Genomic DNA, 144,179 nt, shown 5'->3' with positions numbered 1-144,179 from the left:
CAAAGGTACGGCCATGGGCTCTAACCTGGCCCCTGTATACGCCAACATTTTTATGGCGGAGTATAAAGAGAAGAACATTCTGATTCCATACAGAGCATGTATTATGCATTATTATCGTTTCATTGACGACATCTTTTTGGTGTGGCAGGGAGGCATGGTAACTTTTGAAAGAATGGTCCATGAATTGAATGAATTACGGTCCCCAATTCGCTTCACACACACAGCGAGTCTCACATCGATAGACTTCCTCGATGTGACAGTCTATAAGGATGGTAATAAGATTGGTACAAAATTATATAAGAAACCATCAGACCGTAACTCATTATTGCACTACACGAGTTACCATCCAACAAATTTGAAAAATGGACTGCCTATATCCCAGTTCTTAAGGGTCCTTCGCACCAATACTGATGCAGAAAATACGAGATGTCAGATTGATGAAATGCGAGAGAAATTTCTTGATAGGGGCTACTCACCGCAGATTATAAAAAGCAGCTTAAAACGGGCCAAGGCAATACACTCAAGTGACAATAAAGACAAGCGACTGAAGCCAAATGATCGCTTGATAGTCACAACGACCCATGACACAAGGGCATCATCTTTCAGAAAAAGCATCAAGCAGCATTGGGGGATAGTAGCATCTGACCCCAAGCTGAAGATGAAAAAACAACCGATGATAGCCTATCGCCGAGGTCAAAATTTACGTGACATGCTGATGAGACCTACACTAAATTTTGACGGTTCCTCTGGCACTGAGTGGCTGAGACCCACACGATTGGGTTGCTACAGATGCACAGGGTGCACTACGTGTCAGTCTATGAACACTGGTCAATTCTTCAACCACCCGCATAATGGGCAGAAAATCAGGATTCGGCACAGATTGAGTTGCACATCTGACCACGTTATCTACTTGTTAAAATGCCCATGTGGCCTGACGTATGTCGGGAAGACCGTCTGCGCCTTTAAAGAACGGATGGCTAATCACCGATCCAGCATCAGGGCAGCACTGACGTCAAAAACAAGTGATAAACCAGTGGCGCGCCATTTTCTAGAGAAAAAACATGCTCTCTCCTCATTGAGAAGTATCATAATCGACCAGATACCGACATTGAGTCGTGGAGGGGATCGAGCAAAACTACTCCTGCAAAGGGAGACAAGATGGATATACTCCCTGGACACCATCAGCCCTAGGGGCTTAAATGAATATAATTCATTTAAATGTTTTCTATGAGATTAACACTTTTTTCCAAATTCTCTCAAAAGAATTTTTTCATATTTTTTCAAATATCTGCTATATATTTTTTATGTAAATGATGTTCTTTGATGGAATTCTCTGTGTTGGCTATTTGACACTAAATTCATTATAGTGACATAATAAGCTTGGGTAACCATGGTCGCATACCACATCAAAAACTGGGTCTTTATAAAAGATAGGGACTAGCTTTGAGACTATTGGTTGTTGTACCTAGGTTACCATTAGGCTTTTTAAAAAAAATATATTATGTGCTTTATTGTTGTTTGTCAGGTGACTGAGATCCTGCTATATGCTGCTAACTAATCGTATCCATCCAAAATAACACCTCTTAACTCTCTTTATATATAGATCTATGGTATGTGCTCTCCTATAATGATAGACTCAGCATTTGTAGGTTAGATCGATGTATCAACATAGTGCAATAAGATAACTAGACTAGCGCTATTAGTGTATACAGATGACGCGCTTAGTTACAGATACGCGTCCCCTAGCAACGGGCAGGGATTGGCCACCACTTAGAACACTGACGCTGTTATTGTATACAGATGACGCGCTTAGTTACAGATACGCGTCCCCTAGCAACAGGCAGGGATTGGCCACCATTTAGAACACTGACGCTGAACACGTAGCGACGTCCTATAGAGAAGAGGACGTGCGCTACAATGAAAAGAAGGTGACTTGATACGCACGTTGGACCGCCTATAATGGCGGCGTGCGTTCCATTAGTCTATAAACGGAAGTAGCGCGCTGTGTATAATGCCCTACCCGGAGGCGATACACGTGGTTGGAGAATATGTTAGTGATTGGCTGGGGAGATGACACGCACGAAGGGACCGCCTACAATGGCGGCGTGCGTTCCAAATGTGTTTTAACAGCTTACATCAGACATGGGTGAGTTTGTGACTTATATATTACTTTGTTGAGTTTATAATAAGGTGTTTTGACAGCCCTAGATAGTGAAAGCTATAGGGATGATTTGCTGTAATGTAAGCAGCACTGAGCGGTACACATTTGCTATGATTGACCTCTGATCCCCACATGTGGGGCTGATTGTTGTAATTAACACTAGATAAAAGGGAGCAGCATGTAGCATGAGATCAGTTGCCTTTTCTGTGAGATCCAGGACGCCATGATTAAGGGCCCAGTTGGGTCCGAAACGTCGGCTTATTTGTCATATCTGATGGATTAATAATAAAAAGAAGCATTGCCTTATAGCTGCTTGGTGAGTGCCCTGATTCTAAGTGACTTTACATTTGGACCATAAGCTGTGCTTGTGTGACTGGCGGGAGCACCTCCGGATAAGAACAAACTGAACCGTGAGTGCATTGGAAATTACAGATTTATTGTTGTATATCAACCCATGGATGGACATATACAAGATTTTGCACCTGGACTTATGAAGTCTTTTTTGGTATGAGATACCTTTGAAAAAAAAATTTTTGGAGTCTATTATCTCACTTGGATTTAACAACATTTTTTCCTATACATAGAGTGTCATATGTTTTCTGCTAAAGTTACTATGGTACCTATTAAGTATATGGTTTGTTTTTAGAGATTATGGTTCATTATTTGTGATTTAATGTTTGCCAACACAGTCTAGCCACTAAGAAAGAATCATTTGATATAAGATGTCACAGAGATCAATAGTGGATGAAGTGTTATTGCATGAAGCAGAAACAGGTGTAATTTCCTTATCTGAGGATGATGCAGCTAAGGTGCTTTTTCAGCAGGATGATTTTAACAGCCTTCCGGCTGAGACACCTGTTGATCAGTACCATAAACTGCTAAGACTCACTAAAAAAGAAACGGATTTAGTCTTACATGGTCAATTCCTGTCTGACTACTACCGCAATAAGAGAATCCCAAGGGGATTCAGGATTGCCAATACCCCCACCATAGGACGTACAAACCCCACTTTTTGTTCTAAATGGTGTGGGGTATTGAATAAATGTTCCCTTGACTTAGTTTTATTAGTGGTGGAGGAGGTGGGACAGGAATTGACCAAAGTGAGAATTGAACTTAATGAGACTAAGAAAGTGGCCAACTCAATCCTTATTGAGGACAAATCAGAAAAATGGTTAGATAAACTCAATAGTGCCATAGAAAAGTATAAAAATGAGTTGATAAGCTTCAAGAGAAGAAAATTGGAATCGGTAAATTTGGATTATAAACAGCATACTGTCTACCGTTGGTTGATGGGCGACACGCATAATAAACCACGCAGGAATTATAGACGGAGGCCGATATACACTGTTGATACCTGTTCTTCACAGTCATCAACAGATAACGAGACCTCTGAAAGACTTCCCCCTAGCGGCAGTAGACAGCCACATTTTTTAGGCGAAGGGAGTGGTCCTCCCAGAGACCGACAAACCAGAAACGCCCCAGGACGCCAACGCGGCGGGGCGGATACAAGAAGAAAGGGAAGAGGTCAACAGAGGTGAACCCGGTCATAAATATATCTGGGTATACTCTAACTCCGGGTGAGGAAGAGTTGCTCAGTATGGGATTGGGATTTGTACCGATTTTTTCAAGGCCTAAATTCGATACAGTAGTAGATCAATACAAATTGGGGCGTAAACTGCGATTGAAGGACCACTTCTGTGATACGGAAGAAGTGTCTAGTGAGGTACTTAATCAAGTCCTAAAAAAAACCAGCACTTATGACCCACCCACAACCAACCCTAACATTAAAGTATTTCTCAGAATGATTGATGTAGATTTGAAGGATGATAAAGACAAAAATGTACACGACAACCTCACCCCTGCTCAGCGGGAGGCGGTAAAAACTCTGAAAAACAACAAACAGATAGTGGTACGCCCCGCTGATAAGGGGGGAGCAGTTGTCGTGATGAATTATTCTGATTACCATCAGGACATCTGCGAGCAATTGAAAGACACCTCTGTTTATGAATGTGTTCCTAAAAATCCGATGCATTTAATCAAAAGCAAAGTAGATATCCTCATCAGCCAGGCAACAACATCAGGCTGGATTGATACGGGGATAGCAAACTTCCTGACAGTAGATTGCCCAATTTGTCCTATCATGTATACCTTGCCTAAGGTCCACAAAAGGCTGGACAGGCCTCCTGGCAGACCCATCATCTCTGCCAGGGGGTCTGTAATGCAGCCTATGGCGCAATTTGTGGACCAGATATTGCAACCTGTGGTGATGGCAACTTCAAGTTTTATACGTGATACCCCTGATTTTCTTATGAAGATCAGTGATATCAGGTTCACGGGGGATGATGTGGTATTAGCGACCATGGACGTCTCATCCCTCTACACGGTGATCCCGCATGTAGAAGGGATAGACGCAGTGAGAAATAGATTGTTGAAGTCTAACCATACCATTCCTCCGATTGAATTTATCTGTAATCTTATTGAACAGGTCCTAATCAATAATCATTTTTTGTATGGTACTAAGTACTATGTCCAACGCAAAGGTACGGCCATGGGCTCTAACCTGGCCCCTGTATACGCCAACATTTTTATGGCGGAGTATGAAGAGAAGAACATTCTGATTCCATACAGAGCATGTATTATGCATTATTATCGTTTCATTGACGACATCTTTTTGGTGTGGCAGGGAGGCATGGTAACTTTTGAAAGAATGGTCCATGAATTGAATGAATTACGGTCCCCAATTCGCTTCACACACACAGCGAGTCTCACATCGATAGACTTCCTCGATGTGACAGTCTATAAGGATGGTAATAAGATTGGTACAAAATTATATAAGAAACCATCAGACCGTAACTCATTATTGCACTACACGAGTTACCATCCAACAAATTTGAAAAATGGACTGCCTATATCCCAGTTCTTAAGGGATCTTCGCACCAATACTGATGCAGAAAATACGAGATGTCAGATTGATGAAATGCGAGAGAAATTTCTTGATAGGGGCTACTCACCGCAGATTATAAAAAGCAGCTTAAAACGGGCCAAGGCAATACACTCAAGTGACAATAAAGACAAGCGACTGAAGCCAAATGATCGCTTGATAGTCACAACGACCCATGACACAAGGGCATCATCTTTCAGAAAAAGCATCAAGCAGCATTGGGGGATAGTAGCATCTGACCCCAAGCTGAAGATGAAAAAACAACCGATGATAGCCTATCGCCGAGGTCAAAATTTACATGACATGCTGATGAGACCTACACTAAATTTTGACGGTTCCTCTGGCACTGAGTGGCTGAGACCCACACGATTGGGTTGCTACAGATGCACAGGGTGCACCACGTGTCAGTCTATGAACACTGGTCAATTCTTCAACCACCCACATAATGGGCAGAAAATCAGGATTCGGCACAGATTGAGTTGCACATCTGACCACGTTATCTACTTGTTAAAATGCCCATGTGGCCTGACGTATGTCGGGAAGACCGTCTGCGCCTTTAAAGAACGGATGGCTAATCACCGATCCAGCATCAGGGCAGCACTGACGTCAAAAACAAGTGATAAACCAGTGGCGCGCCATTTTCTAGAGAAAAAACATGCTCTCTCCTCATTGAGAAGTATCATAATCGACCAGATACCGACATTGAGTCGTGGAGGGGATCGAGCAAAACTACTCCTGCAAAGGGAGACAAGATGGATATACTCCCTGGACACCATCAGCCCTAGGGGCTTAAATGAATATAATTCATTTAAATGTTTTCTATGAGATTAACACTTTTTTCCAAATTCTCTCAAAAGAATTTTTTCATATTTTTTCAAATATCTGCTATATATTTTTTATGTAAATGATGTTCTTTGATGGAATTCTCTGTGTTGGCTATTTGACACTAAATTCATTATAGTGACATAATAAGCTTGGGTAACCATGGTCGCATACCACATCAAAAACTGGGTCTTTATAAAAGATAGGGACTAGCTTTGAGACTATTGGTTGTTGTACCTAGGTTACCATTAGGCTTTTTAAAAAAAATATATTATGTGCTTTATTGTTGTTTGTCAGGTGACTGAGATCCTGCTATATGCTGCTAACTAATCGTATCCATCCAAAATAACACCTCTTAACTCTCTTTATATATAGATCTATGGTATGTGCTCTCCTATAATGATAGACTCAGCATTTGTAGGTTAGATCGATGTATCAACATAGTGCAATAAGATAACTAGACTAGCGCTATTAGTGTATACAGATGACGCGCTTAGTTACAGATACGCGTCCCCTAGCAACGGGCAGGGATTGGCCACCACTTAGAACACTGACGCTGTTATTGTATACAGATGATGCGCTTAGTTACAGATACGCGTCCCCTAGCAACAGGCAGGGATTGGCCACCATTTAGAACACTGACGCTGAACACGTAGCGACGTCCTATAGAGAAGAGGACGTGCGCTACAATGAAAAGAAGGTGACTTGATACGCACGTTGGACCGCCTATAATGGCGGCGTGCGTTCCATTAGTCTATAAACGGAAGTAGCGCGCTGTGTATAATGCGCTACCCGGAGGCGATACACGTGGTTGGAGAATATGTTAGTGATTGGCTGGGGAGATGACACGCACGAAGGGACCGCCTACAATGGCGGCGTGCGTTCCAAATGTGTTTTAACAGCTTACATCAGACATGGGTGAGTTTGTGACTTATATATTACTTTGTTGAGTTTATAATAAGGTGTTTTGACAGCCCTAGATATTGAAAGCTATAGGGATGATTTGCTGTAATGTAAGCAGCACTGAGCGGTACACATTTGCTATGATTGACCTCTGATCCCCACATGTGGGGCTGATTGTTGTAATTAACACTAGATAAAAGGGAGCAGCATGTAGCATGAGATCAGTTGCCTTTTCTGTGAGATCCAGGACGCCATGATTAAGGGCCCAGTTGGGTCCGAAACGTCGGCTTATTTGTCATATCTGATGGATTAATAATAAAAAGAAGCATTGCCTTATAGCTGCTTGGTGAGTGCCCTGATTCTAAGTGACTTTACATTTGGACCATAAGCTGTGCTTGTGTGACTGGCGGGAGCACCTCCGGATAAGAACAAACTGAACCGTGAGTGCATTGGAAATTACAGACATATATATATATATATATATATATATATATATATATATATACATACACTATATATACACTTTCACCTTACTGTCTGGAAAGGGGATAACTAGTTGAAGGGGGCAATAGGCTGACATTTTGCCTAGGGTGCCACTAATCCTTGCACCGGCCCTTCTTATGACCGTTCTACTTCATCAGGTCTAGCTGTACTGAATGGAATAGTTATCAAACCACTTTTACACATTTCAAGTCTGAGGAGCGATTGTCAAAGACAAGGCGAGGCAAGAAGGTCAGAAGTAAACCTACGAGTATGACTGTTTTAGAATTTAAAGATTTTACATAATTCTTTACATGTAACAACTTGACCTTTCTTTATCTCACTGTAATTTCTAAACAGAGTTAACTGGGAATTTCCCATAGTTATCATTGTACTATAACAGAGTAATCACTACAAAATCTTAACTATACCGCACATGTTCTAAACAAGTACAAGTACATTTCCTAAACTAAAAGTTTTTGTGCACTTACCATTTAAACCTGTACAACTTTAATAAAAGTGTATCTTGAGTGAGTCAGAGTCTGGCATATATTATCAGCTACTTGCTTATCGAATAAATAATTGCTGACAAAACATACCATGATGTGAAAGGACACTTAACCCATGGTCATGACTGGCAAATCCTTTGTATCGGCCTGCTTGCACACGTTCTTTAACCCATTGCTAAATGATCGAATCCTGACATCCTCCGACTTCTGATCAAGCAAAACATCTGGAGGAGAATACAGAGGATCTTACCTGACCAAATGTCTTTCCTAGCAGACGAAAGAGTTTGCACTGTTCCATAATGGATATACAGATAGAGTCAGGCTTATTCACCCCGACAAAGCGCCACTGTTGGAGCACGCTCAGTCGCATTGAGGCAAGGCAAACAGAGCATGCAATACACATCTCCACCGCTGGCTGAATAATGCTACATCATTAGTAACATGTACATACAGTGTCGGACTGGGGCATGAAGGGCCCACCAGGGAAATGCACTCACAGGGGCCCGCCAAGGGGTGTGGTCTTTTCAAGGAGTGTGGCCACCTGACCAGAGAGGAGTGGCTATACACTATGCGATTTTGGGCCAATTTCATCCGATTTCGGCACTTTGGGACAATTATTGGGCGAAATCAGCCCAAAATCGCAGGTGTGTGACATCTGATCCATAAATCCCTCACCATGATAATAATGCACACAGGCCCCACAGATAATAATACAGCACATAGCCGCCCCCCCCCCCCCCCAGATATTACAGCAAATAGGTCCTCCACACACAGATAATAGTACAGCACATAGGCCCACCCATATAATACATTACATAGGTCCCCCCACTCAAATAGTACAGCACATAGGCACCCCCATATAATACATTACATAGGTCCCCTCACTCAGATAATAGTACAGCACATACGCCGCCCCCCCCCCCCATATAATACATTGCATAGGTCCCCCCACTCAAATAGTACAGCACATAGCCCCCCATATAATACATTACATAGGTCCACCCACTCAGATAGTACAGCACATAGGCCCCCCTATATAGTACATTACATAGGTCCCACCACTCAGATACTAGTACAGCACATAGGTCCCCCCACTCATAATACCGCACATATGTACCCCCACATAGAATACATCACATAGGTCCTCCCTACACAGATAACATGGCACATCCCCACTCAATACAGCACATACCCCTCAAAAAAAAAAAGAATATAAAAAAGTTAATGCAGCACATGGTTAGTTACCTACCAGTTTGCAGAGGGGGTCCAAAAGCACCTCACTCTCCACCAGCCAGGAGGAGACCTCCCGGGACTTCTAGTTCCTCCGCAGCCCCAGTGGCATCCTGCAGCCGGGGGAAGCGGTGACTGTGCGGGCAGGGATATGTGGTTGGGGCCCCAGCAGTGACTGCTCCCGTTGTCTGCAGACTCACTCCCATGTGCTGTGCCGGCGGGCCCACTGCGCAACGTCATTATGCGCCTGATGTCATGATGCAGCGTGACAGCATCCATTGCTTGTAGGGCTCCTCTGCCCTGCTTGCAGCCGCCGGGTCAGCCAATAGCTATTGCTATTGTGGCGGCAGCGACGGCGGGGATAATGAGCGATGGCCTGTAAAGTCCCCGCCCCCCTAAAGAAGTGGGCGGGGTCAGAAATCACCGGAGCCCACCGAGGGATTCCCCGGCTCCCCGCCAGGCCAGTCCGAGCCTGTGTACATAACCATCTATTACACCTTTGTGATTCCTTAATTCTGCAGTCCTACCATGCATCACCTTAAAAAAGCTGATTTCTCAGCGAAATGCGTCGGTGGGGCACTGCACCCCCCTCTGGCATTCACCTAAGGAAAATAGGACTCTGCAACCAATTCTGGCAATTCACAAAGAAAATCTTTTTGGCACCTAATAAATTGAAGTTCCATCTGAGAGAAAAATAACTAAAGGACACCACCAGGGAAGCTCCACAAGGCCCTTGATATTCCTCCAGCGGCTGTGCAAATTGGAAATAAGATCATCACCGCAGAAATAGTGAGGACCATGGACCCAAGCCCGGATAAAATCCCTAACATCAAGTGGTGAGACCCATTGCTCTCAAATTGACTATACATCCCATTGCCAATTTTTGTTCAATCTGCCAAGCTGTTGCCAGAACTGTCCTATCCCTAAAGAGGACTGGTCAGGGGAGGGGTACTAGTGTATTTTACATTCTTTTACTGTTTCATGCAATGTGTTTAAATTTGTATTAATAAATAATTAACCTACAGGCAATCCCATATGTGTTAACTTTTCTATAGCACTGCCATTATTTTGTTTCATGCAGAGAAGAAGCTTTTGAAAGGAACCTACCCTGTTTCCATCTTAGCCAACCTCCAGATTATTATCTCATATGAAATCTTCTCCAACACATGCACCTATTTCACTCAATGGGCTCTTCTTTGGAGAACACACTACTTACATTCTCATTAAATTCCTGGTGCCTCCTCTACTTATGCTCAGTGAGAACAGGTCAAGCATTATATAAAAAACAATAGCTGGAATATTTGCTTATATAGGTTTATAATGCACATTCCCAAGATAATATACAGTATCAAAACCTGGGATATACAATGACTTCTTATTCAATCTAGTAATACTTTGCAGGTACATGAAGGGGGATGGGGGTTATTCTCAACAAGAAAGAGTAAAGTTTTCCGCCAGCACACTAAAAGGCATCCGCAATAAGCCTTGAAATCTGGATAATAGAATATTTAAAGATCATAGTTCTATAGATTTTGGGGAAGCCACCAGACATCTCTGATACTAGCGGTCCCTAAAGCTTCATGATAAAAGCACCTAAGTGAGGACACCTCCATTATAATATAACCAAGTGATAATAGAAGTTGCTTGGTGTTTTTAAATACAGAATATTATAAGAAGGCAGTACTGTATATTTCGAAATAAATAAGGAGATCAACAATGAAGATTAAAGATAATTTCACCAAATAGCTCAATAACTACATGGAAAAGGGAGTAACAGCAAAAAATACATTTTTGCTAAACTTACAATGCAGATGATGATGATACAGGTTACGAAAAATTCCCAAAAATCTGTCAAAATTGCCTTGAACCAATATTAAGTGATAAAAAGGGATAATATCAGCCACGACTGATATTGCATCATTATTCTCCATACCATAAAGGAATAAAAGGTTCAATGGTTTTTTAAAGCAGACAGATAATAATGAAGAAAATAACTATTTTATCATTGAAAGTATATTTTATTCTTGGAAATCAATTATTTTGATAACAATTTTTGGACACTGTCAAACAAACGTACCTCCAATCTCTTATCTCTTTTCACGCCTCCAACCCCAAGCAACTTTTTAATACAAATGGGGCTAAAAGGGGGGGGGGGGGGGGGATAGCAGCGCTCTAGGGATATTACCCAAGATTTTGCTCAATGAATGAAATTGGATGATCTTTACAAATATTTAATAATAATAACGCACAATGTTAATACATATCTTAAAACCTAATAAATAAAATCAATAGTGAAAAACAATGCCTATACCCACAATTATGTCGACAAGGTGGGGGGAGAGTCCGTTCCTATTAGGCCCAAACTTTATAGATAGGATGTTTATAGTTACCACTCCTGGTTAAGCTTGGTTGCTTCTATAGACACCGTCCATAAGTCCAAGTGACCGGTACAAGGTTGGCACAAATAACCGGTTTCACTGGCAAATTTTTGAGGAATGGTGGGTCTTTTTGTAGCAGGAGAAGGTTTATCTGGTGCACCATTCATTGATCAAAATCTTGGGTAACATCCCTAGAGCGCTGCTATTCCCCCCCCCCTTTTTTTCAATTTCTATTGTACAGGTCTCACTAACCTGATCCTTTAGCAGCTGCTGAGCTAGCCACTCTACCAAGCGCTCCTCCTAGTTTACTCCCCTGTATAGGGCTGGTACTAGATTACCTTAAACTTTTTAATACATTTAAATTGCTTCTATAACCTCCCTCACCCCCTCCACCAGCTACCATCAGTTCACAAGAACTTGCCTCCTACTTTATGGACAAGATTGTAAAAATCCGGTATGAGATGATTTGCTCTTCTGCAACCAGTGACATACTCCATTCCAGAGGCGTCTCTGCGCATGTGCGAGCGGAACGCACGGCCACATTCCGCATGAAATGTGTACACTACGAACAGGGGGTGGAGAGGTGTGTGAAGGGCTGTTTGGGCTCATTACCATATGTTTACACCCCGCATTTCATGGGCGTTCCCATGCAAACGCTGGGCGTACGTATGGTAATGCGGCCGTGACGCACGTGTGGGGGGCGGACATATGACATTGCCGGATGTCAGCTGCCCGCCCAGATCCCTGCTTTTGCACGGAGAAATGCCCGTGTGGTCTGAGGTTGCGGGAGCTGCCTGGCCACTCGGTCCTGCATTCGATGGTCTGCGACCATCGAATGATGGGGGAGGTTCCCTGAGATGGAGGAGGTGTATTCATGAGAAATACACGTGCGGTCCGTTCGGACAGCTTCTTACCGCGTACGGACGGAGTTGGCGATCCGTATGGAAGGCGGGGTTTAGGACGCCCGGTGCTGGCCGCATATTCGGATCTGGCCGCACCGATCAGAATAAGGGCCAATGTGTCTTACAATGAATGTTATCTATGTGATTGAGTGTAGCTGGAACCTGTTACATATTGGCAGAACAAACAATGCGTTAAAAACACACTTCAGCAAACACACACACAAGACTTTGAACTCCTTCACTTTCAAATACCTTCAAAGAAAAACATTATTGCTGTACAAACGAAATACAAATTCATGACAATAGAAGAAATAAAAAAGCAATTGTCGAGACAGAAACTACGAGTCAAATCCAAATCAAGCTGAAATGTGAAAGATCCACAAGCTGGAGTCTTTACACCATGGAGGAGAAATATAATCTTCAATGAAAATGCCTATTATAATTATACTATTTTAATATGAATAGGCTCCAGGATATCTAATTTGGGTGCCGGATGACTGCTCGACAATCAGGATCCCGACAGTCAGTATACAGATATCGGAATCCCGACTGCTGGTGCTCCGATAGGGGGATCCCGACTGACAGGGGCTAGTCTACTTTGTGGGGGTCCACAACCCCCATAGAGGAAGAATAAAACCTGTGGCGAGCAAAGCGAGCCACCGAGTCCACAATGCTTTATTTGCGCTCGCCCCGTGTCAGAGCACCGGCAGTCGGGATTTCGATGTTGGGATCAAAATTGCCGGCCAGCCATATCACACCCATCTAATTTGACATTAGCACTTCATAAAGCACCGCAGTAACTATTAATTATTAAGCACAGTTTAATTGCTCGAGCACCTCTCCTAGTGAATCAATGCCTATTTCGCCATAGATTGTAAGCTTGCGAGCAGGGCCTTCCTACCTTTGTCTATTACCGAGTTTTATCACTGTTTCCAACTGTAAAGCACAATATAATTTGCTGCACTATATAGGAAACTGTTAAGAAACCGTTAATAATAAAGTATAAATTCACTGTTACACATTGTTGCCTTTGAAAGTGTGTGGATGAATGTGGGGCTGCTTGAAAACGACAGGTAGCAGCAGAAGAGTCACCGTTTAAATTGGAGCACAGATAGTGCTGTAATATAGCCATAAAGGGCGCTGATTTATTGGTAAAACACCTTAGACAGTCATTTACATTAAATCTCCGCATAAATTCACTGGAGAGATCAATTGAGCATAAAATTGCAACACTACAGGCTTCATAACGGGATGCAGTTTAAATCCCGGCGGTCGGGATCCTGACGCCGGAATCCCGAACGCCGAAATCCCGACACTTTCTCCCCCCATGCGTGTCCACGACACCCTCGGAGGGAGAATAAATTAGTGTGCCGAGCGTAGCGAGGCTCCGGGGCCGCTGCGTGGCGAGCGCAGCGAGCCCGCAAGGGGGGGCCATCCACGCCCCCCCCCCCCCTTGTCGGGATTTCGGCATTCGGGATTTTGAACGCCGGGATCCCGACCGCAGGCTTTTCATGCTGAATCCTTCATAACATATAGCGTTGAATCAACAACAAATAAAAAGAAATACACCATAAGAGAAAGGATAACTTGCCAAACCGCAGGGGTCATCTACATGCTGGAATGCCCCTGCGGCCTACAGTACATTGGGAAAACAAAGAGGAAATTACACACCAGAATCCAAGAACACATTTGCAATATACAGAATAACAAGGACAACCACAGTATACCCATCCATTACAAAGAAAAACACAACAGCGACCCAAGTTCACTCAAATTCACCGGAATGAAAAAGATAAAAGTACCATGGAGAGGAGGAGATAGAGATGATCTTCTGACCAAAGAAGAAAGTAGATTGATCTACAATATGGGGACCTTGAGCCCTAAGGGCCTGAATATTGACATGGAAATCACTCCATTCCTAAAATAGAACCGAATAAAACTAAAGACCACCTCATACAGAAAAGGGAACCAAAACAACAGTATCGACGATTCCCAGCATAACTCGCCCTCCCCTTTCTCCCCCCCCCCCCTTTTTTTTTCCTCAAAACACCCCCCTCCCCTTCTGGTTTCCCCATCATCCCACTCCACTCTTCCCATATCACCCACCCCATACAGGCATGGACCTACCCACATGATCTACAATGTGTAGATACTCTGGAACACTCAAACGTTATTTTATTATTTTTCTATGCATGTTTACACCACAAATTTAATATTTAATATATTTATTATGAATTTTCTATACTCCGAATTAGCCCAATCTCGTTCTATTTTCACGATAAACAGTTAAGTGTCAGGGTATTGACACCCAAATATACCCCAAGAAGAAACAAGAATTCCCCCCTTTTTTACCAGCCTGTAACAAGTCAGATTGGATGCCGACACTCAAATTATAGTACTTACTACTAGTACATAATTTTTCTTTTATTATATATATATATTATTATATATTTTACACCAGATTATATTTGCATTTGCCCTGCTATACAAGTGTAAAATAGTCAATATTTTATTAATATTTGTATCTATATATATATATATATATATATATATATATATATATATATAATTTTTAATAATTAATAGTTTTAGAACTTGGTTAAACCCTATTGTATCCCTAAATGTGGTCTGTGTATAAATAAAGCAAGAAACAGAGAAAAAATCCCCATAGAGGAAAGAAGCCCAGCACACACTGGCAAAATTTACTACATGCCAGATTTCAAGATTGCGGAATTTGCTTAAAAAAAACCCGAATACAAAGAACAAGAGAAACAGAGCCTATGAGACACTTTTTACAGATCTGAAACAAAGGGCAAAGAACCATTATATGTGAAATAAGTTATCATACTAAAGGAACAGCTAATCGCATTGTATATAACAGCCCCACCATACAGCGGAACCGGAAGTGACGTATCGCAGTCACCATGTCAGAGACTGGCAGCCCACAGAGAAACGAAAAGGAAAAGGGCGGAAGTGACGCATACCACACACCCCGCACTAACAGACAGCGGGAGAGCCATATGAATGAAAGGAAAAAACGGAAGTGACGCAACGGCCGCGTCACCAACTAAGGGCGGAAGTGACGTTCCGACCGTAGGGCGGAAGCCAGCGCGCGCCAAGCCCCAGTATTCCAGCATATAAGGAGAAGTGGCAGAGGCACCAAACGTATTCAGCATCCTGACGAAGCCCTTTGTAGGTGAAACTAGTTGATGTATCTGGAACAGTTTGGATCCCATTGGACCTGTGCAGGTTACCACGCAGTCCATCTGGGAAGTCTGCTGGCAGACCCTCAGCCATCCTGGTAAGCAATCATCTTTATGGATACAAGTTGAACTTTGTACACAAAAGGACTTAAGGTAAAGATTTACCCTAAAAAGGGAAATTACCCCTAAAAGGACATTTGCATATATCACTTTAAAAAGGAAATATTGGACCCCAGTGTTTGGAAATTAATGTTTTGTGTATGTCTGTCTTGTATTGTCAAACCATCCCCCAGTGTGTATACCGGTACTAGTTAAATGTCACAATGAATTTTTTATATTGAATTTGAATTGCTATATTGATTTTTGAACTGCCATTTTTTCAAAATAAAACTGATACTATTTAAAATACTAGAAGTAGTATAGAGTGGTTTTTTTCGACATATGTATAGTCTTGCGCAGAGTATAACACATCGCTCCATCCCCTGACCCCATACAAGGTATTGGTAGTATACCCCTACTCAGCAGCAACTACACATATCGGCTGTAGCGCAGAACCCTACCCCCCATTCCACTTCATAACATATGTTGCAAAAATCCAGAGACACAGTCACTGCATTGACACAATCTTGCTCAGAGACACATTGGGGGAAATTTACTAAAGGAAATTTGTAAAAAATAGGTGTATTTGTATCCATAAATACACTTATTTTTGACGTTTACTATCCTGAAAATACGGCAATTTGTATTCGTATTGATAGCACATCCATACGACTACAAATTGCCGTATTTTCGGGATAGTAAATTTCAAAAATAAGTGTATTTATGGATACAAATACACCTATTTTTTACAAATTTCCTTTAGTAAATTTACCCCATTGTTGCTAGACTGCCAACAGCACTAAAAACTTTAAAGCCACTGGAGAACTAAACAATCCTAAGGAGAGTATAGAATATTTGTATATATGTAAATAATATATGTTGCATATACTTTGTTTGCTTTTTCTGAATCTTTACTTTTGCTGACCTATGATTATAATCCTTATCTCAACCCAATTGAGAAAATACCCATAATGCCAATGGGACAGGGGCATTAAGGATATATGACGGTCAGTTTTAAACAGAATTAAGCACACATATATTGCTGATAACAGTCTCTTGACAACTGTCAAAAAATAAATTTATAGGGAAAGAGGCAATCATTTTTCTTTAAAACACTGGACTTTAAAGCCACATAACTTATAAATTTTTACACTTAGCATCAAAAAATTAAAATAAAAATATAAAAAAAAAAGTAAAAAAGCATCTTAATTGAGCAACTTCAAATTTGGGGATTAAGAGTGCACCCCACCCGAGTTTCTTTTTTTTTTTTCCTTGTTAAACGTGCCATATCTCGGGGGTGCACCCCTGACCATCACACACATTAAGCGATAGCCAATGGCGGAGGCCGAATATGTGATGTTAATTCTGGATTAACCCTCCATTTTTTGTCAGTTTATCCCCTTCCTACTTATCTCAAACACAATTATTTTCCAAAAAATTTTTTCCCAACACCTAGTGCAGGTTCCCCCCACCTATTTCTTTCTTAGCCCTTACCTTTATATGCCCATTATATTAGGCGGGGACTTGAATTTGATGTCTTCACCTATACTCCATAGACATGCCTAATAATAAGTCGTAAATGACCTAAATTTGGTGTCCCAGCCCTTTCATCACAACTCCAGTTACTTGATGTCTGGAGAGTCCTACATCCAATAGAAAGACTTTACGTGCCTTTCGGCCTCCACTGGCAAACTATCTAGAATAGACTACATTCTCGCATCCTCATTTCTCCTCCCCAGGATCGAGGTATCACATATCAAACCTATCACACTTTCAGACCATGCTGTCTCATGGCTAAAATTAAAACTAAACAAAGAAAAATCATCCTTTATATCCTGGAGATGTCCGTCTTCCCTTTCCACGTCCCCAAAACTCAAAGCACTGATACACAAAGCTTGGGACTTATCAACTACACAATAAAATCACCCTAGACTCCAACCCCATCCTCTACTGGCAGGCCTCTAAGGCCACTATTCGTGGAGAGATCATCTCCTTCTCAACGTTTCAAAAATGTGAAACTACTAGGGAATACTTAAAGGCCCAACAACACCTCACAGATTCTTTTCAGTCATTCAAGATCAACCCCACTCCCCTTTCTAAGTCCCAGTACCATACGGCCAGGGCAGATTACGAGAAAATAGTTTCACAAATGGAGGCTTGGTACTCTTTTATTAAAGATTTCAGATTCCACAAATTTGGAAATAAATCTGGAAAACTTTTATTAAATCTTCTACAAGGCCAATGCCAACTACTATACACCCCTTAAGAGAATGATACTCTCACAAAGACAGATAAAGACATTGCCAAAGTGTTACATACTTTTTATAGTAAACTATATTCCCAACCTTCCTCAGACCTGGGTCAGGCGAAGACATTTTGGTATAATCTTCCCTTACCACAACTCCCCTAAGATCTCAGTGCATCCCTAATCTGGGATATTACATTACAGGAAGTGACTGATGTCACCTCTTCCCTTAAGCCTAACAAAGCCCCAGGCCCGGACGGCCTAATGTCGGAATATTATCGTCTGCTTTCTTCCAAAATAGCACCCTGTCTGGTATCGGTTTTTAATTCTATAATAAAATCGTCTTCTGTCCCAGATACCTTTAATATGGCAAACATACGCATATTACCCAAGCCAGGCATTTGTCAGACCCAGCCTCTTATAGACCAATTTCATTGATGAACCTAGATTATAAATTATTGAATAAAATCCTGGCTGGGAGATTTAAGGGCCTAGTGCCAATGTTGGTACATAAAGACCAGACAGGGTTTGTGGCGGGCAGACACCCAGTAACGAATATAAGACGAGTGCTAGCGGTGGTGTGTGACTCCCAGTGAGCTATGTCGAGCATCCCCATATTGTCTCTAGATGCTGAGAAAGCCTTCGACATGTTGCACTGGGACCACTTATTCCATGTTCTTCAATGCTTTGGCTTTCCCCCTATGTTTGTTGCCTGGCTCAGAACTATTTACACTGGCTCCTCATCGAGGATTCTATGCAACGGCATTATATCAGATCCCTTCCCTATCCTACGTGGCATGAAACAGGGGTGCCCCATGTCACCACTCCTTTTTGCCTTAGCATTAGAGCCTTTGGCGGTAGCCCTGCGAGCTTCGCCACGTATTATATATATCCAGGTATCTTGGTGAGGGGAGTGGACATGAGGGTATCCCTGTTCGCTGATGACATGTTACTATTACTATCACATCCCGAACACTCTACCCGTGGCCCTGGATATAATTCATAGATTCGGGAGTTTCTCTGGCTACAAAATTAATGTCAGTAAATCCGAACTTATGTTATGTGGCACCACGCCAACCTTCTCATCCTCCCCAGATTTAGGATCCATCAAAATTAACATTCCCACATTAAGTACTTGGGGATCCAGATCCCCAACAGACTCAACGCTCTCTATATGCTTAACTTTACCCCAGCCATTTCCAAAGTTAAATATTCTACGGATTCCTGGCTTGATCTATCTTTGTCTCTTTTAGGCAGGGTGGAAGTTATTAAAACCATAATCCTCCCAAAGCTCACATACCTTTTGCAATTACTCGCTAATGCAACTATGCACAAAATGTATTTGGAAATTAGGCAAACCTTGCATTTCCCTTCCTAAGTTACAGCTCCCGAGGCCCGAGTGAGGCCTAGGATTCCCGAATTTGGCACTATGGGCCTTATTCTGGTTGATGCGGTCCATTCCGAATTCTTTCGGATGGCGACTTTTAGCTAGCTGCGCATGCGTAAGCAATGCAATGCGCATGTGCAACGCTGTGTCTCCGCACTTGTTCTCAACAATACAGTCTACAAATGTCCACCGAACACTCTCAGGAAAGATGGGCGTAATATGGGCGTCATGTGGGCGTGTATAAGGGCGCGGTTTCAAAGTGGGCGAAACTGGGCGTTAATGTGGGAGTGCACAAACCGTGGTAGGCGTGCATTCGGACCAGACACCGAGCGCAAGCGAACCAACATGGCAGAAATCTTCGGTGAAAACAAGCAGCATTCACTTCTCGGAAGGCAATGGTTCATGGGCTTGGCATTCGGATTGCCCAATTAGTATGCCCGAACCTTAAATACTCGCAGCTGAGCACAATACAATCCAGTCCTCTGAACATGACTGATTAAACACTTTCCACAGGTTCAATTGGAACCACTAAGACAGGTAAAGGTGCAACAATGAACTAATAAAACTTAACATGATGTAAGGATTAATCTCAATAGGAAGTAATGTGTTTAAGTGTCATTTAGAAAGTAATTGATTACAAATATAAATAATATATATCTTAGGAGGTACCATAATTGGATAAGTGTGTAATATGGGTGAAGCATGATTTCCGAATAGATTTGTGAGGTGGGCGCAAAAAAATGCCAACTCGGTGCATACGGTCAACTTCCCGTCCGTTCGGACGCAGTAGGACCGTGCTGAATCTTTGAGTTCCGACCGCACACGGACGTGTGGATGCAGTCCGAAGACACTCCCTTTTCTTTGCCAGTCCGTTCGAACGGATGCGGACGACATGTAGACATGTTCTTTGAAGGGCCGACGTGCGTTGCGTTCGGTCATTTCCGAACGAACGCACATCCGAAAGAGTGAACTAGAATAAGGGCCTATATTCTAAGGCCATGGATTGGCTTTTGGAATCGGATAACTATACCACGTTCGAACTATATTGTGCTCTATTACACCCTTATTCCTTATGCAAAAGTCACAAATCCCTAAACATATCTTATCCCATATTATTTTCAAAGATACTTATGAAGCATGGTGGACTACATGTAAGGCACTAGGTCGTTCTCCTCTACGTACTGAATGGTTACCAATCTGAGGTAACCCAGCGTTCACCCCAAGCATCGAGAACCCTTCCTCTGGGAGCTTGTATGCCAAGGGTCTAAAACTTCTCACAGGTCTTTGACCCTGGGGGCCGTTTACTGACCTTACGCCAATTGGACAGTGCATTTGGTCTCTCTACCCATGCCACCTTTTACATACAGCAACTTCTCCACTATGCGGCTTCCCTCCTAGTGTCCCTAGTGCATCTACAGTATGCAGGATACATTGACATCAATAATCCATAAATTCAAGAGACGCAAATTCAAAACTAAATTAATATATATTAATTCTATTAATTCATCCCACCACTCAAAAACAATGGGACCAGGCCCATGCCCAGTGGAAGAGGGACATCCCCTTGATAGATGCTCCTATCACACTATTTAAATACTACCACACCACACTGCGCATTTCGAGATCCTCCCTGCTATAGGAAACCCATATCAAAATTTTACATAAAGCCTATACGTTCCAGGCTCAGAGACAGCATTTTATTCTGGAAGAAACGGGTCGTTATCTGAAATGTGTCCATAGCCCGGCTACCCTGTTTCATAACATGGGCCTGCGGACATATAAAAAAGTACTGGCGTAAGATTGTCAACGATATTAACTCCACTTTTAACACTCACTCCCATTGTTGTTTGCCAACTTTGACGAGTGCCAATTAGAGAGCAAGTACACGTATGCTATCCCTTTTCTGACTCTGTTGGTGACGGCAGCAAAGAAACTGATTATGAAATGCTGGATAGTCCATAAAACACCATCGCTGACGGAACTACTCCAGTTCTTGATACGAACCATGTCATATGATAAATAGGACACATCGATACACTTCACAGATTCTTCTGGCATTAGACGAAGATGGGGCCCATTCGAAGATACCATCTTGCTATAACTCTGTCCCTTGATGGTAATGGAGATTATATATATAGTTATATATTTATATAGTTATATATTCAGTTAAATGGTGCAAAGATCCAATACGGAACTTGGGACCCTTCCTCTTGGTTTCTTATTATTCATGTTCATGATACCTTAACAGTCTTTGTTAGTATGGAAGACAGCCCCCCCCCCCATCTCCCTACGCCTCCCCCCCCCCAAAAAAAATATAGTTAAGTTACAAGTGTTTTCTTTTTTATTGTGTTTAATGAGAACTTGATCATTACTCGTTAAGTTTCTAGGGCACACTGTGTAACCTTGTTTGAATATTATGGAGACATCCAGGCCTTTCTCTGCAAGATGTGAAAAACCACGGGGCATTGGCGCTGCCTTGGCATACCTTTGCCGGTTCTTTGTCCTCCTATATAAGTGTTTCTCTCCCTTCTATGTGTATGTATTTTGATCAAATTGTCAATGTTATATTTTCATTTTACATTTGTGACGTTGGCAAAAAAAAAATTTTATTTTGAAACAAAAAACAGCTTGCAGAGAGGTGGTGAATGATTGTACATGTAAAACAGTAGCAACTTCCAGATCTACTTTCGCTTGATTTTAGGGTGTCTATATCATTTCATATATATATATATATATATATATATATATATATATATATATATATATATATATATATATATATATATATATATATATATATATAGACAACGTAAAGATAGCGGCACTCTCGGGAAATAAACGACACGTACTCAGCAATTGCTTAACGTTTCAAATCTTGTTAGGATTTTTCATCAGAAGCTTCTGATGAAAAATCCTAACAAGATTTGAAACGTTAAGCAATTGCTGAGTACGTGTCGTTTATTTCCCGAGAGTGCCGCTATCTTTACGTTGTCTACATCATTGGTCTACCCAAGAGGGCACCCGGGGCCAGTTATCAAGCTTTGTGCTGGGTGAGTGCCGATTCATCGGATTTTATATATATATATATATATATATATATATATATATATATATATATATATATATATATATATATATATATATATTTAAGACTTAAGTGAGGGATCATTAAAATAGTCTTTTATATACACAAGGAAATATTGAGGGCACTCACCATTTTTATGAAAAAAAAATTGTCAAAGGTTTTCTTCATTAATTTTTATTAATTATCTTAAAAGATAATTAATAAAAATTATAACATTCTAAAATCAGATTACCTACAGTATTAAAAGACACTATTCCGCCAAAACTGCTCTTCATATTCAAGAAAAATAGAACACTAAAAAGTCAGTTAGCCCCAAGCATGGTCCGAGAATTGGAAAAGATAAAAGAACCACAAACCCCAACATGGTTGGGACCAAAACCCAAAGGTCTCTTCCGATGTGGGGTAAATAAATGCATGACATGTGGACATATTAGGACACGACCAGAAAACAACCTTACAGACATTGAGGGTAAAAATATACTCCCTAACGCATTTATGAACTGCAACACAGAATACATGATCTACCTGCTAATTTGTTCATGTTGGTCGGACATCTAGACAAATTAAAACTCGTTTCCTGCAGCATCGAAGGAACATTACAAAAAAAATTATTAATCATAGAGTTTCACAACACTTTCTTGAGGTTCATGCCGGTAAACCAGAAGGCCTGGTCCTAATGGGACTAGAGAATATCAGAATCAGAATCATCTTTATTGGCCAGGTATACTTGCGTATGCTTGGAATTTTTTGAACACTCAGAGGAGGGGACCGGTTTGGCAGGTTATGCAAACAGGAGGTGTACTGGATGTACAGATTGGGAACCATTTACCCTGAGGGGCTAAATGAAGCAATAGAATTAAATGCCATCATAATCTAAGATCTGTACATCCAGTGCATCAGGTTTAGAAACAGAACCCCCCCCCCCCTCCCCTCCCCTCCTTTGGAATGCCTTTCTCCTTGGAAATAACTTTTTATTTATTTTTTATTATTTATAATTTACTATTTATCCATTATTATATATGGTAACATCTAAATGGCAATATGGTTACATTCAAATTGTATCCAACCATATCTTTCTATGTTAGAAATGATCTGTCTATTAATATGTATATGTATCTATAGATACACATCTGAGCCTTGCAAAAGTTCTCTCATGTTGGATCAAATGAGGGCTAAAAATAATGTGTTTCCAGCAAACAAAATGGCCGCTTATGACTCCCGGTGCTGAAAGGGTTAAAAAACTGAGTAAACGATTAAAATATGTTGCAAAAATCCGCATTTGTCGGTAATATTATGAATCAGTGCAGTACGGATTTTTAATGGAACGCAGACCGGAAGTCATATGCATGCCTCACAATGGGCCTTATTCGAGTTCACTCTTTCTGACAAAATCCTTCTTAGATGGACAAAACCATGTGCACTGCAGGGGGGCAGATGTAACATGTGCAGATAGAAATAGATTTGGTGATTTTTTTGGTGATTCTTTGCAGGGTAAATACTGGCTGCTTTTTTTTAACACTGCAATATAGATCTCACTTTGAAGTTAAACCCCACCCAAATCTAATTAGATCTGCACAAGTTACATCTGCCCCCCTGCAGTGCACATGGTTTTGTCCATCTAAGAAGGATTTTGTCAGAAAGAGTGAACTCGAATAAGGCCCAATAAGTTGACAACCCAGCCAGGTCGGATGCGTCACTAATGCATATGCGCGCCGCGACTGGGAAATTATATGCGGCTCATTGAGACGCAAGTATGTCCCAAACAGGAAATAGAGTGCATTCCACAGCTCCGGAACATCACTTCCGGTCTTGATTAAAGAAAGAAAGTGCTCTTTAGTGTGTTCTAATGCTCATTTTAGGAATTAATAAATATTTATGATCTTTTCCTGCTCATGTTATCCTACTACATTTTAAATGTTTTTATGTTTGTTTCTTAATTATGTGCAACGGATCCGATATGATATCCCGGCGGTCGGGATCCCGGCGGTCGGAATCCCGACACTGGAATCCCGACCACCGAAATCCCGACAAGGGGGGGACATGGATCGCCCCCCCTTGCGGGCTCGCTGCGCTCGCCACGCAGCGGGCCCGGTGCCTCGCTACGCTCGGCACGCTATTATATTCTCCCTCTATGGGTGTCGTGGACACCCACGGAGGGAGAAAGTTTCGGGATTTCGGCGGTCGGGATTCCAGTGTCGGGATTCCGACCGCCGGGATCCCGACCGCCGGGAAATTAACCGCATCCCATGTGCAACATAGTGCCAATTGAGCTGCTCAAAATCTCCATATCAAAGACTGATACGGTACCATACAAGTTGATATATTACCTCTCAAACTAAAAAACTTTTTTTAGCCGCATTTTTGTTATTTTTTTATATATTTTTAAATATGGTCTTGATTGATTCCAAATACTGTTTTGAATGTATTTTACTGTAGAGGTCATTAAATGTTTTTTTTTTTTTTTAAATCATAATACCAGTGGCACCATAGTTTAATAGTCTACTAGATTATAGTGCAGTGTACGCCCTTCTTCCTTGTTAGATTGTTTACCTGACGGGTGGGACAAACCCTATACCAGTACACCACAGCTTGGCAAAGCAACTCATATTCTTGCGCCCTTACCTGATAACTCGTTATCACCACCTTTTCCACCCGCTCATTAATATTTACTGCACTTGGTCCCGCTCATTACATATGCATGGAGCAGGACCAGCGCAGTGCTCCCCGCACCTCCCTGTCTCCTCTCTGCTGCAGAAGACTCCCTGCCATCCTCCCCGCTGCTGTGTGCGGCACTGGCAGGGAGGCTGCCAGCCCCCTGCCTTCCGCCATCCTCCATTCGCCCCTGACCAGTCAAATAGTGAGGGGCTGGCTGCGAAACGGGGACCACAGCAAATCCAAAATGCCTTGCGCTCGCCGTAGCATTGAATACTTACCAAAATATCAGCAATGCCATATATACTGTACATGAGTGTCTTTATAATGAATGTTTAGGATAGGAATATTTTGCACATTGATCAATGGGTTAAATATTGGGTGATGAGTTTTAACACACACTATAATTGTTTTAAGGTATTTGTTTAAGCGGATCATGGATATGGGGTTGATATTTTCATTTTTTTTTCGAGATGTGAATTGATGTGATGTATGATACTGAACAAGTTTGTTTACAACATTGCCTAGGAGCTGCAGCTGACGGGATGATGGCATTTCCGGGTGACCGGAAGTCAGGGGAAGTCCATGGATGGCCGTACTACTCACATGCTGCACACCAGGGTATAGTAAAAGGGGAGGGGGTAAGTTATACACTTATCGTATGGTATATATTGTGCACATTGTGTGATATTATTTACTAGTCCTGAGGAAGTGGATGCTGTCCACAAAACGTTGACTTACAAAGAAAAGGTTTTTTCACCATATTGAAAAAGTGCCTTCCTGCTGTTGGATATTGAATGTGAGGGGCTTCAACCTCTGAGATAGGCACCAAGAGCAAGGTCACTCCCTGCTTCAGGGTACAGAGTACCGGGGAAGACATGGATATAGATCCCACATGAACGTGCATCAACCTGGGATTTTGGTATGTCTGAAAGGGTCTACTCGGGTATTAAAATTAATAGGTAGAATTGCTTCACCCGGTAATTTGCTGCTGTAAGTGTGAAAGTGTGCAGGCTGCACCTGGTCAAAATGCCAGGTAATTCCCGGGTAGTATGTCGAATGCTGTGTTCACTGCGAGTGTGATCAACACGGCTTTTATCCGCCATTTTAATTCGGGGAGCTGCGGCGCCAGACCCCGTTCTCACTGCTAAGGCCATTCCCAGGTGAAGCAGTTCTACCCAGTAATTTGCCTTTTAAACACAGGTTTTTTTGCAGTGTGAACGGGTCAACCCGTGTCTGCATACCCGGATCTCAAACACGGGTAAAAAGAAGGGCTTAAAACCCGGGAATTTCGACACAGGTTGACCCGTTCTCACTGAAAAAAACCTGCGTTAAAAGGCAAATTACCGAGTCGACATGCTAGATCTGGGAATTTGCCTAGCAGTGAGAATGGGGTATAAAAGGGGTATATGAGATGCCAGGTCTGGGGTGTTCCATAGCCTCCGGCTGCTTTAGATCTACATGCATCTTGTATGAGGAAATAGGTGTTTTAGCATATATTTTGAAAACATTGCTTAATTGTGGGGCTATGCTCTCCTTTATATGTCTTATATATATACTGAAATACATTTTGTCCTGTGGCCGTTTTAAGTAGAAGTCAAGCACCGGACAGGGAAGGAAAGTGTTATTTTGAATCGTATTTTCTATCTTTCTCACGTTTTAATTAAGGTGCATGATTGTCGATTGATCACTTTAGTGCACGCGCCAATGTCCTATTGATGTTATCTTATATAATAACAGCGGGAGACACCTTAGCAATATTGCAATTTACACATATAATCTAACGCATTAGGTAAATGCATAATAAATACAAATAAAATACATAAAACGTGTATATAGAACCGAGACCTTCTATATGGGCTTTGATCCTTAAATCTGTAGATCACAACCCTAAACGCAGTCACATGAATGTGTGGTCAGAGAAAAAGCTCGTAATCTGAAGATATAAACAAACATGTTTGATTTTATTTCAAGTTTATTATGTAACCAAAGTGGAATAATCGCAAAATAGGATGACCTTCATTGAGACATGCAATGCAAAGAAAAGCACTTTTGTTCATATTAAGTCTACTACAAATTAAAGAGTGTAAGCGTCCCAGTTCATAGACATTATTGCTATTGTACTGAAGAGCAACATTCTCTTCCAAGACCGCATAACCATTAGCCTATTTAATAAATAAAGCACTGTACCAAAAGAAAATAGTCTTCATGCCTTGATATTACAAAATGTCACACAGTTCACAATATCCCATACAGTATGTCAATGTTTCAACACTAGCCAATGTATTTTATAAACAAGGCACAGTAAACATGGACTATATCATAGTTTTTCTCTGGGAGAAGAATGCACTTCATGTTAAATTAGTAGTGTAGTGTCTTGAGGACTAAGTGTAGCAGTGTTTTACAATGTGCAGGAAAAAGTCTGCAGTAATGAGAGTTAAAGCGCTCAAGTCATCAACAGTGGAGGCATCCATTTTGTGGCTCATCGCTTCACTAGTAAATCAGTGCAACACATAAAAGGTCATAAAACTATGAATTGGTTGAGCACATAAAATGGCCACTTCCACATCACTGAGTGACAAGGGCTCATTGATATTTTGTCACACACATACGCACAAGTAAAAGTTTATGAAAGTTAGTCTAATTTTAGTTTTTCTACTTTTCTCGATGAATCATTAAAAATGCATATTATTTGATAATCTTACACAATTAAATGTGTTTATATAACTAGCAGGCAACAATTGAAATAATCCTAGTATACCTAAAAACTGTAGTCCATTTTAGTAAATATGGACTTCAAAAAGGTACAGTGCTTGAACTTAACAGAAAAAATTGTGATACGCCCCCCTCCCTCCCAAAAAAAAGTTATCTTTGTGTATTTCAGTGAAAATGGCACATTATCTCTCTACACCATGGGTCCTTCAAACTGCGGCCCTCCAGATGTTGTGAAACTATAAATCCCAGCATGCCTTGCCACAGTTTTGCTATAAGGGAGTGTTAAAACTGTGGCAAGGCATGCTGGGATTTGTAGTTTCACAACATCTGGAGGGCCGCAGTTTGAAGACCCATGCTGTACACAGAGTCCTCTTCTCAAGTGATTCAAAATGGCAGCCTCCTTTGAAGTAAATTAATCTAAGTAAATATATAAAGGGCTTCTGACAATTAAGTGAACCACACCACCAAGTGTTTTGATGAAGATATCATGGCGTTTAGCACAAAATAATTCCTACTACAAGATGCTAAGATGGCCCTTTACAGAGCTACAAATTTCAACTTATCAGTGACTTGAGATGTATTTTCCAATTGCCATCACTCATCGTATGTAACCATGCTAATTAAGTGCTTTACTAATATACTGTAAACAATGTCAAGTAGGTTTAAAGACCTCACACATACAGGATTTTTGAAAAAAATTTAAACATGAGATCTCTGTACAAGGCACATTAGGCCATTACTTGAACAAAGTAGCATCTTGTGGAAGGAGTTACCTTGGTCAAAAGGACAGTATGACCAGTTTTCACCATACTGAATACAGATGAGCACCATGAAAGTTCTTAACTGCTTTGGGTCACTTTTGTTTTTCCTTTTTCCTGTTCTTTTGTTTGTACTATCAGACCAATGACAGAAAGGATCTACTTTGTGTCAGCCATAGATATGCATTCAGAAAGTAGAATCTATACACAGGTAGTGCTGTGGTTCACAGTAGTGCTGCACTGTTAGGCTTGCAGAATTTGGCATATGCAATAATCGTGGAACTTACCCTACATTTAATAATAACTGTTAAGATCAATATTTTTTAAAAAAAATCTAAATTCTCAAGGTACAGTACAGTGGGATGGAAAATGTACAATTAAAAAAGTCAGCTTTTCTGAATTGCTAGAATGAAGTATTGCATCCAATGTGTATCATCCTGTATGTAAACTAAACGGAGTAACCTAACATTTCCTATTGCATGGGCACATATATGAAAACTGGTTGCTAAGACAAATGCTACAGTATATAGGTAGAGAGCCATTTGTTTTTGCAAACTATTCTCATCTAGAACAGTATTGTACTGTGTTAAGTGCTGGTGGTATAATAAGGATGAGCTGCATTCAGTCACTTATTCTCTATGAGAATGTCCAATTAAATGGGGGGGTGAACGTTAACTGAAACAATTTGATTAATCCTATGTTCATTGCGCTGTTCCTTAGAGATGAGCTACTGCGGGGGGAACCCCTAGTTGCTGCTTAATACTTATTGCGATTGATGAGGCAAGCCTTTAAGAGCAGGGTGTTTCTGGCTGAAGAGGGTGCCATGAGAACAATGGTTGACCTACCCTGGATGCCCTCTTAAGGGTCGATCCTATTAGCAGTGGATTATTTGCTAGTGCAAATCATCACGGCACCAGAAGCACTTAACATCTGACTGAATTTGCCAAACAGCGCTCGCTGCTCATAGGGTAGCGAACAATTTTGAGCAAATTCTGACCGAAATCAGCAAAAGATGCGAAACTGCGTAAACATTCCAGACTTTTTCAGCATTTAAAACGCCATTGGAACGGCACCTCGCACCCTTCAAATTAATAGGATCAACGCCTTATCCCTAGGTAACTGCCCCGGGTGCCAAGTTCCCCTCGCTATAAATACATTTTCAGTTTACATCTATTTAACTTTAACATTATATAAGTGGAATGCAGCTAAAACTTCCTGTACCACAAACACTCAGAGAACAACTTGTCTACATTTCCCTGACCTAGTTGCTATGGGTTACAGCACTTTTTGTGTGCATCAGTATTCATAATGTTCAAGGAAGTGTGATGAAGTGCTCCTCAACTCCAAAGGAATATCTTTTGCATTCTTCAGCACAAAGTATCAAATGTTGAACACAGATTTTCATTTTATACCTTTAACATAAAAAGACATAGCAAATACACCAAATTATTTACCTCCGAAAATGGAGAATAAAGTACTTAATATATTCTCTGAAGCAATGTGAATTATATTGTACTCTTATACGGCCTACACACATGCCGATATTAAGGCATTTTCTAAGCGATTTTGCTTAGTTTTGCAAAGTCGCTTAGCAAATGCCCTCACATCGGTGTATGTGTGGGGGCTGTATCTGCATCGGCGCGCGTCCCCGCGCGTCTTTATCGGTGGCCGAAATTGACGGACAGTGTCCATCAATCTCGGCATCGGCAGTGTTCTCCCACCGGAGAACACTGGTGCTGTCCGCTCGCTTAGCACACAGAGCTGACAGCTCGCTCTGTGTGTGGGCTGTCAGCTCTGTGTGCTAGGCGATAGCGGCGCAGCACAGCCCGACATAGCGCAGCTAGGTAGCCCTGCACACATCGGCATGTGTGTAGGGCCCATTAGAAAAACATCACCAATATAATATGTAATACAAGAACATATTTTTTGGCTCATTTTGAATTTCACAAAGTAGTAATGTGCTGCAAATAAAAATATACAGTATATAAAAAACCTTAAAAATAAATTAGCAACGTAAAAACAAAAAAAAAAACACAAAAAACAAAAATGTATTCTTGGCATCAGCTCCCTGACATTTAACAAAGTTGGCACAAATAATTTTTTTGACAACCTGTATGTATATAATGATATGTACCTTTTTTTTTTTTTTTTTTAGATACAATTAAAGATGCCATAGAATAAATCAATCATACCATTACAAATGATATGGGGACTAGCTGTACATTCTGTAGCTTTGACTGCATTTGATCAATTTATTACAGGACCCTTTTCTTGCAGCTAAAGAGATGACAATTAAGAAATTAACCCCTAACAGACTTTTCAATAAGGCCTTAAGCTCACAAACCTTGATAACAGTTTACAGTCATAGCTGGCCATTAATAACAATAAACATTTCCTTCATTTTACATAAAGCGTAAACATTTTTAAAATTCTAATATGTACATGTTCCTTTTTTTCATGCAAATGAAGACAATGCTGTATTAAAAAAAATACAGTTCTAGAATAATGACATGCAAAGGTGTAAAACAGGGGTCATTAAAAATCGCTGGGAGGAACTTTACATCAATCCATGTGTGTATACATGAATGCAAGTACACATATATACACACAAATATAACCAATGTATTTACAAAAATCAAACTAATATATACATAAACATGTACACCTGCTGAATACAAAAATAACAATAAAAAGGCCTAACTTTTCTTTCTTCTTTTTTAACCAGGGTCAAAAAGCACATTTAACTTAAGAAGCTGCAGATTGGTGCAAAAAAAAAAAAAAAAAAAAAAGAAGATGATAAATTCTGTTCTTGGAAAAAAAAAAAGTCACTGCAGAGCGGAGTGAAAGGTGAAACTCTATAGCATTTGGTGAGACAAGGCTTGCATTATGAGCAGTTATCTGCTGTAAACACTGATATATATAGCAGCTGCTGGCTTCAGACGTAATGCATGGTCACACATTCAGATAATTGGAATTTGATATCAGTCACTAGTATCCCATTGGAGGTGGTCCATTACTTCCGTTCCTGCTCCAGTAGGCATCACATTGGTTTTTTGTCAGCGAGACTCCCATTAATAGTCCTTTACTGGAGCCAGCTCTGGCACTAGGTTTACAGTGATGTTTTTATACAACTTGTCTATGATGATATTTGGAGCGTATATCAAATTATTTAATCCATCTAGATATTGACGTTCTTTGGAGTATCGTAACAATTTGTACCTGCCAAAACAAATGACAATAAGATTATTATCTAGGATCTGTAATTGATGCAGATTCAAGGTTAGTGGGAAATGGTGTTTAAGTTTTGCCCAGGTTTTGTACTCTTGGCCAGAAATCGCATCATGAATGGCTCAAAGATTACCTCGATGCCCAATAATTAATTTTCAACCAATCATCAGATCAATATACATATATCAATATACATATATATATATATATATATCAGTCGAAGAATGGTGGCTACAGTATAGGCATGATTGTTTTACCATTCACTGACCTAGTCAGTATACCAATCAAAGGAAAAAAAGCCCAAAGGGCTAGAAAAGAGCGCTGGTTTAATGTATTTGAAGGGTCGGACTGCTGTGCACCGTTGCTGCCCCCTGAGGAAGCCACTGATAAGGCGGAGAAACACGTTTTGCTGCTGACCACTGGAGATCCTGATCCAGATACCGCAATTCACCGCTGCTGATACATGCCAGAGCAGCCGCTACACTGATTGGTGTTGCAGAGCCCCCATCACTTCTCCATACTCAGCAGGAGAGCACCTTTAATTATGCAGAGGAAACATTGTATCCAAGGATATGGACACTAATTGAGCCGGACACACCATCTCTGAGATTCACCTCTCACAATTGTGCGGGACTGGTAAATATAAAGCCTTGCTAAAACAAGTGATCAATTGATGCCTCTAATAACTTTCAATTTATCCAGCCTCATACCAGCTATTATGCTTGTAAAAGCCTCTGTGTGTTAATTGTTGTATGTCTTGTACGTCTTGTTATGCAATTGCTATGAAAAACCTATAAAGTGCACATATATGTGAACATTATTATATTGGCTTTTTTTTATATATTGTTTTAATAAATTTTTATACTGGGTAAAATCTATTGCTCATTATTGTGCTATACACCACTGCGCCCCCTGAAAGTACATGGCAGTGCAAACTGCATGTTCTTTTCCTTCCCCAGTATACCAATCAGGTAGCTCATAAAGTATCTCTCAATCAACTGTACTCAAATGCAATCCAGCATCATTTTTATTTGGAGGGAAAACAAATGCAAATGGTGGCCCCCCCTTACATGATTTTATTGAAACAATGAAATCATTGCCAAAGGAAGGCTATTTATGATATATTGCTAGATATACACATACATATCCATTGGGGTTTTTGGATGAAACAAAAATAGACAGCACTCCACGGTTTTTAAATTATATGGTGAAGAGACGCCAGTGATCAACGTTTCATGCCCCATCTCTATAATTATAATTCATAAATTGCCAATGGGGGAGGTCCAGCACAGCCACTTAACTTACGTGCAGCTCGGGGTGCCCTCACAGAGACATAGACCACAAGTTAGAAGGTGCGGCACTGCACGGAAAAAAAACCTCTGTATGCAGTAGTGTGAAAGCAATGTTTCAATGCCTATTTATTGCAGCATTTTTATCAGCAAATGCCACAATAAATAGGGATTGAAATGTTGCTGTTCACACTACTGCCTACTGAATGTTTTATCAGTGGAGTGCACCTATACATACACCAATATCTTTCACATATGGTAGAAGAAGCGGAGAGAGGGGAAGTAGAATGTCTGGCTTACCAGGTTAACAAAAGAATAAAACTAGAGCATATAGGGCAGTAGAGAGGATATATTTCTCCCTATTAGGTTAATAAGGATATAACTAAATATGGACTCTGCATAAGCCAGATAGGTCATCATACTGAGACTGTAGGGCCCCGAAATCCAGCACCCTCAGGATCCAGTGCTGATACCCCTCTACCTGACTGGAGACCATTTACCAGTTACTCTGACTATTGCTCAAGAGCCTTACTGATCCAAGCCAAAGCCCATGTGGGTACCAAGGATGCCCTTGTAGCAATGGAAATGGGCTAAAGTCTCAGTCCTGCTGCCTTATAGATATACAGCATTCACAATCAGAATTCCCCTTATAATGTATCAGCAGTGGTGAGATAAGGGTCTAAAAACCGACACCTGAGACCTCAGCTTAGGTCTGGTACATGGATTACTGGCGAAAGTTTGTCCCAGTTGCTCAGAGGCAAGATAAATATTTTCTACAATTAATTCGGTACTTGTTTCCTAGCACGGTGCCTATCGTATGCCATCGCATACCACTAATTAAGGTATGCGATGGGACCCGATTTTCCGGTCCTAAGACCCGCACTGTACAATTTTAATATTGCGTTGCATCGCATGCCATTACAATGGTATGCGATGGGAATTTTAATTGTACAGGCACCCTGATGGGTCATTACTATGTTAAATGCACCTCCATTGTTAACGCCACCCCCACTATCAACGCCAACCCGAAGCGTGGCGAGCGCAGCGAGCCCGCGAGGGGCGGCGGTACGCGTCCTCCGACCTTTTCATACCCCCACTATCCACGTCGAGTTGATTTTATATAGTGTGGCGAGCCACCGAGCCCGAAGCGTGGCAAGCGCAGCGATCCCCGCGAGGGGACGCGGAATACATGTGAAGTAATCAGCGTGCGCTCGCCACGCTTCAGGCTCGCCACATTATATAGAATCAATTCCACGCCGACGTGGATTGTGGGGGTATGAAAGGTCGGAGTACGCGTACCGCCACCCCTCGCAGGCTCGCTGCGTTCGCCACACTTCGGGTTGGCGTTCATAGTGGGGGTGGCGTTAACAATGGAGGTGCATTTAACATAGTAATCACCCATCAGGGTGCCAAAAAATCGGGTCTGATCGCATCGCATGCGATCGGGTCACATGCGATGCGATCGAAACGATGGCATAAGATGGAAATCGTGGGCGCCGTGCTAGTTTTCAATGTACTGTTGGCAAATTAGTGTCAACCATAGGAAATAATGACACTTACCGGCCTAAGAACTGGACCTCTCCCCTGTGATGGTGAGGAATTGACTTATACTTTCCAAGATCTCCTTCTGGTCTAGACACATTAAAGCCAGCATAATGCACTCTGAAATGATCAAGGAAAATAATAAATGTTACCAGATTTATATAATCTACCACAACAAATCTTGGAGGGCAATGCAACGGCTCAACTTATTGTAAATTGCACACTAAGACGGTTTCTGCAGTAAGTCTGCAGTTTAGAACTAGTGTAAGTTTATCATTGTCCAGACAACAGTCTACTTACATACGTGCATAGAGTATCATAAGGATGGAGGGAACAGTTGTGTTTTCTTTTTGTATTCGCAATTTTATTTACGGTATCTTCATATAACAGAAGTTAACTGCAATAAGCAGTGTTCCGTGATTTGTGATACCACCCAGTGTACATTAATATGTTTATCATACTAAATAAAGCACTGATCTATTACACTACGCTGTACATTGAAGGACCCATCATACAAAAAATAGCACACAATAATTTGAAATAAAAAATTTGAGAAGCACAGCAAGGCTATATGATTGGTATACAGATGGCAGCTAGAGGTGGCGGTGGCACTGCAAATAAGCTCAATGCTCTACCTCCGGCATAATAAATATATATATATATATATTCTGAGACAAGAACTTTAGGGTGATGGGCATCATGCAAGATGTGAACAAATGTAATACCCGAAAGACCAGATTTGGTATCTAAATATACAACTGATTAGTATGAATTGTACAGATAGGATTTGGTGGGCTGCTCCTCCAAGGTGAGCATACCGTGCTGTGGGAGAATGCAATCATAAATTTACCCCAATAGGTCTTTCAGCCATTCTAAGGTGCAATACAGTAAACAGGTTACAGGGCTTAGGTCAAGTGAAATATGGGAAATCAAACTATGTAATGGTTGTGACAAAGTATTACACATCCTTCCATGGAAATGTTATCTTGTCTATATTTCTCATTACAGGACCTAAAATGATTTTAAAATTGACCATTTTGAATATGTCTGGAAACTTACCTGTTCCACAAGTCATCATCCTCCCCGCCCCATCCCCAGAATGCGTTAGGAAATCCATTGATCTTTCTAAACTGTTCCACAGTCAAACCGCTCACGCCTCCGAAGAACTCATTGTATGGTAGACTACAAAACATAAAACAAACAGTACAAGACTAATTATTATGCAGTTTCACCAAATTTTTATGACAATTCTAAGAATTAAGTATCTAAGTTTTCCCAACTATCCCAACTAATATACTTTTAGCAAATAATGGAGTCTTACCATACACTTGAAATTGAAGGCTCATAAAGAAACAGAAGACAAACTTGGATCAATATGTAACTGTAAGGCAAGTTATCTTCAGCACTCAGAGATTTTGGCTTTCCTTTTTTCCCCTCCCCTTCCTATATTTATATATAAGTCCCAACACAATTTATCAATGCCAAATAATATAACCAAAATATAAAAGATGTGCAGGGTACATGTGGAGTAATCCAGTTGGAAGAGATTTGGGGAAATGAGGATGCTCCTTGCACAAGCTTGCAGTCTACTGAGGACGACTGAGACAATGGACCTTTGTCATGCAGAGGACGCTCACAACACCAGCTGTAAAGCATCAGCCACACGTTCCAGAGTACTTGTTGATTCCCTGTCTTTTTAGTCACACATTTTTTTTGTATTTGAAAGGACTGTATCCTTTTATATTGAACCAAGGTAGCCCTATATCTAATTAAAGGAACAGTGACAGAAATGAGGTATTGCTAGATTTCTGGTCCTTGACTGGATTCTGTTGCAGCTTTATTCCTTTCTGGTTTCCCGCTCTGTTCAGCAGCTTATATTTATTAATTATCCGTTTCTTATATAGCGCATACATATTCCGCAGCGCTTTACAGAGAATATTTGAACATTCACATCAGTCCCTGCCCCAGTGGAGCTTACAGTCTATATTCCCTACCACATGTACACACACACACACACACACACACACAGACATTCTAGGGTTAATTTTTGTTGGAAGCCAATTGACATACCAGTATATTTTTGGATTGTGGCAGGAAACCGGAGTACCCGGAGTAAACCCACGCAAACACGGGGAGAATATACAAACTCCGCACAGTTAGGGCCATGGTGGGAATTGAACCCATGACCTCAGCGCTGTGAGGCAGTAATGCTAACCATTACACCATCCGTGCTGCCCCCCTCTGTATGCAGCTGTATGTAGGACACCAGCTGAGAAATTCCTCATCACATCGTCATCGTGAGATGGTGGCATTTCCTAAGCCCTTCAGCCAACAATGCAGTTTTTAGAAGCTAACACACTGCTGCAATAGTCCATACTATTTGTGTGGAAACGACATAGCTGTACTTGTGTTTCTACAGATGTGGCAATCTTCACCTAATGCCGCGGCTACTCAAAGCAGTGCGACAAGAGTGCCCGCAAATGGGTGCGTGTGCTGGGGCTACATGTCCCATGGGAAATGTATTATGCAATTGCGGGAAGATGCAAATTGTCGCTACCACGATGTGTTTCAATTACAGCAAAGATAACCAAGGACCCAAGTGTATGTCATCTCATTATAAAGTTACTTAATATTGAGCTAATTATATCAGTTTGACCACCCTAATATTGTACATTTCACCGTGAACCTATAGGTTAATTCCATCAAACTTCTGCCACTTGTGTCACAAACCATGATCAGAATTGAGGTAGCAAGGCTGCATAAAACTAGAGGTAGCTAGGTTGTAATGAGGTACGCAGATAACATTGACCATTGCACAATGTGAAATGACTGAACAGTACATGGCAAAAGGTTGGGAAGGCAAAGGAGCAGCTATCCATTACTACAGAACTATTTTATAAAGGAAAAATAAATAAATAATTGCAGTTTTATGCTGTGTACACACGGTCCGATTTCCTTACGATGTTGACGATATAGTCAACATCGGATCGGCATCGGATCAACATCGGATGCAGATCGCAAGGGTTTTAACCCTTGCGATCCCGATTCGATCCCGATGCGCGTTCACGTATCGGAAGCCAGAAAGTCTTGGCTGCCTTGTCTATATAGTGCAGATCTGCACTATATAGTCAAGATAGGATGCAAATCGGATGTGCCTTAAGATCCTATCCACGATCCTATCTGGTCAGATCGTGGATAGGATCTTAAGGCACATCTAACGTGTGTACACACCATTAGACTGGACTATTGATTAAACAGGAAATCAAAACAATAGATTGAATTTCGGGTTTGAAAAAAAACAGAAACATTAACTTACATGTACATGTATTTGTCAAGTTTTGCAGCAAAATGGCGTGGCATCTCCCCACATCCATAATAATTCCTATCATTTTCAGGAATGTGATCCACATCGTGGAAAAGGACACAATCCCATTTCCGGTCCTTCATGGCTTCCTTAAAACCAACATTAAACAACATTGCTCGATTGAACGTCTGAGTGCCAGCCTGGAAAACAAGAAAAATGTTGATTGAATAGCGGTATTGGTTTTCTATGTATGTAACACGTACAAGTCACCCATATACAGGGAGGGCTGTTACTGTGTGAAGAGCACAGTTTTACGGCTCCTATAAACAGGTACAATGTAGAGACTGGATATAATTTTCTTTAGAACGCATAGGATACTCACGCTGAATATGCTGCAATGTAAATCTAAAGCACGGTACACAGTTGCGCATTGGGGATTTGTTCCGATATTGGAAAAAAATCGCTGTCAGCAGGGATTGTCACTACACACTGATGTTGTGCCCTGCTTTAGAATGCATAATGACTTCAGTGATATTGCCAGGTTTGATGTGAAGAACTGATCCACCAAACTGGATGGCAAATCACTTATGTGTACTCTGCTTTTGTATTAAGATAACTCATTATAAAGCCAATACATTTGAAGTGTTAACCCTAGTGTTCACTCTAGCACCCGCTATCTTTGAAAACCCATGCAGTTCCTCTTCCCTGCCTGGGGTGTCGCTGTCTGCTGTAGTGCTTCTAGCAGTGTGGTCTGTATATCAGCACTAATATGCAAACCAGGCCTGTGCTAGAAACATCACATCAGACAGTGACACCCCAGGCAGGGAACAGGAACTGCATGGGTTTTCAAAGATATGAATACTATAACCCTTTTTGACCCCTTTTCCTTTTAAATGGACATTATTAAAAAATGTATTGCATAAACTGTATTGTGATGACAGTTGCCGCTCAAATCCCAATGTCCATTTAAATGTACAAGAATACTAAACATTTTCTGGAAGATGCTAGAGCAGGGGTGGCCAAACCGGTCCTCGAGATCTACCAATGGTCCACGTTTTCCAGGTTACCTAGCTGGTGCACAGCTGTAGTCATTACCAACTGTAACATTTTAAAACCTGCTGCATTTATTCCTATTATAGAGCCACAGGTTGCCTGGAAAATATGCACCGTTGGTAGATCTTGAGGACAGGTTTGGCCACCCCTGTGCTAGAGTATTAAAAGGAAAACACATGTAATAAAAACAAAAAAACGGACCAAAACAACCAAACCATATATTTGGTGTTACTTAGGGCCTGATTCGTCTACTTTACCAGTGGACTCACTATGATACATCGAAGACATGCAATGGGGCATAGAGTTATAAGTAAATGGCCTGAATACTTTCCGAGGGAGCCAAAACATGTGGATTAAAATAATATTATAAGAAATAGATAAAAAAAAAAAAAAACGCTCAATGCCTATTTATATATTGCATATGCCTTGGTGCCATACCTACATGATAAACATTACATATGTAGCATCAGCATATTACATTGCACTTTACAATATTTTATACAAAGATTACAAAATTAGAACATGACACTTCAAATTGCCTCATAGGAGGTCCCTTGTTCTTAGTGATGTGACTGAAACATATACAGATGTAGCCCCGGTTATCCTTGCCCGGGGCTCGCCAGACAGGGGCTACACTGAACTGGGGCGCACGCGTGTCACAATCCTCCGTCGGCGGGCCAGTGGCATCCTGAGCATCTCCACTTCAGGGAGACTGGCAGGGTTAAGGAGGGGAGGGGGGGGGGGGGCGAGGGGGACCGGCGGTGGTGAGGACCTGGGGGAAGCTCCGTTGTCACAGGGCGCAAGAGCCCCCATCTGTACAACCTCCAATGTACGTACAGGTGTACTCTTCTAAAGGTGCCCACAGACGCATCTGTACAACCTCCAATGTACGTACAGGTGTACTCTTCTAAAGGTGCCCACAGACGCATCAATTTTACTGTGCTATGCGTTTTGACTGTACAATGGTTCTATACAATTTTTCTTCCAGCTTGCTATGCAATGTGCACTTGGATGCATGCGGTGCGATGAGATGCGATGAACCCATGTTTGTACTGTTAATTTTCAGATGTAGTCTAAAAAGTACGTGCAGCACGTACTTTTTTGGACATACAATATCGGGCTCCCAGGAACGCGCATTGCGTCGCACAAGCCCATAAACACCACCCGATAATTGTACATAAGATGCGTTTTGTACTTAAAAAGTACAAAACGTATTCGATAATTGATGCGTCTGTGGGCACCAAGTTAACACTATACATGTGCAATATTTAGAAATCACTTTTAGACTTCTGCCACTAGAGGCCACTACAAACACAGTAATAAAGATATCAGTGCACAGCTGTAGCAAGTGTTACACTATCATTTACTATCATTACCATTCAGGGTGAATGCACTGACATTCTGTAAGGAAAAAAACATTGCACCGTGTGTTTATTCAAATAAAAAAACGGACGTTTTCCCCCCAAATTTTTTTACAAATAAACTGCCAGCGTTTAGGTAACTACTTGTACAACATAGGCTAGGCATTCTAGTGTCAAAGGGAAGCGTAGATACTGACAGGACAGCACAACTCGTGGCTCCTTACAGCTTATATAGAAGATATTATTATATACATACATACGCACACACTTGCACATATTGGCTGAGTGACAGTGCAGTTGCAGCATTCTAAATGAACACAATTGAAAAAAGCGTCTCCTGAGATATAGCTGACCCTGCTCCCACTTCCGTCTCCACCAATCCCTTGCTCGTGCGACGGACAGCCATGAATCAGTTCAGCGAGTTGCCTTCAAGACCTGTCTGACCTACTGTAGCCTCTCTCCTCCAGGGAAATTCTGTTGCTGCACACGTCACACTGCACGTAACAACTTGTCTGCACTCAGCACTCCCCCTGTCCAGACTCCGCATTGTAAGATTAGATAATAAAAAAGGTGCAAGTTAAGGGCCCTACATACGCAGAGATGTGTGCCAGAGATACATAACGGGAGATTCAGCACAAGAGATTTCACTCTTGTGGCTCATTTCAGACAATGAGCCACATACAGAGAGATTTGTGTCAGAGATTCAACTTGGGAGATTCAGCACGGGAGATTTCAAATCTGTCACGACTGTCACACACCCGCACATGCCATCAAACTGCCAGCCGCACATGCCATCAAACTGCACTGTGTGTGTGTGTGTATATATATATATATATATATATATATATATATATATATATATATATATATATATATATATATATATATATACATACACACACAATCAGGATTATATGTGTGAAGTAACTGCTGAATGTTCCATCATGGACAAGGTAAATAAATTATATAATTATTATAATAACATGAGCCCTATAGATATTAAATGCAGCATTTAATGATTTATTACATACAGTGGACATGCAGCATTTAATGATTTATTACATACAGTGGATTGCAAGCTCTTTGGTACATTGAGATTAGGAGGTAGAGATCGAAAGTACAGAGAGAATAGGGGTCCCCCACCCCATTCCCAAACATATTACGTTGGTGGTATAGTGATGTTTGCTCCCCAAACATTGGTGGCACAGTGGGAAGAAAAAAAAATACTTACCAACGCCGGAGTCCAGCATCGCGGCCTCTCTGTCCCGCGGCGTCATCAGGAGTGGCGGTGGTCTCCGGCGGTGTGACGTCATCAGCTCGGCGGTGGTCTCCGGCGGTGCCTGATGTCCTCGGCGGCGGCGGCGGTGCGTCCTCTCAGGTGCAGCGGCGGTGTCATGCGGGCGGCGTTCAGCGGAGCTTCAGTCGCTCAGAACAGCCCTGCTCATCTGCCCGCAGCCACACATGCGGGAGATGAGCAGGAGCTTTCTGAGCGACTGCTCTGAATTGTACAACCCGTCCGTTCTGAATATTTACCAGATTCAGAACGGCGGGTGCGCGCATGTAAATCGCTGTGTGGGCAATATACACAGCGATTTACATGCATTTTCAGGCATTTTCTGAGCAATTTAGTAAAATCGCTCAGAAAATGCCTGAAAATTGTGCTGTGTGTGGGGGCCATTACACCCGAATATCACAGCTATTAGCACGTAAAATGTTCACTGGAATACTGGTACAAAAAAGAAATGTGTTTATTAGCTTGTGTTAGCATAGGACACCCATTACTACTGGGCGTAAAGGCATAGGGTGACATTCTATGCTCTGCGATTAGCGCGATTTTGCGGTAATTAGACCACAAAATGGCGCTATCGCATTTTCCATTACATCGCCGATTTAATGGGATGCGCACAGGGGCTGAAATTGCATATTTTGTGCGTAAAGGTCTGGTGAATAAAAATGCGAGATTAATTCGCATTTTTATCGCATCCAGATGTTTGCGCACAGAAAAGTATACAAGTCGCTTATTTAATGCTATGCGCATTTGCACATCGCATTATTTAAGTGACTAATTATCGCACTTATTTCAGACCTGGGTCTGTTAGGCGAATTAGGCAGAACCCTGCACAGATCGCAATGTTCTGTGCAGGGTTCTGCTTTAAAAAGTAAAATAAATGGTTAAATAAAAAAAAAAAAACCGAGCGCGGGGTCCCCCGCCCGAGTGTAACCAGCCCCGGGCTCACTGAGCCGGTGCTGGTGACATAAAATCAGGGTCCCCGACAAATAGGGGTCCCCTTGATTTTATGAAACCAGCACCAGACTCAAGGTCCGGCGCTGGTTCCCAAAATACGGGGGACAAAGTGACTAGGGGTCCCCCGTATTTTAAGAACCAGCACCGGACACAACCAGCCAGCAGGGTAATGCCACAGCCGGGGGGAGACTTTTTATACAAGTCCCCCCGGCCAAAGCATTAACCCCCTGGCTGGTCAGCATGGGCAGGGGTCCTGGGGAAGTGGGGACCCCCCCAATGAAGGGGTCCCCCCCCTCCAGGACTTACCAGCCCATGCTGATAGTCCGGGGCTGTCCTCCATGCCCCTGGGATGTGGGCATGGAGCTGATGCTTTGTGTAAAAAAAAGAATGTAAACTATTGTTTTACACTGGCGAACTATCAGTCCCAGCAAGCCTACCCCGCATGCTGGGACTTGTGGTTCCCCAAGTCCCAGCATGCGGGGTAGGCTTGCTGGGACTGATAGTTCGCCAGTGTAAAACAATAGTTTACATTCTTTTTTTTACACAAAGCATCAGCTCCATGCCCACAGCCCAGGGGCATGGAGGACAGCCCCGGACTATCAGCATGGGCTGGTAAGTCCTGGAGGGGGGGGACCCCTTCATTGGGGGGGTCCCCACTTCCCCAGGACCCCTGCCCATGCTGACCAGCCAGGGGGTTAATGCTTTGGCCGGGGGGACTTGTATAAAAAGTCTCCCCCCGGCTGTGGCATTACCCTGCTGGCTGGTTGTGTCCGGTGCTGGTTCTTAAAATACGGGGGACCCCTAGTCACTTTGTCCCCCGTATTTTGGGAACCAGCGCCGGACCTTGAGTCTGGTGCTGGTTTCATAAAATCAAGGGGACCCCTATTTGTCGGGGACCCTGATTTTATGTCACCAGCACCGGCTCAGTGAGCCCGGGGCTGGTTACACTCGGGCGGGGGACCCCGCGCTCGGTTCTTTTTTTTACACCTTGCGCTGTCCTGCAAATGTGCGATTTTCACACATGAAAATCGCACATTTTCAGGACTAAAAACAGCGCACCACATCGCCGCAAATCGCCCCTATTCGCACTTTTCAGCCTCCAATGCGCATCACATTAAATATGCGCATTTAGGCTGAAAAATGCGATTTGAAAATAGGCGATTTGCGGCGATATGGTGTGCGAATTAAACATGCGCATTTAGCGCATAGCATAGAATGTCACCCATAGTATTAAACTAAAATAAATGTCCATTATCAGGTTACGTTTTTATTGGTCTAATAAGTTGCAATTGCAAAGTAAACTTAATGTTAACATTTTGGGTGGAGAAAAACAAACGCAACTTGTCAGAACAGGCGGGCCAAAGAAATAAGGAGACAAATATCCTGGTGCCCTGGTGAAACAGATGTGCTCCGAGAAGAGGGAACAATCACTTGCAGCAAAATAACAAGCAACAGAATCAGTCATTCAAAGCAAACTTCGTTCTCCCACCACGCCCTAGTGGAGGGTAGGGCATGAAATACCGCCTGTCGGCACATGTCGGCTAAAAATAAAAAAGTGAAAAAAAAAACCATGTCGACATAAACATCTGTCGACCTTCCAGTATGTCAACCCAATGGTGTCGACTTAATGAATGTGGACCATCTTTAGGTCGATCCATCAACTGTATCCCAGAGAATTATACTACATGAGCTACACTACTGCAGCGTAACTGCCCAATACTAATAGGGAGTTGACCGCTTGCTCTGTCTGTACATATTTCCAGAACTGCTGACATACCAAAAGAAAGTTGGCAAAAATTAAAATATGACGATTGTGATAAAAATCAAATATGCAAAAGTTGCATCATTTCAGGCCCATAAACACTGGGTGACTTTCAGCTGGAAGCCGCTCAGTTTACTTGTTTGAGCAGTTTTCAGCTTGAAAGCCGCCCAGTGTGTATGGGGCAGCGATGAGCAGTGAGCTCTGATGTGCGCTCCCGCATCATCGCTGGCCCGGATGCTCATCTGCTGGTATTACCAGCAGATGAGCGAGGGAGTGGAAGGCTTTCCATAGCGTCCCACTACGGAAAGCCGTCCACCCAGGGGAAAATCTATAAAACGGGAGGAAAGGGCTCACCGATTTTCCCCGTAATCGTTATCCATACACGCTGGGCAAAAACACCAGTGTGTATAGTCCTTAATGAATACATCAGATATTTAAATAAATACATTTGTAAACATCACACCTATCCATCCCATAATTCTTAGGTACGGTGTACCTATAGCTGTTCTCTACTGAACTGCTCATACAGTATGTTTGATGGGACAGCCAATCCTCTAGTCTAAGCTAGGACACGCCTCAAATGCAGTATACAGCTTGAACTTTAAATCAAGCTATGGGAGTTTTTTTGGCTTAGCATTTTTAATACCTGAAGTTGTCAAAATGACATGGCAGTTTGGGCAGGCTATACCTTGAAGGCATGGCATAGTTGTCCCCTAAACACAAGACGTTGTGGCTAGGTACTCTCTGCTAAAAATATGACTAAGAAGACATTTAAGAGTCACATTTGCATACTATTCTATTGTTCACATGTAAATAAAAAAAAAAAATAAACCAGTAGGGGTACATATTTAGGTAAAATTATAAACAGCATTCCTAAACGGAAATTACAGGTAAAGCACTGTGAAGTACAAATATTATTATTAGAGCTTGGTTAGTTACGCTTTATAGAAAAATAAAATGTGGCTCGTGAAACCAACTATTTACTATTACAAATAGGTTTCCCATTAAAGAGTTGGAAAGATATGCAAACTTCACAATCACGATGTAAAAAATGTGGAGGACTGAAATTACAGGCAGAAACCTAGATACAAAGAAACCTGTTTTACAGCATAAACCAGTCTGTATTAAGGTGACACCTGGAACATTTCTACACCCTACGCAGCATCTGACAATGAGCACTTACTTCTTGGAGATCGTGTGCAAGGATCACCAGCTTATCAGTATATGGTGATGCAGGAATCTCTGAAATGTGATGCCGTAATCAAATGTGTTCATACAAGCCGGACTGCTCTTTTGAATATGAATGTCAGCCCTTTGGCACCTTAAGCTGCCCATGTATTTACAAGTTGTGCCTAGCCCAGAGTTTCTCAAACTCTGCTACTACAATCCAGGTTTTAGTAAGATCCATGCTTGAGTACAGATGGGTAAATCACATTTGACTGAGGTACTAATTAAGTCACCTATGTGTAAGCATAAATAGCCTTAAAACCTTGTTTGAAATAGGTGGTGTTTGGGAAACTATGGGACACAAGCCAGTTGGTTTTTACTTGTATGTGTAACCAAGTCCCAAATTGGATTAATCAGGTGGACACCTAAGGACTCAGGTAAAAGTCGGCAAGATGCAGGCTGTGACGGTTTCCTGGAAAGTATGCCTGTATTTGTAATGCAGCAATCACTTCCATGGCAAAACCAACCAGTCTCTCTGCAACATAATACATTCACCTTATTTTGTCTCTTGAAAATAGAGTAGGGAACAGCAAGCAGTCTGCCATTACCAGCATCAAACATGTATATAATGTATGATTGAACATCTCACACTACAATGGGCATTTAAAAGGGAATTTGGTCGGAAATGCTGTATAACGGTTCTACAGGGGGGGTTATTACACACCAAAATACAGTGCCTTAAAATGACCGTTTCAGACTGTAATAACATTTATTGATGTCTTTGGTGTGAGGAGAACTTAAAAATCTCAAGCTGGGTACACATTAAACAATGTGTACCCAAGCGAGAGCGGCAGCGATGGGGACCTGGCATCGGCAAGTGGAATACAATACCAGCTACGACGAGTGACGTCTGGTGTCGAGGGGGGGCGGGGGCTATGGCTCTCGTTAACAATGTCCAACATCATCCTGCATGAACAGGCGGTGGGGATTAGGTCTGCTACAAGAGGTGTCCATTTGGACTGTGTAGTAAAATAATGAAAATGGGAACAATCTAGGCCTGTTGATTACTTTCAATGTATCCTCTTAAACAATCCATTTGATGTATACTATGTACCATGGCATAGTATTTTAATACTAAAATATTTTAAACTTTTGTTGACAATTGTGTGTTTTTCACATATTTTATGACCACATACTACAGTCATTACCTTATTAAATGGGTTTAAACAATGCAAGTTACGGTAACTATCAAATTTCCTTTTCTTATTCTTTAATTCTCTAAACCTGGGGTAGCCAACTCCAGTCCTCGAGAGATACCAACAGTTAATGTTTTCCAGATCTCTTCATAGAATCACAAGTGAAGTAATTAGCTCCACCTGTGGATCATTTATAATGTGTCAGTCAGTAATGAGTGCACCTGTGCAGCAGCTAGGTTGTCTGGAAAATGTGAACTGTTGGTAGCTCTCGAGGACTGGAGTTGGCTACCTGTGCTCTAAACCAATGTAAACACCAAACACTGCAAAAAGACTGAACCAAGTTCAGCAGTGGGGAATTTTGGGCATGAAGCAACATGTTTCTACCAGCACGGGCACATGTTGAAACCTGTAAGCCTCACAATGTGTAATGATTAGCAACCCCGAACAATGAGACTATACACCAGCACTTGCTCCCACTTCAGCACAGGAATGAGAACTTAAGTAGAAAGATACTCAATGGTCACATTCCATGCTATAAAATCATCTTTAAGGGTACCATCAATGGTTTCACCCACCAATGGTCATCCCTACTTTTCCATTAACTTGCTGCAGGTCAATCAGAGACTGGTTGTGAGGCTTTGCGTGTGGCGGGTATGGAGCTATGGTCCTTTTCCCATACCTTATAGGAAAAAAAAGAAGCCAGCGAGTTGTTTTGTACGACGGATGGAGAAATACCATCTTGTTCTCACCTATCAATAATAAAAGTATTCACCATCAGGTAGAAACCATTGACAATTTTGATCGATGGTCATTGACTATACACTTCGCTTTTTTAAATGTGACACAAATGGTCCAGGGACAGTTTAGGTTTGGGTATGCCTAAATTAATGACCAAATGTTTCACTAATTTAAGACCCACCCAAACCTAACCTGTTCCTGGACCACTTGTAGTGGCCGAGGGAACTATAAATGGCCGGCCTATACAACATAAATGATATGTGTGGCTACGTGGAGTATCTTTCCACTTATGTTTGCATGCCTAAGCAGAAGTCGGATCAGGCACTATATGTAGAGCATCCTCCCCAAACAGACCTGTTCTGGAGTGACGGAACTTTTGCGATTGCCACTTTAAAAAAAAAAAAAAAAAAATCACACACAACTGAGACAGATTCACACAGAAGTTCGGCACCTGCGGATCTCGGACTCTATTACATTTAGCCCTTGAAGAGGAACATGCACCCATCAAGTTACGTGAACTGGACAGATATTGCTTCGTTGAATTGCTCTGACACTGTAGTACCTCAATAACTACTTATTGACGACTCAATTCACTACTTCAATATATAACTTTGGGGATTTAACGTCCGTGAAATTTTTTGTCCAAAATTAAAAACTTTGAGAAAATCAATTTGAATTGAAAGTTTCATTTTTATTGAAACATTCTGTTGTGTTATAGATCATATGAAAGGCCATAAAACATAGGTTTACAATAACCTTTTGAATGCAATTGGGTGAGCTGCAAATGCAATATTAAATACACAGCTTTAAAGCCATTAACCTGTAAAACAGTGCGCTTATCAGCTTAAGATTTGTGGTTACACCCATGGCAACATTTATTACGCCAAATTGAATTGAATTAAGAGATTGCTTAAGTAGAATTTTATCAAAAATTGTGTTGATTGGATGTGGAATGACTGGGGTGTTGCACAAAACATTTTCGTTGAAGAGGATATGGAACATACATTCAATGTACTTTATGTAATACATTTTATATTCAAATAACCAAATTTTGCTTTGCAATACTATACCTGGGATTCATTTAGCATTTGAAAAAAAATAATCTTTAGCTGGCGTAGCAATAGGCATGACTTTTACAATACCATTTTAAAGGAAGGGACAATCCTTTGTATCAGTGGTTCCCAACCTGGTGTACTAGTGCACCCTGAGAGTACTCTTCAGACCAGTTGGGGGTACTTGAAAATAATATTGGTAATGGCAGAAGAAAAAGTCTCCCAATGGTGGAAGAAGTCTCCCATTGCATCACTGCCGTTCCGTTCTGCATAAGGACATGCATACCACTCCACTCTTAAATAGTGTATATTTCAATTTAGAAGAGGGGATACTAACCTGTTTAATATAAACTATGGAAAACTATAGTATTCCATAAGGAAATATTAATTTATAAAACTACTTCATGGCAAACCTTTAAAAAAAATAAATAAATAAATAAATAAATAATCAAGCATTCCCTGCACACCTTTCACATTATACTGTAATAAAGCCATATAAATAAGCACACGAAGCGGACACAAGATCAGGTGAAAAACCACTGAGGACAGAGTGATGTCTGCTTGTTCCTACCCTGCCATGCATGTGTCTAGTAAGATATATCAGAAATGGGAATTTTAGTACTTGTGTATTAGCACGGCGCCCATTACGCAGTTAGCATAGCGGCGCTGTCAGAATCAGCATAGTGTTCACGCGGCCAGCATAGATAGCGTAGTCAGTCAGAAGTAGCGTAGTGTTCCCGCGGCCAGAGAGTCAGCGTCCCTGTCAGTGACTGGGTAACGGCTGCAGAACCTGTCACAATGTTCAACTTGCCGCAGACAGAGGAGTCAGTCGTTTTTTTCCAGCAGCACCATTTGGTGCCAGTGACACAAATTTGTATTAATGGACACCCAATGCGCTTAAATATGAAGAAGTGCATGTGGTGCTGCCATATTAAAACGTGTCGTAAGAAGGTGAGCCTCCGTGCGGCACATTTGTTCCCGGGTTGCCTTTTCATATGCTTATACGGTTTATTTATTCATGGGTGGAGGAGCTCACAAGTATATCTTTCTGTGAGCGGCAACTTAAGTTGTCAAATAAAACAACGGTGCTATATAATAACTTGATGTCACAGCCCCAACGCCGTATTGGCGGTCCAGGGAAAATCGTTGAAGTCGACAAGAGACTCTTTGTACAGAGGAAAAGTCACGTGGGACGGATGCTGCCTCAACAGTGGCTATTCGGAGGCATTTCAAGAGACACCGGTGAGTGCTTTGTGCTGTACAAAGACATGACGCCAGTACCCTGATGGCCGCCATCAACCAATACATTGAACCGGTGACGACTATCTACTCCGATTGCTGGCGTGCCTATAACACTGAGCAGCTGGAGCAGGCAGGGTACCACCATGCTCGGGTGAACCACCGGTTTAATTTCTCAGATCCGGAGACTGGGGTTCACACACAAAACATTGAGCACCTTTGGGGATCCTGTAAATGGCGCAACAAGCGTCAAAGAGGCACCGCGCGCCAGAATCTCCACTCCTACAGGAATTTATCTGGTGAAAGACTGTCAGCGCAGAAAATGCTTTTGAGCGTATTCTTTATGCACTTTCTCTTCTTCCAAAGGCGGATGCAGAATCAGAAGAATGACTCTTTTATTATTCTCTTTGTTCTTGATTAATTGTTATTATTGTAATTTGTTAATTTGATATTTTCTTCTATATTATTAAGTAACATCCAGTTAACATATGTCGTCATTACTGTCTCCGATGTATGATATGAGCGGTGTGAATGTGTTCCTAAAATACCCCCACTATCCATGCCAGCCAGAAGTGCGGCCATGCTTTGGACTGGTGTGGATAGTGGGGGTTTGAAAAGGAGGCATTTGTCAGTATATAACATGGAGGAGTGGCAAATGCCTCCTTTATTGTGCATAAGACGCACTTGCGGACACGGGCAGGGTTGCCGTACCCTGCTGCAATAATTACTAAGACGCAAGAGAGTCTGAGATGCAGGAGTGCCTGAGGCGCACCTGCGTCTCAGACAGCTGGAGCGCCTCTCCGCCGGCGTCCGCCAGTGCAGGGGATCTGGCTGTTACCGGCGCTGTGTGAGAGGCGCTCACTAGGCTTGCCATGGACGACGGGGACAGAGCTATGGACGCCGAGGACAGAGCCGGGCTGCCGCGGAGTCCCTACGCTAGGCAGCCATTGGGCTGCCACGGAGTCACTAAACTAGGCAGCCGTTGGCCTATGCTGACAGCTGGGCGCCGTGCTAATACCGGACTTTTTTGAGAATGCTGTAAATGTGCACTATCTATTGGATTACTGAAAGTGATGAGATTTCAGCATTTGTACATCATTTTTGTATAGTAAGACTAGCACGCCTGCATTATAGAGCCAGAACAATATTGTCAGCAGCAGGAAATTGCTGTGGATTTATAAAATGTCCACTAAAGAAGGTCATTATGTAGAATTGCAGTAAGAGGTAGTAACAGGATTATATAACTTACCTGTTCAATTACATAGAAGGAAAACTCTAAACGTTGTCTCTGAAGCATAGGTATAAGATGCCTGAAGAAGATCGGTAAATGTTCATGGCGGTTACGGAATGGAATAAGGATTGCTACCTGCAAACATGAGAAAAAAGCAGAACCATTAACTTATGTCAGAGGTGAAACAAATGTAGTACAGGTTGAGTATCCCTTATCCAAAATGCTCGGGACCAAGAGAATTTTGGATAACGGATTATTCCGTATTTTGGAATATTTTAATATTTCAATGATGTATTTTGAAGTATCTTGCATGTATGCTGTATAAACACATAATATACACACAAATATATTTTATTACCACATAAAATACACACAACTATATTTTAATTGTTCAAAAAACAAGGTTTCAAAACGTGAAACAAAATGTGTGTACTATCTCAGCAGTGAATTTGAATGCCAAGCAATCATTGTCTTGCACATATATAGTGCCAGTTACATATCATGTCCCCAGTGATGCTGTTACAAATGTCCCCAGTGAGTTTTTAGCAAAAAAAAATAAAAAATTTTCACTTTCTGGAATGTCCGTATTTCGGAATAATTCGGATAACGGATATTCGGATACGGGATACTCGACCTGTATTAGTAAAATAGGTTCTTGTAGACAGTAATGCCCATCAGGTGTGGTATAGGGTTCTGACAGTTGGGATCCCGACATCGGATCCTGACTGGCCGGACTCAGACAGCATGGCGAGCACAAAAAAGCCCCTTAGGGGATCGCTACGCTCGCCACCTATTCTATTCTCCCTCTATGGGGGTCATGGACCCCCACAAGGAAGAATAGCCGGTGGCCATCGGGAAACTGTCTGTCTGTGTTTTAAATGTCGGGATTCCGACTGTTGGACCCCTTCCGGCACCCATGCCCATCACAACCGAGATGAGCAGTGAAAATTCATCTTTGTTTGGTTTCCATAAATTTATGTAGATTACAACCTGGAGTCCTCCGATACTGGCAAAAGCCATGTGATATTTCCCGTGGGGCAATGGCGTTCGCTACACTCTGAATAAAAAGTAATTAACGTACAGACAGATGTGAGGAGTGACCTGTTAGGTCTGCCAACTTTCAGGTAACTTTCCTAGATGCTGCCAAGGTAGGCCAGCATCAGACATTGGCATATATTCAATGCCGTGGGCGAGCGGTGACTGCGAGCAGGACTTTTTGCTCGCAGTCACCGCTCACCCTGTCAGTATTCAACTGACCCCCCCTCATTCGCAAATTCCCCCTCGCTCCGTTTTTTGAGCGAGGGGGAATTTGCGAATGTGCCTCCAAAAGCTGCGAGAGCCGAGGCTAATTACAGCGAGTTTGCTGCACTAGCCGCGGCTCTCGCAGTTTAGGGGAATCCTCGCCGTTCTGTGACTGTGAGGATTCCCCCGGAACGTTGCATAGTGCGAGCGGCCGGCGCGGGGGTTAAACTGCGAGGATCACTGGTTTTCTGTGATCCTCGCAGTTTAACCCCCTCGCCGGCCGCTCGCACCGGCATTGAATACTGGCCAGTAAGGGCTTCCATCCAAAACTACATTTTATTTTTCTACGCAGTTTCCCCGTCGCTACAAAAACCTAACAAGGGGGAAACGGCTTGTGCAGGGGGTCAGTTGAATACTGACTCTGCGAGCTTTGTCAGCAAGCAAAAATCATTGAATACACCCCTATTTTTCAGGATGGTTCTTCTCACCAAACAAAACTTCTGCTTTCTAGTGAGAATTGTAGCGCCGTGGCAACTAAGTAGAACCGATTACTTACCAGCTGTATGACAGGATTATCTTTGCATTTCAAACAGAACATGAAATAGGTTCCTCTTATATGAGGGCACATTAATGAATATCTCTTCAAAGGAAAAGGTGTTGCAACCAGTTTAATTCTCTAACAGAGTTCGAAAAATGCTTCAAATATGATCGATAGCGAACACTTTTTTCCCTGTCACTAGTCTTCAGAAACGGCCAATGGATCAACCTAAAGATTTTAAACATGTGCAGCAGTACACAACATCAATCATGCATTTGTAGAACTATTCAGTAAGTCATAGCTATATAGAGATTAAGGGTGACATTTATTAGAGGTCGATGTTGGGTTTTTGCCGATTTTTATCGCAAAAACGTCCGTTTTCGCACTTTTTCTTCCCGAATTCGCATAATTAATGAGATGTGAAAATCGGCAAAAAATGCGGGATTTGCCGCGAAATCGCACTTTCTGAAAGTGCGATTTTTTTTTTAACTCCGGAATTCGCATCCAGATGTTTTCCCCATTGAAAAACATACAATTCTCATTTTTAATGAGATGCGAATTTGGAAAATCGCCAAAAAAAATGGTCTAAACAGCAAAAAAAAAATATAGACCTGATCCTGACTGGCTATTTTGTCAGAAACATGGCGATTTTGTCAGAACCATGCACAGATCATTGTGATCTGTGTATGGTTCTTTGGTAAAATATGTGGACGGGTGAAGCCTGGGGGGGGGACCCCTTTATTGGGGGGGTCCCCACTCCTCCAGGTACCCTGTCCAAGGCTGACCAGCCACAGTGCTCATGGTAAGGCCCGGGGGACCTTGTGTAAAAAGTGTCCCCCGGCTGTGGCATGACACTGCGGGCTGTTGGAGCCCGGTGCTGGTTTCAAAATACGGGGGACCTCCAGATTTTTTGTCCCCCGTATTTTTGGAACCAGGACCGGTCCAAGAGTCCGGGGCTGGTTTCAGAAATACAGGGGACCCCTACGCTTTTGGTCCCCTGTATTTTTGTAACCAGGTCCGGCTCAATGAGCCCGGGGCTGGTTATGTACAGGAGGGGGGACCTCACGTCAATTTTTTTTTTTTTCATGACTAAAAAAAAAAAAAAAAAAAAATCGCACTTTTCATCCCGAAAATCGCCCTATATTGCACTCTCGCACTTTTCATGCCGGAATACACACAAATTTGCGGCAGAAATGCGATTTTAAAAAACGGCGATATAGGGCGATTTGACCCACTAAATCTCGCCCTAAGTGTCTGATTCAGAGATGGATGCAGCTGCTGCACAAAAAGATGCAAAAAGCAGTGGGATGGTCGTGTTGTTCCCACTGCAGACGCCAGGAAATCTGTGTCTGAAGATGGAGGACCTGACCGCACCACCACTCCCAGAAATCTAGGGTAATACATACTGGTTTTTCTGAATGCTGGCAAGTGCCACCCTCCCCAGCCCCAAACGCTAGCAGCGTCTTAGGGGCACTTGGTGTGAGCATGCAGGAAAAATTTAGCACTTGCGTACAATGTGTCACGCACATGCATAACCACCCGACCATCGGAAATGCAGGTTAACTATCGGGTTTATCACAGCATTGCGTAAATGGATTTCAAACACCAACAGAAAATTAAAGTGATAGTATTTCTACCAGCTTTGTTTAGAGCAGTGGCGTCAAACTCATGGCCCTCCAGCTGTTGTGGAACTACACATCCCAGCATGCCCGTCCACAGATTTTATATAGTGGATTGCTAAAACAGTGGCAGGGCATGTTGGGACGTGTAGTTCCACAACAGCTGGAGGGCCATGAGTCTGACGCCACTGGTTTAGAGTAAAGCTGGGTACACACCTAAAGATTTCGGTCCAATCTGTCTGGTGGAAAAAGCTGGTAATCCTTTCATATGAGATTCGAACATTTGCTCCCAAACACTGGAAAGCAGACAATGGTTGATCAGAAGAACTGTTTAAATCAGGGCTGGGCAATTGCGGCCCTCCAGATGTTGATGAACTACACATCCCAGGATGCTTTGCATTAGTTTTGCTATTTGGCCATGCTGAAACTGATGCAAGGCATGCTGGGATGTGTAGTTCATCAACATCTGGAGGGCCGCAATTGCCCAGCCCTGGTTTAAATAAATAAATGCGATTTAACCAACGTATCTGAACAAAAATATAGCAGCATGCCAGTGTTCAAGTAACTGGCTACAATGAAAATTCTGCTGGTCTGTCTATGGCCAAGCAGAATTTCTGCACACAACAGTCAAAGACTTCAGAATGTAAAAGACACTTTGTAAAGTGAATTAGCCATCTGCTTATTTAAAACGAAATAGCCGAAGTCTAGATAATTCCAGGATCGCTGCAGATTATTATTATTCAAAAAATTCCCAGACTAAACACAGCACAGAACCAAGCCTCGCTCACGTGCGGAGGATGAGACAGTAAAAGTCATCACACAAGTAATGTCTCGGAGCAGTAAAATAATCACACTACAAACTACATACACATCCATTTGATGTAATCCAGTTTACAACAATGACTGTGCCATCAAACCAGATGAAAGCAAAGGGGATCAAATAATTATACAAATAGCTTTTTAAGTAATCTTCCCTGGATTATTATAATTGAGTTTGTCAAATAAATGGTAAACTGTGCAAAGGCAATTTTCTCCAATAAAAATAACTCCTAGGGCCAGATGTCATCGCCTCCGGGTTCGGCAGCGGTGCAGGATGCCGGCCGAAGAACTAGCAACTTTTTTTTTGAAAGAGCAATCATTAACCAGGTAAAACCGGTATCTGGCTTTCAGGTACACAGTCAAAAGGTTGACCACTATTGGTTGACAGGCAGAAGGTCGACACATGAAAAAGGTAAACATGAATTAGGTCCACATGGTCAAAAGGTCAACACAATCAAAACATTTCGACATGGTAAACGTTCAACATGACTCTCTCAGGGAGTTTTTTCAACCGACTTTTCCATCCCAGTGAGCATTGAGGGAGAATAGAATGCCGAGAGCAGAAAGGCACCGAGCCCAAAGCATGGTGAGCACAGGGGTACACGAATACAGTGTGAATGTCCACATACATAAAAACGTGAAAAGCTCACGTCAACCCTTTTCTCTGTATCGACATTTTTCAGGCACCGATCTTCTGCCTGTTGACCAATAGAGGTTTACCTTTTGACTGTTGACCTAGACCAGTGATAGCCAACCCTAGCCCTCGAGAGCTACCAACAGTGCACATTTTACAGACAACCTAGCTGCTGCACAGCTGCACTCATTAATCACTGACACATTTTAAAAGATACACAGATGGAGCTAATTAGCTCACTTGTGATTCTGTGAGGAGACCTGCAAAACATGCACTGTTGGTAGCTCTCGAGGACTAGGGTTGGCTACCCCAGACCTAGACACTACCATTTATACCATAACCGTCAAAACCATGCTTTGTAAAGGATTGCCCCTTTAAAAAATGTCTGATTTCCGCCGGCATCCTGCACAGCCGCCAAACTCGGAGGCTACCAACATCTGGCCCCTATTCCCAATTATTGCAGCAAGACAGTTTAGTAGTATGTAGTACAAAACCACGACTACAGCCTCAAATGCACAATATCAGAGCACCTGTGGTTGCAATTTCACTATATATATATATATATATATATATATATATATATATATATATATATATATATATATATATATATATATATATATATATATATATATATATATATATATATATATATATATATATGGCGTGGAGAAAAACGCGGCACTCAGAGGTCTTTTTTCAAAGGTGTATTTGGCAAAAGAAGATGACTGACGTTTCGGAGCTCGCGCTCCTTTTTCAAAGTGTACGTCTCACCTGTACACTTTGAAAAAGGAGCGCGAGCTCCGAAACGTCAGTCATCTTCTTTTGCCAAATACACCTTTGAAAAAAGACCTCTGAGTGCCGCGTTTTTCTCCACGCCATACTGAATCTGTACTGAGGGCACCGGGGCAGCTGCAAAATTGAAGGAGAGTGCCAGGCCGCAACCAAACCTCTATATTATATATATATATATATACACACACACACACACACACACACACACACACCTTATTGAGCTGTCAGTGGGGAGATGTACAAAGCCCTAGAAAGAGAGAGAGAGAGAAAGTACCAGCCAACCAGCTCCTAACTGTCATGCCACAGGTGGTGATTGGAAAAAAATGGCAATTAGAAGCATATCGGATGGTGCTATGGGGCCGTTGTACTAAGCTTTGGAGAGACAATGTTTCAGAGTATTCACATTAAGCTGCTCGATTTTTAAAGGGCAAAATGAGCCCTGCTAAAACAGCACAGCATCTGTTCACAAGATCGTGCTTGGGGGAAGCTCTGCACCTCCATAGTTGTTAGGCACACCCCCATAATGCACGCCACCCCCGGGAGCATGCACCCATCAGTGACATAGAGGGACTAAACCTCCCCCAATAGTAGTACCAGTCGGGTGTCACCCCCTCCATGTCAGGTTGCACCCCCTTTTCGTGTGCCCCACAAACCTGGTGCCCTGCCTATCGGATACTAGCAGGGGCACTCTTCTGACATATATTTGATGGGAACACCAACCAAGCTCATCCCAGAGTCCACAGAAAGTCAAAGTTGCTATTAATGTACAGGCAGGATGGCAGCAATAATGTAGGGTACAATAACTACACACTTCTTTTTAACAGTTCTTTATAGAACTTTTTAAAAGTCACATGATAATCTACTGCGTGATTTAACACCATCTTTTCCATTATGACAGCTAAAAAAATAAAAGAACATTTGTTGCATTAAATTCCATTATACAATCATGCATTATCTTAACCACAGCCATGCTTATTTTGGTGCCCTTATCAGTAAAAGCATTGGTGCCCCCACCTTTCATTTTAATATGCAGATACAGAGGATGCTTAACACATGCCGGCCCAATAACGGAGAGTTCTGGCTGGAAAGGGCCTGAAACACAATAGTACCCTAAATTCTAATTACATTACACAGTAGTGCAATAGTGTCCCTTATTCCAAATACATCACACAGTGTAAATTATTCACAACGCTCTACACTGTATTGCTCCCTATTCACATTACACATCTTATCGCTTGTTAATTACATATAAAAACATAGTGCACCTTATACACAGTGCCACACAGCAATATCTCCCTTTATATAAAAAATGCCATACAGCAACGCACACCCCCTTACCCTTTATCCATTGTGAAAGCAATAAAAAAAAAACCACTGCAGTTAAATTAGAAACTGCAAAGATATTCCATAAATAGTTAAGTCTGAGATAGGTTATCATATAAGGCGAGTCTCCAGATAACCTCTTCATAAGGAAGTAACCTTACACCAGTTAAAGGCAGTCTGAGAAATGCACACAGGCATCACACACATTACAAAATATGCAAAGCAAAATCTGGCACTATGCAAGGAAAGGTTTTCTAAAAAATTGTTAAATTAACAGCATTGTTTGCTTTCCAAGTAGACAAATTAAACAATGTGTATTTCTCTCATACAAGGGGTAAGTAGGAACTTTGGTAAAACAACCCCATGTACATTGTGCTGCCGGCAATATTGTAAGAAATATTATAGTGATAGATAGATAGATAGATAGATAGATAGATAGATAGATAGATAGATAGAGGGCCATACATACTGTATGCTCATTAAGTAATAACTTGTCGTCGTCCCCCCCAGCCCTGGATGCCCCACAAATTGCCGCTGCCTGCTGTCAACCCGAGCCAGCCCCAGGCTTAGAATGCATGTCCCTAGGCATTTGCAAAGTAATAATCATTTGCTCAAAGTCATTACACTACATTATTACTGCAAATATGGAAACTACATATATTCACTTCCCTTTCCATAGAGATCTGCAAACATTTAACTCCATTGGACACAGACATTTTTTGCATAGATATCTTCAAAGTTAACCCCTTCCTGACAGAGCTAGTTTTTGCGTTCCTGACAGAGCCATTTTTTTCAAATCTGACATGTCTCACTTAAGTGGGGATAACTTTTTTTTGCTTTTACTTATCCCAGTGATTTTGAGATTGTTTTTTCGTGACACATTGTACTTCAAATTAGTGGTAAATTTGGGTCGATACAGTCTGTGTTTTTTTGTGAAAAATACCAAAATGTCGTGAAAAAATGGAAAATTTAGCGATTTGCAAAATGTTAAATTTTCTGCTTGTGAGACAAATAATCATACCACTCAAAATAGTTAATAACTAACATAGACCATATGTCTACTTTATGTTGCCATCATTATTTCAACTTCCTTTTAATTTTTTTGGACACTAGGAGGCGTAAAATATGAATAGCAAATTCTCAAATTTTCAAGAAAATTTCAAACACTGATTTTTTTAGGGACCAGTTCAGTTCTGATGTGACTTTGAGGGACTTGTATGTGAGACACCCCCATAAATGATGCCATTTCAAAAACTGCACCCCTCACAGTATTCAAAACAGCATTTTGGAAGTTTGTTAACCCTTTAGGTGTTTCACAGGAATTAAAACAAAGTGTAGGTGAAATTTCAAAATTTCATTTTTTTTGCAGAGTTTCAATTTTAATACATTTTTCTAACGAATACAGTAGATTTTACTAGAGAAATGTGACTAAAAATTGATTCCCCCAATTCTTTTGTTTTCATAAATATCCTATATGTGGCCCTAGTGTGCACGGTGACCAAACCACAGGCTTCATAATAGAAGGAGCACCTACTTGATTTTGGAGCCTCCTTTTTATGAGATTATTTTTTAGGCACCATGTAGGTTTCTAGGCACCATAAGATGCTAAAAGTTAGGAACCCCCCCACAAGTGACCCCATTTTGCAAACTACACCCTTCAGGGAATTCATCTAGGGGTATAGTGTACATTTCAAACCCCCAGGGGTTTCACCAATTGTGGTACAACTGGGCAGTGAAAATAAAAAAAAAATTTTTTTCATTTTCACAGCTCAGTTGTATCAAAATTGGTGAAACCCCTGGGGGTTTGAAATGTACACTATACCCCTTGATGAATTCCCTGAAGGGTGTAGTTTGCAAAATGGGGTGACTTGTGGGGGGGGTTCCACTGTATTGGTGCAACATAGCACCCACCATTCATTCCACCAAAATCTGTGCTGCAAAATCCAAAAATCACTCCTTCCCTTCTGAGTCCTGCCATGCACCCAACTGGTATTTTTTGGTCACATGTGAGGCATTGCCGTACTCGGGAGAAATTGGGGCACAGATTTTGGGGTGCTTTGTATCCTTCATTCCTTGTGAAAATGAAAAATTTTGAGCCAGAACTGCATTTTTCTGTAAAAAATTACATTTTTTTACACAAAAATGCAGATCTGGCTCAAAATTTTTCATTTTCACAAGGAATGAAGGATACAAAGCACCCCAAAATCTGTGCCCCAATTTCTCCCGAGTACGGCAATGCCTCACATGTGACCAAAAAATACCAGTTGGGTGCATGGCAGGACTCAGAAGGGAAGGAGTGATTTTTGGTGGTGGAATGAATGGTGGGTGCTATGTCGCATTAGCAAGACCCCCGAAGCACCAATACAGTGGAACCCCCCCACAAGTGACCCCATTTTGGTCACCAGCTTTGGGAGGGGGGCTGGCGCTGCGGCTGGCGGGGGGGTGGGAGGGGTGCTGGTGCTGCGGCAGCCGGGTGGGTGGGAGTGAGGGGGGCTGCCGGGTGGGAGGGGGGGGGGGCTGGCGATCGGTGGTGATCGGTGCTGTTCTTAACAGCACCGATCACCACCGATCACTGTGTTACCGAGCGGCTTAGCCGCCGGTAACACAGAAAACGCTGCAATTGGCTGTTCACATTTGAACAGCCAATCGCAGCGATCGCCGACCGGGGCTCAGGGACAGCAGACATCTCCAAACTGTCACCGCGTCTATGGACGCGGTGACAGTTTAAAACCATGACGTATATATACGTCTTCGGTCGGGAAGTACCTCCCGACCATGACGTATATATACGTCTTCGGTCGGGAATATCTATCTGTATATATATATATATATATATATATATATATATATATATATATATATATATATATATATGTATATACACACACATATATATATATATATATATATATATATATATATATATATATATATATATATATATATATATATGTGTGTGTGTGTGTGTATATACACACATACACACACATTATATATATATATATATATATATATATATATATATATATATAATCATTTCATTTTATTTTTTTTCATTTCTACTATGTCCCTAGTGCTGCTGCTGCTGGCGGGGGGAGGGAGGGAGGGAGGGAGGGGGGAGGCAGCGCTGCGGCGCATAACAGCACCGATCACCACACGGCTGCCGGGTGCCGGGTAAGATATAGTGCTGCCGGGTGGGAGGGAGGGGGTGTCCGCGGATCGGTGGTGATCGGTGCTGTACTTAACAGCACCGATCACCACCGTTTTCTGTGTTACCGAGCGGCATAGCCGCCGGTAACACAGAAATAGCTGTGATTGGCTGTTCACATTTGAACAGCCAATCACAGCGATCGCCGACCGGGGGGGGCATTCCTGCCCCCCCCGGGCGGCGAGGGGGGATGTCTGCTGTCAGGGACAGCAGACATCTCCAAACTGTCACCGCGTCTATAGACGCGGTGACAGTTTAAATCCATGACGTACATTTATGCCATGTGTCGGGAAGTACTTCCCGACCATGACGTAAATGTACGTCCAATGTCGGGAAGGGGTTAAAGCAAGGATGAAATGCAAGTATAAAACAATCACAAATTCTGGCACAGCGTTGCTTAGAAAATGTGTGTCAAAACATTGCATATCTCCAATATTAGTAAGAGGATGTAAAAGTGCACCTGTCGTCTACACAGCCAAGTCCTTCTCTAAAACCAGTTAAAAAAAGGAAACTTACCGAGACCCTGAAATTTTGAATTGCAAAGACAATCTGCACAAGTCCCAACCATTTCCAAAATTCTCCACATACCACAAACAGATTGAGCAGTTCTGCATGAGGGGCCAGTAGTTTAATACACTTAGGAATCCCATAGAAGGGTCTGGGGCATTCCCTTTACTAAAAGTGCCCACACATGGTAAGATTTTTAAAATGACATGGCAGTTTCCAACCGATCGGAAAAATTACAAAAATTAAAAATGTAAAAAATGACTGAGTGGGCTCGATGACTATCCGATGTGGGTGCCCCCGGGTCATTTGAGCCCACTGATAACGATCAGTACTGTAGGATCATGGACACATTGCTCCATGTGAATTGGATCTATTTCATGTGCGAATAGCAGCAGGAGCCCAACGCTGGAACACACACTTGAGCACCACCTGTCTAAAGTGATGGGTGATTGGGTGCATTCAAATAATTGAATCTCCCCTAGTGTTATTTAGGTAACCTTTTAAGATGTATAACGGACAGACAGAAATTGGTCATTAAATTAACATAATTTATTGTTTGATTACAATGAAATAGTTAAAGTAGATGTGTGTTGTATCAGGTGTAAATTGTTTATTCTACTTGTTACAGTTATGATAGACACAAATGTGCAGTTTATCCAAACAACATTCCTTTAGTAGAACATGGGTTTACTCCCCACTTTACCAAGTGTATTCAAATATATTACTTCTATTACATGGCGCCTACTTTATTATTTTTAAGTCATGTTCTGTTTTAAAGTGCTGTCCCTTTTTCCCCTTTTACATAAGACATTGCAAAAAAAAAAGTAAAACTCAGTTGTTTAGTTAAATGTAATTTTTTTTTGTTTGTTTTTCTTTTTTTTTTAAACAGCATTTCTTTAAGTGTCAAGTACTACGTAAATAAAATACAGTGACCCCGTGTTACTACATTCCTTTTTAAATCTACTTTTCCGGAAACATTGGGCAGAGCCTATTACTGGAAACGACAAGTGTTTTTATACTGCAGGAAGTAACCCAGGGAAATTCCCTCTTACCTATAGTAACATAACACTATGCACCTTGGGTCTCCTAGATACAGCTTCCTAGCCACTCTTGTGTTGCTTAGGGACCAGTACTGATTCAAAACTGAGGTACAAGCCTGACCATCTTTTTCTCTGAAGATCCCCATACAATAACTGCAACTGTATACCTGGTCTCTCACAAATGTGTCAAGGCAAATGTTCCATACAGTGATATTTCCAACACTATCTATCTATCTATCTATCTATCTATCTATCTATCTATCTATATCCCACATGGACAGGGTCAGGTACCATCCTGTTTGAAGGTTGCTTGCTATCTCCTGCGTACAAAAAACCTGTCTGGAGTGTTTCGTAGTTTTTTCACTTATTTTTTGGGATTACAACATCTCGGAAATACCATCCATTTTAAGGACATATGTTTCTGCACATTTGTTGATTTCCAACTTCTGTGCAAAAAAAAACCCTGATGAAGTATTTTTTAAGACGAAACGCGTTGGGTTATTGAAGCTACATCCTAAAGATGAAATCCTGATGTGAATTATTGAATTTTAATAAAAGATTTTTAACTGTATTTGGTTATTCCATTTGCACCATAAATCATAGTGGTGACTACTTTTCTAGGTGGTTTAGAACCTCTAGCGCTCTCTACTCTCATATATATATATATATATATATATTTTTTGGCTTTTTGGAGTCATAAAAAAAAAGAACATGTACAGTCTCCCCTCCACACCCTTCAGTAGGCAGAACTTTTCGGAGCATACAGTTCTCCGCTCAATATTTACAGAAATACAAATAAATGTCCATTATAAGGGCACTCCCAAGAATGTTTGTCTCATGACTGCGAGTGTTATGAAGACAGCCAGGCAGTGACTCATTTCACTCTCACACAGTTACTGCATACACTTCTGTCTCACCTTCCAGCGAGGAGTGCAGTCTGTAGGTTTCCAATGACCTCCCGGCCCAATATTCATATTAGCATATCGCTGGTGGATTTCCTCTAGGGTGATCTCGCTCATGTTAATGTCTGTAGGCCCGCCTGCATTGAAACAACAGTCTCAGTTCAGTTAAATCATTTTTTTTTTTTAAAAGGAGGAAGAAAGTGAAAAAAAAAAAAAAGGGAAAAAACTATTTCTAACCTCATGTAACCACAATAAATGACTTCCTGAAAGGCTCAGTAAATCTAAATCATTATACCATTTTGAAACAGATAACCTAGTAATGACAAATAAAATAATAATAATGAGATAATTCAGGACAGGATATGGAGAGAGAGAGGAAAAAAAATAACAGACAAGTCTAGCTCTCTCATAGGCCGAGATGCCAGCCATAGAACATGTGTAATGTATTAATGTCCCAGTTTGTACAGTATATTTTAAATTCTAGAGCATTACATTCATAGATAACATGGCACACATCACAAGGCATTCCGCACAGATGTCCCATAAAGGTAATATTTTGGGCCAGATGCACTAAGCTTCAAAAGTGATAAAATGGAGAGTGATAAACAGCAAGCCAATCAGTTCCTACCTGCCATGTCACAGGCTGTGTTTGAAAAATGTCAGACAGTAGCTGATTGGTTGGTTATCACTCTTCATGTTACAGATGTAGCGGGATTCATCTTAGCAGGGGATGGCGATGGCATCGCCATCGCCATCCCCTGCCCCGCCGCCATCTGTATGCCGGAAGGGGACGCGCGCGCACGAGGTGCGCGCGTCCCCTTCCGACGGTGCTGCCCTCGGTCGCCCGGTGCCCACACCGGGCGACCGCACCCCCCCACAGTGGCCAGAGGTCCCCCCCAGCCCTGTCGAGCGGGAGGCGGACAGTATTGCGTCCGCCCCGCCGCCCGGATACTGAGACGCGCGTGCGTGGGGGACGCACGCACGTCTCAGTCAGATAGAGGCGCCGTGTTGCTGGCGGATCGTCAGCAAGGATAAGCCCCGATACATCTGTAGCACTGGCTCCCCATCCTCCCTCCCGCAGGCCCCTTTAAGAAATTCTAATTATATATCACCCTAATGACATTCAATAAAATGCCATTACTATACAGGGTTTACCTTTTTTGCCTAATGTAATTGAAGGTAACAGTTATCAAATGTTTTTTTCATAGAATGATTGAACTTGACGGCAGAGAATAAACACTTGGTCCAACTAGCGTGCCCCTGTTACTTCACAGAAAGATTAGTAGATAAGTGTTTCTTATCCCCCAATGTGAGTAAAAGTAGCCAAAGACCCCAGTTTCTAAATTGAAGGGACTCGCTTTAAAAAACTTGGGTACTACTCACAATTTTTTTTTCTCAGTGCAATCACTGAATATTGTTAATCTACCTAAATCAGGGCTGGTCAAATCGGTCCTCGAGATCTACCAACGGTCCATGTTTTCCAGATCACCTAGCTGGTGCACAGCTGTAGTCAATACTAACGGTCACATTTTCAAACATGCTGCATTCATTCCTACTATAGATCCACAGGTTGCCTGGAAAACATGCACCGTTGGTAGATCTTGAGGACAGGTTTGGCCACCCCTGACTAGATCATCAATCATTTGTTTTACCCCTCCTGGTGTGTCTACCCTGTTGCATACCTTTGTGTCATCTACAAAAAGGCACATTTTATCCTCAATTCCATTTGCAATATCACCAATAAAGATATTAGAAAGCACTGGTCCAAGTGCAGATCCCTGGGGTATCCCACTTGTAACCTTTTCCTCCTTTGACTGTACTCAGTTTACGACAACTCTGTTTTCTGTCCTGCAACCACGCTCTTATCCATTCAACCATCTTAAAATCCAATCCCAAGCATTCAAGTTTATTTAACAGTCTGCAATGTGGGACAGTGTCAAAAGCCTTACTAAAGTCTAGATAAGCTACATCTACAGCCCCACCTTGATCTATTACTTTAGTCACCCAGTCAAAAAAGTCAATAAGATTTGTTTGACATGACCTTCCCCAAGTAAACCCATGCTGTTTCGGATCCTTTAAATTGCTGGTTTTGAGATATTCTACAACTCTTTGTTTTAAGAATGTTTCCATCAATTTCCTCTTCCTTTCTTCCACTTTTGTGCAGTGGGACTACATTCACTGTTTTCCAGTCCTCTGGGATTACTCCAGTAGCTAGTGACTGGTTGAAAAATTCTGTTGTTGGTTTTAACAGCTCCCCTTTAAGCTCTTTTAGTATCCTTTGATGTATCCCATCTGGCCACATTGATTTATCCACTTTCAGTTTTCAGAGTTCTGTGAGGACTTTCTCCTCTGTAAATGTACTTGTTTATCCCTCAGTTTTCTGACTATACTTGCAACTTAATTGTGGCCCCTTCCCCTCTTTCAGCAGTGAATACTGAGAAGAAATAGTTATTAATATGATCTGCTATTACATTGTCCCCCTCAAGAAGACTTCCGCTCTCTGACTTTAATCTTATTATTCCACTTTTTTAATTTCTCCTTTCACCTATATACCTAAGGGCAGTTATAAGGGTAGGCAGCAGTTGAGACAGGGCTGTGGTCAGGTGGCAGCTTGGGGAGAGCTGGGCAGGGTTAAGGGTAAGCAGCAGTTAGAGTAAAGCTGTGGGAAGAGGCATGGAGAAGTGTGCACCAGCGACTTCTAGTCAAAACAAGGTCATCGGTGCATCCCTCGGACTAGAATAGAGGACTTAAATTTGTATTTTTTTAAATCGATAGTCGCTGATGACATGAGTACACTGCGATATTGTGGCGTAGTGATATATCGCCGAGATGCATTAATTCAAAATCGCTCAGCGACCAAATTGCACCGTGTGTACACACCTTAAATATTGATTTGAATTGTCTTCTCATTTTTTGATAATAAATGTAATGCAAATAAAAAAAATCAATACAGCTTAGGTCAAAAAATAGGGATACCCTCTAAATGACAAAAAAAAAAAAAAGTTTCAGAACACATTGTCTACCATATTATTGCTACACATAGTAATCAGAACATGAGCAATGGGAAGGGCTAGATTAATCTGTGCAGGAAGTGCCATCGGGCATGTTGCCCAGCTGTGTACATATTAGGCACATATGGTAGTTTCATCATCTCATGTTTTCCCATGGACTCTATGGAGATTCAAGGGAAAAACACATGCCAGGGGAGAGCTATATATTGTTTCTGAATTGTAAATGGCAGCAATACTAGGAATTAAATTCCCCCAATCGATTCTTAAAAAAGGGTGGAAAATATTTATACAATATAAATGGGTCTACCAACAAAGATTTGGCAAAACTTATTTTTTTAAAGATAAAATACGAATCACTGAATAGAATAAGATAACACTATTGTTATGTGCTACTTGATTATAGACAATGGCAACTGGCCATCCTTCGTGACCATAGTCCACGGTGTGATTAGCAAGCCATGTATGTTTGTAGTCAAAAACAATAAGCTGCATAGAAAAAAGCATACCCCATTGACGGTCTATTATTACGTTAGAAAGTATAGGATTTAACTTTGGAATATTCCTGAAAAATCCTTCTAAAGGAGTCAGGTTACAATACTAAATATTAAATACAGAAATAAAAAAAACTTACGCATAAAAGGCAGCTTTTCTGGACAGAGGTGGTGAGGTGAGAATGTGAAGTTTTCAGGCAGATACATTGTTGACTGCGCAGTGAAATCTGTAGAATTTGTACCATCTGGATAATCTGGAAAAAAAATGTCAAAGTTAAAATGACATACAGGTTGAGAATCCCGTATCCGAATTATTCCAAAAACCAGACATTCCAGAGAGTGAACAAAAAAATTTTTTTTTTGCTAAAAACTTACTGGGGACATCTGTAACAGCACTACTGAGGGAATGATATGTAACTGCCATTATATATGTGCAAGACAATGATTGCTTGGCATTTAAATTCAGTGGCTGAGCTTGTACACAAACTTTGTTCCATGTTTTAAAACCTTGTTTTATGCACAAATAAAATATATTTGTGTTTATTTCAAGTGTTTGATGTATATGTACAACATAAATGCAAGATACATCATTGAAGTATTAAAATATTCCGAAATACGGAATAATCCGTTATGTAAAATTTTCCTGGTCCCGAGCATTTTGGATAAGGGATACTCAACCCTACCACCAAACTGCTATTAGAGCAAAGCAGCGTTCTACTTTTAGTCCTAGTCATAGCGATCATTCATCATGCTTTTGTGTTGGTAAATGCTTTGTAATAAATGCTATTGATTGGATGTAAGCTTGCAAGCAGGGTCTTCCTACCATTTTGATTGTCTATAATTACCCAGTTTGTTTTATCAGTGTTTACAATTGTAAAGTGCAATGGAAATTTGCTGCACTATATAAGAAATGGTTAATAATAATTATATAGGACAAGAAATAACTCAACAGCATATCACACAGTGGGGGGAATTCAATTAGTGGTGATAATTATCCTGCGGGCCAACCGATACTCTGTGACCATTCAAATTGCCTTAAAGACAGCCTGCAGTCTGAGGCCATTGGCAGTTTGGGGGCTCAGGGAACCAATTAATAAATAGAATCTGGGATAAGTTCCTGAACCTGTGTGTTAACACCTGAAAGCAGTTCATTCACCGGGTGAGACAAGAGGGTTCTAATTGTATAGGCCTGGGCATTAAATCCCAAGGCTACTGCTTTTTTTCACATGCATAAAAACAGGACTAACAGAATTCACCCCCTCCCCCAATGTCCTGAACAATAGAAGGCGATTTAATTCTGCATTTTATGTTGACTGATGACAGAGTGCCAAGTATTGGTAGTATTGCTGCCTCAAAGTACTGCTATATAAATAGCAGTTTAAAAATAATTTAAGCCCCCCCTCCTCAATACATTCACATTAATGTCCTTTTCATATATTGTCAAACTTTCAGTTATATTTAATGTACAGATCAACTATAAACAAAGAATACCACCGGCATCTCTACAAGTTTTCATCATCCACCCAAATATTTTTGTGGATGTTTATCAAATAGAAAGAATTTAATTTTAAGTTGGGTACAGGTTATATGCAGAGGCAGCAACACACAGGGACCATGCTGCTTCTGTGCCTGAACACGTGTAGATGGACAAATAAGATCCGGCCATTGGATGCATGAGCAGATCATGACAATGACTGCGCACATAGGCTGATAAGTAGTCATCTTCCAATCAGATTTACAAATATGCCTGGTGGGGATTCTGTAGGCATATTCAGTTTTAGGAATGTAACCTAATTTGCTCCAATAGGAAGCTCTGCCGTCAACTGATAAATAACTGCAGGTGCTGGAGAGGGAGGAGCAATCTAGCAGGAAACACAAAAATTCCCTAGAACACTGATGCTTATTAGTAAAAATAATTATTGCAAAATGGGTACATTTGAAAATACATAGCAAAACACATAAGTGGCAAATGGTCCATCATATATTTACAAATATGTATTCATTTTATTTAAACACAGAATTCAGTTCTAGAGTCTTTTCGTCCATTAAAGGCTGCATTAAACTTTCTGGTTGCTTGTTAGAGATGCATTTCATGCATGTAATCAGCCACTTCTTCTGCAGCATATATCCACCTGTGCACAGCAAGGTATCACTAAAACTCCTGTCCCAGATCGAAAATAAAGTGCTGATAGGACCAGGTGAGATGGTAAATGTTGCAATCTGGGGGGGGGGTTCACCATTCACAAAGTCACAAATGCAGCAGCATTAGAGCTGCTGTGACATCACTGGCCACTGTGTTTGACTAAAGCAATCCACAGATTAGCTGTGCAGAAATATACTGTCAGTCACTGTTTCCTTGGAGAGGCACCTCCACACAACAGCTGCTGAGGAGTAAAAAAGAAACGTCAACATATTTAATTATTTCAGCTATATAACAGCTTGGTAATCCAAAACGTTTGCTATATATTAATGTTGAATACTAGATGTATTTGCTATGTAACCATCACATTATTGATTCAAGCTATAATTTCCATTACTTTCTCCAAATCTAGAATGCTCATGTGTGGATAGAGATGTTACACATTTATCTACTACTCCTGAGCACTTACATTTGTCCCATAAACCACAGGCCCATTGCAGAAAACATGCACTCATACTTCTACATCAATCTCTTACTTCAGAGTTACCCCAAACACTGCCATTAGAGTACAGGTTTTCAGGATATCCATAACGGAGCACAGGTGACTTAATGACTCAAAGATATCCTTAAAACCTAAACTTCAATGGCAGCATTTGGGGAACTATCAATTGCAGTATTTCCTATCTGACTGTAAGGCCTTGGAGCAGGGTTCCTGTGTGTCTTTGGTGCAGTGTTTCATAACACAAGTAGCCTTTGTGATGTATTGACAGTCCATACACAGAAGAACATTTAGCAATTCATACAATATGATGCATAGGTAAATACAGGGTTTGTATTAAAAGTAATGAGACCTATTTTTTCTGACGCGACTGTGTCGCAGCACGCATGCCCCAGGCGGGTTCGATGGAGGGAAAAGTCTTCTTCAACACGCACCAAGCGGCAGTTGCCTACGAGCTTCCTTGTGGTTCGTATTGTGTTTTAGTGGACCCCTGTTCCTAGGCTCGGTTCGAAGCTTAAAAATGCAACGCTCAATTGAACAGCGCTACGCCATTAAATTCTGTGTGGGACTCGGAAAATTGGCTATGGAGACGTTGGCCATGATCCAGAAAGGGCATTGCCACTAATTGGAAGCTGCATCATGACACTGCACCTAGCCACGCCCGATTCGTATTCAACAACAACCTGGCCTGAAATGGCATCCAACTCTTCCCCGGCCCCTCCTACAGTCCCGATCAGGCCCCGGCAGACTTTTTCCTGTTCCCTGAGTGAAGACAGCCCTCAATGGACATCACCATGGGAATGTAGCAGAGGTCAAAGCAGCTTTGACGGGCTGCTTGAAGGACGTTCCGGAAAATTAATTCCAGGGTGCCTTCCAAGTATAGACAACTCATTCCAGAAGTGTGTCGACACACAAGGTTCTTATTTTGAAGAATTTTAATTGTTTGTAGCGATCAATGTTCCCTCTAATTTTACGAAGGCTGTGTGCGGCAAAATATTTTGGCTGTGCAACTTTGGCAGGAAATTTTTATTTTTGTTTGTCACTTCTATATATAACTGAAAAACGACGTTCAGCATTTGTGTTTACTTTTCTTCAAAATTATATTAAACATTCAAAACACAGCACACGATGTAGTTAATGGGTGAAACATGCATTGATTTAGTCCACAACTGCAAAAAGGGACCACTGCTTCTTTGTGCGCTCTGTTGTACTGTCTGTGCGCATGCTCGGCGAGTTGTGTGCGCGCGCACACGCGCACAGCTTAGAGGGAACACTGGTAGCGATATCTACCAAACATTTCATTAATTTTTCTACAAACCCTGTATGTAGTATGCGTTGTACACAGTCACAGTTCAACTGATCTACTTCTTCTGCCATAAGGACAAGAGCACTGCATTTATTAGAAAGTTTGATATATCTCCCCCACATCCATTGCATTCACTATCATATCCAGCATACTGTACAGCCCTTAGAATACTATCCCATCACAAACACGCAATCATGCTACCATCCTCACAACAAAACGCCTCATAAAGCAAGTAGCACCATTTTCGGTTACACTTGGTTTGTCTGTTGTCTAATCCATGAAGCGGCGCACCAGTGCTATAAAATCAGCTAGTCGTGGCAAGGTTGTGGTAGGTTGTCGTAGATCAACTTTTGAACTTAACCCTGCAAAAATAAAAAGGAGCATCCGATAGCCAGACAGAGAAGATGCAGAACTACTGGAAGCAACCAAGCATGTAACATTAATATATTAACATTAATATATATATATATATATATATATATATATATATATATATATATATATATATATATATATATATATATATATATATATATATATATATATTTTTTTTTTTTTTTTTTCCTTTGCCTAGAGTTCCCCCAGCAATGGTTGTTTATCTCCGATTTCCCTCTGCCTCAGTGGTTCCATTCAGCAAAGCCTCACATGCTGTACAACAATCAGAATGAGTCCTCTGTTTGTTCAGCTTTCACTGGTTACAACAGAAGCCAAACTGGGACAACTGGTAAGCAGGAGCAGTAAATGCTAATCAGGGAAAGTTAATTTATCTCCATAAAAACCTTGCACTCAACAAGTTGGCAACACATACCATGAATCATAATCTAGGCTGGCGCTACCAGGAAAGCATACATGCAGAACAGTGTTCACTGGAGGATTTATAGGGCATTCTGCTGAGGGCACATCATTTTGAAGGGCACCTTTTTATGTGATGCTTTGTATACTATTCTGTGCACAAATCTCAGCACATATGGCCAAAGCGTTTATACTGTACACCTGTTTATCCCTACAAGACACCTATAAAAAAAACACCAAAATCCCTATCAAGAAAAATACAGTAGGCGTCCAGTCTTCTTGAAAGTTCAGCTGTGGAAAACAAATAATAACAGAATAATAAATGTGTCTTCTGTAACTGAAGTGGTTTTAATCACTGTGTTATAAAACAGAGAAGTTAAGCAGAGAGTAAAGGCCCATACACACTGGGCGACTCATGTGGAAGCCGCACAGGTTTCTCGCCTGAACGGTTTTCACCATGAAAGCCGCCCAGAGTGTACATGGCAGCGATGAGCGCTATGGAAAGCCGTCCACCCCCTGCTGACAGCACCGGGCAGGAGGAAAGCCGCTCAGTGTGTATAGACTGACACACCCCCCCCCCCCCCTCCCGATCATCGATGTCCATGCACGCAGGGGCGGATTTAGGAGTGAGGGCGCACGTAGCCACAACAATAATGGCCGCTCCCTGCCTAATTGTATTATTTTTATTGATTAAGCCCTCATTTGATAGAATAGGTAAGTAGGACAGTTTACAGGGTCAGTATCTGCATGCCCTATCCATGTGCACTCTATACAATATGAAATATGGAGCAGTACAGTGGATATTGTGCAGTTACTGGTACATTTCAGGCTGTCAGCACCAACAGAAGCATCCAAGTGCCGCCCCCAAACATGTGCCGCCCCTAGGCACGTGCCTAATGGGAAATTCGGCACTGCATACACGCTGGGCAAAATCACCCAGTGTGTATAGACCATTACATTAGATGAATAGTTCCCCTCTTCTCATGAGAAGGCATTAAACAGTAGCTACTGTAGGACAATATAAAAAAAAGTCTGTTCTTCTTCTAAGGAAATACTGCGAGCACCACATGCTCCCTGCTTATCCCATTACTCATCAGAGCATGGTGTTTTCCAGGCAGCCACAGCAGAGATGCGATTTAGTGTCTCTACAGTAATCCCATTCGCAGGAACCTTGCAGAAAATGACTAACGTGCAGCACAACATTAATTTGTGCACTTCCAGTTCTGTGTCAGCGCGCCAAGCTTTTCCTAAAGCGGATTAGGAAAACAGAGCCAAGTGCTGGAGAATGTGGAGAAGCAGAAGTTTAGATCGGGGATGTGGGGGCTGGGGTTACCAAGAATGGAGATTTGCCTACGTTTGTGGAGCAGTCTGAAAAGAAGATTTTTATGTTGTTCAATGAATCTACAGGAAGGAGACAATGAGGCAGGTAGGGACATCAGAAGGACTTTGGTTTTCCACTAACGCAGAGGCTCTCGTTGGTTTTAAAATGGGATGCACTTTTGCATGCTAGTGTTGCCCTTCACTGGAGAAATTAATCTCAAAGCACAAGTCAAGTCATGCAATAAAATACTTCCCACGTAAAACACAACAGACATAATAAAATACCCTGACTTTCAGCATTCATTGGCGCTGTAAGAAAAAAAGAAAAATGCCAGTTTTATTTAAAAAAATGTGACGTTGGAAGTGGTTGGAGATTATTGTGACGTTCACATTTTAGCCTTTTTGTTACACATAAGCTGCTAGCTTGCAGAGGGATATGGTCACTAAGTCTACAAGCATTGGGTCGACACCACTAGGTTGACATGCAGGAAGGTTGACATGACTGAAGAAGGTCGACAGGGTCATAAGGTCCACATGGGGTGTTTTTTTAACCATGTGCCGGGCATGGTGGGAGAATAAAATAGTGTGCTGAGCGTAGCGAGGTGCCGTGCCCAAAGCACGAGGACGCGGTGCTACGTTTTAGTGTCCATGTCAACTGTCGACATTCTAAACCAAATAAAGTGAAAACCCCATGTCAACCTTCCCCATGTCGACCTAATGACCCTGTCGTCCTTCCTGCATGTCAACCTAATTGCGGTCTGTCTAATGGTCCACACCCCTTGCGGAGGAGAGTCCTGAGAGTAGGCCTTATAATAGGACTTCCATACCCTATGTGCTGTACCATGACGGACAGTATAAAGGGAAGCATTCCATGATCACATATACATGCTCTGAGGGCCTTTACATGTGTCACGGGTCTCCGCATCATCTACTAATATTTCCATAACCTAAATAATGGGCTTTTATTGTTTATAATAAAATTATACTTGTAAATGATGTGAACTCTAGAGTTCTATACAGGACTAAAATAAAATGACATGAGGAAGGAAGAGGGGGAGGAATGAAGAAGTGTGAGAGGAAGAGGTAGCTGATGGAATCTAACTAGGAAAGCCCAGTCTGCACTTGGCTGATTGCCTCGAACCACAACACCAGAGCTCTAATGCAATCCTGATGTCCCCTCACTGTTGGCAGGTATTCAATGCCGGTGCGAGCGGCCGGCGAGAAAGTTAAACTGCGAGGATCGCAGAAAACCAGTGATCCTCGCAGTTTAACCCCCGCGCCGGCCGCTCGCACTATGCAACATTCCGGGGGAATCCTCGCCGTCACAGAACTGCGAGGATTCCCCTAAACTGCGAGAGCCGCGGCTAGTGCAGCAAACTCGCTGTAATTAGCCTCGATTCTCGCAGCTTTTGGAGGCACATACGCCAATTCTCCCTCGCTCAAAAAATGGAGCGAGGGGGAATTTGTGTATGAGGGGGGTCAGTTGAATACTGACAGAGTGAGCGGTGACTGCGAGCAAAAAGTCCTGCTCGCAGTCACCGCTCGCCCACGGCATTTAATATATGAGGCATAACCAGGGTCCAAGGTGGGTGGTGTGCTTACAGTTCTGATCACCACGACTTTCCCATGGCTGTGGTATAATATGTCGACAATGGTACTATCGACATTCATAATGTAGTCACTTATGAAATATAGACAGGTTAGAATGTCAAAATAGAAGTTCCTTGGAGGACCAGCGCTGGCTAAATACCCCCAACAGCTGCAGTAACTCCAAGTGGTCATGTAAGTAGGACCTCCATCACAGCCATCAGATAGAGCAGAAGTTGAATTCAGTATTCTTCCTCCTATCCCTAAGCCTACCCCCCCCCCCCCACCAGTGTACCCCTAGCCCCCTTGTTCCGCAGCCTAAACCAGATGTTTCACAACGTGACTTGCATTATACTTCACTTCATTAGAAGTATAGTGCGATTCTTATTCTTCTGATTGGGCCGATATATATGCGGTTATGACCATCAGTTTGGTAAAAAAAAACATTACTAGTAAACTATCCCAAGTGCACACATTTCCACGCTGCATGGTGTGCAGGGCTGGGACTATATGCAGCCGGCAACTCCTCCATTAATTCCTAATTAATGTAGTAATCGCCAGCTGTGACTAGCCCAGTAAACCATGCCCCATCACAGCATAAATGGGCTTATTATCATCTATCTATCTATATGTCCGTGAGTCTCCGAAACACTGCCATCTGCTGGCAGAGAGTGACACTACATCTTTCTCACACATGCACAAATACAGAAGGTAGCGGACTAGCGGGCTGTGCCATGTGTACCTGCTATACGACCAGTCCCAATGTTTTCCTAAATACGTAAACATATAAAATTACATGATTTTTACACAATGATGCTATTTTAGAAAAAGCTATGATTTAATAGCCAACTGTGTAGACAGCTGAGAGGTTAGGTTCATCTTCATGACAGGATGCCGATCCCCATTTTTATGTGGAAGCCTGAAGTTGTTGTCCCATCCGTCCCATTGTTCTCCTGTGGAGGAGTGGAGGCTGGGCTCGGTGTGGAGAGGTTGGTGACTAGATGGTATTGAACTGCACAGTGTATTTTGCTGAGCTTACTACAAGCCAAAATGACACACAGCTACTCATTATCTGGAAAGGGAAGGTTTTATTACTGTACATCACAGCAAAACGTATTGCTGGCAGAGAAGTATTTTATTACATTCAATAAAATATTTTATATAAAGCTGTAAACTTATAGCATCACCCAAAAGCTATAGAATGGGTCATCTACTCCTTAGGACATGTGGAACATGCACCAATTGATGTTGTACCCAATATTTTGATGGGCTGAGTATTTAGAGGAAACCGAAAAGATAGTAGTGAAAACCCAGAAAGAAGATCCGTTGGCCAGTCATCCAGCACCCGTGGAATGTATAAGGGCAAAGAGCTGGAATTTCACAATGCAAAAGACAGAGTGCCAGGTAGGTCCACCTCCACTGTGATGGACTGCCATAATGCACATGGAGTATTCGAGAAGGCAGCTAAAAGATACTCATCAGTAACGTAAGTTACAAGAATAAGTCATCCTCCTACAAACTAGATTAATAACCGCATATGAAGGGAGGACCTGTTTGATAAAATGCAAGTGAATAGCTTGAAACAAAATAACACGAATGAAAGAAAATGTATAATTAACCTGGTTAGAACACACTGGGCAAGATCCTGCAAGCAGTCACAAATGCAGATGGACTGACTAATCCTGATAAAACCGTGCATGGACCTGCATATACATTTTAATATACATATGAGCTCTTCTGAAAAGTAAGCTTATTGGCTACACATATGGCATTAATGGGTGTTAATGGAACATTTGCATACAGAGGGCGTGTGCAAAGTGTTGCATCCAATCAATTACCAGCTGTGCCAATGCAGACTGCAGTCCAATTTCAGTCAGCTCTCTTGTACTAAGGATGGGGCTGGTGCAAAATCAGATGGTAGTAATGGTGTCTGCTTTTGCAAGTGAATGGCCAGGGGTGGTGCAATCACATACTGTATATGCACCAGCCTCAGAATGCTGGTGGGTGTTCGCATGCAACTTCAGCAGGGACAGACTGGGCCTACGAAATGGCCCTGGCATTTATACACACTGAATTTGGATGCACGCACATGCCGGGCACACATGCACTGCTGATCCTGGCATGCAGGAGTGAGGGGCAAGGCCACACGTAAATGTACCCATCTCTCCTGAAAATGATCAGCCGCGAGCTGCCACACAAGATGGACATATTAACCCTTCTGGCATTTGCCATCCTTTTATGTTCAACTCAAAATCAGGCCAACCTTGTAGAAAGTATAAGGGACACCCCCTCTATGTACAGTCATACAGAGGATTAAAAGTGAGAGACTGCAAGAGGAAGGGGTTTCTGTGCTCTAACCACAGCACAAACACAAAGACTCTCAGACTGTTCTACACAGCTTCATGCACCTTACTGTAAAGGCCCCTAAACATTATGCGATTCAGGCCCAATTTTACCAGATTCGGATGAATCGGGCCATGAAATCGGCCCAAATCGCATGTTTTGACACCCTGTCCGACCCGATGCGCGGTCCCGTGCGCATCGGATCGGAGTCGGACAGTCACACCGGCTGCACATAAGATTTTCCCGGCTCTCCGGGGGAGGCTGGCAGGGGCAGCAGACACATAAACAGCGGGCGGGGACACACCGGTGAACCGGCGAGGGGAATGGGTCACGAGCTGGGCAGGAGGATCAGACAGCCGCAGGTGCAAGGAAGAAAAACCCCAATACAAACAAATGGGCAGCCAGTGATTGGCTGAGAGCTCTCGCATGCGATTTATCATATGCAAAACTTGGCACATCAAGTGCCTAATCGTGTGTGTCCCTTCCAGGGAGCTGCAGGGGAAATCCGGTCCGACTTGTCCCTACGACAAGTCGGACTAATGTATGGGGCCTTTAAGAGTCTGTGGGGCAGATGTATTAAGCTTTAACAAGAGATAAATCCAAGGGTGATAAGGAGAGATAAACGTCCAGCCAATCAGCTCCTTACTGACTTTTTTCAAATACCGGACGTAACATCGCAGTTAGCAGGTGATTGGCTGGACATTTATCTCTCCTTATCACCCTTGGATTTATCTCTTGTTAAAGCTTAATACATCTGTCCCATTATTCTTTATATCCAAACAAGTGTTATCAGTGTATAACCAGCTTAGGAGAAAGCTAAATCTTTCTCAAATGGACAAAGCCATGTTGCACTGCTGGTGGGGAAAAAGTAACAGTGGGGCAGATGTATTAAGCCTAACAGAAGATAAATGCAAGGGTGATAAAGAGAGATAAACGTCCAGCCAATCAGCTCTGACTTTTTTCAAACACAGCCTGTAACATGGCAGTTAGGATGTGATTGTCTGGATGGATTCAGTATTAAATCCCGGCGGTCGGGTTCCCGGCGTTCAAAATCCCGACGCCAGAATCCCGACCGCCGAAATCCCGACAAGGGGGGGATGTGGATCCCCCCCCCTAGCGGGCTCGCTGCACTCGCCACGCAGCGGGCCCGGTTCCTCGCTACACTAATTTATTCTCCCTCCGAGGGTGTCGTGGACACCCACGGAGGGAGAAAGTGTCGGGATTTTGAACGCCGGGATCCTGACCGCCGGGATTTACACTGCATCCCGTCTGGATGTTTATCTCCCTTTATCACCCTTGCATTTATCTCTTGTTAAGGCTTAATACATCTGCCCCAGAGAGGTGCCCACACACTAGAAAGATTTTTGGGCCAATTGAGCGATTTCCGATAAATCGGCAAATATATCGTCCGATGTTTACCGATAATCGGCCGATATTGGTGCGATGCGCGCTCCCGTGGATCTTTAGCTGAATCTTCTGATCTTACGTGCTGCACAAAAGATCAGAAGATTTAACAGAAGATCCATAGGAACGCACACGGGATCTTAAGAAAAATCTTTGGTAAAGAAAGATCTGTGATTTTAAGATGTGTGCATAAATTAGCCTTCAAATCTTTTGTCTGTTCTGGACAAAAGATTTCAGGCAAGCGCACATCTTTACCAAAGATTTTTCTTAAGATCCCGTGTGCGTTCCTATGGATCTTTTGTTAAATCTTCTGATCTTACATGCTGCATGAAAGATCAGAAGATTCAGCTAAAGATCCACGGGATCGCTCATCGCACCAATATCGGTCGATTATAGTAAACATCGAAAATCGGCCAAAAAAAATCGTTCTAGTGTGCGGGCACCTTTAGATGAGCTAGTTATGATGTAGACAAGGGAATACATTGGTCTTGTTCATTTTGGGTGAATTTATTGAAGCTGGAAAAAAGGAATGTAGTATTCCCCCAACAAACACGCAGAACTCGTCTCAGTCACCCGTTTCTCATGTTCCATTAGAAATGCAGATTTGTAATGAGTACTAGGTCATAATCTATTATGGACATACACTATATCTGGAGTAGCCAACTCCAGTCCCCGAGAGCTACCAACAGTTAATGTTTTCCAGATCTCCTCACAGAATCACAAGTGAAGTAATTCGCTCCACCTGTGGATCTTTTAAAATGTGTCAGTGAGTAATGAGAAAAATGGAAAATGTGAACTGTTGGTAGCTCTCGAGGACTGGAGTTGGCTACCACTGCACTATATTGACAAAAGTATTTAGCCACACCTGTTAATTATGGGTGCCCGGACAAGGTCCCGAAAGTTATTTTCCCTGACGTCGGGAGGACGACTGTTAAAACCCAGACAGACGTGTTTCCGACGGCCACCGGCAAATCTCCCTTGTGGGGGGTACACAACCCCCATAGATGGAGAATAGAATAGGTGGAAGGCGTAGCGAGCCACCATGCCCGCAGCGTGGCGAGCGCAGCGACCCCACAAGGGGCTTTGTTGCGCTCGCCATGCTGTCTGAGTCCGGCCATTAGGGATCCCAACATCGGGCTAATGACTGTCAGGATCCTGACTGTCAGAACCCTATACCACACCTGTTAATTATTCAGTTCAGGGGGTTCAATCAAACATGTTGTTACAAGTGTATAAAATCAAAGCACCTAGCCATGCAGTCTCCATTTGGGAACATTTTTTATACAAAATGGCTCATTCTGAGAAGCTCAGGGACTTCAAGAGTGGTACTGTGGGGGTTACACTGACTGGATCGTAGGGCTGCTAATTGGGATCAGGTAATCGCTGCACCGCCAGAGTGAAATCCTACCCTGTGCAAGCCTGTAAATTGCTGCAAAAGGCTTTCAAAAATATTGCAGCCCTGCGGTTAATAGTAAATCCATAAGCAAGTCGCTCACCAAACGATTATTGTGCATCTTTTGTGCAAAGCAATCCAGTTAGCACAGATCACTTAGCGCATATTACCCTACACACACACACACACACACAGCCATGTGTGCTGAGCAATCGGTGCTAACCAATGCTTAACACAGTGTTCTTTGCGCACATGCAGGCGATAGGACTAGATCTTGACTACTTGTGCTAAACATCTGAGCGGGCCTTTGCGGGCCAGGACTGCACATCACCACCACTATGGGCTATACACATTGAGCAATTTGTGCTTAATATCTGTGATCTAGACAGATCGCTTAGAAAACAGCCCATAAATCGCCCAATGTGTATGCCCCTTACTCAGTAGCATAGCGCTAGGGAATCCTGCGTTTTCCCCGATACTCACAAAATATGTCTGGTTACCCCCTATAAACGCCGGCTTCCTGTCAATCAACTTGCGTACAGCCAGTGATAGAAAGAAAGTTGCTGGATTTTATATCAGGGTGGCCTCGCTCGTGCGTGCAATGAGCCACATGCATGTGCAGTGGCTTCCTGGCAGCATGCTCCACCTTTCCTTCTCTAAGCTCACTCCCCAGAGCGCTAACCCCTTAATCTTACTGCATTAGGTGGTGTAGTTGTTTGGCAGTCCGGACAATGATAGAAAGTGCCGTGGTGCCTTCCTTATAATAAATCATCATCTCCTGGGAAATGAAGGACAACAAACAGCACTCATCGGGCTTCAATCGAAGAATTTATAGGTGCATAGTATATGATGCCATCATATAGGTCGACGGACCGGTTTCAAGGCTACAATGCCTTTTCTTCAGGACATATGGCAATAAAGTGCATAGCAAAAAGTGCTTTGTTTGCCTGTCACTTTGTGCCGACTGTTGTCCTTTATTTCCCCAGGAGATCAAGGTCTGAAATATATACATATACAGCACAGGACAATAATTCTGTGGTGGTTTCTACTAGCTGTGTTATATATTAGCATTATACAATATTTAGGTACACTTATTACACTCATCCTTCTATTCAGGAGATACATGGAGATGAAGGAGCAGGATGAGAACAATCTTTAGCTAAGCAGAGCACTGGAAAGTTAAACAGACTTGCAGAACTCAGGCACGTGCAGGCCAATTTGATGTGGGAGAGGTTAGGCCAACATGTCACCAAATACAAGCATTAAACATTAATGGATTTCTAAATATAAAATTAGTGCCCCCTTCTCTTTTCTTTCATCAAGTAATTAGCCTGCCCATCTCCTCCAGTTATACAGAAAACCTACCAAGGAGACATTTGTCATTGCAAGCTTTCCTGCGCACCTCCATGGGGTGCAAGCTGAACACTTGTGGTGTAACTGTAGAGGGATGTAATTTGTTTTCACATAGAATTGAATTCATCCCTTATTGTCTGTGCAAATTTTAAAATCCAATTGTTAGGAATGAGAAATAAGTAAAAAACTGACAGTTATTAGGGTTACCTAGAAGCAAGAATCTGCTGTATTTTGTGACAATAAATCGAATAAACCGTAAAAAAAAAATATATTATATAATAATAAATATATATTAATAAATATATATATATATATATATATTTCAATAAAAAGGAATATTAAAAATAATATATACGAAAGACAACCCAAACATTTTGTGTTTTTTACACCTAGGCACTGCCAGGAATATTATGTATAGGGTGGCCAATCCCGGGATCGGGATCCCGGGATTTGGCCCCCAAAACGCCGGGATTTCAATCCCGGGATTGGAGTTTCCAATCCCGGGATTTCGGGATTAGACTGCGCGCAGTCTAATGCCGGGCAGCGTCTGAGCATCGCTCAAACGCTGCCCGACTTCTCCCGGCAGCACTATGTGCAGCGTGACCTCTCAGCGTGAGATGAGGTCACGCTGCGCAGGCAGAGGTCGCGCCCGGCATTGTAATGCCGCGCCACCCGCCCAGCCAGCGCGCCCTCCCGTCCAGCCAGCGTGCCCGCCCTGCCAGCGTGCCCAGCCGCCTGCCCGCCCAGCCAGCGTGCCCAGCCAGCCACCCGCTCGCCCAGCCAGTGTGCCCAGCCAGCATGCCCAGCCAGCCAGCGCGCCCACCCGCTCACCCAGCCAGCGCGAAGCCAGCATGCCAGCGGCATGGACGACCCATCCCCCCACCAGGCAACCATCAAATGTAAGTAATTACATTGTAATTACTGACTGGGGCAGTAATTGTGGGGCAGTTTTTTTATTAGGAAAACCAATCCCGGGAATCCCGGGATTGAGCATTTTTCAATCCCGAATCCCGGGATTGAAAAAATGCCCCGGGATTGGCTTCCCTAATTATGTAGTCTTATTGTGCCGGTCCTCAGCCAATCAGTGGCTGCCCATTTATTTGTATTGGGTTTTTTTTTATTCTCCTTCAGCTCGACTCCATCCACCCCGCCTGCAGTTCCCCAAAAGTTACATGCGATAAATTGCATTTGATTTATCACATGTAAAAAATGGCATACCATATGTGAGACCTCCCGGGGAGCTGCCAGTGAAATCAGGTCAGACTTGTTCTTAAGACAATTCTGCTTAGTGTATGAGGGCCTTTAGTAAGGAGTTTCGCAGGCAAACTGGAATGGAATAGTGTTAGGGAAAATATCTCCCTCCCTGTGTATTAGATCAGCTGCAAGATCAGTTTATGTCAAGAGAAGAAAAACCATTCCATGTGTGTAAAACTGAACATGGAACTGTGACCAATGCTAAATAATTTCCTTTCTGAATTTCCCCGATTCCGTGTATAAAAATACTGTCAATAAAATTAAAAAAATGTATGTTTTTTTTTTTTACAGGCTTTTAAAACATTTACAGCAACTTCCTGCAACCTGAGAATAATTCACCTATGTAGAGGAGATCTAATACACGTATGAGATATTGCATACAATCATTAGATTTTGACCACATTTGTTCGATAAATCAAATGATTGCATGTACAATTTGTATACCATGCGACGTGATGCGCGAGCCCGCCGGTGGAATGTCCCATCGATAGATATTATGTGCTGCACATAATCTCTATCGAATTGCAGGAGCGATCACATGTGGTTTTTAACCAAATGCGATCGCACTAATTCAATCGGTGAGCGGAGGGTTAGGGGGCCGGAGGGAGCGATGGTGAGGTCCATCAGAGTAGCGTAGCGCTGTGAAGGAGCGCTGGTGGCGGGGTCAACAGGGTTTTGAAATAACAGTTTAAAACACTGGGTAGCCCTCTGACTGGCTGAGAGAGAGTTATCTCAGCCAATCAGCAGCCGCCTGAATTTGAGGCCAATCAGTGGGCCTCCCATTGTTTTAAACTGTTATTTCAAGTTCTGCTGCTGCCATTGACTCTCTGCCGCCCGCTAGTGCTTCTTCACAGCGCTACGCTACTCCAACGCCAGCCTTTCTCCAGCACCCTATGTGGTATCGCAGATGGCATACGACATTGGGTGCTGGAAGAGGGCCCTTTAGGCACCATAAAATGCGATCAGATGCGATGGGACTTTGCACACATCCGATCGCATAAGTGTATGGGCACCACAAGACCTCCTGCCATATGCAAACGGGATACGGTCATTAGTCTACAGCAACTAGGTCGACACCACTAGGTCGACAGGTCATTATGTCGACAGTCAAAAGGTCGACATGGGGCATTTCACTGGTTTTTTAAGCGGACAGGCAGTATTTCATGCCCTACCATCCACTAGGGCATGGTGGGAGAATAAAAAAGTGTGCGCTCGGTAGCAAGGCACTATGCCCGAAGCATTGCAAACGAAGCGAGCGATGCACTTCAAATGGTGTCCATGTCGACAGTGTTGAGATTCAGGTAAAAAAAAAAACAGTGAAAAACCCCATGTCGACCTAATGCTTGTGTTGACCTAGACCCATGTTGACCAAATGATCCACACCCCAGCAAACACCTCATACACTAAAAAAGGAGAGAAAAAAAACTTGGTGTTTAACCAGTGAACATGCTATCACTACAAGATTACATCTTAACCGGTGTATGAGGAGCTCAGGGCAGATATGCAGCCTTATAATCTTCCGTATGAATGACGACCCTAGCCTACACATTATTTATACGCACATACAGTAGAAAAACAAATAAGTGAGGCGGTTGCATCTATTCACAGTCTACGGCCTACCATACATTCCAACTAGTGAAACTTATTCTATTTAACATATATGAATAAACATCAGACTCTTCAAGAGTCAATCCCTGAAAAGCTATTGTATAATGTATTTATTTTTTAACAAGCACTTGTGCAAACATAGCAACAATAATTGGTACTTGTGTATTTACAGGGCGCCCAATTTACGTACAGCACCGTAGGAGCATCGCATCACTTGCAATTTTGCGGAGCAATGCGATGTGATGCGATTTTCCTTAGTTAATGTTTAGTGCACCCCTGCCCGCGGATCGCATCATATCACATGCCATTTGTGGTGCGATGCGATTTTTCATTGTATAAGCACCCATGCCATGAGATGTCGTGGTACTTCATTTTAAAAGCACCCATGCACACCCCCACATCACTCCGAAGCGTGCACACCCCCACTATCCACATCAAGCATGGCGAGCGCAGCGAGTCCCGCGAGGGGAAGCAGTTACGCATCCTCCCGACCTTTTCATACTCCCACTATCCACGTTGGCGTGGAGTTGATTTTATAGAGCCCCACAGGGGGACACGGAATACATGTAAAGTAATCTGCGCCCCTCGCCTCCCCTCGCGATGCGACCCGCGGCCAGGGTGCAGTGAATAAATTAACTAGTGAGATTGCATCGCACGGCATGGAAACAGCGTGCGATGCGATATCACTACGCAGAATAGCCCACTAAGCAAATAGCTTAGTGGGCGCCCTGCTAATACACAAGTAGCCAATAATTCTATTCAACAGAATTATGAACACATTCTAGAACACATGGTTGTCTTACCTGTTCCATTGAGTGTACCATTTTTATTGGTATACTGTCTAAGCATATGCCCAATGGTCCGAACGTTGTCTCTTAGCATTATGCCTTGTGCTTGCACCATGAAGAGGTAGGTGTTTGCTGGGGGAAAAAAAAGAAAACAAAATGAACATTTCAAGAATGAGAGTCTGAGAGTTCTCAATATCCAATTCCCAATAATAAAACATTTACTGTACATCAATCAGATGATCAGAAGTAAAGACTGATTGATTTCAAATGGAAATAGTAATTTTATGCAAAGCAAGCCTGATTTAGCATTAATAACTATTGCTCCCTGAAATCCATCAGTCAGAGCCAATGATCATTGCTGACATTGGGGGGTATTCTCCATCCCTGACACTATTTTCACCTGTGGAAACAACAGCATTGAATAGGTGACGGATGCAGTTTCTGACAAAAAAGATCTGACTGCAATAAACGTTAGATCTGTTTTGTCGGAAAAGGCTGCTGATTGTCGAATTATCTGCCATTTTTCGCCAAGCCACGGCTTTTTGCCAAACCTTGGATTTTCCGACCCTTGGAACATTAAATTCCGTCTGTCGGGTTCCTGTCTACCGGAATGAAAACAGGCCGGGATTCCGACTGTTGGAACATTTCAAAAAGTCGGAATCCCAGATTGAATAGCCACCATTATTTCTATCCTAAATGCATTATTTCTATCCTAACAGTCCAGATATTAAAATATATCCATACTGCTGCACTGATTGGTTAATTTGCACTTTAGTGAGTTTGATTATATAATCTGTGCTTAAGCATAGAAAGCTTTCAAATCTGGACTTTTACTGCACCTTGAGTTTGACAGCTGCTGGGGTATCTCGGGGCAATTGCAGGGGTGCCCTGTATTTGTGGTGCACAACCAATTAAAATGGTCACTGTAACAGTCAAAACAAGTGCTTGTGGCTTCCAATCATACAACATGTGTACAAACAGAGGGGAATTCTCACTACATAACAGAATGATGGCTACAGATAAAGATAATTAAATTCAATTTTATAAAAAAAAAAAAATCTGCATTTTTCAAAAATTTACATTTCGCCGAGAGGGTGCATGTGAGGAAAAAATACCTATACTTATCAAATACCTTTATTTGGTATGCAAGACCACAGGTTGAGCAAGCTTTATTCTAAAGTAGTTCAACAAACATCTATGAAATGTGCAAGATATAGCTGATACAGTAAATATTACAGATAAGTTAAACATAGCTCAAAGTAATCGAAACCTCAAATGTGCAACAAATAAAACTATTACCAAAATGCACCCAAATGATCCTCCCGATCCACTGATCGGTCCATAACAATAGGCCAGATGCACGTCATAAAGTAATAAAGTGGAGAGTGATAAAACACCTGCCAATCAGCACCTACCGGTCATCTTTCAAACCCAGCCTATAACGGATTGGTTAATAGTTTATCACTCTCCACTTTAACACTTTTTGAAGCTTAGTGCATCCGGCTGAATATCTCGGTGATCCCACATTACTCTTTGGCTACATGGGTTAAGAGAACTGGCGTTTTTGTAATCAACTTGAAAATACAGTATCAATTAACTATCTAGGCATCAATATCCCTGCTGACCCTCCGAAAGTGTTCGAGGTAAATTTCCTCCCCCTCATTGCAGACATCACAGCCCAAACTAAATCCTGGCTCTAGTTCGATATATATATCCTGGCTGGGCCATCTTGCAGCTTTTAAAATGACTCTGCTACCAAAGCTGATGTACCCATTTCGAACAATCCCTTATGCTATCCCAAAAAAGATTATGCAAGCATGTACTAAGGTTATGACTAAATATGTTTGGTCCTCTAATCCCTCTAAATTAGCCCACTCTAAAATGACCCTTCCTAAAGCCAAAGGTGGATTAACTCTACCGGATTTGACTTGATATATCATGAAGCATCCATCCTAGCTCAGTTAAACTATTTTAGAGTAGATTCCGTTATCAGTTGGGCTCTCCTTGAGACATCAGTTTGTGCTCGATATCCTTTTAAAGACGCCTTCTTACTCTCCAAATATATACGACCCACCCCCACACTCATGCTCCCTTCCATGAAGGCCGCCTTATCAGTGTGGGATAGGTTAATCTCCAAACTTCCTCCTTCTTCCCATACACTAACTAATATCTCCCTTCAGACCATGTCGTCTCTTATTCCGAATTTAAGTCTAGCACGTAACAGGGCCCACTCTACTGTCTTTTCCAAGTCTCCAACAAAAAATGTCTATCCCGAACAGCGAATTGATGAATTATCTCCAGATCTCACATTGATGGGAATCCACCCTTAGGGACGGCAACCCCCTCATCCGCTACTTTCATCTGTTACATCCAGGTTGTTGCAGTCTGCTTCTAAACATGACATTTCCTTTTGGTATGAGCTCCTACAAGACTTGACACCCCCCACTAAACGCCCAGAGGAAATGGGAAACTGAATCAGGTCTCGATCTGTTACACAATGGAGCAAAATATTCCTCGCATCATACACTATGACCAAATGCCTGAACCAAATGCTCCATAGACTTTACTTAACGCCAGACAGGTTGCACACATTCTGGTTCTCATGCTCTAAATTATGTTGGCGCCTATGCGGGGAGGTGGGAAGCATATTTCATGTCGTGACGTGCCCAGTACTGACCAAATACTGGTCAGATGTTTTTGATCTACTCAATGTTGTTCTCGCTCTTCAGCTCACCCCATCCCTCTCTTTGGCTCTACTGAATGTCATCCCTGTTTCCGTCCCTAGCCACAAACGTTATGTTTTGGGCCATATTTTAACGGGTGTGGTATATTTCCCCGACAGTCGGGATTCCGACAGACATTACTCAGACGTTGGAATCCCGACTGCACAGCGCGGGGAGCGCAATGAAGACCCTTGCCGGCTCGCTTCGGGCACGGTGGCGAGCTGTGCTCGCCACCTATTTTATTCTCCCTCTATGGGGATCATGGACCCCCACGAGGGAGCAGTCGGGATTCCATAGTCGGAGGAATGACTGTCGGAATCCCGACTGTCGGGGAGCCGTCCGGCACCCATTTTAATAGCTGCATGTGCAGCCCTGGCACAGCTTTGGAAACAGGCAGGTCCACCTCTGATCCTGAAAGTGATCCATAAAACCAATTATCACTTCATTATGGAAACGGAATTCATACCTTACACCTGCTCAGCATCCTCACCAATAGTCCAATGGGCTTACTGGCACATATGTCACCGAGGGCGAAGTAGCTCAGTACTTCCCAGACTCATCCAGAGTAAGCCCCTACAATTTAGTCTCAATGAGAAAGAAACTACCTCCCCAACATCTACCACTACCCCTGACTATACCTAATCCGAGCTATTTAAACTGTAATGATCCCGCTCAATTGCTGCTTATATTGCTTGATATGATTATTTACATTTTTATGTATATTGCTGGACCCTGTGTGACGTCCACACCCCCTTGGTTTGGTTTCCCTACTTCTTTTTTCTGTACCCCATTTCTATGAAAATGTTCAATAAAAATATAATGATATTAAAAAAATAAATAAAAAAAAAAACGACAGAGGTGGTCTGCTGCAATGTTGCTACATAATGCAGCGCACTGTAGCATTTTGCGTTGTGTTCGCATCCCTAGCAAAAAATTGCTTCATACTGCAGTTTATGGCAAAATCCAACAGATAGATATACAATTGTGTATTTGCCAAGCAAGACCTTTAGGACAGGTGCCGGAGGGCTCACCGGCAGTCAGGATTCCGACAGTCATTACCCCGACGTCGGAATCCTGAATGCTAAAAGCTCGACAATCCGGCAGCGGCTATTCATGACCCCCATAGAGGGAGAATAAAATACGTGGCGAGCGTAGCGAGCCACTGTGCCCGCAAGGGGCTTTGTTGCACTCCCCCCGCTGTCTGAGTCCCCGCAGAGACTTTTGGAATCCCAACTGTTGGGGGGGTTATACCACACCCCTTTAGGACCAGAACATAATTTTGGATTTTCTAGGATCCCAGTCCATAGGCTTTGTTTCCCATTTCCCTGGACAGACTAGCAATGTCATCTGTTCCTGCGTTTGCTCTTAAATAAATGATGGCTCGGCTGAAGCCTATACTTCCCCTGACTACTATTAAACAATGCCTGAGAGACGACTGTTGATTGCACCAGGAAATGCTGGCAGATGTCCCAGTAAAGTAGAACTAACTCAATTATATATCTCCCAAGGTGAGCGATTACTTCCTGCAGTACCATACGGAGAGAAAAAAAAAAACAGGATTGGCACGCCATAACTTGGTCACTTATTAGGCCTCATTATGCTAAAGACAGTCAAACGAGATTCTTTAAATTTATTGTTTCAATTAATTCAGCCAATGAAAATAATTATGGATAGTGGGAGTAAACATTGATGTATCTCATCGGTTATCAACTACAGCTTTTCTGGTGCATTTACTACCCTTAAATGCCACATTTAACCTGTAAAATTAAATGAATGTATTACAAGTGTGCATTGTCAAGCATAGGTTTCTTGTGTGTATTATTTGCATAGCGTTACAAAACACCATACATTTTTTGGAGAACATTAAAAAAAGTACAACCATCATAAAATAGGAACAACTAGAAGGACTGTTAAACGTAACTACAGCAACGGTGAGAGGACACATCTGACTGCAAGTACAGATGATACTTGAAATAAAAAATAAAAAAGGGTCAGAACTAGAGAGACAACTAGCAACGTTGTCGTGGTCATGGCAACACCAAGACAAAGCTATGAATCATTGGGCCTTATTTTGGTTCATTCTTTCTGACAAAATCCTTCTTAGATGGACAAAACCATGTGCACTGCAGGGGGGCAGATGTAACATGTGCAGAGAGAATTAGATTTGGGTGAGTAATTTTGTTTCTGTGCAGGGAAAATACTGACTGCTTTATTTTTACACTGCAATATAGATCTCACTTTGAAGTAAAACCCCACCCAAATCTAATTCTCTCTGCACATGTTACATCTGCCCCACCTGCAGTGCACATGGTTTTGCCCATCTAAGAAGGATTTTGTCAGAAAGAATGAACCAAAATAAGGCCCATTGTGATGTATATGACTGAAGAGAAGCTACGTACAGCTGGTCATACACCATTTTTGTCATTTGCTCTCATAAGTTATCAAATTTTTGTTCCAACCATCCAGATTGGACAATAAATCTTTAGGTGTATGGGCAGCTTTGGTTGTGGGTCCTCCAGGGGTCCTTTGGAAAAAAAAAAATGTTCTGTAATTACGGTACAGGACATATCAGTACAGCAGTGTGCTATTGATTGTCGACCTTCCGAACCTGTCGACCTTAGCCATGTCGGCCAATTTCAGGTGCCGACCTAAGCCCACCTTCGGTGGTTGACCCAATGACCCATACCCGCTTAGATACTCTGGCAGGAATTACTTGTGGGGAACCACTACCCTACAACAGAGGATTGTGGGAAATCGATGTCCCAATCACAGCGTCTCTACCTCTGCCTGGAATGTTACCTTTGTCAGAGTATTCATAGGCCTCTCTAACAAGTGCCCTTCACACATGGCTGCACTAGTAACACTGACAGTAACAGAAATAGAATATGACAGCAGGTAAGAACCACTTGGCCCTTATTGTCTGGCCATAAGTATAGTGTTTTCATTTCTTTATGATGGGTTTGATTATGGTCTACCGGATAATAAAGGGCCTGGAAGTGTTCTTACAGGCTAGGTACTTTAAATAACCTATTATCACATCCATAGAAAGCTTGTAAGCAGGTTCTTCTTGCTTCTCGGTCTTTAGGACAAAACCAATGCTCATTTTATTACAGTGTCTGCTCCCTTTTTTTTCGTGGGAGAATTTTTTTATTTTTTTTTAAGTCACGTCGACCTTGCCATTGTCTACATAATGCTTGTGTTGACCTTCCAACCCTGTCGACCTTAGACATGTCACGCTATTTTAGGTGTCGAGCTTCAGTGGTCGACCCAATGCAGGTCAACCCAATGACCCATACGCACTGCTTGGCCACTTAATCCAAAATAGAAATAAAGTAAGAAAAAATTTAATTAAAAACATCCCCACAGGGCATTTCTGTAATGCACATCTGATGAGCTCTTTCAGACAGAAAAAAAGACCCGGGAATTTCCCTGCTCTTGCCGTGTCGACCCGGGTTTTTCTTCTGTCTGAAAGGGTCTAAAGTTCCGGGACTTCGACCCAGGTATTTACCTGGGTTTTTCCCGGGTCTGTATTCCAAAAACCCGGGTCGCCGGCTGTCTGAAAGGAAACGACCCGGGTTTTTGGGATTATTACACATTGTTAGGCACTGATTGGCTCTCCTGGTGGGGTGCTGGCTGATTGGCTGGGAGGGCATGGCAATGGAGCTGGCCTCTGAGGTCATTAGGGAGCTGAAAAAAGGATAGCATGGCCCACTGGTAGAAGCAAGAGGTGAGAGCTGCTGGCAGTGAGAGGGGAGGAGGATATCGGCAAACAGATGACTGGGACAGTCAAAGATGCCACAGTGTACTCAAACATTGCAAATATACTGACAGCCATGTGAGGTAACATGTACCTACCAGTGTATAAAACAATAAAACTTGTTTACAACATATCCTTGTGTCATGGTAAATGCAATGCAGTGAGCAGTCACCACCCACTTTTGATGACCTCATCTCTGTGTGCATTTAAAACTGTCCTATTCTTATGACACACAGAGTTTTGCAGGAAAAATCCAGCTTCTGTGTGAAAGGGGTCGACACGGGAAATACCCGGGTTTTTGCTCCTGTGTGAAAGGGGGTCAGCCCCTTGCTGCCTAGTTGTACCTGGGTTTTTGTATCTGGGAAATACCTGGGTTTTTGGGATTTTTCTGTCTGAAAGGGGTATTAGTTACAATGTACAGCTGTAACCTCATGCAGTGTGCTTCCATGTACATCTATCAATAGGATGGTACAAAACCAAAAACACTTCACAACTAAACCCAGCGCCGCTCAAAACTCCAACAGCGCAACATAAACATCCCAGTTATTTAATTAGCTCAGTGATAATCAGCCAGTTGTACGTCGATTAATGTCAACTAGCGGCTATATGTACAATGTAAGGTGTATTGCTTGTAAATAGGCACTGGGTAATTGCCTTGCCAGACCTGTATTACAGAGACCCGAGCAAGACGGCTGTGAGTATTAGGTGCCGCCGCAGCTTTAGGTAGACAAGCCGGCCAACCCTTTCAAAGGTTATTTACATTTGTGCATGGACATGTCGACACTGTGAAACGTGTCGTCTATAGAAGGTTTGCCGTGTACTGTACTATGACATAAGGAAAAAAGTTTCAGAAAAAGAACAGAGTATAAAAACCGGTCACAGCTAACAGATACGTTCTGCATCGGTTGCAGATCCCATGCCCAATATATGGGGTAATGTCTGACACACATGGGGGGCTTGCACGCCACGCATTCTTGCCATTTTAGCGTGTCATTTCTGCATTTAGTCCTATTCCAGAACGCCTTTGCACACTGTCCAGTTGTAGCTTGGGGTACAGCAGTATGTAATTGGATTGTGGGATGGAAGGGGTGTATTGAAGTCACTGCAATGCCACTCGCACATAATGGGGTTACGACACAGGTATTTTGTACTTGTAGATGACACACTGCTGAAGTGAATGAAGAACATTCTCTCTCTATCACATGGGAGTGATTACTTCCAGGAAACTATGCATGTAGCCTCAGCAGCTCAGGCTCTCTCATGGGGAAAGTGTGTGCCCTATTCACTGCAATGAGTCAGAGAGGTGCGCTTTCAGCATCATGACGGAATGTCAGCCTACAAAGCACCTGTGGGACACCACCCTAAATCTACAAATTCATAAAGATAGAAGTCATTGCTGTCAGACAATAATAAAGCAGCTCGTTAAGGGCTTAAGGACATATCTAATCTACAGGAAGACAAAACTATACAGAATTGCAGCATCGGCAGGTTAGTGGGAAAGTACCAGGTCAAACCTTTCAGTGAGCAATTTAACATTTCCTCAACACCATCATTCATTTGTGAACCAACTCCTCCAATATATTAATAATTGATTTATTTTAAATTCGGGTGATTTGGAGCAAGTTTATTGGACAATATGACAGCCTTTCACAGTCATTTCAAATGGCAATGAGCACAGGAAGCCTTACTGATGCACAATGGGAAACGTCAGCCAATCACATGCTACTGTGAAAAGTGATTAGTCACCAAACTAGGAGATTTGGTTAAAGCTGACCTTTGGCAGATCGCCCTCTAAGTATCGCTTCTCGTGTTCATTTTCATAGATGGAACGTTTACATTTTGGAGTTTAGCTTGTGTACAGTAATACATCCCAGATAATCCTAATCTAAGTAGCTACAAAAAAAAAAAAAACCTACAGAGAAGCAAAACCAATTCATAAGAGAACAAATAAAAATGCTGGTGTCGCAGGATATTCTCCTTAAAGGATTTCTCATAGTACTGGTTATAAGGGACACTGATAACTGCAGACATACTGTATTTTAGCAGATCTTGAAAAAGCTGAAATTGCCTTTCTTATGGGGCCTACACACGGGGTGATTTCAGAGCATTTTGCCCTCACATCACTCCATGTGTAGGAGCCATAGCGATGGGCTGCCCCGCGCGTCACCATCGCCCGGTGATTAATATCCGGCATGCATGAGAACACTGGGCCGGACTGATCGCTCAGCATACATCGCTGTACAGTGATGAGATATCTAGCGTCGCTCAGCCAAATCTACCCATGTGTAGTCTCCCATAACACAATTCATGTAATCTACTGTTAACTCTAAAGCCATATGGCAGGCAGACAATTTTTCTATTAAAAGGGTAAAAGGTATTCAATGTGTGTCGATATTTACGACCGTCTGAAATATTGGCACACCCATTTTCAATGTTCAATATCAATATTCCATTGCACTTTACAATTGGAAACAACAGTGATTAAACAAACTGGGTAAAAATAAACCGACAGAGGTAGGAGGGCCCACCGATAAATTGTGGAATCTGCAGCCATTTTTGCCGATCCACGGTCTTCCCAACTGCAGGAATACTTCAGACAATCGGAAGGATTGCATAGGTTATGTAACTTTGACCTACTTTTAGCGAAAAGTGACGATATTTCCGACTGTTGCAAATATTGGCACACATTGAATGTCCTCCAATATGAAAAAAACCTGTTACATCATAAGCACAAACATAGATAAATGAGCTGCATCACCAGATAACAATATACGCATTACACCACACCTTAGCAGCACTTCAAGTTTCCCTGTACAGACAAGTATTGCTTGACATACAGGCGGTGGATAGAATTGCTCAGCTACCAGAAAGTGATTACACTCACTACAAACACATCATTATGCCAAACATCACTTCTTCTTAGACCAGGCATTCCCAATCATGGTCCTCAGGGCACACCAACAGTGCAGGTTTTAGTGATATCCAGGCTTCAGCACAGAGTGATTCTGATTAAGCCATCTGTGCTGAAGCCTGGATATCACTAAAACCTGCACTGTTGGTGTGTCTTGAGGACCGTGGTTGGGAAAGCCTGTCTTAAGCTGTGTACACACCATACCTCCCAATATGACCCATGCCAGGAGGGACAGATTGCTCTGTTTCTGGACTTCCCTTGTAATGTATGATTGCCATCACCTGTTTAAACAGGATGATTTGTAAGAAAGGTGCTTCAACACAGGTGATGGCAATTATAAATTAAGGGAGAAGTCCAGAAACAGAGCATTGTGTCCCTCCTTGAGAGGGTCATGTTGGGAGGTATGACACACTGGGGCGATAGGGGCTGAAATCGCTGGAAATATGGTCACTGGCGACCATATTGCCAGTGATGGGAGTGTGCCCCGGCGATAAAATCGCTGGGTGCGCGCTCCCGTTTTCAGCCCCATTCTAATCGCTTGTCGCAGGAGCTTGCTTCTGCAATCAGCTGATTACCTCTGCGGCACCGCCCGGCAGAGGTTCCCTTTCCTCAGCGACCATCTCTGGTCGACAGGGTCATAAGGTCGACAGGGTCATAAGGTCGACAGGGTCATAAGGTCGACAGGGTCATAAGGTCGACAGTCAACATAGCACCGCGTCCCCTCGCATGGCTCGCTGCGCCTGCCATGCTTCGGGCACGGTGCCTCGCTATGCTCGGCACACTATTTTATTCTCCCACCACGCCCTAGTGGATGGTAGGGCATGAAATACCGCCTGTCGGCACATGTCGACTCATAAAACAGTCAAATGACCCCATGTCGACCCTTTGCCTGTCGACCTTCCCCATGTCAACCTAATGACCCGGTCGACCTAGTGGTGTAGACCTAAATGCTGTAGACAATATGACCGCATCCCCTCTAGGGAAACCCAGAGGTGCCTCAGTTAGCATTGTCACATTCCAACAATCACCAAATCATTTCCTGTCATCAGGGCTGGAAAACATATCAAAGGGGTATTAGCACTTATGGGATTGTATACCAGAACTTTACCATATCTTCTTCAGGTGGAGCAGAGATTGCACCGGAGTCTATACTAAAGCAATGTGGCATTTTCACACAACACTTGTCACACAATACCGCTTTCAGATCGCAACCCCAGCTCTGGCCCAGCTACAACCTGGGTCTAGCACTTTCACACTAAGCCCGGATCGAATTGCTGGGATGGTCGACCCAAGTTATTAGGAATTGTGCTTTCACACCGCACCTTGACCCGGGTAGACAAGTCAGCAACCCAGCAATTACCCTGATTATTTTGGCGATGATAAAGGGGTATAAGGTCATTAGCAGGATGTACCCAATATTTTATCAGCCATATTGGGAGCAGGGTGGGGCCTTCCTCCATCTCTATACTGAACCAGTTGTAGCTGGGCACAAAAGGAAATAATGTATTAGATGCTATTTGATTTAAATCGTATAAAACTCCAATATTATATTATTCCCTCCGAATGTTATATTTAATAATCACTACACTTGTAATAGGAGACCAATAAAAGATATGTATCTGGTCATCAGTGCAGTGGGTTTAACCGGTGTTTGAACTATATAATCAAGTAGCAATACACTGGGCAGGGATCTGGTTGCCTGTGACAACGCTAATAGAGCCATAGCACATGAGACTGTAGCTTAGTTTACACAGTAAGACTTTACAAATATTACTTCTCTATGCAAACATAGAAGGCTTAGTGTCACTATAAGAACCTGGATGCTTCCAATAAGATAAAATAAAAACATATCTGAAATCAGTAGAATACTTTAAATTTAAATGTATTCTATACTAGATTAACATAGTTGGTCGTTTCCTCCAGATCTATTGTAAATAATTATCTGCCCTTCACTAGAACTCCGATCTATAGACTAGATGTTCTTCTATACCAGTGCTCAGGGAACAGGGGTAAATTACTACAAATGGGGTAAAAATAAAATTCCCGGGGGGTAACGGATGGTTGCACTGCCGAGACACAGCCTGGGCATGCATATAAATCTATATACATGCCCGGCTGTTTCTCGGCAGCGCAACCATCCGTTACCCCCAGGAAGATCATTTTGTTGCATATAGAATCTATATAGATTACAGGGTTACAGTACTGTAGTGTACAAGGGCTTGACGCAGTGCAGTGTGTCAGGCCCTTGTGTATAACATGCTTCCCTGCATGATGCCCAGGGCCCTGCTTCCAAATCCACCCACGTCTTCAGTAGAGTTGACTAGTTGCTGCGCCATTTCAGCAGCTCGCAATCTGTACTGCCGCTGCAGCATCGGGTTTCTTTGCCTGTTATATGGATATACCCATCTCTTGTCTATGGGAAACAATGTGCACTGACTGTCACTATATCATCTTGTAATACTGACACTAATAGTTGCCTGGACATCACATTATCACGGACTATACCACACACAGCCTGGCAGCCATTGATGATGATGATCACCATGTATGTCTGCGTGTGTGGTACAAAGTTTGTAATCATCAATGTCTGCCAGGCTTAGTACCATACTAGCAGGATATATCATCAGTTTCTGGGGGTACAGTGTGTATTACAGTTATAGGATTTCCTTCCTTCCAAATCAAAGGGGTAACGTCAGCATATCTAAATATATTTAGGGGTAAAAGGTAAAAAAGTTCCCTGACCCCTGTTCTATACCCTAGCTATAAAAAATGAAAGTAACAACCTATAACCACATGTATATAGAGCATCCAAATAAAACTCCTATGTTCATCCCAGAAAGAAGAAGGACATTGGGTATACCAGTTCCAGGTTTTACACATATTCTAGGAGATTAAACTCAGACATGAATGACACATAAGTGAGCTGACCAGACTATAAACAGTATATTTAAGCAAGGACACACTGGGGATCATTTACAGACCACTACCACAGAGCAAGGGGCCTTTAAACACACAGTATCTGTTGCTTTACATCTATTTTTAGAGGAGTGTGCACAGATATTCGCCAGCCGTACACTGCTGAGTTACTTCACAATTGCAATGAGAGCTTACACTGATAGTGCAGATGTACAGGAGGGATCAGAGACCTGCTCTTCTGCAACACTCATGAGAGCACAATTATTTCTGTGCAGTTGTTCACATCAGCTCCAAGTGTGCGCAGTCGTTAGGGTTTTTTAAGTGGAATACAAAGAGAAAAAGGTTTTTAAAACATTACATTAGGAACCCCCATCCCTGCATTATTTTCAACTATTTTCCTAATGTATTGCTTCTCTGTTGTGACCTCACTCCTAAGGGTAACGGATTAAAAGGCTTTATTCATTTCAAGTGACAAACATTTTGGGGGTTATTCCATACCCTCCAACATTTGAAGGGCAGAAATCGGTAGGCACCCAGAAAGGGGGCGTGATCATATGTAAAGTGGGGGTTGACAGTGGTAAAAGGGGGCGTGGCAGGCAGCAGGTGCATCACACGATGGATAGCGTCAAGTGAGGAGACTTTAGTCAAAGTGCAGCCTGTTTGAGCACCCTCCCCAGCACCTGATGCAGCTCAGCTCATGTCACATGGTGGCTTGGTGGGCTGCTGGCATTTTAAAATAAGTATATTTAATATACTTATTGGTACTTGTTTCCTAGCACGGCCACAACGATCATAATCGCGGGTATCGGGGGTAAAATCGGGGCCATCGCATGCACTAAAAAATCGGGTGCGATGGGCCAGACGCGATGCCCGCGATTTCCCCATAGAGAACAATGTTAAATGCCTCAATTTACCCGCGATGACCCCGATTTCCCATAGGAAACAATGTGAAATGGATCAATTTACCCAAATTATCATAGGGAACAATGGTAAATGGGCCAAAAACACCACTGAACATTAAAATGTCCCCACAAAAGTACTAGACGCCACCCCGCGATCAACGTGAACCCGAAGCGTGGCGAGCGCAGCGAGCCCGCGAGGGGCGGCGGTACGCGTCCTCCGACCTTTTCATACCCCCACTATCCACGTCGGCGTGGAGTTGAGAATAGAATAGTGTGGCGAGCACAGCGAGCCCGAAGCGTGGCGAGCGCAGCGTGCCCCGCGAGGGGACGCGGATACCTTCACAGTTATACGCGTCCCCTCGCGGGCTTCCCAGGTGTCCATGGCGACGCGGACACCTGTGAAGCCCGCGAAGGGACGCGTTTACCTGTGAAGGTATCCGCGTCCGCTCGCCACACTATTCTATTCTCAACTCCACGCCGACGTGGATAGTGGGGGTATGAAAAGGTCGGAGGACGCGTACCGCTGCGCTCGCCACGCTTCGGGTTCACGTTGTTGGGGTGGCGTAAACTACTTTTGGGGGTACATTTCACTGGTCAGGGGTTTTTTTGGGGGTTTCTGGCCCATTTACCATTCTTCCCTATGATGATTTGGGTAAATTGACCCATTTAACATTGTTTCCTATGGGAAATCGCGGTCATCGCGGGTAAAGTTACCCATTTAACATTGTTCCCTATGGGGAAATCGCGGCCATCGCGTGTGGACCATTTAAGCATTTTTAGCCGCACACGACGCGACCGACCCGATTTTCACTGTTTTCAATGGAAAAATCGGGGGCATCGCGTCGGTCGCGTCGCAGGCCACTAAAAATTACCCCCGATGGCCGCGATTGTGGCCGTGCTAGGAAACAAGTACCTACTTATTTAATAAATAAGTATATTAAATATGCTTATTTAATATGCCAGCAGCCAACCAAGCCACCATGTGACATGAGCTGCAGGCAAACAGGTGCGTCACATGCTGGATAGACTAGACTGGAGTGATTTTTCAAAGTGCAGCCCTGACTGAGCGGCCACCTACTTGCTCTGCGCTGTACAGGATCATGTGCAGTGACGGCTGAGAGACGTCCTTTACCCTAAGTGCGCGGTGCCTGCACGTGACATCATGACGCACGAGACCGACACGCAATGCACTAATGGGAACAGAGGGGGAGAGGGGCCGGAGAGCTCATCCAGGAGGAGGAAATGATTTTGCGGCGCACAGCGAGTGCCAAAAAGCAGTACATTCTGTACAAATTGTATTTGCCGGTACAGACTGTTAAAAACCGGTACTGTAGCGGCAAATTCGGTACAGTTGGAGGGTATGTTATTCTGGTTCACTGCTTCTGGCAAATTCCTTCTCAAATGGATAAAACCATGTGCACTGCAGGTGGGGTAGATGTTACTTTTGCAGGGAGAGTTAGATTTGGGTGGGGTTTTACATCAAAGTGAGATCTATATTGCAGTGTAAAAATAAAGCAGCCAGTATTTACCCTGCACAGAAACAAAATAACTCACCCAAATCTAACTCTCTCTGCACATTTTACATCTGCAGTGCACATGGTTTTGTCCATTTAGGAAGGAATTTGCCAGAAGGAGTTAACCAGAATAACCCCCATAATTTCTGTAGCTTCAAATTTGCAGGACATATTGCAATTATACATCTGATCTAAAAATAAAATAAATGGACTTATGACATCCAGCAAAACCCGCAAACCGTCATATACATCACATTTTTTACCCATACCAAACCAGGTCTAGAAAAGAAAATTGGCTATGTTTGTAGTCAGACAGGACCCATCTATCATTAGGTGATGTTACCATTTTTGTGTGTAAGCAGAGGCACCAGGTCTGTGTCCAGGAGATTATGTCCAGTGTGTACGGTGCACTATGATGGGGAAAATAGCTTTAAGCCCTGTACACTTGGGACGGCAGAGCCTCTGTGCTTAGCGATGCAATTAAGCACAGACCATTCAGAACACAGCGTTGCACCAGAGATGTGTGCTGAGCTGTCAGGGTTCTCTGGAGCCAGAACACTGGCGAAGACTAAATTTATACTGCATGAAGAATAAATCTAGTCAGGCGATCGGGACATCGCCCGTGCACACGGCCTGCTTCATTTCTAAGCAATCTAGTCAGAACGCTTACAAATTGGGCTTTAATCGCCCTGTGTGTCCCACTAGTCACAACGCAATGAGTCTAGGATGCATCAGGGGACTGATTAGTTTTATATAGGACACCTGTATAGTGTGTGTGTGTGTGTGTGTGTATATACGGAGAAGAACAAAACTTATATTGGAAAAATGCAGTGGGTGAAAAGTTTCATTCAGAGACAGTCGCACACTGCAATTTCAGCAAAATAGACCCCCGACTTTAGAAGAGTCTCACACAGACCAACAGGGGCTTTTTGGCGCACACTGCAGTAGTAGGACATCAATATACAGCTATATACATACTCTAAACATGCACAACTAATCCGGATCGCGGAGATTCAAATAGTTTAAGAAAATCATGTTTTAGTGCAGAGCTTTCGGAGGTTTAATAAGGGTGCCATTTACTAAATGTTGGCACGTACTGAAGTATTTTCAGAGGGCATTGAAGACATGAAGCAATATTTCTTGAGAAGTGTGCGTATAATGGATAGATAGAATAGAGATCAGCTGTGTTTGGAATGTACAGTTTATCCTTGTGGTTCTCACTTCTGCAACACAACGTTCATTGTGAATATGACTTTCAAGCATGTCATATTGTGATGCTGTTCCCAGACAATGGTGCATTGCACAACACGTTCCTGTGACCGGTGACACATTTGTGAAATCTCCCAGCAACCAGTCCAACCCACCTTTTCCAACACAATGTATGACCTACAATGTATACGTATTTCATAATTGAGAGATCAGTATGACAAACTGGAGACACATTTACAAAAGACTGTTCTAGAATACCAGCGCAAAAGAAGGATGTGCAGCTAGGGTGTCAAATGACATTAAAAAATGGGTGCTTGGATGTCTTGGAGATCTGTCTAATTTCAGAACGGCCATATCTTCTATGGAGAGGATGAAGTTGTATGGAAAGCCCAGCTGTTATTGCCTTGTGGAATTATAAAGGGTCTTATATACATCACATGTCTGTGAGTGCATCTTGTTGAATAAAATAAATTCCCACATTAAGAAATACTGCACCAATTGTTTGTTTTTCTATATATCTCCAAAATACTCCAATTGTGGGGTTCTTGGAGATTTTTTTGCAGATCTGTGAAAGTGATTTCTCTTTATTTGGACATATGGAACAGCCAATACCTGTTTTTTAAGTTATGTATCATATGCCATCTTAAATTGCATGGTTTCACTTCTATAGAACTGGAGGTAGCGCTTATGGGTTTTGAGTGATTCTTTCTGCACTAGAGAAACCATTGCTCTCTTCGTGAGCTTGTGTTTCCCATCTAGGACAGTAGAAATGTTATGCTTTCAATGGGTTAATGACTGCGGCTAATTAAATACAGCTTATAGCCATGAATGTGCAACAAAGCAGAAGTTGGGCTGCAGAATCGTGTAAGAAACCTAATGATCATTTTACAGAACCACTTAGACCCAAATATCCTAAACACGTTAAATGAAAATATTAAAGCTGAACTGCATTTAAAAGTGGTTTAAAAGTAGCAGGTTATAAAAAAAAAATACATCAAGGCTGATGGGGTTTAATCAAGTAAAGGTTGTAACACAATAAAAATGAAAGGATATTCTAGTAAGGATGTGGGAACTTGAATACCCATGGCGGACTTATGTGGGAGAAAGGAAACGATTTCTATAGCAACTAGCAGCTTAGCGGCTGTAAAGAGCAACATGCCCCTCAGTGCAGACTCCTGTCTCAAGAGACCATGCAAATTACCAGTGGTTTCATGACACTGCAAGCACGAGCACAGCCAGACAACAGTACCAAGGAACAAACACTACAGTGTTGCAACAACAAGCAGGGCAAAACTTGCTCCACAGCTTTACAAATTGTTGTAGCTAAAACAAAAAAAAACAGATTGCAGGCATACCGAAATATAATATAACAATGAAAAGAATAAAATGTAAATCATTATAGTAGAACATAGAAAACGGTAAAATCAAACAATATATACAGATTTTACCATGCTTATCTATCCTGCCGAGCATCTTTCATGTGCCAAGCTTGGCGCAGCAAGTGTGCCCGTGACTAAGATACACGTGTGTGAGTGTATGCGCCTAAGAACACTCGTCCATAAGAAACCATGGACAGTGTACCATGTCACAGCTCGGCATTCAGTGTTGCAGCTGCGCCTTGGCACAGCATGTATGCCTGTCCCAGGATGGATGAGCTTAGCTACATCTGTATCAAACTGTGCGGAAGATGTAGTAAGCCTGGTGAAGAGATAAAGTGGAAGGTGATACTTAATACAGCTGACCCTGTGTGCCAAGGTAACCTGGGGTGCCTCAGGGCATTTGCAGGGGTGCTTTGAGTTATTGGTCCAGGACCAATTCAAATTATTTATGGTCAATGTACAAGCAAAACCAGTGCAGGTGGCCATCAATCATAACATATGTGGAAAAGCAGAAGCAAATACTATCCCTCCAGATAAATGACCCTAAGGATGATATATAAACACCATTTACTAAATGTAACATTGGTTTTTAAATTTCTCAATGAGAAACGTTTGGCCTAGGGTGCCTTGATTTCAGGCACACTCCAGCATTCTTACAGTACATGTTTCCATTGCACCCTGTTCAGCTGGAACTGTGCTCTGTACATAAGACAATACGACCAATCTCATTCTCTACATAGCAATGAAGCTATGTGGATGGCCCAAGAACAAGAGGGATGGCTGACCTCTGACAAGGTGGAGTTGCATACAGGAGGGGTGGAGTAAGGCAAAGTGCGGGGACAGGTGGAGCCTGATCTGATATCACACCAACGTCAGGGCTGCATGGAATCAGTGGGGCCAACCCCTTTATTGGTAAGGATATATAGTCACCGTTTCACCTACTGCTCTCTGATTAGTGCCCAACCGCCCTCCCTAGCTCCACCCACAGCCACCAGCAGAGAATAGACTGGAGGGACATCCAATAAACATTATAATTCCTATGCTTTCCAGTGCACATGCTCCATCCTCATTTTGCCACTGTATATGTATGTGCATACGCAGAAGGGGAAGTTAACCTTCCATATATAGGATTTCCAATAGTGTTATGGTTTGCAAAAGCAGTCCTCAAGGTATCCCAATATTCCAGGTTTTAGGGATATCTCTGCTTGTGCACAGATGGTGTAATGGATGGTGTAATGGTTAGCATTACTGCCTACAGCACTGAGGTCATGGGTTCAATTCCCACCATGGCTCTAACTGTGTGGAGTTTGTATATTCTCCCCATACTTGCGTGGGTTTCCTCCGGGTACTCCGGTTTCCTCCCACAATCCAAAAATATACTGGCAGGTTAATTGGCTTCCAATAAATTAACCATAGAATGTCTGTGTGCGTGTGTACATGTGATAGGGAATATAGATTGTAAGCTCCACTGGGGCAGGGACTGATGTGAATGTTCAAATATTCTCTGTAAAGCGCTGCGAAATATGTATGCGCTATATAAGAAACTGTTAATAAATAAATAAATATAGTAAATCTGACTAAAGTGCTAATTAAGCCAACTGTGCCTATGCAAGGATAGCCTTAAAACCTGGACAGTTGGGCTGCCTTGAAGACAGAGTTTGAGAACCACTGCAATAATTTATGTAACACCATTTTGACGACGTGCTGTGCTATAGTAGGCAATAAGAAAAGAGGAGGAAGACCCCACACAGAGACTGCTCAATCCAACTTGATTACTACAGGCGAGTGTTTTACCTACAGGAAGTAAATTCATGCAGGTTAAACAAGTTTTTTTGGTAAGTGGGATGTTATAGAGGTTATATGATGCAAGAAACAAAAAAGACAAAAGTACAATAGTAAAAGCATATTGTGTGTTTGTACCTATAACAGCCAGATATAAGGTTTCATTACACAAATACAATGAACAGTTAAACGCTGATTGCTGATTGGTTACACTTCATCGCTGCTCAATGCACCGGGTTATGAAATACATTCCTAATTGGTCTATTACTCAGTCATTTACAGTAAATAAAATAAACAGTAAACTTGCCATTGATAGGTCAACTTTAGCCACATATGGGCAATCATCTGTCAGCAGTGCCCTTCTCCGTTTTCTTTACCGTTATGTTTTTTTGGGGGGAAAAAATGTCAAGAACACTAACCAAAATAATTTATTTCTTCCCTCGCAGTATTTGTACACCTTCTACCCGCATTTCCTTCATTCTCTTCCTTTGCTTGGGAAATTGCAGACAGGATGGTGCATCGTGCCAACAGAAATATCCCTTCACCAGGTCATTCTTAGAAGCATAACACTTAGAGGAAACCATTCATTTAAACTGACATGATGGATAGAAGATAAATGCATGCTTCTGTGCCAGAAACGCAGATGTACTGTCCCTAGCAGGAGGGATGCCATATTAGACAGCGGGTCACGATAGGAGTGTCACACGAGAGAAACTAAAACTATGGAAGTAATTGACAGACAAAAAAAAACTATCAATACAACACACAGCAAAATGAGCACTATGTCAGTCTGCAGGGCGTATCTTCGCACTGTGACTAAAGAGGAAGCACACACAAATGTGTTATGCATAATTTCATATGCCCACCAGTGCCTTGGGCACAGAAATGTGAAAGGAAAAGGGCATTTTACAGTATGAGCACATTATAACAACTGCAACACATGCAGACTACAATACAGAAGCACAAGAATAATGACAAGCTGTATTATTTAAGGTGGGCATTGCAATATTCCAATTGTGAGGACCGTAGACAACACTAGCAATCTGCTTGTGATTGGCGATACCATAGACTATGTACGTATGTTAAGAATTTCATTGCTCTTCTTAATGATAGAGAGCAGCAATACAAGTGTTCTTTTTGTGTCAAAAGTGATTGGACACTGCATTGGGTTTCCGTACAAATCCGAATCATACCAATCCAGACAAACAAAATAGTGACCAAAAAGCTTACTGAACAAAGCAGATCATTCAGTGCAGAGAAGGGCTCAGTACGAAAGATGTCCAGTAGACTCAAGTGCTTTTCTAAACAACACCACATATGCATCAAGGCTCAAGATTACTGTGCACCCTGGGAAAATAAGGCATATTTATTTTACATACTGGTAACCATATATAAATCTAATGGATAATGCCACTGTTACAGCACCAAATTTGACCATTTTTCTGGTACAGATTCTAAGATAAAAGCCAAACATTGATTTACACTAGGCACTGCCAACTGTGGTGCCGGACGGCTCCCTGACAGTCGGGATTCCGACAGTCATTAATCCCAACTGCTCCCCCGTGGGGGTCCATGACCCCCATAGAGGGAGAATAAAATAGGTGGTGAAAGAGTAATTTGAGCCTCAGCAGTATTCAGAAATCACAGGACCATTAAGATAGACTGACATCAGGGAAGCTTGGAATGTTCTTTGTTTACTGTGCTCAGTATCTCATATTTATACTTTAACATACTGTTGCTCCCCTCCCATCAGGGAGGAGATATTAAAGAAAACATACATATTCAACACACCCCTAAGGTGGGGTTACAATTAAAACTTTGGTTCCACGTGCAAGAACGTGGTATTTCTGACGATACAATAGGAGTATTTCTAAACTCTGTAGTCACTTCCCATAGACATATGGATTTCATCAAAACGCTTATATGGGATTGCTGGTTTTTGTCCTTCTTATCTATATTCATTGGAATGAGGCCATGTCCTGCATCCCACAGCTGGTTCATATCCATTTTAATTGGGATTTCTAGTAAAACCAAGGACTAGCTGAATATACATAAAGATTAACTATTTCAGCTTCTTGAAGATGAACATACATTTGCTTTAATTCTTTTAACACATAATACTTTGTACTAAAAGGAATATTCAGCTTATATAGACAATATAGTATTAAGTAAGATTCACTCTATCAGTGGCGAGCGCAGCGATCCCGCAAGGGGCTTCATTGCGCTCCCCACGCTGTGCAGTCGGGGTTCCGACGTCTGAGTAATGACTGTCGGAATCCCGACTGTCAGTCAAATATACCACACCCGTCAACTGACCTGTTTAATGTAACACAGTAGTGATTGCTTATAGCTTACAAAGATGTAAACCACACAATGGTCCTGATTCTGATTTGGAAGTAGTGCCAAAAAAAAGAAAGTCACTTTGTATAGGGGACAAATAATGTGGCCACGCAAGGTAACATTTTTTTTTTCTATGCAGACTAGGGGGGTTATTCTCGTCCATTCTTTCTGACAAAATCCTTCTTAGATGGACAAAACCATGTGCACTGCGGGTGGGGCAGATGTTACTTGTGCAGAGAGAATTAGATTTGGGTGGGGTTTTTCTTCAAAGTGAGATCTATATTGAAGTGTAAAATCATGCAGTCAGTATTTTCCCTGCACAGAAACAAAATAACTCACCCAAATCTAATTCTCTCTGCACATGTTACATCTGCCCCCCTGCAGTGCACATGGTTTTGTCCATCTAAGAAGGATTTTGTCAGAAAGAATGAACTAGAATAAACCCCTAAATACGGTCTGTTTTTGCATGTAGCCTACAAAATGCAATTTTGATTGCAATTAGAGGCCCCCACAAACTAAGATGATTCACATGCAATTTGGGTTTGATTTTTATGTGATTGTGGCGATCAATCGCATTAAAATGTGCTTGACAGTAGGTCCGATGTGATGCACGGTCCCGTGTGCATCACACCGGAGCCTCAAAATCTGCTGAGCTGGGGAGGCTTGGCTGGGATCACATGTGCATTGAAGAAGTGAAGCAGATAAAAAAAAGTTAATAAATGTGAACCTGGGCAAAACCATGTTGATCTAGAGCGGGCAGCTGTAACATGAGCAGTGAGAGATTTGAGTAGGGAATGTCTTACGGACACCATACACTATGCGATTTGGGCCCGATTTGACCCGATTCGGAGGAATCAGGCCGTGAAATCGGGCCAAATCGCATGTGCAGACATCCCATCCGACCCGATGCGCGGGAGGTCGGACGGGCTGCACATAAGATTTGTTAAATCTTATGTGCAGCCCAAGGTGGGCAGGGGACGCAGCGTATAGTATGTGCGATGGAGGGAGCCGAGCGCGGGACTGTAAGCAGGGAGCCGGGCTAGAGAGGCAGTGGGTGCACTATCCTGGGCGGGGGGGGGGGATGCCGCAAATAGATACTTCCAGGCGGTGAACGCTGCAAGGGGATCAGAGACAGAGACCGGGTAGCGTAGGGGGAAGCCGGGCACATAGAAATAAATGGACAGCCAGTAATTGGCTGAGAGCTCTCTGGGTACTTATGTATTATCTGGGCTGCCGATTTTTTGATTGTATGCCTTAAATTAAGGCATACAATCAGATGTGATGCGATATCGCATCGCATACGACCATATCGCATGCGATGCCCCAATTTTTCCATAGGATTCAATGTTAAAATGGACTGAGTCCATTTTAACATGGAATTCAATGGGAAAAAGGGGTACTTTTCATACCCCTACTATCCAAGTGGGCATGGAGTTGGATATAAACCTGTGGCGAGCGTAGCGAGCCACCGAGCCCGAAGCGTGGAGAGCGAAGCGAGCCCCGCGAGGGGACGGTATTTTGTGTCCCCTCGCCACAGGTTTATATCCAACTCCATGCCCACTTGGATAGTAGGGGTATGAAAAGGACCCCTTTTCCCATTGAATTCCATGTTAAAATAGACTCAGTCCATTTTAACATTGAATCCTATGGAAAAAAATCGGGTCCATTTTAACATTGAATCCTATAGAAAAATCGGGTCCATCGCATGCGATATGGTCGGATGCGATGCGATGGACCCGATTTCAAAATCGGCAGCCCAGTTAGTACATAAGTACCACTCTCTGAGAGAGCTCTCAGCCAATCACTGACTGTTAATTCATTTCTATGTCCGCACGCTGCTGCCCGGCTTCCCCATGCTACCCGGTCTCTGCTCTCTGGTCCCCTCACGGAGTTCACCGCCTAGACCAGTGCGCCCACTGCCTCCCCTGCCTGGCTTCCTGCTTGCAGTCCCCCGCTTGGCATCTGGCTCCCTCCACCGCAGGTACTACAGGCTGCGTCCGCTGCCTGCTTGCAGCCCCCATGCCCTGCTCAGCTCCCGGCTCCCGCTGACAGCAGCTCCCCGGGGGGACTGCATGTGATAAATCGCATGCGATTTATCACATGCAAAACCTGGCACATCAAGTGCCAAATCGTATGTGACCCCCCCAGGGGAGTTGTCAGTAGATTAGGTCCGACATGTCCTTCGGACAAGTCGGCCTAATGTATGGGGGCCTTTACGCTGGGCATACATAGCTGGCTCTTCCCCAACCAGTTGTAAAACAGTATCTTAAAATGATTGCGAAAGTAAGAAAAAATGTGCTTTAGATCATTATCAGAACTTATCAACTTTCCCCTGGGTGGACGCGGCGCTTTATGGTAGCAGGTAAAATAATTAAGGGGCAAAGTAGCAGGCTATGTTCATAGGAGATAAGGAATTGAAAGAATCACAAATTTGCCTTGTGACAGAGGCTGGACGACTGACATTTGCGTGTTAACAAAGAGGACTGGCTGTTGGCACAACAATATGCTATTAAACTGCAATATATCTTTCAAAGCGCCCTCTACTTTCAATGAGATAAGTCTAAAGGCCATTGCTGCTTTACATATGAATCCACACAGGGAAGGAAAAAGGTATACTGTCACAAGGTCGTCAAGAGGAAGTGCGACACTTAAGTCGACAGGTTACTGTGTTGACACATGCATTAGGACGACATGGACTAGGTCAACAGTCAAAAGATGGGGATTTTCACAGGTTTTTTTAGCCGACATGTGCCAACAGGCAGTATTTCATGCCCTACCATCCACTAGGGCAAGGAGGGAGAATAGAATAGTGTGCCGAGTGCAGGGAGGCACCGTGCCCGAATGAATGGTGTATGCAGCGTGCTATGCGAGGGAATGTGGTGCACTTTTTTTTTAGTGTCCACGTCGACATTCGGGGGGAAAAACGTGAATAACCCAATGTAGACCTTTTGACTGTGGACCAAGCCCCTTGTTGACCTAATGCATGTTTTGACCTATTAACCTTCAGTGATGTACCCAATGCATGTCAACATTCAATCTGTCAACCCTATGATCCATACCCAGAAAAAGGACCGATTTGGATTTGTATGGTATTGCACAGGTCGCGATCATCAGTCGCAATGGTTGCAAGCCCTGTGCCAGTCTACATAAAGCAAGTGTACTTATACTGGCCAGCAGGGTCCAGGAGGTCTGTGGATCCTAGACTTGGCACACATACAAAATGGGGGCGACATGTTTTGTAAAACGAACCCAAATAACACGTCAATCATGCTGCAGCTAAGGAGGGGCTGCAAGCGATCTCACAGGACCCATTCTGCACATGTGCAGGACAGCGCTGGAGCATGCACAGTCCGATCTGTACTTAAACCATCAGCCTTGTGCACAAATCCAAACCAGACCCAAAGTTACAAAAAACAGCAGAACGGTGTCCAGGTCTCATACTGAAGCCTCAACTTTTATTGCAGGTTAGAGATTATAGGTCCAGCTTGTAGTTATTTAGAACAGCAGTGCGAGATGTTTATAAGACAATTACAAGGTAATTACATTACCTTGTAATTAGTATATCACTGCAAATGAAGTAACAGAACTTGACAGGGTATATAACTGCTGAAAACCGCCCTGGATATATAATGTATAGGAGTTGGTGCTTACTGGAATAACTGCCATCAAAGAGAAGCCTCTTATCCAGTAACCAGGCATGTCCAAACTATGGCCCTCCAGCGGTTGTGAAACTACAAGTGCCATCATGCCTTGCCACAGTTTTGCTATTAGGGAATGCTAAAACTATGGCAAGGCATGCTGGGATGTGTAGTTTCACAACAGCTGGATGGCCACAGGTTGGCCATGCCTGGCTCTAAACTATTGAGTTGAAAGGAAAACAAATACTCTGCTAAGGGAACAATCTAATCAACAGAGATAATTAAATGCAGAAGACTAATATATAATATTTATTAGGCATGCTCTAAAGAGACACCTTGCGTTGTATTGCATCAAGTGGATTCCAAACAGGTGCTGTGTAAATATAGGTCAGAATCTTAAGGCTCATACACACTGGGCGATTTTGATCTGCAAGTCGCTCAAAACAGCAAGTTTGAGCGGCTTTCAGCTCCAAGCCGCCCAGTGAGTATGCCCCGGCGATGAGCGGTGAGCGCTACCGCATCATCGCCGGGAAAGCCGTTCATCTGCTGGTTATACCAGCAGATGATCGGCTTTGAGGACGGCTTTGCATAGCGCTGCGCTATGCAAAGCCGTCTGCACCCCCGATGTCGGCGTCGGTCAGGGGTGAAATTGGCTCAGTGTGTATGCACTAAGCTGCTTCCCCCCCCCCCCCCCGCGATGAACGCGATCATCGCTGTCCGTACACGCTGAGCAAAATCGCCCAGCGTGTATGGACCTTATAATCAAATAAGCATAGAAAATGTAGACAATCTTCTGCATTTATGTACATTGAATAGAGGTTTCTCTCTTTTTATTCTGTACCAATAAAGAACATATTTGGTAATAGAAATCAGCCAGCTTTTATGGCGTATTTGCCTAGACGAGGAAAAGGCTACATAAACTTTATTTCTATTTTCCAACAAAGCCATTTTACAGTTTGTTAGTATTCAAATTATGTACACAGCCTAACCAAATACTGAGCGGATAGCTCAAATATGATTGGAGATTAATGTACAAGCCAACAAATAAACATGTGATCCTATCCCAATACAGGGCACAGATTTGTACTAGTCTCTCAAGCAAACCAAAAAGATGCTCAGAGTTTAATTAAGATGAGGCAATGCTTGTGACTGGTACACATGGCCATCATACTGAAGGAGATTGATGGAGAAGGGCTGGTGCTTACTGCTGGTGTCATTATGTCCTGTCATTCTCACTGGAAAGAGGATGGTGATATCCATAGGGGCAGATGTATTATAGCGGCACTTATTACGCCGCTATAATACTTCCTGCTTCAGCTCATTAGCGAGGCGAAGCAGGAAGGTACATCGACAAGATGTATTAACATCTGTAACGTATTGGGCATGCTGCTGTGAATGCAACATGGGTCACCAAAGCCTAATATTGGTATATTTATGCTCGTCACCCCTGGAGGGTTTGCACAAAAATAACGGGCCCCCGTGGAACTTAGATCAAACAAATGTATCATTTTAGATGGTAGCTGTGGGCACCTAAAAGTTGGTGGCGCACACGGGAGTACAACATCTGATATACCGCCCATACACGGTCCGATGTAAGTGTGCGATGCGCACTTTTGCGCACATCCCATAGCACATAAAAAATGTACTGCTAGTACTTTTTGTACTAGATTGCATTGCATCAAGTTAAAAACACACTGCTTTAGCACAGCGCATGCATTTTGAGCTCGATGCTATAGCGACAGCAATGCGCATCACTGTCCCAGATTGATGGGCAGTGTCCACCGATCTCGCTGGTCGCCTGTATTCCCCACCGGAGAACACTGGCGCTGTCAGCTCGCTCAGCACACAGAGCTGACAGCTTGTGCTGTGTGTGGGCTGTCAGCGCTGTGTGCCGAGTGACATCACTGCAGCAGAGGCTGACCTAGCATAGTTAGGAAGCCCTACACACATCGCTATGTGTGTAGGGCCCATTAGACCTCTACTTTTATCTGCACCCGGCCAGTTATTTTTCACCACAATGGTAGAAGAAAAGCAATCAGCCAATGATCTGGCGTACAATCTTAACAAAGGTCAGTGTACCAGGGCGCTGGAGCCTTAAAGTGCCCACACACTAGAAGGGACTGCAATCTTAAGATGTGTGCCTATGTATGCGTCCTGGACAAAAGATTTCAGGCAAGCGCACATCTTTACCAAAGATTTTTCTTAAGACCCCGTGTGCGTTCCTATGGATCTTTTGTTAAATCTTCTGATCTTTCATGCAGCATGTAAGATCAGAAGATTTAGCAAAAGATCCAAAGGAGAGCGCATCGGACCGGTAAACATCGGACGAAATATCAGCCGATTTATCGTTCTAGTGTGTGGGCACCTTTACAGACATGCTAACCACCTCTTCTAAGGGGTCCCGAATTCAAATCAAATTTCAGATACCTACAAATTCCAATCACAATTATTCTGCCCTTTAGCCCTTATTCACAACTAAGCTTGACCATAATGACAGCGATATGCTGGAGAAAAAAAATATGTAAATATCGCCCCAGGATCTCCCATCACTTTAGACAGGAGATCGAGGTTTAGTTTAGATAAACCCCCGACCTCCCATAATATTAGATGGGAGATCGGGGTTTGAGAAACAATTTAATACTGCCTTATATCTTCTGATTGACCATGCAGCATGATCAACCAAAATATATTGTGTACAGCCGCAGGAGTATGCAATCAGGCTTGCAACCTGTAAGATCCGACTGATATGTTGTTCCAATTTGGACAGCAGCAACATATAATTTCAGCATTTCCCTGTCTTTTACAAAAAAATGCAATGGTTCCCAATTCCTATCACATTTCACATGAATGCTTATGTAGTATTTATTTGCATGACAAGGTAAACCATCAGGTTGAATCCCCATAAACGAATACCTTTTTCACACTGACAAATATTTCCCGGGTTAATACACATGAACAACCCGGGAAATTGGTCAGTGTGAAAGGGCCCTGGTAGATGATGCCGGGTACAGCGTTCCGGGATTTCTACCCAGGTCTTGATGCGACCCGGGTCCCGTTTACTGCAGTGAAGATGCTGACATCTACCAGCACCGCCCCTGCGCCGCCTCAAGATGACGTCACCCACTCAGCTTTATGCTGGGTCGGGTGGCTAGTGTGAAAGCGCTTGCGAGCCGGATCGCAGCCGGGATTTTGTACCCGGCATGCAAGCGCTTGCGAGTGTGAAAGGGGTATGAATCAGTCTGTCCCTGTAATTAGCCACGTGTTAAACCCAGAGTCCGTTAAATGTGAGTTTTAAATTAGGAAATGAGACATGCAATCTCTTCCTCTCTTTTTAGGATGCAATTAGAAGCAATATAAAAAGGAAGCCGGAAGTTGTAACATAAGTTTTGCAAGATACTACATTTCTAGTATTTTAATTTCAGACCCAAAACAAAAAGGATATCCCTTAACCAACACACAAAAAAGAAACCAGACCGTCATAGCAAACCACTTTTGCAATCTCTGTGTTATCACAGACACGGAACACAAAGTTAAGGGATAGCTGGCATTAAAGAGGAAGTCTATTTGTGAAATTAACCAACATTCATGACAATACGTCATTCACACAGTAAGGTCATTTGTTCCAAGTGATTCAATATAATACAATCTGAGTGATGTAGTCAGTTTCATGTGAATAGATATACAGTACTTTAATCTCCATATATCACTGACATCACTGTTACAGGGAACCAATTTATTAATTCCAAGTAATACAATACAAAACTGTACTATAAATTTCTCAACTGTCTATAGACAATCCCGCAACAGTAACCATGTACCACCACCAACAAGAATTGTTATTCCTCAACTTTATGTTAAGCGTGCCTACACCTTGCCATCTCATTTTGAAAAGGCCAATATTTACCTTCTGATTCATGTTACTGTAGCTTGGTACATAGACAACATACAAACAAATCATGGTAATTAAAAATAATATGGACTCATCCAAAGAAATCTGAAATTACCATATTTACATTTTAATTCAATTGGATCCGATGTTGAATAGCATCGGGAATGAGTGCCAATAGTGCTCAATTGGCCATGCTGTAGATCAGAGAAACTGTCAGGGCATAAAGGTGCCCATACACGGTGCATTTTGGGCTTGCGATGCGTGCTCCAGCGCACATCACATTGCAAAGTACAAAAAGTATGTGCAGCGCCTACTATTTTAACTAGATCGCAAAGCATCTAGCTCAAAACACACAACGATGTTGTAGCAAATCAGATGCATTTTGAACTAGACTAGATACAATCTATTTCAAAACGCACACCGCATAGTGTGTGGGCACCTTTAGGCATGGTAATTGGCATCACACAACTTGAGTGTTGGGCACAAAGCTGGCAATAGGAGTATGTGAATGTAACATTGTCTCAGAAGACCCCATACTCATTGGGGAGGCAGGAACACATCAAGGACTTTTAAGTTGGGTACACATTAGACGATAACGTGTACCCAGAAACCATTGGTAATGGGACCTGGCATGTGCAAGTGCATAAACACTTGCCGATTCTGGCGACGACAAGCAGCGATCCTCTATAAACTGCATGTACAAACAATGGAGGACATTGCAAAGGACCTGTGGGAGTGCACATCGTTAAGAATATAGTGCATACACATTTGGCAATATGCATGAAAATATTGTTACCAATTGTTGTTACTGTGCATATGGTTTAGTACGAGCGCACCTTTAGATGCTGATGTTCCACCTACTATCATACGCTGTAAAGGGGTCAATGGAGTATTATTTATTACCAGTTATTTATAGAATGTATATATTCTGCAGAGCTTAATAGAGAATATTTGGCTATTCAGATCGGGTGTGGTATAGGGTACCGACAGTCGGGATCCCGACAGTCATCAGCCCGACTGCCCGGACTCAGACAGCATGGCGAGTGCAACAAAGCCCCTTGCGGGCTCGCTGCGCTATTCTATTCTCCCTCTATGGGGGTCGTGGACCCCCATGAGGGAGAATAGCCGGGGGCCGTCGGGAAACCGTCTGTCGCAGTTTTGACAGTCGGGATCCCGACGTTGGGTAAATGACTGTCGGGACCCATTCATATCAGTGCTTACACAGTGAAGCTTACAATCTATATTTGCTACTACATATACACACACACATTAATGCTAGAATTAATTTAGTCGGGAGGAAATTAACCTACCAATATATTTTTGAAGCACAGGGAGAATAAACAGTCGCCACACAGTTAGGGCCATGGGGGGGGGGAAATCGAGCTCATGACCTGTGAGGCAGGAATGTGAGCCATCACACCATTTGTGCACAAGTGACTACAGGTGCAAATGCAAGATACGCATAATGTGTTAAACAGCATCACATCTGACACCATCTGTGGTGTCACTGGCGCTTTTAGGACATCATTCTGTAACAGACATCACAAAAGCACATCTACAGATGGGTGTGATACATTAAGGTCTTCAAGTTTTATGCCTAGTTCCAAATACAAAGGTCATCGACTTTGAACAACTCTTATTGGGCAGACCCGATTAACAGTAATAACTAGCATTGCTTAAGTTGGTGTAACGCCAGCGATTTTAACACTTTAAATGAACGCCATTACCATTTCTTGTAATTAAATTACGTTCCTAAAAGACTTTTACACAAAGGCAGAGTCAGAAACAAAAACCATCCACAAACCCTTGCATGTAAAATAAAGAGCAAATAGGTTTAGTCACACCAAGATCCCAAAACACTAATACTATAGGACTGTTCAGGTGACAAGGACAAAACAAAGCCTAAAATTTTGCATGCAAATGGTCACGTTAGGTCACTTCCCAGTGGAGATATTTGCATAAGCTTTAGAACTAATTACATTTCTCAATAAATACCCACACACCTTCTATAAACACATATAAAGTATAAAGTGGTTTTACCATAAGCACAGAAACAGGATTTCCAAAATGAATGGATTGCTACAGCGCCATAGTGATGGCTTACCCAACAGGAGGGACACATCTGTGGTATTGAGGGGGAAAGTGTGACAAGCACTATAATGTATGTACTGTACCAATATAAGCTACTAACTCAGACTCCAGCAGCCCCCCATGCTGTATCACTTGCCATTACTGTGCCACCTCCTGCCTCATGTCACTCATTAGCCCAGCCCTGACAGTACACACACAGTACTCCCAAATACTCCCCAACCCAGCACCCTGCTGCCAGAGGACCCGGCTACAGGCAGGATTGGGAGCCTGGGATAATACATGGGATGCCAATCATTAGTAAGCCCGCAGCCACAGCAGTGCCATCCATTACCACCACCACCACCACCCCGGGACTGGAGAGGAGTGGCAGGGCCCTGCTGTCATGCTATCCCCACGCCTTGGTGCCAGCAGAGCCTCGGAGGGGCTCGTCACACTCACCTATGCCAGGGGCCACATAGACGAAGTACAGGCAAGACGAAGACAGCGAGAAGAAGAAGATGAAGGCGAAGATGGATCGGTTAGAGACCCGCAGGAGCCTCCGGAAGAGCGGCCTCATGGTGCCCGGGGACGGAAGGCTGCTCTCAGGAGAGCTCGCTGGCGGACAGGCTACGTACAGGGAACAAGCCCATCGGGTGACAGGAGCGAGGGGACGAGGCACCGGCGGCGGCGGCGGCACACCGGGAGGAGGAGGAGGAGGAGAGCGCTGGGAAATGGCAGCAGCGCAGGAGCTGATACACCTACCCCCGTAGGGAGGAGAGAGGACTCGGCAGCGGGTGGGAGGGGGAAGGCACTGCGAGGAGGAGGAGGAGGCGGGGGGGTTTACTGGTGCGAGCTAGGAGGGGGCTAATGGCAGCAGCAATGCTCGTCAGGATGGGTCGCCCATGGCCAACCCTGCCCTGTGTGTCTCACATGTCAGGCAGCAGCCGGCCTCCTCCTGCAGGGACATCACACAGGGCTGATGCCCACTATATCTCTCTCCCCTATATGTGTGTGTGTGTATATATATATATATATATATATATATATATATATATATATATATATATAGCAAGGCTGCAGGAGGGTGCCTGTCTTATTGGATTTCTGCTATATATATATATATATATATATATATATATATATATATATATACACTGTATTATACCATGTACTCTATTATATGCACACTGTATTAGCTATACCCTCACTATATATGTCTATATACTGCATTATATACACACTATACACTCACTTTATATGTCTATATACTGCATTATATACACACTATACACCCACTATATATGTCTATATACTGTATTATATACACACTCACTATGTGAAACTCACTGCGGAATATGTGTATGCTTTATTAAAAAAACTGGTAATAAATAAATATACAAGTTCACTATATATCTACAGGGCTGCCATTAGGGGGGTGCTACGGGGACAATTGTCCTGGGCCCAGACACTCTGACAGAGGGTAGGGCCAAGCAGCTCTATCCCCGCGCAGCCGCCAACACGTCTGGCAGCCAGCCCCCCTCCACAGCAGTATTCTCCGCAGCCTGCCACTGATCTATAACAGTGACAGGAGACAGCTGCCTGCTGCCAAACATACAGTGCAGTGGGCAGCAGGCAGCAGCTCCCATAGAAAGCCCCCACCGCGTGACAGGCACTGCAACGTAATGACGTCACGCCGTCGCCACATCAGTGAAGGAGGATGAGGAGCCGGCACCACCGCATTGGCGCATTTCCGAAGAATGAAAGGACTCGGGAGAGCCGCGTGTGGCCGCCCTTGCAGGTGGAAGGTGGCGGGGGGCTGGCGTGTGGGTGTGTGTGCAGGCTGAACAGCAAGTCTGTTTCACACAAACTAAAAACATGGCATCACAGCTAGATTTTTATTTTAACAATGTTGTCTTCTTTTTTTAAGGTAGTCACTTAATGTTTGATACAGCCTTGCTGCTTGAGCCTGCACACACTTGTAGCAATAGGGGGAGGGGGGGCTGCCTATTATCTCGGTCCTGAGCTCCTAAATTTCTGCTGCCCATAGCCATTTATGGGTATGGATTATTAGGTCTACAAGAAGATGGTTAACACCATTAGGTCGACATGCTGAAACGTCAACATGGGTCTACATGGGGTTTTTCGCTGTTTCTTGACCCAAATGTCGAGACAGTCGACATGGACACTGAAATGTAGCACTGGGTCCCCTCGCATGGCACACCATGCTTTGGGCACAGTGCCTCGCTGATCTCAGCACACTATTTTATTCTCCCACCGTGCCCTAGTGGATGCTAGGGCATGAAGTACCGCCTGTCAGAACATGTCGGCTCAAAAAATAGTGAAAAACCCCATGTTGACCTTTTGACTGTCGACATTGTCCATGTCGACCTAATGCTTGTGTCAAACTAATGACCTGTCGACCTTTCAGCATGTCGACATAATGGAGTCGACCCAATGCAAGTCAACCTAATGCTTTTTGACCTAATGACTGTATACCATCATTTACCACATAAACAATGCATAGAGGGCAGCGGCGGCTCTTACCTCTGCGGAGGACGGGGGCTGCAGCGATGCAGGCCCCCCTTTGCTGCCACTGCCCCGTTCGTAGTCCCCTCATGCTGCTGCCGCACATCTTGGGCCCCAGACACCGGTCCCCTTCATGGGGCCGACACATGCGCAGTAGCTTCTTCGGTCCTCAGCCTCTATGAGCTGCTTTTGCAGCAGCCCCAGAGGCATATTCAGTGTCCCGGGTCCAGCGCATGCGCAGTATCATCCTCATACAGCGGGGGGCCAGACTGTGGGGATCCGGGCAGCAGCGGCTGGGCGCTTGTAGCACTATTTGTGGGGTGGGAAACGTTGCTGAATTTGACAACAATGGTCGGACACTGATTGGCTGAGAGCGTCAGGCCAGTCTTTTCAATATATTTTCAAATCCAGTAGTGCTTCCCACCGCTGCTGCCTGGCAAATAGTGCTAAAAGCACCCAGCTGCCGCTGCCCAGCTCACCGCAGTCTGGACCCTGCTGCCCGGACCCTAGCCCGCTGCCCAGGTAAGTTCCTTTCACACCTGCCTGTAACCCGGGCTGGTCGCGGGAGAAACTTTGCTAGCTAGCAGGGTTGAAATCCTTGCAAATTTTCTCTGGAATTTGGCCCGGGATCCTTTCACACATGCGCTAGTTGCAGGTTGTTCCCGGGACCAACCCGGGAATTTTGGCTGGTGTGAAAGGTGTATAAAAGACCCCAAAATTTTGAACGATAGTGTGTGTGTGTGTGTGTGTGTGTATATTGTAATTTCTTGTCGTATAGCAGCCTTCAGTTGATTGGGTATGGATCAGAGGCAGAACTCTGGGAGGCAATGGAGTCATCTGCCGCTGGGCTCCCGCTCCCAAGGGGGCACCTCTCTTCCCCCTGGAATCTTAAATCAGTTATTTTAAAGCCAACAATATTGCTTCTGTGGCTGAGTTCTGAAATATATATGTGTTTATCTATCTATCTCTATCTAAACAGAAATATATATTTTATATAAGGTTATATAGGGTTGTATGTGTGTGTGGGGGGGGGGCACCAATATATATCTTGCCTCCGGGCAACTGGAACGAACTTACGCCACTGGTATGGATCATAGGATAGACTTGACTTGACTTAGGTCGGCAAGCATTAGGTCGACACCACTGGGTCAACATGCATGAATGTCGAAATGACTGGGTCAACATGCAGGAAGGTTGACATGAGTTAGGTCGACAGGATCATTTGGTCGACACAAGCATTAGGTCAACATGGGGATTTTCACTCTTTCTGCCTCGAATGTCGACACAGTCGACATGGACACTGAAACTTAGCGCTGCACTTGCAATGCTTTGGGCACTATTTTATTATCTCACCACGCCCTGCTAGGGCATGGATGGTAGGGCATGATATACTGCCTGTGGGCACATGTCGGCTCAAAAAAAAGGGAAATACACATGTCAACCTTTTGACTGTCGACCTTCCCCATGTCGACCTAACCTATGTTGACCTTCAGTCATGTCCACCTTCCTGCATGTCGACCTAGTAGTGTCAACCTAATGCTTGTAGACCTAGTGACCGTATCCCAGTTGATTAATGGCTGTTTCAGTCATCCCCCTATTTCAGTCAGGGCTTATGGGGGTGTACTGAGTGCTGCTAGCTATAGGGCTGGGCAATGTATATATGTGACAATTCTATCTAAATAAACTAAGCAGAAGATACACACTGTGTTAGTACATGATGTGATAGAAAGCAGCAGGAAAATATGCGTGGTGTTATGAATGAGGAAGCCTTCAAAACTACCCCCATGTGACTGAATACACCGAGCGAGTCCCCTGGGCGAGATTTCCAGGAGCTGCCTTAATAAAGGCTGCCGCTGGGATCATCAGCTGCTGGGGTGGGAAGGGCCTGCTCGGAAGTAGGCGGAGACCGGGAATGACTGAGCGAGGCCTCATCAGCACACCCAGCTCCCATGCCTTCCCCTACATTTGCACTGTCACATCAGCGCCTTTTTCAGGACGAATCATTGCTGCGGAAACATTATCTTTCCATGCTTATTGGTTGTGACTCATACAGGGGCGTGCCCTAGATATGACAAAGCCTTGTGATTGGACTGAGAACTGCGAGGCTTGCGCAAACAGGAGGGGTGTGGCTAACACACCGTGCCTTTCATAAACTTCGTTTCCTTTAGAATTGCCGAGACTGGGAAAAATTCCGTTGCGCGCTTTACCAGATCAGATGCAGCCCCACGTGACTGCTGGGAGCGGCTGGAGGCTTCACGTGATGTCATGTGCTGCTGTGTTGTCATTAAGTGACGTCATATGCTGGATACCGTGTGTAAAGCTTTCAGATTTATTGCAAGGTTTCATGAAACTTTGGGATACAAGTAACAAGTGTAAGCATTATTACTGCTTCTCCAAACTGACTAAAGGAAGACTGTGGAGACGTCTCTTAATAAAGCTACAAAGAAAGGATGAAAGAACTGCTTTGCACAAAACACATTTTTTTTCTCTGCTTAGTGATATTCATGGAGCAGTTCTCTGTGAAGTTCATGGGTACCTCAGCTGCTCGAAAAAAGTTTTTTTACATATTTTTCTATGCCAAGTGAAAAGAAATTTTTTGTTTATTTATTTTTATATCATGTACTTTTAAAGTCCTATGATGCAAAGAATTATTGTAAATATATGACAAATTAATGAGTGTATTAATTTGATTTATGCTGCACAAGAGATCTAATAAAGTAATTTAAAGAAAAAAAAAATTATGTTTTTATTTTGCAAATTATTCGGTACTCTTTACCTAGAACGGCGCCCGCGATCAGAATCGCGGGCGTCGGGGGTAAAAAATCGCGGGTAAATCGCGGGTACATCAAAATCGTGTACCCGCGATGACCGCGATTTTCCCATAGGGAACAATGTTAAAAAGCCTAATTGATCGCGATTTTAATGTAAAATGCCTCAATGCCCGCGATTTTCCCATAGGAATCAATGTTAAATGGGCTACAGAGCCCAAATAGACCCAATTAACCCTTAAATGTCACCCCAATTTTTTTACGCCACCCCACGATCCACGCCAACCCGAAGCGTGGCGAGCGCAGCGAGCCCGCGAGGGGCGGCGGTACGCGTCCTCCGACCTTTTCATGCCCTACTATCCACGTCGGCCTGGAGTTGAGAATAGAATAGTGTGGCGAGCGCAGCGAGCCACCGAGCCCGAAGCGTGGCGAGCGCAGCGAGCCCCGCGAGGGGACGCGGATACCTTCACAGGTAAACGCGTCCCTTCGCGGGCTTCACAGGTGTCGGCGTCGCCACGGACACCTGTGAAGTCCGCGAGGGGACGCGTATAACTGTGAAGGTATCCGCGTCCCCTCGCGGGTTATATATATATATATATATATATATACTTACCTTCCCCCTAGCCCTCCCTTCCTGCTGCCTAACCCTACCAGCTAGTGCCTAACCATAATCCCTGTACCCAGCCACCTAAATCTGAACTAAGGATGGCCATCGGCCATCGATGATTCAAAATCATCGATGGTTCATGGCCGATGTTGAATACTTTTGCCATCGATTGGGGAGTACCATATGGTTTCCCTCCATCGATGGAACAGCAAAATGATGTTTGGCCGCGACACGGAGCATAACTCCGCCCCGACACCCGTGAAGCCCCGCCCCTGTGCTTTGATTGGCCCACAGGCCAATCAATCAAACACAATGGATGACCATCGATTTGTAAAAATATCGATGGTCATCCATTGCATAGTTTAGCACTATCGATGGCCTGTTGCAGAATTGCCATCGATGGCAACCATCGTTGGCAATGGCAATGATGGCCATCCCTAATCTGAACTGCATCTAAACTTTTTTTTGTTGTTGGTGCTAATGGTTTCTGGCTGTGTTACTGTTGAATTCCAGGCTTAAAGGTCTTTTATTCTCTATACATAAATAACCCTTAATGGTCTTTGTTGTGTGAGAACAGCAGAACCCACATACAGATTAGATCCCCTGGGATAACAGCTACAAGGGTACATTAAATGGACAAGAAATAACAGCCCCATAGCAACTAGACAGCAGCAGCCAAGCGCTATCAAGAAGATGTCAGATCTTCTGATAGTTGATAGAGTGCGGTAGATAGGGTAATATCTCCTATTTTAGCTGACCTGCAGATTTCCCCTAGGATGGCAGCATCTTCAAGTACTGCGCGGAGGAGGCTCTCTTCTCTCTCCGACACACTGCAAGAGATGGAACTGGCCGGAAGCAGGAGTATGAAATTGGGGGACAGCGAGCATCTGGCACTTCATCTGTGGAACCTGCCAAGCTGACCTTCACTACAGCGCCAGCGCGACTTGTCAGTGCTAGAATAGACACTGACACAGCGCTGGCTTTCATGCATCTCTGCGGCCGGCCTCAGTACACCGAGAGGAGGGAGGAAGCAGGCCACATCTGACTGGTCATCCTAGCGGAAGTCGACTGACCTCAGACCCACAATCAGAGCTGCCCGGCTGCTGTCACTGCTCTGCATTAGGTGGTTTGGTAAGGTTATGAAAGCCATTTGATGCGGTAGCGCTGACAGCTGAACTGGCACTAGCCGGGCTGCTCTGAGAGCGGGTGGTCTGTTTCTGGCAAAAAAAACCTTGGTCACTCAGGGGGGGGGGGGGTTTCTGGGTACTCGGAAACCCTCCCTGTGTGCGCCACTGCCTTTGGACTCGGGATGCCGGTCTTATTTACCGGACTGTCCGGAGTAATCCCAGATGGGTGATAACCCTATATGCAGCCAGGTCAGCATAGCTGGGTTGTGATGACATGATCGCGTCATCATTGCCCTGCTATAAAATGCAGAGATTACTGGCATTGTAAAGTGGGATCAGGGCTATGATATCAGCTACTTTGATGGCCCACATCCTGAGGGCAGCTCCAGGAGAATTCAATACTCTCCTGCAGCGGCGGCTCCTACCTTAGTATAGGAGGGGGGCTGCCGATGGCCCATATCTGCTGCTGGTGCAGGTCCCCGCTGCCGCCTTCTCCACTTGTCCCGCCATGGTACTGCACATTCCCCCAGCTTCTATGGCAGATTTTGCCTGGGTGTACTGCAGTCCTGCAGCCCATAGGTAAAAACCACCACTGCTTTCCTGGGTCGCTGGGATCATCATGTCGGAGGCAGGGGTGGTCCAAAAAAAGGGGGGGGGGCATTCAAGAGTGTTTGTGGTGCTTTATGCTGAGGGGGCGGGGTAATGTTCAGAGGTATTTAAAAAAAATCATAATGATGGGGTGGGACGTACAGGTGATAATTGGACACATATGTAAAGCAGGTTACTAGTCCTATGCATCAGTGCAGGGCACTGACTACTAAATTGTTAAGTCTATCTCTGTATTTATGTAAAAGGAAGATGTGGACTATATAGTTCTACTATTATGTTACTTTATTTAAATTGTAATGTGGTTTATTTATTGTACATATAGCAGCACCTTAACATTTTATCTAATAGCAGTTATGTTTATTTCAAATTTTTTGCTTTGCAAATGATGGGGGTACAAAAAAGCAAATGGGCTAGGAGGGGATACCCAAGAAGAAGTTGATTGGGGACCACTATGCTAGAGTACCAGACATTTTTTACACTGTTTATCAATGACCAGTAATATCCTAAATTTATAAGACTTGAGGTTGGCAAGTGTAACGGACGGTGTAATGGTGTAACTGCCTCACAGCGCTGAGGTCATGGGATCGATTCCCACTGTGCGGAGTTTGTATATTCTCCCAGTGCAGGTCTCCCTTAGATTCTGCATTGGTTCCTACTTCAGATTCTTTCAGCAACTTAGTCACTTTCCTATTTGGGTCCAGAATTGAGATCCACAACTGGTCCCAGCCCGGTTCAGTATTGGGAAGCATAGCCGATTCCAGACCAGTTATGTGAAGCATAACCGATTCCAACCTAGACCTGAGAAATATAAGTGGTTCTAGCCTGGTCTTGAGAAGCATAACCAGTTCCAGCCTGGTCTTGAGAAGCATAACCAGTTCCAGCCTGGTCTTGACAAAAATGGCCAGCTCCTCTGGTCCAGCATTGAGAAGCATACCTGGTTCCAACCTGGTCCAGCATTGAGAAGCATAACTGGTTCCAACCTGGTCCAGCATTGAGAAGCATACCTGGTTCCAACCTGGTCCAGCATTGAGAAGCATAACTGGTTCCAACCTGGTCCAGCATTGAGAAGCATAACTGGTTCCAACCTGGTCCAGCATTGTGAAGCAAAACTGGTTCCAGGCTGGTCCAGCATTGAGAATCATAACCAATGCCAACCCAGTCCAGATCTTAGAAGCATAACCTGTTCTAGCCTGGTTCAGTATTGAGAAGCATAACTGGTTCCAGCCAATCCAGCAGTGAAGTCACATACAGCTCCAGCCCTATCTATATTAGTTAGATATAACTGGTAGCAGCTGTGTCCTGCATTGTGAAAAATATCCTGCCCAGTCCAGCTTTGTGCCAGCCAAGCTCGGTTTTACAGAAGCTTCAGCCAGTCCGAGCCTGCCATCTCAGAAGCTATTTACCTGAGTTACTGCCAGTTCCTTTTCGGCCTTCCAGTACTAATCTGGTAATCCAGTGCTAACCAGCTGATACTTCCCATATGGATGAATTCCCAATATATAATATATATAATTTTTATGCAAAGTAGGGATAATCTGCAGCGCTGGGTAAATATGCGATGTTAGTGGGATTCGCAGGGTTTCAGAAGATAAAGAGTTATTCCAGAAATTTCTTATTTTTAAAAAAAATACAACTTTATTTATAAAGCCAAATATATGCAAAAAAGATTGCCAAAAAATATGAAAAAAGGTATGAAAAAATATAAAAAATGCAACAAATGCAATACAAAAAAATACAGTTTCTTGCAGACAAAAAAAGTTTTCAATAAAAGTTTTAAATGAGAAAAAACATATGGCCCAGGAACAGGTAAACCGGAACTCTCAGGGAGGATAAATAATCAGGAGCTACACTCTCCAGCTGCATCTTGAGAAAGACCCACAGAGGTAGAAACGCGTCGATGAGCAGCTGGAGATTGGAGCTTGCACAAAAGTAATAGCCACCAGACACAAGGGAGCAGTACCGGGGTGAGCCTTGGAAAGGCATCCAGATAACATCGGAGCACCACAGCAAAAAAACTTAAAGATCAGCGTCTCTGTGACCCCGCCAGGCTGCGAGCGCAGGCAGGCGCTGGCTGATGAGAGTAACGCAGGCTGTGTTCTTTGCCCTAAGGATCACCTTTCCTGTCTCCTACACACCAGGGTACATTTTATCCAGACACAGGGAAAACCCGAAGGGTCCCCACAGTGGCAGTGTGGTGCCTGAAGGGAAGAGTACCAGTGAAGGAGCAGCATTCGTCCTGCTAAAAAGAAATCCCACTGAGAAACATCTAAAGTGATAGGAGATTCTGCCCCCCGAGGTCCGGTGAGCCTATTTAAAACTTTTTTCGTCTGCAAGAAACTGTATTTTTTTGTATTGCATTTGTTGCATTTTTTTTATTTTTTCATACCTTTTTTTATATTTTTTGGCAATCTTTTTTGCATATATTTGGCTTTATAAATAAAGTTGTATTTTTAAGAAAAAGAAGAAATTTCTGGAATAACTCTTTATCTTCTGAAACCCTGCGAATCCCACTAACATCGCATATTTACCCAGCGCTGCAGATTATCCCTACTTTGCATAAAAATCGTTTATTGAAATAACTTCAGGTTGAATATTTCTATTTGGGATTCAGCAGCTGCAGAGGGGAGAGCGCTCGAGACTGTGTGGACTGACCCGTGTTTAAAGAGATATAATATATATAAGCCAGAGCAAGTGGCACTCACAGGAATTCTTTCACGTACTGGAAATGAGAGTCAAAGACTCTAGCTGGAGATTAATATTTCAATCTGTATTTATATTTTCATCAGAATCAACAAACATAAGGCCTGATTCTAATCTGATCGGTCCCCGGCATTTTCGCACCGGGGACCGATGTTTGCTCACTGCGCATATAACGGTGTGGAGTTTGCATATTCTCCCCATGCTTGCGTGGGTTTCCTCCGGGTACTCCGGTTTGCTCCCACAATCAAAAAATATACTGGTAGGCTAATTGGCCCCCAACAAAATGAACCCTAGAATGTCTGTGTGCATGTATATGTGGTAGGGAATATAGATTGTAAGCCTCACTGGGGCAAGGACTGATATGTATGCGCTATATAAAAAAAGTTAATAAATAAATAAATGATTGTGCGGGGCTGCTGTGCAGACGCCATCTGCAACTTGCCCAGCCGTTAAGATGTTTGCACGAAGGGGGGATAGAGGCGGGGGTCTCTATGCAAATGCAGCCAGGCAGCTGTCTTCCAGGGGTGGGTGGCTGACATTACAGGACGTCAGCTGCCCACCCAGTTCTCGGACCTGGATGGTGCAAATATAGGTCAGTCAAAACTGACATATTTGCGAACAGGGGAAATCGCTGACCAACCAATGATTTTGGCCCATACGCTCCCCTGCGAATTGATGTTTATGCAAAACATGCATTTACAAATCTGCGGGGATGTTCGGATGGTGGTAGGTGAGTGTGCATTCGCTCGCCCAGTGGGTGGCGTTATATGGTTTGCTAAGCAGCAAATTTACGGTGCTTATTAAGCCAACCAGAATGACCCCCATAGTGCAAATCTCGGCTTCTGCGACATCTGCACCTCATCATATTCTGGACACTGCGGCAGGTGGCAACAGAAAAGTTACAACAAAGCCAAAAGCAACTTAAACACCTAAAGCAGGCAGGGTTAAAGATTTTTGGTTCACTCCTTCTGGCAAATTCCTTCTTAGATGGACAAAACCATGTGCACTGCAGGTGGGGAAGATGTTACTTGTGCAGAGAAAGTTAAGCCCTGTACACATGCATCGATTTTTCCCGATTTTCGATTCGATTTTGCTTATAGAAGCAAAATCGAATCCTAAACGAAATCGAATAGTTTTTGTGTCCCTTTATCCCTGCTCCCAGAAAATGGTTACCACCTCCAAACACTGACTTCCTGTCCGTCCAATAGTGAGGGGGATGCGAATAGAAAACGTTACTATTTTTGTCACCATTTTGGCTCGCGCATGCGCGTTATGATCCGTGTGCATGTGCAGTCATTCCATAATTGAACTAATTGAAAATAACTTCTGTTATTATTTGTCTCACAGATGCAGCACAGTTTCCCTATAATTACAAAACTGAAGTATTTGTCATAGTTTAGGCATCCACTGAATTGTAACTTAAATAGTGGCCAATCTACCTCTTGCTTGTATATGCATCACGTTTAATTGCCACGGTTATTATGTGGGATCATAATTATTACATTCTCCTCTTTTATGGTGCTATAAAACATCACACATTACACTGGAACTTGGTCTTAAGTGGCAATGTGATTCAGCATAAGCAAGTTTACATATCCAGGAGCTACAAGACATCATGACAGTAGGTCTATAATATTATACAGCAGAAAGTGAAGTAAGGAAGCCTCTCATATTCCATTCCTTGGACGCAGTGTTCAACTACTGTAGTGTTCACTGCGTAAGCCTCATGGGAACCTATGGTACACAAGTGTTAGGTGTTTACTTTAGTTCTTAATTCAATAGTAGCTCATTTATGATAAATCATTTGAGTAACATATATGCTGTAAGCTGATTCACCCCTGGAGTGCCGAATCATTTCTCTATTATATATATATATATATATATATATATATATATATATGTGTCATTTACACAAGAAAGAACAGTAATAAATAGAAAAGAAGCTCAGCACAAATCAGTTCATGTCCTTGTACAGTAAGGCACTTCTTGACTTCTATAAAGGCCCTTATTCTGGTTGGTGCGGTAATATCCGCGTGCGTTCGTGCCGCCGATGTTTTGTGTCTGCGCATGTGCAGAGGCGTCTCTGCGCACGTGCGAGCGGTGCGTACGGCCAAATCCCGCATGAAATGTGAACACTCCGAACAGGGGGTGGAGAGGGGCGTGAAGGGCTATTTGGGCTCATTACCATATGCATACGCCCCGCGTTTCATGGGCGTTCCCATGCAAACGCTGGGCGTACGTATGGTAATATAGCCGTGACGCACGTGTAGGGGGCGGACATATGACATCGCCCAGATCCCTGCTTTTGCACGGAAAAATGTCCATGTGGTCTGAGGTTGCGGGAGCTGGTGGACCACTCGGTCCTGCATTCGATGGTCTGCGACCATCGAATGATGGGGGAGGTTCCCTGAGATGGAGGAGGCGTATTCCATGAGAAATACACGTGCGGTCCGTTCGGCCAGCTTCTTACCACGTACGGACGGAGTTGGCGATCCGTATAAAAGGCGGGGTTTCGCACGCACGGTCCTGGCCGCATATTCGGATCCGGCCGCACCGATCAGAATAAGGGCCCAAGACCGGAAATGAACCACCCTATTTTAATCTCACAGGTCACCTCAATAGACTTACTCCTTAATTACCTATTAACAAAACAATATAAAATATCTATATCTACTATTACTGAAACAAAGACATACAGACCATATGCAGTGGAATCTTCTACTAGATAAATTGACAAAAGATATACCATATATTGACCAATTTGAAGACATTATTGGTCTACATGAAACGTCTTTAAAAGCATTAAACTCCGCATTCCTACAAGAAGTCTACTTACGAACACTACATAGAGCGTATATAACACCCCACAGACGTAAATATATGGTTCAGGACGAAACTGGAAAATGTCTCAAATGCGGAACAACAGTGGCAGATTTTGCTCATTGCATGTGGGACTGTTACAAAATGAAACGATTCTGGTGGAAAATAAACTTTCTATCTAATATATATCATATAAAATTCTCTATGGAACCTTTAGCGCTTATGGGCCTATCTTTTCGACTTTGGCCAATAGACTAAATTGATAGCAATACCCTTCCATTATTAATCTTAATACTTACAGTAGCAAGGAAATGCATCTTAATACACTGGACTGTCAAAACTGCACCTCTATTATCTTCAGTGCAGCAGAAACAACTGCAAATTCTCCATTTTGAAAGGAAATATGCTAGATTAGACATAGCTCATGGAGCTCAGAAATTCCTAAGAAAATGGTCTCTGTTTATGGACATTTTGGACTCCCACACTAGAGAACAGATTCTTGATTCTTATACTATTTGCCTAAATCTCCTTACTATTTGAATTTGCTGAATCGAGATAGAAGAAATAATGAGAGGATTTGCAAAGCTTTATAGCATGGGTCCTCAAACTGCGGCTCTCCAGATGTTGTGAAACTACAAATCCCAGCATGCCTTGCCACAGTTTTAACACTCCCTTATAGAAAAACTGTGGCAAGGCATGCTGGAATTTGTAGTTTCACAACATCTGGAGGGCCGCAGTTTGAGGACCCATGCATAGTATTACCTTGAATATAGTATAAAGCAGGGCTGGGCAACACCGACCCTCCAGATGTTAATGAATTACACATCCCAGGATGCTTTGCGTTAGTTTTGCTATGTGGCCATGCTGAAACTGATGCAAGGCATGCTGGGATGTGTAGTTCATCAACATCTGGAGGGCCGGTGTTGCCCAGCCCTGGTATAAAGCAATGACAAGAAGTGGGGCGACCCTGTTATACCATGAATATATTGTACTGTAAAATATTTAATGATAAAGTGTTGTTGCACACTCCTCGTTTTCTCTAGTTTGTGGGCTTTATAAAATGAACAGAAGACTGGATTGGGATTTTTGCCACTGACACTCCTTTTCTTTATCTCCCCCCTCCCTCAACCTCTTCCTCTTGTCTTATATGTCTTGTGTCTTTATATGTTAGTGAATTTAGTAACAATAAGTAATATATAATATGTATTGGTTCTAAATTTATATATGTCATACTTTATTGCAACATATATTACTGTTAGTATGACCTATTTTGCATCGAGAGAAAAATTGATATATGACCAGGTCGATTTTGGTGTAACAATTTAACAAACGTAGCATTGAAACTTATTATCTATTTGTATACAATGCATATTTTTATTTGTATTTCAAATTACTTTTATTGAAAAACTTCATAATAAAAAAGTATTGAAAAAAAAAAATATATATATTGGTCATCAGTGGTTCTGGTTGATCGGTCGACAGTGTGTAGGTTGACAGCCCAAAAAATGTAATGTGCTGATCATGTACATGTCATCAGTTTAGTTTGTGTCGACCTTTTATCCAGGTCAACCTATTGCATGTTGACATTTTCCAAGTGTCGACGCTTTGCTTGTGGACCTAGACCAGTGATGTCTAACCTTTTCAGCTTGGTGTGTCGAAAATCGAAAAAATGTGTAGCCTTCCTCGAGTCACGTGTCTCTTCAAGAAATATCAATAATTTGGTGTTATTTGCAGCCATTATACATTTGCCACGCATCGTGATGCCCATAATACATATGCCACACACCGTGATGCCCGTTATACATATGCCCCACTTCGTGATGCCCGTAATACATATGCCACACACCGTGATGCCCGTTATACATATGCCACACACCGTGATGCCCGTTATACATATGCCCCACTCCGTGATGCCCATAATACATATGCCACACACCGTGATGCCCATTATACATATGCCCCACTTCGTGATGCCCATTATACATATGCCACACACCGTGATGCCGGTTATACATATGCCACACACCGTGATGCCCGTTATACATATGCCACACACCGTGATGCCCGTTATACATATGCCACACACCGTGATGCCCATTATACATATGCCACACACCGTAAAGCCCATTATACATATGCCACACCGTGATGCCCATTATACATATGCCACACACCATGATGCCCATTATACATATGCCACACACCGTGATGCCCATTATACATATGCCACACACCATGATGCTCCATTATACATATGCCACACACTGTGATGCTCCATTATACATCTGCCACACACCATGATGCCCATTATACATATGCCACACACCGTGATGCCCATTATACATATGCCACACACCATGATGCTCCATTATACATATGCCACACACTGTGATGCTCCATTATACATATGCCACACACTGTGATGCCAGTTATACATATGCCACACAACGTGATGCTCATTATACATATGCCACACACCGTGATGCCCATTATACATATGCCACACACCGTGATGCCCATTATACATATGCCACACACCGTGATGCTCCATTATACATATGCCACACACTGTGATGCTCCATTATACATATGCTACACACCGTGATGCCCGTTATACATATGCCACACACCGTGATGCCCATTATACATATGCCACACACTGTGATGCTCCATTATACATATGCCACACACCGTGATGCCAGTTATACATATGCCCCACTTCGTGATGCTCATTATACATATGCCACACACCGTGATGCCCATTATACATATGCCACACACCGTGATGCCCGTTATACATATGCCCCACTTCGTGATGCCCGTAATACATATGCCACACACCGTGATGCCCGTTATACATATGCCACACACCGTGATGCCCGTTATACATATGCCCCACTCCGTGATGCCCATAATACATATGCCACACACCGTGATGCCCATTATACATATGCCCCACTTCGTGATGCCCATTATACATATGCCACACACCGTGATGCCGGTTATACATATGCCACACACCGTGATGCCCGTTATACATATGCCACACACCGTGATGCCCGTTATACATATGCCACACACCGTGATGCCCATTATACATATGCCACACACCGTAAAGCCCATTATACATATGCCACACCGTGATGCCCATTATACATATGCCACACACCATGATGCCCATTATACATATGCCACACACCGTGATGCCCATTATACATATGCCACACACCATGATGCTCCATTATACATATGCCACACACTGTGATGCTCCATTATACATATGCCACACACCGTGATGCCCGTTATACATATGCCACACACCATGATGCCCATTATACATATGCCACACACCGTGATGCCCATTATACATATGCCACACACCATGATGCTCCATTATACATATGCCACACACTGTGATGCTCCATTATACATATGCCACACACTGTGATGCCAGTTATACATATGCCACACAACGTGATGCTCATTATACATATGCCACACACCGTGATGCCCATTATACATATGCCACACACCGTGATGCCCATTATACATATGCCACACACCGTGATGCTCCATTATACATATGCCACACACTGTGATGCTCCATTATACATATGCTACACACCGTGATGCCCGTTATACATATGCCACACACCGTGATGCCCATTATACATATGCCACACACTGTGATGCTCCATTATACATATGCCACACACCGTGATGCCAGTTATACATATGCCACACAACGTGATGCTCATTATACATATGCCACACACCGTGATGCCCATTATACATATGCCACACACCGTGATGCTCCATTATACATCATTATACATATGCCACATACTGTGATGCTCCATTATACATATGCCACACACCGTGATGCCCATTATAGATTTGCCACGCATCGTGATGCCCGTTATACATATGCCACACACTGTGATGCCCGTTATACATATGCCACACACCGTGATGCCCATTATACATATGCCACACACCGTGATGCCCATTATACATATGCCACACACCGTGATGCCCATTATACATATGCCACACACCGTGATGCCCATTATACATATGCCACACACCGTGACGCCCATTATACATATGCCACACACCATGATGCTCCATTATACATATGCCACACACTGTGATGCTCCATTATACATATGCCACAGACCGTGATGCCCGTTATACATATGCCACACACCGTAATGCCCATTATACATATGCCACACACTGTGATGCTCCATTATACATATGCCACACACCGTGATGCCAGTTATACATATGCCACACAACGTGATACCCATTATACATATGCCACACACCGTGATGCCCATTATATACATATGCCACACACCGTGATGCTCCATTATACATCATTATACATATGCCACACACGGTGATGCTCCATTATACATATGCCACACACCGTGATGCCCATTATAGATTTGCCACACCGTGATGTCCATTATACTTATGATACACACCGTGATGTCCATTATACATATGCCACATACTGTGGTGCCCAGTATACATATGTCACACACATTGATGCTCCATTATACATATGACACACACGGTGATGCTCCATTATACATCATTATACATATGCCACACACCGGGATGCCCATTATAGATTTGCCACACCGTGATGTCCATTATACTTATGATACACACCGTGATGTCCATTGTACATATGCCACACAACGTGATGCCCATTATACATATGCCACATACTGTGGTGCCCATTATAAATATGAAAGTCAATGTGAAAGAGCAAGATATAATTTAAGAAGGCTGAAAAGTGTCTGTCAAAAAGGCAGCTACCAGTGCCAATAGAAGCACTGAATAGTGTGGTGTTCGGAGCCTGCAGAGTTTTCAAAAGAGCCCATTTGTGGGAAAGGTGTGCCAGGGAGGGTAATCTGTGGGTCTCCTGGACAGAAAGAGCAGGGTCTCCCCTTTCAAAATGGCTGCGAGTCACGTGTCTCTTCAAGAAATATCAATAATTTGGTGTTATTTGCAGCCATTATACATTTGCCACGCATCGTGATGCCCATAATACATATGCCACACACCGTGATGCCCATTATACATATGCCCCACTTCGTGATGCCCATAATACATATGCCACACACCGTGATGCCCATTATACATATGCCACACACCGTGATGCCCATTATACATATGCCCCACTCCGTGATGCCCATAATACATATGCCACACACCGTGATGCCCATTATACATATGCCCCACTTCGTGATGCCCATTATACATATGCCACACACCGTGATGCCGGTTATACATATGCCACACACCGTGATGCCCGTTATACATATGCCACACACCGTGATGCCCGTTATACATATGCCACACACCGTGATGCCCATTATACATATGCCACACACCGTAAAGCCCATTATACATATGCCACACCGTGATGCCCATTATACATATGCCACACACCATGATGCCCATTATACATATGCCACACACCGTGATGCCCATTATACATATGCCACACACCATGATGCTCCATTATACATATGCCACACACTGTGATGCTCCATTATACATATGCCACACACCGTGATGCCCGTTATACATATGCCACACACTGTGATGCTCCATTATACATATGCCACACACTGTGATGCCAGTTATACATATGCCACACAACGTGATGCTCATTATACATATGCCACACACCGTGATGCCCATTATACATATGCCACACACCGTGATGCCCATTATACATATGCCACACACCGTGATGCTCCATTATACATATGCCACACACTGTGATGCTCCATTATACATATGCTACACACCGTGATGCCCGTTATACATATGCCACACACCGTGATGCCCATTATACATATGCCACACACTGTGATGCTCCATTATACATATGCCACACACCGTGATGCCAGTTATACATATGCCACACAACGTGATGCTCATTATACATATGCCACACACCGTGATGCCCATTATACATATGCCACACACCGTGATGCTCCATTATACATCATTATACATATGCCACATACTGTGATGCTCCATTATACATATGCCACACACCGTGATGCCCATTATAGATTTGCCACGCATCGTGATGCCCGTTATACATATGCCACACACTGTGATGCCCGTTATACATATGCCACACACCGTGATGCCCATTATACATATGCCACACACCGTGATGCCCATTATACATATGCCACACACCGTGATGCCCATTATACATATGCCACACACCATGATGCCCATTATACATATGCCACACACCGTGACGCCCATTATACATATGCCACACACCATGATGCTCCATTATACATATGCCACACACTGTGATGCTCCATTATACATATGCCACAGACCGTGATGCCCGTTATACATATGCCACACACCGTAATGCCCATTATACATATGCCACACACTGTGATGCTCCATTATACATATGCCACACACCGTGATGCCAGTTATACATATGCCACACAACGTGATACCCATTATACATATGCCACACACCGTGATGCCCATTATATACATATGCCACACACCGTGATGCTCCATTATACATCATTATACATATGCCACACACGGTGATGCTCCATTATACATATGCCACACACCGTGATGCCCATTATAGATTTGCCACACCGTGATGTCCATTATACTTATGATACACACCGTGATGTCCATTATACATATGCCACATACTGTGGTGCCCAGTATACATATGTCACACACATTGATGCTCCATTATACATATGACACACACGGTGATGCTCCATTATACATCATTATACATATGCCACACACCGGGATGCCCATTATAGATTTGCCACACCGTGATGTCCATTATACTTATGATACACACCGTGATGTCCATTGTACATATGCCACACAACGTGATGCCCATTATACATATGCCACATACTGTGGTGCCCATTATAAATATGAAAGTCAATGTGAAAGAGCAAGATATAATTTAAGAAGGCTGAAAAGTGTCTGTCAAAAAGGCAGCTACCAGTGCCAATAGAAGCACTGAATAGTGTGGTGTTCGGAGCCTGCAGAGTTTTCAAAAGAGCCCATTTGTGGGAAAGGTGTGCCAGGGAGGGTAATCTGTGGGTCTCCTGGACAGAAAGAGCAGGGTCTCCCCTTTCAAAATGGCTGCGAGTCACGTGTCTCTTCAAGAAATATCAATAATTTGGTGTTATTTGCAGCCATTATACATTTGCCACGCATCGTGATGCCCATAATACATATGCCACACACCGTGATGCCCATTATACATATGCCCCACTTCGTGATGCCCATTATACATATGCCACACACCGTGATGCCCATTATACATATGCCCCACTTCGTGATGCCCATTATACATATGCCACACACCGTGATGCCGGTTATACATATGACACACACCGTGATGCCCGTTATACATATGCCACACACTGTGATGCCCGTTATACATATGCCACACACCGTGATGCCCATTATACATATGCCACACACCGTAAAGCCCATTATACATATGCCACACCGTGATGCCCATTATACATATGCCACACACCATGATGCCCATTATACATATGCCACACACCGTGATGCCCATTATACATATGCCACACACCATGATGCTCCATTATACATATGCCACACACTGTGATGCTCCATTATACATATGCCACACACCGTGATGCCCGTTATACATATGCCACACACTGTGATGCTCCATTATACATATGCTACACACCGTGATGCCAGTTATACATATGCCACACAACGTGATGCTCATTATACATATGCCACACACCGTGATGCCCATTATACATATGCCACACACCGTGATGCCCATTATAGATTTGCCACACCGTGATGTCCATTATACTTATGATACACACCGTGATGTCCATTGTACATATGCCACACAACGTGATGCCCATTATACATATGCCACATACTGTGGTGCCCATTATAAATATGAAAGTCAATGTGAAAGAGCAAGATATAATTTAAGAAGGCTGAAAAGTGTCTGTCAAAAAGGCAGCTACCAGTGCCAATAGAAGCACTGAATAGTGTGGTGTTCGGAGCCTGCAGAGTTTTCAAAAGAGCCCATTTGTGGGAAAGGTGTGCCAGGGAGGGTAATCTGTGGGTCTCCTGGACAGAAAGAGCAGGGTCTCCCCTTTCAAAATGGCTGCGAGTCACGTGTCTCTTCAAGAAATATCAATAATTTGGTGTTATTTGCAGCCATTATACATTTGCCACGCATCGTGATGCCCATAATACATATGCCACACACCGTGATGCCCATTATACATATGCCCCACTTCGTGATGCCCATTATACATATGCCACACACCGTGATGCCCATTATACATATGCCCCACTTCGTGATGCCCATTATACATATGCCACACACCGTGATGCCGGTTATACATATGACACACACCGTGATGCCCGTTATACATATGCCACACACTGTGATGCCCGTTATACATATGCCACACACCGTGATGCCCATTATACATATGCCACACACCGTAAAGCCCATTATACATATGCCACACCGTGATGCCCATTATACATATGCCACACACCATGATGCCCATTATACATATGCCACACACCGTGATGCCCATTATACATATGCCACACACCATGATGCTCCATTATACATATGCCACACACTGTGATGCTCCATTATACATATGCCACACACCGTGATGCCCGTTATACATATGCCACACACTGTGATGCTCCATTATACATATGCTACACACCGTGATGCCAGTTATACATATGCCACACAACGTGATGCTCATTATACATATGCCACACACCGTGATGCCCATTATACATATGCCACACACCGTGATGCCCATTATATATATGCCACACACCGTGATGCTCCATTATACATCATTATACATATGCCACACACCGGGATGCCCATTATAGATTTGCCACACCGTGATGTCCATTATACTTATGATACACACCGTGATGTCCATTATACATATGCCACACAACGTGATGCCCATTATACATATGCCACATACTGTGGTGCCCATTATAAATATGAAAGTCAATGTGAAAGAGCAAGATATAATTTAAGAAGGCTGAAAAGTGTCTGTCAAAAAGGCAGCTACCAGTGCCAATAGAAGCACTGAATAGTGTGGTGTTCGGAGCCTGCAGAGTTTTCAAAAGAGCCCATTTGTGGGAAAGGTGTGCCAGGGAGGGTAATCTGTGGGTCTCCTGGACAGAAAGAGCAGGGTCTCCCCTTTCAAAATGGCTGCGAGTCATGTGTCTCTTCAAGAAATATCAATAATTTGGTGTTATTTGCAGCCATTATACATTTGCCACGCATCGTGATGCCCATAATACATATGCCACACACCGTGATGCCCATTATACATATGCCCCACTTCGTGATGCCCATTATACATATGCCACACACCGTGATGCCCATTATACATATGCCCCACTTCGTGATGCCCATTATACATATGCCACACACCGTGATGCCGGTTATACATATGCCACACACCGTGATGCCCGTTATACATATGCCACACACTGTGATGCCCGTTATACATATGCCACACACCGTGATGCCCATTATACATATGCCACACACCGTAAAGCCCATTATACATATGCCACACCGTGATGCCCATTATACATATGCCACACACCATGATGCCCATTATACATATGCCACACACCGTGATGCCCATTATACATATGCCACACACCATGATGCTCCATTATACATATGCCACACACTGTGATGCTCCATTATACATATGCCACACACCGTGATGCCCGTTATACATATGCCACACACTGTGATGCTCCATTATACATATGCTACACACCGTGATGCCAGTTATACATATGCCACACAACGTGATGCTCATTATACATATGCCACACACCGTGATGCCCATTATACATATGCCACACACCGTGATGCCCATTATACATATGCCACACACCGTGATGCTCCATTATACATATGCCACACACTGTGATGCTCCATTATACATATGCTACACACCGTGATGCCCGTTATACATATGCCACACACCGTGATGCCCATTATACATATGCCACACACTGTGATGCTCCATTATACAAATGCCACACACCGTGATGCCAGTTATACATATGCCACACAACGTGATGCTCATTATACATATGCCACACACCGTGATGCCCATTATACATATGCCACACACCGTGATGCTCCATTATACATCATTATACATATGCCACATACTGTGATGCTCCATTATACATATGCCACACACCGTGATGCCCATTATAGATTTGCCACGCATCGTGATGCCCGTTATACATATGCCACACACTGTGATGCCCGTTATACATATGCCACACACCGTGATGCCCATTATACATATGCCACACACCGTGATGCCCATTATACATATGCCACACACCGTGATGCCCATTATACATATGCCACACACCATGATGCCCATTATACATATGCCACACACCGTGACGCCCATTATACATATGCCACACACCATGATGCTCCATTATACATATGCCACACACTGTGATGCTCCATTATACATATGCCACAGACCGTGATGCCCGTTATACATATGCCACACACCGTAATGCCCATTATACATATGCCACACACTGTGATGCTCCATTATACATATGCCACACACCGTGATGCCAGTTATACATATGCCACACAACGTGATACCCATTATACATATGCCACACACCGTGATGCCCATTATACATATGCCACACACCGTGATGCTCCATTATACATCATTATACATATGCCACACACGGTGATGCTCCATTATACATATGCCACACACCGTGATGCCCATTATAGATTTGCCACACCATGATGTCCATTATACTTATGATACACACCGTGATGTCCATTATACATATGCCACATACTGTGGTGCCCAGTATACATATGTCACACACATTGATGCTCCATTATACATATGACACACACGGTGATGCTCCATTATACATCATTATACATATGCCACACACCGGGATGCCCATTATAGATTTGCCACACCGTGATGTCCATTATACTTATGATACACACCGTGATGTCCATTATACATATGCCACACAACGTGATGCCCATTATACATATGCCACATACTGTGGTGCCCATTATAAATATGAAAGTCAATGTGAAAGAGCAAGATATAATTTAAGAAGGCTGAAAAGTGTCTGTCAAAAAGGCAGCTACCAGTGCCAATAGAAGCACTGAATAGTGTGGTGTTCGGAGCCTGCAGAGTTTTCAAAAGAGCCCATTTGTGGGAAAGGTGTGCCAGGGAGGGTAATCTGTGGGTCTCCTGGACAGAAAGAGCAGGGTCTCCCCTTTCAAAATGGCTGCTGCAGCAGTAGGATGCCGGAGCCCAGTCCTTACCTTGCCCAAAGCTCCTCTGGTAGCCTCTGTTGATCCTCTGGGTCAGGTGCCAGGACTCAGCGGCAGGCGGGTCTTTAGTCCCAGCCATCGTTTCCACAGGCCCGACTACAGCAGCAGGGGTGGACGATAGGAGAGCGGGAGCTAGCTCCGTACACGTCTGCTCACCCAAGCGGATAGGCGACGCCCGACTCTGTCCACTTCCCATTGGCAGTGCATCATGCGTGCTGGCTTAGCCGCTTCCCTTGCACACTTCGGGGTGTTCACTCTCTGCACCGGTTGGTCAGATGGACCTGTGTCTGCGTGTCAGTCAAAGTGCCTTGGCGTGTCACGAGTGACACGTGTGTCATAGGTTAGCCATCACGGACCTAGACACTATCGACCTAATGATCCACACTTTCTGGTTATTCTGCTAATGGTGGCCTGGCCAGTCGGCGACCATCAAATGATGGCAAAGGTGCACGCATATATAAGTGACTGTCAAGTCACTTATACCTGTATATGCGTGGACGATCGGGTGGAAGTGGGCGGGCAGCTGACATCCGGTGATTTCAGCTGCCTGACCCCCGTGTCATCGGCCCATTAGCATGAGAATGCCCAGTGTTCTCATGGTAAAGCCCATTAAATTTACGTCACCACATCGGGATGAAGAGGCGTGATGACGTCAATCTGTTGGTCCGATCTATCCATCAGCGCCTCCCGGCGAGTGGCTGTCAGCGTGCCGGATCCCGCTCATTGACCGCGGCTTACTGAACGCTTTTCCGTATGTCATTTCCACGCTTAGATGTACAGATGCGATTGTGCTATGGCAAGCTGTTCATTTTAAACCCCAATGTATGTTTGCAGATATATCAAGTAAAATGTTTTACATTCATACGCTCACTGGTGCGCTCTTCTTGTCTCTTTTTTTGCATATACAGTGTGTATATATATATATATATATATATATATATATATATATATATATATATATATATATATATATATACATAGAGAGAGGATTTCTGCAGTGAGCGAGATTCAGACTGTATTTCCCTTTTTATTTTTGTATTTTGTACATGCGGACATGGCCAATGTCAACATTCTAACAATATTCTAAATGTCAAAATTATGATTACATTCTGTTTTGTATACAGTAATTCTACAGAAATGTGATCAAACAGGTCAGACTTCAACAGAGGAAAGTGCTTTTGTATAGTATTTTTGTAGCTTTGGCGGCCACTACTGTATATGAAGAACAAATCTGACCTGCAGGAGAGGTAGATTTTAGCTTAGAACTTTTTTCCAGGATATCGGTAATGTGCTGATACCTTACACTTTTCTAGCAATAAAAGGCATCTTTTGCCCTTAGGTTCAGAGGTACTTGGCACAAATATGATGACGTGTGAAATAACAGAAATTAAGAATGATGGAGTGGGTATTCTGTGCTTCTTGTAGAGTCTCCTGTTTGCAGTTCTGATAACACCATGATCAGTAGTTATGATGAAACAAAGGGCTTGGTTCAGATTTGTTAGCAAAGCAAAAAAGCATGCAATAGGTAAAACCATGTGGCATTGCAGGCTGGGCAGATGTAACATGCAGAGAGAGAGAGGAGTTGGGTGGGGTGTGTTCAAACTGAAATCTAAAATGCAGTGTAAAAATGTAGCAGTCTAACATCTGATGCATGCAGAAGCAGCCAGTATTTACCCTGCATAGAAACAATATAAATGTATTTTCGCCCTTTGCATAGCAACATGGTTTGTTCCAGACATAAAGGGGGACATTTAGGCCGATTACGGTCGATCCAGAGTACGAACGGGTACAACAGGTATCGGCCATATTTGGACTAAAATACAAAAGTAGAATACAGCAAATTTACAAAGCTGCCGTATTCTCCAGACTCGTATTTTCCCATGGCAAAGTAATTCTTATCTGGTAGCCAAATCTGTACGACCTGCCAGCAATGCATGGCTCAATCAGTCTAGGTTGACATGGGTTAGGTGGACAGGATCAGTAGGTAGACATGGATTAGGTCGACAGTCAAAAGGTCGACATGAGGGTTTTCACTATTTTTTGGAGCCGACATGTGCCGACAGGTGGTATTTCATGCCCTACCATCCACTAGGGTATGGTGGGAGAATAAAATAGTGTGCCAAGCGAAGCATGGCGAGCACAGCGAGCCATGCGAGGGGACGTGGTGCACTTTAACCTGTGTCCATGTCGACTGTGTCGACATTCGGCTAAAAAAACTGAAAAAATCCCATGTCGATCTTTTGAATGTTGACCTAACCCATGTCGACTTAATGACTCTGTCGACCTTATGACCCTGTCAACCTAGACTCATGTTGACCTAGACACATGTCGACCTTAATGCGCGCCGACCTAATGACTGTCTAACAACTTGTTGGTGACAAACTGATCCACACCCTTGGGGAGTAGTCTCCCCCCACTCCAGGGCAATGATGCCATAAAAGTGTAAAAAGTAGACTAAAGTATTGCGTCCTGTTGTGGAACAACAAGTCCCAGCATGCGGGGCATTAATGGGCCCACTGGTTCTTGTAGTTCCACAACAGAAGCAATAAAACACACGCACGCCATAACTAAGTATAAGTTTAATACACCACACACACATCCATAATTAACTATAGGGGCCCCATAGGCCTGTACTCTTCTCCAGTATATAATCCATAGGCCTGTACCTCCAATAGACAATACCTAAAGCGAGGCAGCTTGCCTGCAGTGTTGGTTTGGGCTGGTGTAGGTCCAGGCCAGCTGGCAGTGTCGAGAACTTTCCCACTGTCCTGGTGTACCAGCATAGTTGCCTACCCTCCTGCATTCTGCAGGAGACTCCCTGAAATAGCAGCAATCTCCCTCTCTCCCTCATTAGTCTAGCAATCTCCCTCATGTCACCTAGCTCACATTACACTTACATTTTTGGGGAAAAAAGGAATGAGAGATAGATACATTTACATTGAATAATCAGCACCAATTCCCAGCACTTTACAAAGTATAGTAGCTCTTTCTAACTGCTTTGTGGCTCATCTACATTTGGATATAAGTCATTTTAAAAGATTCCTTTCAGATGTAGCAGTGCACACCCACGCTTCTAGGTGCCACGTTAACATTATCTGTTTTCACAATCTCTCCATATATGTAACGAGACACGTCCCCTCAATGGGGCGCTGTGCAAAATTCTACTACCAACTATAATCTCCCTGAAACTAGTTTTCAAAAGTAGGCAAGTATGTGTACCAGTCCATTCCGGAGTGTATGTGCAAGTGTGCACAAATAATAATGATGGCTATGAAACCAAGCATAAATTATTGGGAAAGGCCGACTACACAGATACATGCAAATTTACATATATTCAAGCGTATGCAAACAATGTGGGAGCAATTATATTATTCTACATGTGAACCAACATTTCTACTTGTATGTCATTATTGTGATAATTATAAGACTCATTTAATAAGACTGTAAGTAAATATGCCTGAATGCTAATTATATCATTGCCAAGGTATAAGTAATAGCTTACATTTCACCATTTTGTACATTGTTGCTTTTTCAAATTTACATTTTTAGAAATAGAAAGTAGGCATACAGCGCAGTCTTAAGGCCCCCATACACTGGTCCGACTTGTCTGAGGCATAAGTCAGACCAGTTCTCCCTTGAACTTACCTAGCAGCTCCCTTGGAGTCCTTTATATGACTTGGCACTTGATGTGACATTTGAACATGCAATATATTGCATGCCATTTAT

At 43.1% G+C, this 144,179-nt stretch overlaps 1 protein-coding gene across 1 annotated transcript; it reads right to left on the bottom strand.

Moving 5' to 3' along the window:
• Positions 1-26,954: 26,954 nt before the first annotated feature.
• Positions 26,955-116,726, bottom strand: B4GALT6 (beta-1,4-galactosyltransferase 6). Its single transcript, XM_083187471.1, has 9 exons — positions 116,283-116,726; positions 84,809-84,925; positions 67,147-67,260; positions 63,520-63,641; positions 50,896-51,012; positions 37,846-38,033; positions 35,589-35,711; positions 34,548-34,649; positions 26,955-31,689 (listed from the first exon to the last, which is right to left on the bottom strand). Exons 1-9 carry the CDS (start codon positions 116,398-116,400, stop codon positions 31,542-31,544), a joined length of 1,149 nt encoding a protein of 382 aa, XP_083043597.1. The 5' UTR covers positions 116,401-116,726; the 3' UTR covers positions 26,955-31,541.
• Positions 116,727-144,179: the final 27,453 nt, after the last annotated feature.

This window comes from Crinia signifera, chromosome 5 (assembly GCF_055691185.1).
Source record: "Crinia signifera chromosome 5, ASM5569118v1, whole genome shotgun sequence".
NCBI classification, from domain to species: Eukaryota; Metazoa; Chordata; class Amphibia; order Anura; family Myobatrachidae; genus Crinia; species Crinia signifera.
Note: the sequence above shows the minus strand (reverse complement) of the source record. Positions and strands in the feature narration are given on the sequence as shown.

Coding starts and splice junctions, on each gene's coding strand:
- B4GALT6 (XM_083187471.1), bottom strand. CDS start 116,400: ATGAGGCCGCTCTTCCGGAGGCTCCTGCGGGTCTCTAACCGATCCATC. Junction 51,013..63,519: donor ACTGCACTCCTCGCTGGAAG/GTGAGACAGAAG, acceptor TCATGTTTGCAG/GTAGCAATCCTTATTCCATT. Junction 31,690..34,547: donor GAGGTCCAGTTCTTAGGCCG/GTAAGTGTCATT, acceptor TTGTTTTGGCAG/GTACAAATTGTTACGATACT.